The sequence below is a fragment of the Fundulus heteroclitus genome, chromosome 22 (assembly GCF_011125445.2).
Source record: "Fundulus heteroclitus isolate FHET01 chromosome 22, MU-UCD_Fhet_4.1, whole genome shotgun sequence".
In the NCBI taxonomy this organism is placed as follows: Eukaryota; Metazoa; Chordata; class Actinopteri; order Cyprinodontiformes; family Fundulidae; genus Fundulus; species Fundulus heteroclitus.
The window spans coordinates 29,736,511-29,871,548 of record NC_046382.1 but is presented as its reverse complement, the minus strand read 5'-3'; the positions used below and the strand labels follow the sequence as shown (position 1 = coordinate 29,871,548).

At 39.4% G+C, this 135,038-nt stretch overlaps 1 protein-coding gene and 1 long non-coding RNA gene across 2 annotated transcripts; one reads left to right on the top strand and one right to left on the bottom strand.

Annotated features, from left to right (window-relative positions):
* Positions 1 to 19,233: 19,233 nt before the first annotated feature.
* oprm1 (opioid receptor, mu 1) lies at positions 19,234 to 60,587 on the bottom strand. Its single transcript, XM_012864951.3, has 6 exons — positions 59,975 to 60,587; positions 30,740 to 31,089; positions 25,157 to 25,332; positions 24,495 to 24,673; positions 21,541 to 21,724; positions 19,234 to 21,231 (listed from the first exon to the last, which is right to left on the bottom strand). The coding sequence occupies exons 1-6, from the start codon at positions 60,235 to 60,237 to the stop codon at positions 21,226 to 21,228; spliced, it is 1,158 nt and encodes a 385-aa protein (XP_012720405.1). The 5' UTR covers positions 60,238 to 60,587; the 3' UTR covers positions 19,234 to 21,225.
* LOC118557161 lies at positions 60,330 to 67,904 on the top strand. Its single transcript, XR_004927662.1, has 3 exons — positions 60,330 to 60,398; positions 61,587 to 61,698; positions 67,704 to 67,904. It is a non-coding gene; the product is annotated as an uncharacterized LOC118557161 (long non-coding RNA).
* The last annotated feature ends 67,134 nt before the right edge of the window (positions 67,905 to 135,038 follow it).

Genomic DNA, 135,038 nt, shown 5'->3' with positions numbered 1-135,038 from the left:
CCACTTTTTATTCATGGTTATGCAATATTTTTCCTATTGTTGGACTGGATGACAACCAGCAGCTAAAAAAAAAATCCTTATCGTGTCTGACATGCTGACATATCCAACATAAAATTCAGAAAGATTCATGAGCGATTTCCACAGCAATGAATGAATTATGTGCACAAGCATTGTGTGTGTGTGTGTGTGTGTGTGTGTGTGTGTGTGTGTGTGTGTGTGTGTGTGTGTGTGGTGAGGAGGGGGGCAGGAAGACAGTGTTGTCCGAGGCCCCGGCAAAGCCCTCAGCTGGCCTGGTGAGTGTTTAAAAATCACCATGCATGTAATGAATACATCCATATATAGTTTGGATTAAGTTGTTGGCACAGGCAATGAATATCTGCTGAAGTTACATGACAGTGGAGCAGTTTTAATTTTGCTCAGGGTAAATGTGAATATTTAACAGCCGTTTCTGGCAAACATTCCCCTCTGTCCTGGTGTGTGTTTCAAAAACAGCTCTTCTGAGCAAATGACTTAACAAGCTCGAGAAATTCAACACAGATGAGTTTGGTTGTCTATGAATAAAGTCCCTCAGAGTGTTCTAACAGAGCACCGGTGCTTTATTATCGATTATTTAGCCTTGTTTCCACTGCCCTCTGGTTTTCAACAATAACCAGTAACTTTGAAAACCAAAATAATATAACAGGGATTTAATTCAAAACATAAAACTCATACTGTGGAATCATTACACTAGTGATATATTTTAAAACATTTATCTTAATAATTTGGTCCTCAACCTAATGGTTTCTGCGGGGCTTGAGAAGTCACGGAGAAGACTGCTGACCTGACAGCTGTCCAGTAGTCAACGGCATTTTCCATTAAGGGTTATCCAGAAAAGGTCGTTGCTAAAGAAACTGGCTGCTCAGAGCGCTGGACCTAATGAAACTAATTGAAAAGAAACTGAGTGGAAGGAGAAAGGGTAAAAGAAGGTGAATGAGCGATAGGAATGACCAACTCACAAGCTGTGGCCTGCGGCTGGAGTCAGTGCATCAAGAGCCACCGGACAGACGACTCCCCGACACGGGCGACAGCCGTCAGTCACATTCTTCATGTTTAGCCAATCCAAAAGCAGAAGAGTTTTACTTGGGCAAAAGAAAAAAGATGGGAGTGATTTCCAGCTCTCCAAAGTCCTCTCTATAGATGAAATAAATGTTGCATTTCATTTGTATGTCAACTTTCCTTTGTCAAGAGGAAGACAAGAGAACACCAGAAGCAGCTGTGCAGACAAGCTGGAGGCTGAAATATAAGACATTAAAAATCCATTTCAATGGTCTTGTGTGATATTCCCATTTCCTGAGAAATGGAACAGAAGGTTTTCATTAGCTGTAAGCCGCAATCACTAAAACGAACAGAAACAAACACATTAATCAGTGCATGCTGCATTTCTGGATTTCATTCATATGCTTTTCGACTATTCCGATTTACAGAGCTGCAGCTGAGGCGGCCTCCCTCATACTAGAACATAAACACTAACAAGCCCCGTGCATAAAGCCCAGCTGAAGTTCAACGTCTATTTGACCCGGCAGAGTCAATGAAATGCGGCAACGCCAACGCGGCCGCTCGTGCAGGCCTCAGTAGGGCTGAGCTGCCCACGCACACTGCCAGTCCGCCGAGATCATCTGTGAGGGACCTACGGATCGCCACGGAGGGTTTGTCTGCCTGTCACCACGTCACCCAGTACGCAACAAAAAGAGCGTAATGACATGTCAAACTGCAGATTAACATGGTAGGGCACAGCTCGAAAAAAGACATCACTGAAATTGTTTTAATTATGCCGCCTTTGGTCTGCTTTTGAGGCGGCAGCGGGCAGAGGGAGGGTGAGGCATGCAACAAAACAGCAGAAGGTCTGACTTGCTGACTCAAAACATGCCGCCACACACAAATACAGACAGTGTGCCGGAGAGTATGTCATGCAGGATGACTCATTGCCGGATCTGGACACAGGTCAGCAGGCCCAAAGGAAAGTTCTTATGCTTCGCATCTTGACGGCGGCGTGCGGAGTGCGGTCGGTTGGTGTCGGCCTGTGCTGCTTTCTTAGCTGGGCGAGTATCCGCCATCTGTCCTCGCTGTGAGGCCGCGGCAGTCAGGGAGACGCTGGTGCCAAGCCAGACGTGAAACCGGCCGGCGTCCAGGCGCACAAACACGAGCAGACAGACGACGAGTCCCGGAAGCTGTACTCTGAGACCCAGAACCAGAAGTAAAGTCTTCCCAGCTTCTTTCAGGGTGTCTGACACGCATTTGGACAACAAAACTCTTTGGAAGAAGAGCCTGTTTTGCTTCTGCTCCGTAGCTATAAAATGTTTGCAGCCAAAGCCAAATTAATTCATAAAAAAAACCCCCACAATAACATAAATTTAACTTACATATTTATTTTTTGTCAACACAAGTAACATCTAATCAAACAGGGTAACTCAAATGATCAAATTGAATAAATAAACAAACACCTAGGAAAGGTTGACAGAACAGGGCCACATTGTGTTATGCTTTTTAATAACCTGACTGCACATTAAATAACCATAAAAAATATTCTAACTTAAAACTTAGCAAAACTGAATAAATACAATAAAAATAGAGCATAATTATTTCCCAACTAGGTCAGTCGGCATTAACAATCGCCGGCCCATATTATTATCAGGTGGACAATAATAGGGTCGGAACTCGAATAAATGACCGTCAAATATCAAAACATGTTTTGGAGCAATTGATAACAGAGAGGGTAATTTTATTTTGAAATACTAATTAATGAGGCAAATAAAGCTCTTCTTTATTGGCTCATTTTTCTCACCTAGGACAGAAGGGAAGGTGTGGAGGTATGTGAAAGCTTTCACCTGCTTCTCTACCTCTGTAGGCCTTCCTTTGGTTTGTTTCTCAGCTGCAACAACATTCTTACTGGCCAGGAGGGCAACGCATCAATATCAGGTTTAAAGATTTACAGGAACAAATTGTGAAAGTCTTAGGATAACAGGATACAGGAACCTTACTAGAGTCATGCAGGGGGGCTTGTTGGGGCACCGGAGACGGGGAGTGAAGGGTTCTGAATCAGAACATCTGTTTCCTGAGCAGAAAAAAGGATCTTCTAGAATAGATGTTACCTAGAACCAAGAGGAGGAAATAGGTCCAATAGAAGCTAGGGGAGGATCAGGGATGAGGTTTAGCTAAGCAAGATTCAATAGATTCAATTCTATTCAAATTATTTATATAGCGCCAGTTCACAACACGTGTCATCTCAAGGCAATTTACAAATTCATTCAGATCAGACAGACAGATTGGTCAAAAAGTTTCCTCTTTAAGGAAACCCAGCAGATTGCATCAACTCTTGACAAGCAGCATTCACTCCTCCTGAAAGAGCATAGAGCCACAGTGAGAGTCGTCTGCTTTGTGTCATTGACTTTGCAGCAATCCCTCATATTGAGCATGCATGTAGCGAGAGATGAGAGGAAAACTCCCCTTTAACAGGAGGAAACCTCCAGCAGAACCAGAACCAGCCTCAGTGGGAACGGACAGGTGCAGCAGAACATGCTGACTGCGAGGTGCAGCAAGAAAGTGAGAGAGCAGAACAGGCAACCGGGCCAGAACCACAACAGAATTAGGAAACGTTCACCAGAGCCAGGGGAGATAACGGATGAATAAGGCTGAGGAAAGGAATGAAAGGAGCAGGGGAGAGGGATAAAAGAAGTTGAAACAAAGAATGAGGGAGGTTGGGTAAGAACTGATCGACGAAGGGAGGAGCTATGAAAGAGGTAAGGATTATAGATCAGCGAGGTAGAGATGGGGGATGGAGAGTCATCTCCTAACTAAAAAACACTGTATAATATTTTTGTAGATGGATGAAAAAGTGTTGACTATTTAAAAGCCTTGATCGTCTAAAAATATCCAAATGTAGAAAAGACTCAATGGCAACAGGTCTAGCAGGAACTACAAGTGGCCCATTATCACGAGAAGATTCATCTTCCAGCGCTACAAAGCAGCTGAGGTTTGAGAGGACAGAGTTAAGGCCAAACAGACAGAAAAAAAAAGAGTAAAAAAAATAAGATTTTCTTACTGAAAAATAAATATTTGGCCTAGAAATATGCCAAGTTAAACTTTCAAAAGATTTGACAGAATGTGAATGAGTCTTGATTTGGCAAACAGTGGGACACAAGTGGATTGTTCACAGATAAAAGGCGATCATTTTCAGTCGGATCCATGCTACTCCCAAACGTACTGTCTCCCAGAATGTTTTTCCTCAAGCTCTTATATGAGGAAGGAAAAAGAGAGAATAGAGAGAACTAATTTATTTACAAGCATTATGGATAAAACACTACAATGGAGTTTTTTTTCCTATAGTTAAAAAAGGGTTTGGTGCATTTTACTCATTTAATCTGTGTACTGTGCTTATCCGGACCTATAACAAGGAGGAATGTGATGTAAAGGTTGTTTATTTTCTACAATTATTATCAACGCCTTTTTGTTTTGCAAACAGACAATTGTTTTATTTATTTTTTTATTTTTCACATTCTGTCATCTGGCATTAACACTTTAACATGTTTTATCACGATTTTATTTAACAGCTCAACACAAAGTAGGACAAGAATACCTGTTTTTTCTTCTTTTGTGGAGTGCATTTCTATTCAGCACCTCTTAGTCAATATGTCATCTTTTGTCTCAATCTACATCTTTTTGCACCTCTAGAGACTGAAAAAAAAATAAAAAAATTATATATATATATATCCATCCATCCATCCATTTTCCAAACCGCTTAATCCCTCATGGGGTCGCGGGGGGGTGCTGGTGCCTATCTCCAGCGTTCACTGGGCGAGAGGCGGGGTTCACCTGAACAGGTTGCCAGTCTGTCACAGGGCAACACAGAGAGACAAACAGGACAAACAACCATTCATGCACACACACTTACACCTAAGGACAATTTGGAGAAGCCAATTAACCTAACAGTCATGTTTTTGGTCTGTGGGAGGAAGCCGGAGTACCCGGAGATAACCCACGCATGCACAGGGAGAACATGCAAACTCCATGCAGAAAGACCCAGGGGTGTACTCGAACCCAGGACCTATACATATATATGTATGTATATATATATATATTTTATTATTATTTTTTTTTTCATTAGATAGGAGATTCATTAGATAGCAGATTTCAAGTTTTGCCACAAATTGTCTTTCAACTAAAGCACCTTCTCTTTGCCGTGTCCCTGATATAGCTTATGGCCAGTGGTGGACAATATGGCTCACCGCCTAAATAAATAAATAAATAAATAAATAAATAAATAAATCATTACTTGAATTCAACAGATTTTCTGCTGTTAGCTTTGCATGGTAGTTGAACAGGAATTAGAGTGTGCTGTGCACTGTTTGTTATTTTTACTGCAGCTTCAGATTTAGCTTGAATTAAAGGGCACAAAGCATGCAGAACCCACTTTTTCCACCTTTAATTACCATTTGTTGTGTGCTTGGGGCCTCTGGAAGTACTGAAAAGTTGTTTAGATATCTTTCGCTTCTTTTTGGGTGATATTTTTCAAGCCGTTGAGATTTTTCTGTTTTCTGTTGCGTTTTCTTCGCTGTTACGTCACAGCTCTATTTGCGCAACAAAATAATAAATAAAATAATAATCCCACCATTTTTCTGCCATGTTTAGTTGCCACTTCGACTTTCTAATCCAAACTCAAGGATGCCGAAGCCTTTAATGAACAAGTCTAAATGTTCGGTTGTTGGCTTTTTTAACCCACACAAGTCACTCCACTGGCACCCATTAGCAGAACCTTGTTGAAGTACCCGGTTAAACTTTCTTCTTCGTGAGAATGTACCCGCATCAGCGGGGAAAGTCCTCCTTGTTTGTGTGAACCACTTCAAGGATCAATGCTGCAGTAATTTTTGCCAGTATGAAGAGGGATTTCCCCAGAGACTTCATCTGAATAACACTGATAACACTGAAATGTCAATAGATCAAATCGCTCTTGCAGTGTGCTCGCTTATAGTTTCCAGCCGTATTTCCCGTAGCATTAGGATATAAGCAGCATTGTTTTCTCTTGCTCTGGGTCAGGCTCTGGCCCGAACATGTAAGGCTGAATGGAAAGGTCTTCCACTGACATTTTAAAAACAAATTTGTGAATAAAAAGTGTATTTGCGCTAGATAAAAAATGGCGAAGGGGGTGAAGTGGGACGCCATTGGAGACGGTGGGGGGCAGCGGGCGGAGGGCTGCATCAAAATGCCATGAAAAAGACGCGTCCTCAGAGGCTGCAGATAATGGATTACCACAGGAGTCTCTTGAGCTTCAGAGACGAAGAATTCAGACCAAAGCATTGCTGTTCCACCTTATGTAGACCACAACTGAATGATATGAATCTGAAAAAGACACATTTATTGTATAAGATATTCGGCCTTTAAAGGCTATCTTATTGCTTTCAAAAGCAAGCTGGACTGCATTATACATAAAGTTTAAAGTACTTAGTCAACTGGATTATGGCACACTAGCAAAAAAGCCGATTTATCAGGTTTCGTTAAATCATCCAGTTGCATTTGTGTCTGCAGAATAGGCAGAAAAGAACCTATTGCCTACGCATTAGTGACATGGGACACACGGGACCTTTTGCATCTGCTCTGTTGCACATGTCTCCTTGCTATGGGTCCCTTGTGAAAGTTTGCTAGTGTGTGTTTTGCTGCGTGTTGGGGTGGATGGAGCTGTGTGCATGTGTGGAGCTCGCCAAGGGCATCATTCTCGCAAGAGGCGAACGCCACTGCTTGTAGCAAAGTAAAAACAGGACTTCTCAGAACAATGGATTTCTTCTTTCCTCTCTATCATGACGGCCACATTTGTGATGTGCACAACTAATAGCTGTCCTGTCGGCAGATCATCCCACCTGAGCTGGGAATTTCTGCAGCTATCCAGGCTCCTCTGAATAAAGGTACATTACATTTTTCACAGAAATGCCCCTGATGAGGATGACTGGGTGTGAAGGATAAAGTAATTAAAAGGTTCCTCCTCTCTACAGATCAGCACGGATTATATTCTAATTAGAGCATGCTGGCAGAAAACCTCTGGGCAGGAGGACCAAATCTGGCATGTGAAGAAAAGATGTCATTCCTATGATCAGAAAGTACCCACAAGATTACACGGGGCTCTATTAGTTTCTATCCGTTTGCATCTTGGCAGTTAAATGGTGTAAAACTGGAAGCTGGAGGAAGGTGATGAAAGAATTGTCTTCCATGGCATTATACTTTTTTCTCAGTTTTATTTCAACAGTGACTAAAACCGTTTTCTTTGTACCAATTTGTTACCCTCAACTGCAGTAGAGATCTTATGCATTTAAAAAAAAAAAAAATTTTTGGTGCTGAAAAATCTGTTTATGGGCCAAATGGAAATGGTTTCTGTGCAGTTGCCATTAATTCCACATTAATGGGATTTAGGTAAGATATGAACATGCATCATTTTGGAAGATAAAAGAACACTTATGCACCGTTATGCCTTTTTGCACAGAAACTGTTTAATTCACACATCAACTCAAAGTTTTGCATATGGCCTCAAAATAAATACATACATTTTGTATATTTAGTCTGGACAATTATAAGGCATACGTATTTTGTGCTCGTAAATCAAGCTTTGTAAACTTAAAAAAAAAAACAGCTGAGAAATTAAGGTTTTTGCATCTGTAAAAATAATATGTATGCTTTACAGGTGTGTACACTTGAAGAAAAATATTTTCTCTGTCTGTAGAAGAGCTTTGTATTGTTCTTCAGCCCTGTTGAGGGATTGGCATGACGTTGGTGAAGATTCTCAGTCATCCAGGTCATGATCCGTCCAAAAATCAGGTTTAAAAAAACAAAACAACTGGACTAAAACAACTGGACTTCTATTCTGAAGCTGAAGATGTTTTGCTTCCCATCCAAGAAGCTTTCTTTATAGACCAGCAGGTCTATAAAGCTTGGAACTCCTCACTACTCCAAACATTTTCAACTGAGAAAGCTCACTTGATGGGAAGGGAAACGTCTTCATATCAGAATAGAAGTGAAGTTGTTTTATTTTTAACCTTTTTTTTTTTTTTTTTGGATGGATTGGCATGAAGAAATATCCTGCTCAAATTCAGAACATGTCCTTTTTGGCTTTGTATCTGCAATCAGAAGTTTGCAAACAGCACAAAAGTAAATCCCAAACATAAATCTTAAAGGATTTCTACCGACACAATTAAAGTGTGCCCATTGAAGTGAGACAGACAATACGAGGAGAGCATAAATAAAACATCTTGCATTATGTTACCGCTTTATATTTTGATCACGCCTCTTCTAAACAGTGTTGAATTTTAAATATCTCGCATGTGCAGTACTCTTTCAGGCCATATATATCAGTTAACCTTTTTAGTATTTCAATGCTGAAGATGCTGAGAAATTACACATTCTGTAACCCCTTAAATAAACATGATGTGACCCACAACCATTGTCCTCCTGGGTCATGTTTACATGGCCTTTAACGGTAGCTATGTGTCTGGGTTGTGTGTTGTAATCAACACCAGTTGTAAGTTGAAAAATGTTACCTTTGATTATAATGGCTCATTAGAGTGCCGCAGAAAACAAGGTGGAGGTAATTAAAGCAAACCGGTGATGCAAATGTTTAGGTTTCCATCCTATATTGAGAATTTGCCCAATTTGGCTTCCATACTATACATCTGTGTTTTAAATGAAAGAGAAAATAGCAACAAAAATGTTATAAAAGAAAAGAGGGTGGAGAGGGTGGGTTTGAAAGAACATGACAAACTGCGATGGATTGGGGAGCTGGGTATAAGTCTGGATAGACGGAGGTGTGGTTGAGTTGTGGCCCTGCTCCTGAACTCAAGTTAACGTCCATCCATCATCTACACCACAGGTGTCAAACTCAATGCCCGCGGGCCAAATCTGGCCCTTTAAGGTAAATTATCCGGCCCTCGAGAGCCAAAAAAAAGGAATATATATTTTTATAGTGTATAAAGTGGCTAAAACTGTGCCTCCTGTAAGTGTAACTCACCCCAATATCAACTTTTTTTTTGCAGATAAACTGTATAAACTGGGCCTAAGAGTGCTACTTTTATGTTACTGTGCATTTTTTATACTACTGTGTGAACTGGAATGAAATTATGAAATGAAAAGTATCGTCTCTACACATGCAAACGGCCCTTTTAATGACTTCATGATGCCAAAGTGGCCCCATATAGAAATTAGTTTGACACCTCTGATCTACACCGACTTGTCCTTGAAGGGTCGCAGGGGGGCTGGTGCACATCTCCAGCAGTCATTGGGCAAAAGGTGCACACACTCAACAGGTGACCAGACCGACACAGGACAACAAAGAAACACAGGACAGCAAATTATGCATGCAAAAACTCAAACCTGTTGGCGACAGGGAAATTGTCGTCAAGCCACGTCTCTGTGAAGATCACTAAATAGGTGTCCATCTTACGTGAGGCGATCCTCGGCCGGATCTTGTCCCGTTTGTTGCCGATAGATCTGACGTTGGCCGGGAGGAGACTATGCTGAATGACCACGCAGGTCCCTTACCGGAGCTTTGGTGTTGTGTGAGGAAGTCTGGAGAATGTATGTTAGAGTGGTGCAGGACATGCATGAAAGCTGTAAGACGGCGGTGAGGTGTGCTGGAGGCGTGACAGAAAAGTTGAAGGTGGAAATGGGACTGTATAAGGATCGGCTCTGAGCCCCTCCTTGTTTGCTGTGGTGATGGAGAGGTTGACTATGAAGTTTGATCTGACGTGAGACCAGAGAACAGGCGGAGGCAAATCTAGAGAAAGTGATGTTTGCTCTTAAAAGGAGAGGATTGAAGGTTAGCTGTGGCAAAACAGGATGTGTGTGAATAGGAAGGACTCAAGTGGAGCCGTGAGGTAACCTGGAGCAGAGATAAAGAAGGCGGAGGATTTTAAGTACTTATAGCGTCAACAGTTCACAGCAACGGTGAGTGTGGAAAAGAGGTGAAGAAATGTGTCCAAGCAGGTTGGAACAGGTGGAGAAAAAAATGTCAGGTGTGTTGTGTGATGAAAGAGTATCAGCAAGAAAGAAAGGAAAGGCGACACCAGCCATGGTTTAGAGACAGTGGCACCGAGGAAGAGACAGGAGGCAGAGCTGGAGGTAGCAGCGGTTAAGATGTTGAGGTTCTCTTTGAGAGTGATGAGGATAAATAGGATCACCAATAAGAATATCAGAGGGACAGCTCATGTTAAATGTATTGGACATAAAGCCAGAGAAGCCAGACTGAGCTGGTTTGGACATGTACAGAGGAGGGATAGTGAGTACAACGGTAGAAGGATGTTGAGGATGGATGTGCCAGGCAGGAGGCCAAGAGGAAGATATATTTATGGATAGAGTGAAAGAGGACATGAAGGTAGTTGGTATAAGACAGTAAGATGCAGAAGATAGGGCTGGATGTAGAAAGATGACTCACTGAAGGGACGCCTGAAAGGAAAAAGCCAAAAGAAGGAGGAGAAGAGACTAAAATGACGAAAAGCAACCCAAGCTAAACTGATCGTGACAGTGAAACTTATTGATTAAAATCACAAAGGCTATGTGAAAACATGGTTCAATTGTAATTGCATTGAAGAAAATAACAAAATTAACATGACTTTCATCCCCATGTCTGTGAATAAACATTTTCTGGAACTGAGTCTATTTGTATTGAAGCAAAACCTTTATGCAATAAACATGTTTGAACTTTTACTGCAGGTTTGATTAAAATAAAAACAATAAAAGATTTGTTAAACAACACCAGAGGTCAAGAAAATGTGAAAATATTCTTTTTTTTCAAATTAAAAAAATAATTTCAGTTAGAAACATTAGCTGGAATATCAATCTATATGTAGTGGAGCAGTGGTGGCCTAGTAGTTAGAGAAGAACCCAGGTTTGAAATCCACGGAATGAATAAATAAATAATAATAATAAATAAATAATGAACATCTTTACACATTTTTAGCCTCATACATCGTCTCTATAAACGCTACATTCAGATAGTGTAGAACATTTTTAAGTGAACCTGTTTATGAATAAAATCAGCGTCCTGGAAGCCTTACGTTTAAATGTAGACATCAGAAAGTCCAACAGCCGACACCTTTCGGTTTGCTGGGTTTCTTTCTATTTTTGATCCTCTCTAACTGCTTTTTCTGCAGATAGGAAAAGTGAATAACAAGTTTTAGGTTTGCAGGAGAAAAGGTCACACATTCATGAAGCGCATCGAAGGGTCTGCGAGCTTTGAAGGGAGATTACGCATGAGTGTGTGTGCGCACTCTGCCAGCAACCAAGCAGATGCATCTCTCTCTCTCTCTCTCTCTCTCTCTCTCTCTCTCTCTCTCTCTCTCTCTCTCAGAGCTGGACCTGTGGTGAATAGTAGTCACACAGGTACGATAATGAAACTTTGATAGCCTATCTTTTAGTGAGCAGCGGTGGGAACGGCACAGCCAAGCACTGGCAGGAGGGCAGGGTAATGAAATCGGATGGATGGATGGGAATATTACCTGACAGGACGGTGCCTGCGCCTCTCCATCCTGCTGAGTGATAGTCTAGTGGGGAAAAAATGGAGTAAGCGAGATTTCCCGTGATTTAAACACAGCTGTAAGTTGGAGGACATTTGCAACTGCCAGGCCTGGAAAGAGACAGAGGGAAGGCATTAAAACAAACCGCCCCCTGTAGGCCTTTTAGTGCTACGGCTGGTTGCTCGGCTGATAAACTGAGATAGCATTACTGGTCAGCGTTGATACATAGACGCGGATGGTGGGACTCAGGGGGCGTTCCTCTCATTTGCTTAATGACACAATTCGACCAGCTGGCCTCTCTCAGTTAGTTTATTTCCTGCCGGTGTGTGACTTTATCACCGCCGCCACTCCTGCGACTCTGTCAACTCCTCACCTTCCGCCGTGCTTGCACAATTTTATGTTCGTCTCAGTTAGATGGTGGGGGTCAGCGTGGCAATCCATCAAGTGAAACAGCCTGAGGACTTACTGCTCAGTGGCAGTGCTGAGTTGCAGTGGTATAAAGGTGGGGCTAAATCAGATTTAGCAGACCCGTGAAACAAACATCTCAGTTTGCTCCGCCTCAGCGGAGGACGGTACACACAGGATTTACCTGCTCTGAAAGCTCAAATTCCTTCCTTATGTGATATTCCAGTCTTAGATCAAATGTTAACCTGTATGCTCAATATGCTGGTAACATTTCTGGTACCAGCATGTTGACACATTTTTAGAGCCCTCAGATGCAAAGAGCAGGAACAGTATAAAACAGAACCAACAACATTGGTCACATCACTACCAATCTGCCTTGCACTTCAATAGGAAACTACAACTTGTTGCTTCAGCATCCCTTTCTGTTTGCATGTAACACTGTAGCGTTTGTGATGCTCAGCTAAACCAACCTGCCCCCGTTTTATTAGACATATAGAAAAATCTGTTGCATGAGTGTCTCAACTTGAAGGTGCCATGTAGAGGCCCACTTCATGTTTCTATGCTTACCTTTTTGAATTGCATGCAGTGGTTGGCCGAAACCAGGAGATAGCTGTGAAATCGGTGCCCAGAATAAATATTGCAAATTAAAAGTGCGTTAAATTAATAGTTTTATGTTTCCCTATCTACTTTTAAGCCTGAATAAGTTCTCAGCAAGCAGAAAAACTTTTCTATTGGGCAGTTCATTGTTCTATCCATTACTCATGACTTTGAAAGTAGAATTTGGTTTAGAGCCTGCTGCTATTGAAAAGCTTGGGAAGTTGACGTGGAGAGTTCGTTAAATCATGATAATTTCTTTTAATTTAGTTCATGACAAACCTAGCTTTAATAATTTTCCATGATCCAAAAAATACACGAAGCTATACCTACACCTAGCTAATGCTTTGGAAGCTATTTAGCTTTAGTTAATGGAACCAGTAATTACTGTTAATAGGAAAATATTGAAAACTGTTCTATGTAGGGTGAGCGGGGTGTTGATTCACTGTGCAGCAAGAGGCAGGTGGGGAGGAAGGGAGCTCCAGCTCGGCAAGTACAAATTCTACATGCCGTGCTCTATGGATATAGTTTTGTGGTTCCAGTACTCATACTTAAAAAAATTGTTAAAATAGGCAAATGAAAATATGCCTGTAGTAATGAGCAAGCGAACATGCAACTGTGATCCAAAGGCTCACGCAGTTTGAATAGTTATGGATGTCTCTGCACTGAATAGCTTTTTACTAACTTTTTTTTTTTTGCTTGACTTTCTTTTTTTTTTTTAGGAAAAAAAATCTAGCTTTGTCAGCAAACCTTACTGTGTACTCGTGTGCACAAGAATATTTCTGTATTTCAAATTTTTATACCCACTTCTGAGATTTTTCATGGGTTTCGATCTGCTTTAATACACCAATCGGCTCTTTTGCCAACCAGCAGGAAAGTACATAGTGAAGGTAACACTGGTGAGATCAATGTAGGTTATTCCAAACATTTGCAAAATCACAACTAAATTCATAAAAAAAAAACCTGTACGAATGTCTGACCAATGACCAAATAATAATTGTACTTAATGTTATGTTACGTAATGCAGATGCTCTGTCTGCACCGATGAAGAATCACTCACCTCAGCATGCAAAATGCTTGAAGTGTATGTCATCGCAGGGGAGTCCTAACTATGTTGTGAATCATTCAGGATATAATTATTTGACCTCTTGGTGGTGCTCACAGAGTGTTAAAAGAGCAACAATCTTTCAGTCAGGAGAAGGTCAAATATAAACGTTACTGTGGCAAAAAGTAACTCACTGTGTCCTTTTTGAAGCAAAACACAATAGATTTTGCATGCTTCACCTCCATATATGGCCATTAAAGGATGACATGTGATCCCATTACATTGTTTTCAGCAATCATGCCAAAGGCTGTAAGTAATTATTACCAGAGATTCTTTTTTAACCTGTTTTGTTTAAATACAACACTTCTGAGACAACTATTCACAACTAAACTCTAAATTTCAAATCTGTTAGACACCTCCATGCAATCCTTTGGGTTACACAGATTCTAACAAGGTCCTTCTTAATATTTTCAAAAAATACTTTTCCTCGGGACGATGCTTGACCTTTTCAACACAAGATCACTGGGGTCATATTCAGTGGGTCATCGATGGTTTAGCTGATTAGCTCTCCAAAAAGAGAAAATGGTTCTTACAGCAACAAGTCTGAATGTCAGTGCTGTCGAGCAGAAACAGGAAGCAGCCAACCAGCAGTTGATCAGAATCGTCAACGACAGGAGTAATCATGATGTCAGCTCTCATAAGATGATGTACCGAATCCTCCACAGCAGCATGATAGACGAACAGAGATGTCTTTTGATTTTAATGCTATAAATACCCAGTTACACTTCTAAAGATACTCTTGTATTGTTTTTCATTTCAAAAGCCACTTGACAAAATGAACCTGGAAATTACAATAAAACTGTTCTTTAACTCCTCTTTGTCAGAAGAAATAAGGGCAGTCATTAAGTGTTACACCTGCCCTTAAACAGGCTTGATTACATGAGAAAAATGCATTATCTAAAAGAATAACTCTTGACTGGGCTCTACCTTTTATTGTTATTAGTGTAATTAAAAGGTCTGTGATTTAAGTTGTATAAGAAACTAGCTCTATTGAACATGCACAATAGTTCCTTAATTTTGCAGCTTTTAAACCCTTCACCTCAAAGAGTGATCAGAACATATATACTGCAACTAAACGTATGCAGTCTGTTTCATCCTCTAGACATAAAAACTGTACCCAAGCTAATCTGCTTAGCTGGGAAGTTTTGAATAATAAAAATGGACAGATTCATCGTCATTGTAGAAGACATAAATTAGATTTCTTTATTCCAATCTGCGATATAACTTTAATGATGACATCTAACTGTATGGTTTGCAACTATCAATTTTGAACTCACTATTAAAATGGAAGTTTGCTGCATATAAATTTGAAGCCTTTTCTTTGAAATGCTTTATTTTATTATTCTTTTTGGTTGAAAATTTCTTACTATGTGAAAAAACAAGTCACGTAACTGAAAAGTCAGAATAATGCTGTAAGGTGGAGCACAAAGACATAGCTGCTAGTGAATAGAAACGCTGTGACTATGTGAAATAAGGACAGCTTTGGATAAAAGCAAAAAAAATTGCTTTAACATTTCATCTGTAATTTAATATCAGTTTGTTTGTACTACTCACGCAAAGATATGTCTGGTATGATGGCAGTATGAACAAAATGCAGACAGGAATTTTTGAAGAGCATGGTGAAGGTTTAGAAATACAAACAGAAAACTAATTGATCTTACACAAGGACAACAGGACATGGAGCACAGGCAGAGCAAGAGGAGCAAACAGTGACAACCACTGAGCTTATATACTGAGGTGAGAGTGGACAATGACAGTAAACGTAGGTCTCAGAGATTAAAAACAGCTTTGAACGTGAGCAAATAGGCAGACTGTGGGAAGGTGAATGATTAATACAATGGAAGCTACAAGAAACTACAAACCAAAGGAAAAAAAAGACTAAAAACGGATCAAAGAGAAATAGATCCAAATGCAAAAAAGGAACACAACGCATGAATAAACTAAGAAACTAAACACAAAGGAATGACCTAATGTGGGAACACTTTACTAACAATAATGAATACAGAGAAATGAATTGAGTATGGCAACCCCTTTAGAACATAAACAACAACGAAATGATCACTACAAAAATGACAGCCTCAACCCAGGGATGATAACATCCCTGTGTTGATTTTATAGTAGAACATACTTTGCATGTTTTCTTATTGCCTTTCTGTGCAAATACAGTCTAGAGTTGGTTTTTTACACCTGAACTTTTTCAATGATGAGTCAAAATTTCTGCTGAAAAATATAAAACCAAACACGTGCACATGCATTGTTAATCTAACCCTTAAAACTAAAATCATAATTGTTTGCTCGTTTTGGCAAGCAGTACCATTTGGTTGTTTCTTTCCATTTTAGGAGGAACATTGTGTGAAAGTCTTCTAGACATGCAAGTGCACTTCAGCAGCCTATATTAAGAATACTTTTGAGAAGTGAAATCATTTCAGTTATTCATTTCAGAAAACGAGACTGAAACGTTAATAGTTATTGCAACATATATTTATGTTCATTTTAATGATAATGGATTAGCTAACACAAACCCATAATAAGTCGGATAAGAAAAGGATTTTTTTTTAACACACATGTCAGATTACTGGAAAATGTTGTATTTGGTTCTTTTTTTACCAGATTTATTTATTTATTTTTGCCTACAGCTACAGTCCACGCTTTTCAAATACATTATAAGCTCTTGAATTGGATTTGATTCACAATCCTGTCAAGGATGCAGTCATGGCTTTTGCCTTTTGCTGTGACACCGTTCCTCTCCCATTAACTTTCCCTTAACATAGCTGCACACAGCACTCTGAAAAGTCAGCTTCTTTTACAATTATTCTAATTGTAGCTTGCCCCTCTTGTGTACAGCACCAGTCCTCTGCTGGACAACAGTCTGCGGTCTACCCGATGATAGCGTAGGTCATGATATAACCATGACATAACATTTTTTTTTTTATTTAATTAGCTTTTTTTTAATGATACTGTGAAAAAACAACAGATGTTTCCCACAAATCAGCAACGTTTTAGGTATACCAGTAAAATGGGAAAAAAGCAACAAACTGCTTTTTTTTATCTTTAAAAAAACTAAAAGGAATTCAATTCAAATTTGGAAAACAACTGTTTTTATCTATCTATCTATCTATCTATCTATCTATCTATCTATCTATCTATCTATCTATCTATCTATCTATCTATCTATCTATCTATGTATATATATATATTTTTATTATTATTATAGTTTCCTGCTTTAACACGAAGGGTTACTGGTTATATTACGTATTTCTTGGCTCTTTGATATTATTCATTGTTATTCCTTCTCATCCCGAGGGCACAGAGAAGATCTTGCATTTCATGTTTGGTCAACAACAGAGCATTGTTCATGCATTCACACCAAACACAGAAACTTCAGAGAAGCTGATCATTTATTTAGAAGCAAGAAAGAAAGAAAAAAATATTCAGCGACATTTATAGTTGCTCTTTTTTCCACAGAAAGCTTAACAATATTAGTAATGCATTTTAGAATGGCATCCAATAATGAGACATTAGTGTCTGTACAACAGATTACATGCAGTTTGGAGACTGGATCACATGGCGGAGTAAGTCACGGGACAAGTAATTTACGACTATGTTGTTGATACATTGGAAGTCATGATGTGTTGCAGATGAGAAGCACGGCTTTGTCTCGTCTCTCAGAATGGATAATCATAGTCTTCATTGTGCTATAAATACATGCAAATGCAACATCATTATAATAATCCCATTTTATGTGCCAGATATTCAGCGCCGGCTGCCTTTCAAGCTTTGGGTCTGTGCGTCTGTGTGGTTTGCACGGTTAAATACTGCTGATTGTGGAAACAACAGATTTTAACCGATGTTGTTTTGGACTTTTCACTGAAAACAGCAGGCTTATGGTGTTGACCTAAAACTTTATAATAGTGAGCAGCAATCACAGCTTAGAGTGTAAAATTTCAATAGTTTTATCATATTATTTTATTTTGTTTTTTGTAAATGTTCTAAATTTGGTCTTAAAAGTGCAGGAGATGAGGTTGCTTGTTCAAAAAGAATGTGTTTTCCTTATGAAACCAGCCTATTATCCCCAAAGGATCCTTATTAATTTTATGCTCCACCTGGGTCCTCTGGGAAAAAAAACAATTCTTAATGCCACAAAAATATCATGTATAATAACATTTTGTTTCCAGTTCTGTTATGAATACCATTGCTAACTCCAGCCCTCACCATGCATAACAAATATTCATGAATATTCTGAATTTATAACCCCTTAAATGCCAGTTTAATTGAATAATGTTTCTTTGTTTTAGAAAAAAAACTAAAAAAAAATCCAACAAACTACAAAAGTAGATATATTTCCTATCCCATTTGTGCAAATAGAAATTTTAGGGGGTTCATTACCTGATCTGTGAGAGCTAAAAAAAAATTAGGACGAATTACACAAAAAACAAAGGGCCTTCTTCTAGTAGAAATAAAGCATGATGTTTTCAAGGGATATAATCACAAGGGAATGAAATAAAAAAAATAAACTTAAAAGAGAAATAGAACTAAAGTACTGGTGAGTTAGAAAAGTGCCTTTTGAAAGTGAGTCTGGCACAAAAAAAAAGGCTGAAAGGAACAAATCTGGCTTGAAAAGCAAGTGAAAAATGTCATGGAAAGTTTTTTGAAAAATCTAAATTCAGCCCAAAAATACCTCCTGGCCCAATTATATGTCATTGATTTCAAATTAACTTCCTAAGTATTGTAACCGACAAATTGGATCCAAAACAGGACAAAAAAAAAAAAAAAAAAACATGGACCCAGGAGGGATTTTTCTTGGTGTTGCTCTTCAGGCAAATACATTTTTTTTTCTCAATGTGTCTGAGACTGTAAACTATGGAATGCGAAAGAAAAGATAAAAAAAAAAAAAAAATGCAAATTCAGTATTTTTTTCTTGCCATTTTGTCAACCTTGCATACTCTAAATAATTTTATAAGCAAAAAAATTATAATAATCTTTTTTATGAATTACAAAATGTGGGAAAGAGAGGATCCTTTAAGAGCTTGATAACTTCAAACATTGCTGTGATCAAACACCTTTAAAAAAAAAAATAAATTAATAATAATAATAAATTGGATCCAAACAACCTCCTGTTGAGTTTATTAGGTAAACAATAGGTATGTCACATTTTTCTGTGTGTGTCACACTGAACATGTCTTAGAAAGAAAAGGAAAATAACTGCAAGCGGTTATAAATGTTGTCCAAGTCCTCCTCAGCAAGTCCGGTTCTCCACGTTGTCCCTCGTGGTGAGTCTCTGTCCCAGCGGACACTGTTTCTTCCACAGGACAACTTATTAGGACGCTGACCTCCCCCAAACAACAAACAACAACACATGAGCTGATCAAGCATTGCTAATACAGCAACCTGAACTGTACAGTAAGGTTGTTAGATTCAGCTCACTGTGGAGTTTAAGACATGTTTAGAACCAATAGAGGCAGATAAAATTGGATGAGAATTTTTTTTCCCCGGGTTAGAGGTCTCCATCTGCCTAACAGCAAGGTTGCCGTTGCTTTAAAGAGTCATTATTGAGACCTCTTGGCTTCCTAGAGTTCAGCCTACACTGATCTTTCCTGAAAGTGTCCGTTCATTTACCTTCTAAACAAATACTGTGTGTATTAATTCAAGTTGGTAGGGCACATAACTGAGGATGGCACCCGTATCAATCTAGTATAACTGGATCCACAGGAATAATGACAATTCAGGGTAAGATTTTGTTTGCACATATCATCCAATGTAATGAACGTTTGTATCTGAGAACCAGTGCAGTGACTGGACTGAAGTTCTTCGGGAAGCCTCCACTCGTTTTCTTGTTTAAGGCGCTGTATGAGATTTCCTGGGGAAGAGATGAAATGAGGCAATTACAGTCAACTTCAGAGCTCCGCTAGATGCATGGAAACGTCGCCGCCGTGTGCAGCTCCTTTGCCTCGTTGAGCGTTGGACCCCTAAGAGCTCCAAACGTGGCATTCATGGGACATACAGCGTGTGGCAGCTTACAAGCAATTACAAACGCAATTTACAGGTGGTTGAAAGCCGCGCATGTAAGAGTGGACCATTTATCCGCACAATGTGACATCAGCCTTACTCAAAGCAGAACATTTGTCACGATTTAATGGTTAGCATTGATTTTAAACCCTTTTGCAGTCAACGATCAAAAAAAAAAAGGATCTCCATTTAGATACAACAGTTTTTGTGATTTTGCATTTACAACAAATAAACAGGCAGCAGCATACTTACACTGCTTTACACCATAAATAGAAATATGTTCTTTACAGGGCCTTACAAAAATATGGTTCAGAGAATATCAAGCACAACAAAACGAACAGCGCCTTTTTGCCTGAAGTTACACAACACAGTCAGCGCAAGCTTACATAAAGATACAACACATGGTACTGTACACTCCTCCTTGGCCCATCTTTACCTTCCCAGGAGGAGAAACGACTCCCATTTAAAAGCCATACCAGCTGTAACGGCTGTTAAACCGTGGTTAATCATACACCAGCAGAGCCAGGTATTTGCACTAACATGGCACGCTTTGCACGCTGCACAAACAGGCAGCCGCGTCCTCTCTGCTGGTTTGGTGAACGGGTTTTGGCACGACGATTCACTGGGACAAACACACAAATGGTTCCCTTTATGTACATTCAGACCATTCTCCGGTTTTGTGAAAACAGAGAGCGCACAATGCCTCAGGTCCAGGTTTTAATCACCAGCTATAGAGAAATCTTCAGCGGGGAAACGCGGAAGGGGCGAGCGAGCTGAGCTGCACGGCTGCACAGCAACAGACGGCGTGACCCTGAAGTGGCTAAAGCCGGAGCGGCGCTGAGCAGATCAGTGATTCGTGTTAACTGTTCAGGTGAACCCCTGCTGCAGCCGTACAAAGCCAGGTTGAAAAGCAAAGCGGGGGGAGACAACTTGGCATCTCGCCTCCCATTTGGCAAAAGTCTTTATGGAGGCAGAAAAGCCGCAGAGCCTTTCAGCAGCAACAAACACGAACCCGCTCTTTACAACGTACTTTAGCAGAATCCATCCTTAAAAGGGCATCTGGTGGAAAAGTGGCATGAAGGCAAATAATGGATTTGTTAGTTCACCATAAAGCACGAGCGATAAGCTGAGGGCTATGACCGGATGCTAAGATTAATAAGGCAGAAAGAACCATATTAGCGGGTTGTAAAAGTGGTTTTATAGATCAATCAATCCATTTGTCTTGTTACCGGGAAATATTTCTGTCTATATATAGCATATAATCTTTCTGAAATTACAGGGATGAGTTACTTTAATTCAATTCTTGTTTTTTTTCATCTGTCTTGTCCTTTAAAAAAAATAATTTGCTTAAATTCACTAAGCAAGGATGTGCAGGTCTACTCCTAAGCAGAACTACAGGAGAGCGCTCGGAGCAGGAAAAGGTGGTCTGTGCCCTTCACTGTCAGCCACGTTCTGGATGTGAGGCTTGCGTGTTTGGTTTCCGTGCGCTAATCAAAGCCCTGTGGTGACCTGCGTGACTTCAGAGGTGAAGTCGTCGTTGGCAGCTCCTCCACAACAGCGAGAGTCCACCGACGACCCCTCCAGGGCTAGTCATACCTGCAGAGGGGGAATCACAGGTTTTCTGGGTCAAGTCCGGGTGATTATTCCTCGATTCATCTCCAAACCGTAAACTTCTGATTTTGTGCCGAGGAAAGGCAAAGTCACACCAGTGTCAAACAGTCAAACATGACAATAAATAAACTAGTTTATTAGCTAATTATAAAGGGATTAAACTTTAATATTTACCATTTATATTTTTTATCAATGTGGACTGACAGGCTGTGCAGGAATTAACGTGGATGTGGTTATTTATCGGGTTGTTTTAACCATTGCATGTAGTGGTGTGCTCACAGAGCTGGCGAGTACCTGTTGATTGGACCTCTCGCTCGTGTTTCCGCTGTTGTGTTCGCGCTTTGGGATCTTACGGCTGGTGGCTCCGGTTCTGGATGAGTTCTGGATCTCCAGCACTGAAGGACTCGGGGTGCAGAACTCACGGAAGCAGCGCTTAAAGTTCTCATCCAGGTAGCCGTAAAGAACCGGGTTCAGACTGCTGCGGGGCAGGAGGAGAGGCAAAAGGGTCAGATCTTAGTGTTTGAGTGGAAGAGATAAGTCCTCAACACTGTTTTTATCTCGCTTCAAACATAATGAGGTGTGGAAAAATGAAGTACTATACAGCTTTAGAGCTTTGAGCCAGAGTAGTGGTGATTTTTTTTTATTTTTTATAATTTTATCCCTTTCTTGTGTTGCACTTGTAGTTTTAAGAGCCATCCAACACAAGGCACTTCAAAAACATAGAATTGTCTTTGGGACATTTGGTACCTGCTTTATCAGCTGATGATTTAAAGTAATTTTTTACTATCTGCTCATAGTTTACTGCACCCAATGGGGTACCGCGCACGTGACGTCACCGTCTCAAGAGCAACGCCCCTTTTCCCGCTTAGGTAGGGCACACAGGAGAGAACGCACGGATAACCCAGCTATTACAAGCGCAACAGAACCAGCGATATGACCGACTTTACAGCCGTTAAACTTTCCCTAGACGATGTCCCAGGCACACGGTTTACTGGTCGCACTGTCGAAGAACACACCAACCTTCAGCTCAAACGATGGCTTGAGGTTCGAGGGCTTAAAAAGACTGGAAAACTGGCCGAGTTGATGAACGGTAAGCTTTGTTTTTTTTTTCCTGCGCGGCGATCATGGCAGCGTCGGCCGTTTTTTTTTTTGTTGTTTGCAATCACCGTCCAGGGATCGGTATATGTTTAATGTTTGTCTCATTTGAAATGTTTTTGAGTAAGCTATCCTGGTAGCAGGCTATCATGTTAGCGCCTGCTACCATGATAGCCTATATGCTGTCATGGTAGCAGGCGCTACTTTATTAACATGTCGGCCACCAAAATACTCTTACCTGTTCACTACTTGATGTCGCTGGAATTGGGTCAGGATGTTCTTCGGTTGGGCCCTTTCCTCCGACAAAATGCTTGCTACATATGTAGGTGAATTTGGTAACTTTTTCCGGGTTGAACTGTTGTGTAGGCCTACCGCACCGGTGTACCAAGCGCACACATTTCTCCTTGGCAGTCTTGAAGAAAACATCCTTCATATGCGGCCGATCAGCGTACCTCGAGTCGCTGTTGCACGTTCCATAGCAACAATGTTTAAAAACCATGGTCTTAGATTTGGAAAAAGCAGTCGTTTTAACGAGTAAAACCTAGGCTAACGCACGTCTCTTTTAAAGCAAAACAGCGGCGGGTTTCCGGAGTTTGCCCCACTGCGTACCACGTGATGAGACGTCATCGTGACGTTACGTTTCTAAAAATAGCTCGTTCGCGGTACCCCATTGTGGTTTACTTGAATAATTCTAATTCACCAGTGGGAGAACGCTGATAGCTGAATGGGTTGAATCAAAAGGGTCCCAATCGTCAATTTTATAAGAGTCAACCGGTCAGAACAAAAGAAAAAGACCTTGTAGCGATGCTGAACAAAGCTAGAGTCACTAGCCACAGTGAAATAAATCATGTGTCAACATTTGCTAATGGCCACTCACAGAACAGGAAGCCATTAGTTCAAAAACTTCTCAAGTCAGATTGTAGTTGCAAATGCCCTCAGGGACCAAGACCTTAATTATTGGAGATATGTCATCAGGTCTGATGTGACTAAAATTGAAGAGTCTGGAAATAATGAACATTATTAAATTTAGTGGAAAGAGAGGGAAGCTTGCGAGGCTGAGGAAATCATCCAGACTGTGAGATACAAGACAGGCTAACTGCACATCAACAATATACATTTGGGCAAACTTTTGTAGCAAGGCACCAAGTAAAAACAGAAGACAAAAGAGAATGCAGCGGCATTTTATGTGTACGGGGATTGGGCGACAATCGTTCAGTGATGGAAATTGCATTTGTTTTGGCCACTGGTATGATGGTTGCAGTCTTGAAACAGGATGGGCCGACAGCAGGTGCCAACGAGGTGTTAAACTAGCCCATAAGGACGTGAGGCAGCTGCTCAGCACAGTCTCTGACCTCCCGTCCCAGGCAGCAGTCTTTGAGCGCCTTGTCAAAGACTGGGATGTCCTCACAGACTTGAAGGAACGGACTTGTAGTCTGTGATGGTCTGGGTGCCTTGCCACATACGTCTTGTGTTTGTCAGGTTTTGGAAGAATCCAAGGGTGGCAGCATCATGTTGTGTGGGTATTTTACTAGAGAAAGGACTGGTCTACTTTACAAAAGGACTTAACAAAGAACATTTTGCAGGAAGATCCAAAATGATATGCCAGGAGGTGAGAGCTTGGATAAAAATAGACGTTCCAAGTAAACAATGACAAAGAGCATTATGAATTATAATGTTCCTTAAAGACAACAAAATTAATGTCTCAGGGTTTCTGTTGCAAAGCCTTGATTTCAGTCCAATGGGAAATTTGTAGGCAGAGCTGAAAGACTGTGTGAGCAAGACGACCTACAAAGCTGACAGGAGGAATGGGCCAAAATCCCAGCCAACTGTTGTGAGAAGCTTGAGGAAGGATACCTAAAATGTTTAACCCAAGTTATACAGTTTAAATGCAATTTCATCAAACACATAAACTAGATTTAAATGTCTGGATTTGGAGAAAGTAAAAAAAGATAAATAAATCTCTCCTAAATGCTCTTGCTTACCATCCTGGCACATATGTGCTATGTTTCCTTTCAGACTGTGCATGAAAACATCTGGTCTCAACTGTAGTGTGCGTTGTGTCCCGTTATCACCTTACTGACAGCCACATGTCCCGCAACACCGCTTAGAAACTATTACAGCAAACATTTCTGACATCTCAGTCCGGGTTGTACCTGTTGGTGTAGCCCAGGGCGATGCAGAAGTGCCAGGTGATGGTCTGCAGGGTGGAGCTGGGAATGTTGATCAGAGCTGTGATGATCACAAAGACGTGGATGGGGGTCCAGCAGATGATGAAGACGGCGACCACCACCAGCACCATGCGGGTGATCCTCCGAAGATTCCTGTCCTTTTCCTGTGAGAGTTGGTGTGGCATGTTTGTTGGGGAACGGGGGAACAGAATGGAACAAAAAGAACAAAGACATTACGTAAAGTAAGGAGGAATCGTTTATTCATTCAAACCAAAAAAATTAAAACATAACACCTGAACAGCAAATATGGAATCTGAGCTCTTATATAAGGATGAGGCCAAAGTCTCACTCAGTTCAAGTGGTGAGTGCTCAGCGTGTCATTAAAATTAAATCACAGCTTTCTGCTTCGGTTGATTCCTCCTAATTGTTTTATCTGGAGCTTAACGAGTGGAATGTGTTACAAGACATGCCTTAGGCAGTCGCCCATTGTGCTTGATTACTCTTAAAAGCATAATCAATACATTAACGAGATAATAAGACGTCCACGGATCATATTTAACCAAGAGCCTATGAGATCTGAATTTTGGAGAATATTCATATATGCTGTCCTAAACATATAAATGGAAAAAACTAGCTTGTGTGTCAACCTGGGAGCCCGACAGCATTCGCACACTCTTGAGTCGCAGGATCATGAGTCCATAGCAGACGGTGATGATGAGGACGGGCATGATGAAGGCAAAGATGAAGACGCAGATCTTCATCAGGGTGTCCCAGTACCAGGAGGGGTGAGGGAAAATCAGCTTGCAGTCAATAATGTCGCCGTCTGTGCAGAAAGACAAATGTGCTCAAATACTTTTTTAAATTTATTTGTTGTTTTCAAAGCCCAGCGTGTCCACCAGTGACGTCGCGAGGATCTAAAGACAGAACTGTGGAAGGTTTTATTTCTATTTCCTGCTTTCTCTGGGGGACCACATCAGGAAGGTGTAGAGTTCATTACTTGGTACTGAAAATATCGGGGTTGTGTTAATTAAAAAAGCTGCTAGCAACTCCAGGTGTATAAGGCCTGTATTTTCATTAATGTGATCTTTAACTCTTTTTTTTAACAGTATTACATATCCATCCAATGGCCCTGGAAAGCAATTGGCAGAGTCAAAGCAAGCTTTTTCTCCCTGCTGCAGGTAGCGGGAGCCAGTCAGATCCAGGGGGAGCTTTTTCCTCGAGTTTGAATGCCTGTCAAAATATGAAACATTTTAATTTGCTAACTGAGAGATGAAACAAGCTTTAAAGTAATTGATTAGTCATAATTTTAAATGCTGGTTACTGATTGAGACCAAATCTGGTGCTACTGAACAAACAATTGATGAACCTTTGGTCTAAAACGGTTCAAGAACAATACATGGAATAATTACCATGGTTAAAGGGATCAATTGCGTGACGTCTGCTAATGTGTGGTGGTTGGAAAGATTTTCTGATGCCCTAATGAGGAAATGTTATATAAAAAATAATAGGTAATGGGGAATAAAATCACTTGGAGGTCAAAATTGTGAGCTCAACTCCCATGTACACTAACAAGGGCACTATGTTTTTTTTTTTGTTTTTTTTCTACATTCTATCCCTACTTGCTTTTATTCCTATATTTTAATCATGTAAAGCACTTAGCATTGTCTCTGTACTGAATTGTGCTATATAAACACATTTGCCTTGCCTTGCCTTGCCTATGTTTAACTACAATGTCCCTGCTAACTCAACTTTATGTAACTTTAATAATAAAAAAAATCTGATTTGTCTCATCCACCTGGGGTTTACCCAGCAGAGAAAGAGAGAGAAATAATCATATTCAATCACTGATGGTTACCTAAAAGACTTTCTCACTCAAAACTATAAACTGTGCAGTCTGATCTTAGACCAGCCTAACCACCCGGTCCTGGTTCGACTGCTTAGAAAATGCACCTTTTTTTAAATAAACACGATACGTTTGACTGTTTCTGTGAAGTTCCTGCAAGAGTGCATTTGTTTTTCACCCCTTTCACCGCAGAGACAACTTCATCTTACCCTGCAGGTTTTCCTTTTTGTTTAGTTTTTTTTATTAAAGTCTGGTTTTGGTGGGAGCCATAGACTCATTCATCCAAAAGCCTAATGCTTGTGCCAGAGAGAGCAGTTTGTTCCCTCCTTCATTCTTCTTCAGTGCCACAATTCCCCCACTCCCACTGTGAGTGCTGGTACTTCTTGACTCCGACGTTAACCTCTGAGAACAGCGTAAGACACAATACTCTTTAGATTAATCAGTATTGAGAAATATCACAATTCTTCATCCATAATAATGAAATAAAGATTCCTCTGTTAGGTGAATCCTTATTAAAACAAAATTGCTAATACATCCACAGATAAATTAATCTAGAAGGATTTAAAGGAATCAATCATTTATGAAATGCATGATTAAATACTGAAATCCATCACAGAAATTGTTATTCAGCACATGTTGTCTGCACATTCAGTATTTATGTAATTATTTGATAGCCCTGTGTTATAGAACATCATAAATGTATCTGTTATCTGTCAGCTGCCAGTGTCGGCTCAAACTACAAGATGATTGGCTTTCAGCTGAAGTGCGGGTTACCCAATCAAACGTCAGCATGTATTTGACAAGTCATAGTGATGGTTTAAATAACTTCATGCTAGACTAAGCACAGGAAATACAATATACTGAAATAAATATATAAGATTTAATTTTGGACTACATCGGTTTGCGCTGTTGTCTGTCAGCAAGAAAGTCCCGAGTTCGAGTTTGTGTTCTTCCTCTCTGTGTGAGGGTTCTGTCTGGGTTCTGTTAAGTTGACCATGAGCCAGTAAGGATAGGCTGATACAACCAATGGAGGCCCAGATGGACAATAAAACTATATGATGAAACAAGGTTTATTTAAGTATTTTCACATTATGATTTTACATAATTGAATTGTGTAATTAATACATTAATACAATTTCAATAATTTTAGATGTATGTTCATTGATTTAATATATTCAGTAAATCTCTACTAAAACTGTAAAATATATAAACAGTTATTGATGTAGTCCGTAATAGGTGTCTGGATTGGAACGTTAATTAATCCAGCTCCTTCTGTCCGGGTGCTGATATCTGCTGCCAAGATGTCGGACTAATAGACCGGAAAACTAATTTGTTTCTGCAGCCCTTAGATTCTTAAATGAGTTGTTGTTATTTTTAGCAAATTGTCGTCACATGTGTAGTTCTTTTTCTCCTTTTCTTTGTTTTTTAAACAGTTGCTGTGAAATCAGCTGCTCTGGGCATAACAAAGATTCTTGAACCTGAAGTCTAAAACGTACATCTGAGTTCCCATAATTTATTAAACTACAGGAAAGAAAAAATAGAAAAGGTGTGTGAGAAAACAAACATTTAAGTCTTTATTTACTGTAAACAAGAATAATGTTTTTAAGTTATGTATTCCAACTTGTATAATTATGTATTTTGACTCATTGTCTTGCTTCTTTTAGTGATAATCATTAATCATTTCCTTGATGTTTTTTTATGTTCAATATATTTTTCCATTTAGGTCTATTCATTTAGGTTTGGTTTCTTACCTATGTTCTGTGTGTAACTTAGTTTATCTTCTAGATCAGTGTTGGCACATTTTCACCTTGGTGTGCAGTTTTCCTTTGTGTCTGGTTTAGTTCCCTGGGCTCATAAATAACATGCTTCAGCTCTCCTGGTCAGCATTCTCCTCCCCCAGCAGTTCCACATTACCCCAAAATATCTCACTTGGATCCAGGGTCCTTCTCCACTTCTCCCTCAGCATAAAAGCTCATTGGTTTCCATTGGTCTTCGCAGATTCATCCTGTTACTCTGCTCATTAGCTATCTCGTACTCTTCCTGTGATTCCCCTGTAAGTTATTGCTTTATTATTAAATAACTCGAACTTGGGTCCTTTACTAACCCCAAAACATGACAATGTCAACACAGACTTTTATGCATATAAGAAAGAAAGTATCTATCATTGACATTTGTACATATTTAGTTAGGCTTTGTAACAGTTATTGTGTTCTGGCTCCCCCAAAACAAACTGTAATTTTTACATTTTCATTTTGTTGGTGTCTCACCTGTGATCATACCTATATGATGAAATATTGTGTAGAGCTTTCATTATAGTCAAGATGACAATTTTCCAATTGCTTTTTTTTGTTCAAAGTAGCTTGATTGAAGCACTTCTCAGAACCATGAACCTCAGCTTGAACTGTTAAACATAGAAACATCAAAGGCTTATTTTATGGCCATGAGTTTGCAGAGAGACTTTTAACGTGCTCAATGCTCTCATTTGAAATCCATGTGACACATCCAACAGATACAGTAACATTAGAGCTCACAATGGTGTTTGTGCTTAATTTTTTTTTATTAAGGCCTTGTTTACTCTGTTTAGGATAGTGTATGTTTAGAGCTATTACTCAATATGAATCTGTCATTTATGAGCCCTTGTGTGTACTTGTGCAATTAAAGTATTTGTTTTTGATCATTAATGTTTCCAGCAAAGTCTTAATGAGATATACCCCTTTAGGTTGTTATATCATTGCATAAGCATAAACTGAAACAAGGTTCTTTACGCAGCTTATTAAAACTTTTTTTTTTTTTTTTTATACAGATTTAGTACTTTGTTTTTAATCAGAGGCATCTCTAAGCACATAGCTCATACCTTATCCACCTATATTGTTTTCTGTTTCAGATAAAAAGACATACAATAACTTTGCCTAATTTCATTATAGAACTATTATTAGAAACAATTATTTATAAAAAGGTGCAAGAAAAAAAAAAACAAAGAAGAAAAACCGATGAACCATGTCCCTTGTTTGGTACAATTATTCCTGCGTGTCAGAGTACCTTCAGCATTGGTCAGAGTTTTTACAGGCCTGCTGTCATGATTTGGGTTTTTGTTTGTTTATTTTGGATATTTTCTGGACTTTTCTTGGATCAGCCACTATCCAATCAGCTCACTCACCATTCAATTAGCGCAGATCCGCTCCACCTGCTGCCAGTAATTACTTCCAACTTTGCTCACCTGTTTCCCTGTCCATATATACCTGCCTCAGCCAACTCATCCCTGCCAGAACGTCTCATCTCGTCTCGTTTGATGTGATCTGCCTCTACCAGTTCCTGTGTGCTCAGCCAGCTGGACCCTTCTGATAAAAGTTTCCTGTGTCTGCATGCTGAACAAGTCTGCCTGTTTCCCTATGAATTCCAGCTGCTCGCTCTGGTAGTTCCTCGGTCAGCATCTGCCTTCAATTCCGGTTTAAGTCCGTCTCTGCCTGCTACACCTGTTGAAGTCTCGTTCTGCCGGTCACCCCACCTGCATCCTCTGGTCTTCTGCCCATTACTGCCTGCCTCATCTGCCGTTATTTAATTTCTGCAATAAACTTTTTAACAACGAAGCTCTGTGTCCAGCTGAATATCGGGTTCTCCAGCAGCATTCATAACAGCCCGCAGCTCTGACAGAGATCAATTTTTTATCCTCCAATACATAAATACATAATGAGTTCACTACTATCAGGATGGAAGGACCATTTTACCCAGTATAACAAAAAGTGCTTCTGAACAGGATTAACCAACCAACTACAGCTTTAATGCTAAAAATGTAGTTGGTGGCATTCCAGATAGTAATGGTCTGCAGACATTATATATAATAAAGTCATTTGTAAGACATGTAAAGTCATGTTTGTAAGACATCAAGTTGATGTTTTCATTTCTTTCAGTGCACGCTTTCTAAGCAGTGCAGATCACCAGCCATGAACTAGCTTTTCCTTTCAAGGCTGGATCCCCTGCTGAAGAGGTCTTCCCTGAGTTGTTGACCTTCTGCTTTCAATGATTTTCTGCCAGCGGCCACAGTATTGATGCTGCTGATTCTTAACAATGTCAACAGGGTTGTCATGGGTGAGCTCACAGAACCGCTGAAATGCCAAGATGTGGGAAGAGGCAGATTAGTTCATTCATTCATCGGTTTTTACTACATAAAGCCTCTGAAAAGCTGCATAGTCACATTAACACATGAGAGCTCTTCACAGTCTTATGTAACAGTGAACACAGTCTGAGCTAAAGAAAGCCCTAAGATTTTAGAGATATTTTCTCTTCTAATTTCCCTTCCAGAAGGGATGTGCCGCATATTAAATGTCCAGCTGTATGAGATATTCTTCTAAGTGCCTTTCTGATAACACACACACGTGGCCAAGCTTACGGGTGACGGCGGAGGAGGCCATGAACATCACAGGCAGCCCGATGGCCGAGGACAGAATCCAGTTGCAGACGTTGACTATCTTAGCGTTTCGTGGCGTCCTGAAGTCCAGCGCTTTGACAGGGTGGCACACAGCGATGTAGCGGTCAATGCTCATGGTGGTGAGCGTGAAGATGGAGGTGAACATGTTGTAGTAGTCGATGGACATCACCATTTTACACACGATGTCCCCGAAAGGCCAGGTGCCCATTAAGTAGTTGACGCTCTGGAAGGGAAGCGTGCTGGTGACCAAGGTGTCCGCCAGAGCCAGGTTGAAGATGTAGATGTTGGTGGCCGTCTTCATTTTAGTGTACCTAAAGAGAAAATACAGCTGTTATGGTTAAAGGGTCTCAAAAGTGCTCGCACGTAAAGTACCTTCACATCATGAAGACGTATTTGGAGTCCGTCTGTATTGTCTTTTTATCTTCACATTTGATTATTCATGCTAAATAAGTTCTTAGCACAGTGAACTGTTGATCTACTCTGGCCTTCCTCTGAGTTCAGTGACAGACATTCCAGTAAACTCTAACATAATGTCAAGGAGAGCTAATTAGTTTGTAGAGACTCTTACACATAACAATCAGAAGAAGTCTAAATAAAAAGTCTTCAATTACCTTTGTTTAGAAAGTACTACTATGATACTATAGTATGTACATTGTAAAAGTACAATGTACTTTTACTTAAGTACATTGTATGAGTTCTTTCTCCACCACTGATCAGAAGTCTAAATAAAAAGTCTTCAATTACCTTTGTTTAGAAAGTACTACTATGATACTATAGTATGACGGTTATGGTTACAGAAAATGCTGCTGCATTATGGGTAATTCCGGCTTTAAGAGGGACGCATCATAAACTCCTGTCTTAAAAATAAAATAAAATTTCCTTTTAGATCACTACTATACTATTTATACTACACTATATAAATTCTCCACATTACTTGCAGTTTTTTTGAGCCTCAGTTTCTTCCGTAGGATGTTTTTCAAAAGAAACCTTATCGGCTCTGTTTGCACCTCTCATCCGTCGACAAAAGGCATTTTATTTTAGAAGAACTAAGATTCTACAAACATTCTTGTCAGTCTTGCTACATTTGTGTACATTCTGAACCACATTGATTTAGCTGACTAACCAGAGGATAAAATGTTGCTTGATTCAATTACCTAATAGAAGTTCCTCAAAAATCTGGCCAAGTAAAAAAAACAAAATGAAATATAAATAAATAAATAAAATGGTCTGTTACATTCATTTTAACCTCTTTAGACCCAATAATTATAGTCTAAACAGGCCTTTTTGCTTCCTGAAAATGATCACTTTCTCTTCAAACATATTTTTCTTTCTCCTGACAGATTTGGAAATGAGGCTGACAGTTGATCAAACATATGTTTGAAGAGAAATTAATCTTTTTCAGCCTTTTTTAAATGTCAAAAAGCCTAAAGCTCTCAGGTCTTAAGAGGTTAAAGGGATTTTAGGAGTAAAGCCGCATTGGTGATTTAGCAAAAAACAAAACAATAATGCAACACAGATGTAACTTTTCATAAATGTAACGTTTTGAGACGACAGTGGTGCAGGAGTTAGGGTTGGTTGCCAGTTCGATTACTTGCTCCAACTATCTTGGTCATTGTGTCCTTGGGCAAGAACATTGGGGGCGCCGATGTATGGCAGCCTTGCTCTTAGGGCTGTGCATAAAAATCGATATAAAGATTAATATCGATATTTTTAAAAACGATTTAATATCGATATTCTGGCTTTCAATATCGATATACCTCCCAACCTCTAGGGGGCGTTATTACAGCGCAACCATTACAGTTCACAGCGAAGGAGAGCAAGTGAGACGAATTTGTGGAACGGCCGACAGGATTTTAGAAGCTCCTTTGTCCCTAAAATCAGATGTTTGGGCACATTTTTGGTTTCTGTGACACGTTAAATGCATTGAAGCAAATGCACTTTATTTTCCTGTTAATATGTCTGTGATCAATAAATAGAACATAAACATAATATTTGGCTGATTTTGGTGATTGAATCACTGAGCATTAATTCAAAGTAATAAATATCGATATTGGAATCAAAGCAAGCTGAGCTATGTATCGAGAATCGTATCGTATCGTGAGCTGTGTATCGAGAATCGTATCGAATCGGCTCATCCTAGATGATACCCAGCCCTACTTGCTCTGTCAGTATAGTGTGCAACGCTATACGTATAGGATGTTCTACATAGTTAAATCTATGATCTGAGATTGTGCTAATGCAATTTATTTTAAGTCTTTTTATATACAGTATGTTGACAGGGGAAGTCAACAAATGTCTCATGGTTGTTATTCTAGATAAGCTCCAGTAATATTATCACAAAGTATCACATGATTAAAGAGGAACACACATGTGAATAATTCAGATGTTTTAGATCAAATAAAAGTGGTTAATGGCTCGAAAGTGCTGTTCAGACACTTTGGCCCTTGACATTTTTAAAGCATGACAAAGGAAAGCCTTCTCACAATCTATTTAGAAGAGAATATGTACGAATTTAAACACATCTCTTATTTGCACAAATGTTAACGTAACCCAAGACGAATTTTTGGACAAGGCTTTTTTTTTTACATTCCCCTTTCAGACACATCTTCTGAATCAAATGAGTGCAGGCAAAGCAGTAGGAATGGATAAATACAGATTATTTAAAGAACCAGAAGGAATCGATAAGAGTGGCATTAAAAGGTCCAGTCCCCTTTCTCCTGTGTTGACAGAAAGGACAAAAATAAGAGTGCACTCAGTTTAGACTGCACTCTTTGACCAACGCAAACAGAAAAAAAAACACTCTATTTGACTAGATTTGACTAACATTTTCCTCCAGTCAGTAATGTGGAAACTTGGAGCAAGAAAAAAGACAATGAAAAGAACCTGGTTTAAGAAAAAAATAAAAAAAAGCTAAAGAAACTACGTGCATCCATTCGCTCAGAGAGAAGAAGACAAAAGACAGACAGTCCACCACGGCCCAACTGTTTAAACCTCTTGTCAGAAAAGACGTATATGCTGTTTATTGTTTAATAGCTTCAGGCGATATTCCAAGCACGAAAAAAGAACAACGATTAGCTGTGCAGCCATTACCCGTATCCAACTTATTCCACTAAAATATTAAAAACCAGTTGGGACTGACAGATTATGAGGTGGCTTTTAAGGTTAGTTGAAAAAATTCAACCTGAATAAAATATGCCTGTTTGGTATGGGAAAAAGGGCCTAGAAAGTTCAAGTTTACTCAGCTTGGGACTTTTGAATGTTTGATGAAGGGTGTCTGACATTTAATCAAGCTTTATTTTCTTCACAGTTTAACAGTGTCACAAGTTAATCACCCCAGACAGTGAAGCTTTTACAAAATTATATATTTGCCAACTCAGTCTTTGTAATGCGCCTGAATTCTAGAGAGTCTACCTACTTTTGCTTTTACCACACCTCCTCTTCCAATACACTTCCTTAGAGCCAGACATTTTATCACTGCTTGTACACCCTAAAAAAATAAAGAAAGATTTAGAGAGCGTTGCCAAGTGCAGTAATATCTCTTGAGCATTTACGCTCTATGCCAAGTTTCAAGCTCCAATTCCAACGTGTTTATTTAAGTAATAGACCAACACAAAGTTGTCCATGATCATGAAGTAGAAGAAAAGTTATATATAGCTGTCAAAAATGTTATTTTCACAAACAGAAATGTAAAAAGTGTGACACGTGTTTTATATTCAGCTCTCCTGAATGAATCCTTTGCTGAACCACCTTTCATTGCAGTTACAGCTCTTAGTGTTTTGGGGTATGTCTCTACCAGGTTAGCACATCCATACTGCAAAAACAGAACTAAAAGTCAGTGAAATTTTCTTGAAATCATTGTATTTTTCCTTGATTGGAGCAGGTAAATAAGACTATTTGCCAATGGAATAAGATTTTTGCACTTAATAGGAACAATTCATGTCTATTGTCTTATTTCAAGTGCAGGGTGTCTAATTATGTTATTTTAGAGATGAATTGTTCCTGTTTTAAGTGCAAAAATCTCATTCTATTGGCAAATAGTCTTATCTACCTGCTCAAATCAAGGAAAAATACACTAATTTCAAGACATTTTAATTTATTTTTAGTTCCCTTTTTGCAGTGCAGAAGCTGCGATTTTGCCCAATTCTTCTTTGATAAACACCTCCGATGGAGAGCATCTGAGAGGATCCACTTTTCAAATGCAATTGGGTCTGTAGTTTGATGTGAACACAGGAGCTTTGGTTCTACGTTTAGCTGTATCATCTTACTGAAAGGTGAGCCAAGTCTTTAGCAAGCCCTAACAAGTTAGCCCTGTCTCTCTCTCTCTATATTCAGTCAACTCTGATCAGCTTCCATGTAGCCGCTGAAGTATCCCTGCAGCATAACAGAGCCCCCGCCATGTTTCACAGTGGGAACTTTTTTTTCTAGTGTTAGTTTTCCACCAAACTATGTTTTTCATGTAGGCCAAAAAAGTTACATCAGTAATTAGTTGCACAGGATTTTATTTAGGAGGTATCTTTGAAAACAAAGACGTACCCTTTTCCTCTCGTTTTCATAAATATGCTGCCATCGCATCTACTTTAATAAAACCCACCAATGTTTGTGGGTGGGACGTGACAAAATGTGAACATTTTCAAGGTGAATATTTCTGCAAGGCAGTGTAAACACCTCTTGATTTAGATAATTAGTTTTGGGTAACGTTTGGTGATCAAATTTCACTTCTCATTTGTAGAAAAGGAGCATTGCAGCGTCGGCGCATGGACTAGAGTTGCCAGAGATGTAGTCAACTCAAGGACGAATAACAAAAAACAAAAAAAAAGTAAATGTAATTTTAAATCTTTGTTTAGTTACAGTACGCGCCGTTAGTAGAGGCCTACCTAAGTCATGATTCTTTTTCCATTTCAATGCTGTGGCGCCTGTTACTGTTCACCGGTCGATAACAAGTGAGGCTGAAGCAGAAATGTACAATACCGAAGGAGGCAGAGAGGATAGATTTTTGTTTTTCTTTGGGAAACATGGTTTTACTGCATTTCTTTGACAATATATAGTTTGATTTTGCTTTCATTTTTAAAGCCAAAGAACACGGACCAAGGTTTTCTTTTGTATTATTGATTCCAGGTTCCATTCAGAGTGATAAGGAAGAGGTGATGGAGGATCCTATAGCAGGTTTAAAGGCTGATGAATGGTGAAAGGCTTTTATTCATCATACCAAATTCAAAGTTGCTCCCACAGCAGAATAAAGAAGTAAAATACAAAAGACATAGACATTTGTTTTCACTCTGTTCATACAGTGTTTTTTTTTTTTTTGACCTTTTCGTCTACTTCATGTTGTGAGACAGGCTCTATCTAAGTGAATTCCTGATTCTACAAGTTTGGCAGTAAGCACACCTGAGTGTGACAAGTGAAATTGAAAGTTTGTCAATAAATGTGGTTAATAACAGTTCACTCATGGTTGCACAATTACTTTTCTGCATTGGGAAAAGTTGCTTTAAATAGATTTATTTCCTTAGTGATATGAACACAAATAATTTGCATGTATTCAGATTATCTTTATCTGATGTGAAAATATTATCTGCCAGATTTCAATCCTGTTTCTATTAACAAGCTTTTCCTTGAAAAGGCCACATAGTTTCTCCCAATGAACATAACAGGCTTCATTTTTTTTCTCTCCTCTCCTCCCTGCCATGATGTTAACAATCTTGTTGTATTTCTCAAACTATCCAATTATTAATTTTTACTCACTGTCAGAGCTTCAGCGGATTCTTCCTTTTTCTGTGTTAATTCCAGTAGAGTACTCAGAAACACTCATGCTGCGAAAACATCGAATTAACATGAATATGCAGCGAGATTCTAATACGTTAGATCATCTAATGCCCTGATATTACAGTCACCCCACCGCCGGGATAATTTACGTATGTTTTCTCTTCTCGGTGACTTCAGATCCATCCAGCAGCTGCAGGTGGCAGTTAGTCTGTTAAAATCTGATTAAGTCTTACAGCCACATCTTAGTGTGTTTGTTATGTCAGACTTTATTTGCACTGGGACCGACGAGACACCTCGCGCTGCAGTAAAAGCTGTCTCACTTGAGTGAATGTGATGAAGCTGGATCTAATTTTCCAACATCTCCTCACTGACTTGAAGATCCTCATAAAGAAGGCTTCGGATGAGTCTCTCGTGTGTTATCGCTGCATCACGCGAAGGTGAATTGGCTCATTCCATGTAAATGAGCAGAATTAGGTGTTTGTTAATGAGCTCTCCGCTTTCATTTGTAAATTCCCCCGGGCAGGTTACAAAATGTGCTCATAAACACACATTTTCTGCTTCTTCTTAGCATGTGTACTAGCGTTAGTATTTATCACTTCAGTGTTTCGTTTTCCCTTTCTAACACAGGTCATATGTTCTTATCTAGTAAGCTGGTATGTTAAAGAGAACTGGATGAAATTCATCCTCATCATCAACATCACTTTATTAAAGACACAAATAGGTTCACAATATTAACAAGCAAATAAATAAACAAACAAGAAAAGCTGTAAAAAAAACAAAACAAATAAAATCAATGAAAATAGTTGTGAATTCACAAAAAGTCTAACATGCCAGTTGTGTCACATCCTAGATGTGAACCTGACTGAGCTTCATGCAGGGTCGGTCAGTTCTAGGACGATGTAATTTGTGGAGTCAGCTAATCTTCACACACTGCAAAAACCAAACTAAAAATAAGTAATATTTTCTTAAAATTACTGTATCTGTGCTTGATTTGAGCAGTTAAATAAGATGATCTGCCAATGGAATAAGACTTTTGCACTTAAAATGGGAACAACTCATCTCCATCACCTATTTTCAAGTGCAGGATGTCTAATTATCTTATTTTAGGGGTCAAAATACTCATTCCATTGGCAGATAATATTATTTACCTGCTCAAATCTAGGACAAAAACACACACTTTAAGAACATATTACTTATTTTTAGACCTGTTTTTGCAGTGCATGCGGCTGCACATAAGGTTACGTAATACAGCATAAGTATCCTAAAGGTTTGTGGCATGATCTTTGTGACTTTGCTTTTATGATCAGCTTTATTTTGGGGATTTATATTGTCCTTTCAGCCATTTCTCTCCGTATCTCAGTTCTACTTCCTTGGCTTCTTTTCTCTCAAAGCTGCACCCTGTTTCTGGTCCTCCTTGTGCAGCAATCACCTCTCCAGCTTGAATGTCTCTCAGCCAGTCCGCTCTTGGTCAGATCATCCTTTCACTCACACCAGTAAGTTCCCTTGAGTTCCTCTTGTGATGTATTATTTTTGGGTTCCCCCTGGACTTTAGGCTTTGAATTGCCTGTTCTAACTAAAAAGTTTTTTACCCCCCCTTGTCTACCTCCTGCCTGCATTAGGGTCCTGCTCCCCATCATTACTTTTAGTTTTGCTCTCCCTGCTGATGTCTCTTCTCTTCAAAGCAACGTGACAACCAGCTCCATCCAGACTCTGGAAAGAATGAGCCAAGAACTGGTGTGCTTCCCACAGACAAGAAGTCAGTAGCGTGTGATTTCATAACAGCGGTATAAGCATCTCTTTCAAATATGTTATAAGTTTTCCTCCAACATGTTCAGAAAGGACAGCGTTTGATGGTGGGGGAGAGTTTTCCTGCCGAGATCACAGTGTTTGTCTGTTTTTTCCCTGCAAATTCAGCCAATGAGTCAAGATTGTTTCGTCACATTGAAGAGCAAGCAGCCGGAGCAAAAATGATGGTTGTAGATTTAAAACGTATGAAGCAGCCATTGGGTTAAAATCGTGTTTATTTTTATGTCAGCTTTTACCAGATTCTGTTTTGGTTTTTACATTTTGAGTCATTACTGTGTTAGCTGTCAGGCAGCTTAAAGCATAGTGAAGTAATGGAAGCTGAGAAAAATCCAAATTGACAAAAAGCACAAGGAGGCAAAGAGGCGTGACTGGGAGCTAAGAGGAGAGATAAAATCTGAGTATGTAAAGTGGGACAATGATTAGTGAAATCACTGTCTCTTCCCTGCTCCCCCTCCTCCCGTTTCATTATTTTGAGTCATTTTTGTGTTGTTTTATTGGTTTTGTTTGTTTCCCCTGATCCTTTTCGATCTGTTTTCTCTCAGTGTCATTTCCTGTCGCTTTCAGCTGTTTAGCATTCAGTTATTCAGCCTCATCAGTTTCCACTACAGCAATCACCCCCACAGAATACATACCTCCTGGTTCCCTCTGAATTTTGTCAGAAACCTCCTTTCACTACTGAATGTCTGCACAGGTTGCACGGACATTTCTAAATTGAATACACGTCAACAGGTCCCTTATCTACAATGAGTTTGGCTTTGCAGTAATGACGTCTGTGTGATATTAATTAGCAACACAAGGTTACAAAATGACATCCAACTTATGAAATTACACACTATTGCTTCATAAGGGTTAGAATGATGTTCCTACCCAGCAGTAATTATTTGAACACACACACACACACACACACACACACACACACACACACACACACACACACACACACACACACACACTCCTAGCTCTAATCCCTAGCCCAGAAAAAAAAGTGAGGACCAAAAAGAGGTTCACTGTATATCAGTCCTCACTTTACTACTAAAATGAGCGGAATATTTTCTCACTCTAGTTGAATTCGCAATTTAGGAAGATTTTATTGTTGGAAAATATTATAATTTTTTTGACCAATGCACCCATTCAGCTTCCATAAAGGATTGCACTCTATCACTCCTGAAAGGGTAAACTGTCTTTGGTAATTGCAAGCAATGTTGAATATATGTTTAGGACAATACATTGATAAAACACTTTAAAGAGGAAACTGTTTTACTTTAATTCATCCATTGACTTATTTTTTAAAGTTAGTTTGAAGTTGCACAAGTAATTAGAAGGATACTCAAAACTTGCTCATTGTGTATAAACCACTAGCAGCAAACATTTTGTGTTATTTTCATTGCTTACAATGGCAAGGCCTGCCATCTTGTTTTACAGGCATGTTCCACAGCTTCTATTTAATTGCACTTTTAATTCAGGTCAACTCCTAGAAGATATGTTTGAAAGAAAAGCAAGTTTTTCAGGTAAGTCTTGTAGATTGTTTTAATGAAACAAAGGGAGGAAGAACAATTGATTAATCAGATTTGGTATAACAAAATGTTCTATCTATCTATCTATCTATCTATCTATCTATATATATATATATATATATATATATATATATATATATATATATATATATATATATATAGAATATAGCATTTTTTTCCCAAAGAAGAATATCTCAGAAAGTTGTGGTATAGAACATCACGTCTATCTTTCTGTAAGCAGAGAGATAGACGTGCTACTCTTATTTACATTAGAATAAGAATAGAGGAGTTTTACAAATCTGTCACGAAAACATTAACAATGTCCTCATCCAAATGTTTGTCAATGAAACGGTTTAGAAAATAATGGTGGTTGATGACTGGTCATTGGTTTATTGCGGCCAAACTATGTGTAACAAATATGACATCAAAGTGAACTGGAAAAAAAAGTTGCATATTTCCCAGTTAGGTTCAGGCCTTGGGGAAGAAACACTATCACAGTCACGGCAGCGAGTCCTCGAGGTCTGACCAGGCAGCAAAGATAATACGTTTTGTCACCATGTCAAGTCTTCACTTGGTAGAATGGTAGACAGCATGGATCCATTTAAATGCCTCCTGTATTTTAATGACTTGATATCTGTGCATTGAATCATATGAATCTTGCACTTCACCATAGCAACTACTGGGATTCAACAGATGAAAGTCCCCTGGCTCTGGCACCCTCTTCTTGTATTTATTTATTTATTTTTTTTTTTTGAGCAGATAAAAACAAATCCTTGGAAAATCAGTTATATTACTTTAAAGAGATGCCAAAGCAGAAAACCTATATGGCCTAATTGGAGATTTGGTTATTATTTACCGGGCATTTAATTTCATTCCCTTTAGCTGGTGCTGTCTAGGCATCATCAGACAGCAAGCACTGCTTCTGCTCCTGCAGAATTAGCACAGCATTATGTCTTGATATGTTTTTTTCTGTTCTGAATGGCACACTAATAAAAAAAGACATACAGTAGTTGATTCTAATGCTTAAAACAACATTGAATAAACTAAATCTTAACAGAAAATACAGCAAGTATTGCTGCTATCCAAGCAGCCTACTGAAAACCTATTAAGAGGCCATTTAGTTGGCAACAGTAAAGCAGGAATACAAGAACCAGAGCAATCTGTGGTTTGGAAGAAGTCTGCACTGAGTCATCAGTCTTCAACTACAAACTTTAGCAAACGTCAAAACCGAAACCCACACGTTTGTGTTCACCGGTTCAGAACAGAAACAACTTCCTTTTTATGGAACACAGCAACCTAAACAAAATTCATTATTACCCCGGTGCCTGTGTAGTGATGGCCGCCCCGTTTGTTTGCAGCCTAGAGTATGATTCATGGGCTGCTTCTGCCGGGTGCAGATAAACCATTAAGTCCCAGCTGCAGAAATGGGCTGTTCATACGAGCAGACATCTGTATGCCTCTGTGAAGCGCACAGTAACACTGTCCATGCATCCTGTGACAAACAACATGATGGATGGCGGGTGGCAGGGTGTGACTGTGCAAATGTGTTTCTGAGGTGAAAGTGGGTGGGATGTTGTTTATGCTGTCTGGAGGTTGTAAACGAAGAGATTTTCGCTCACTATGAACGACATGTATATAATGATACGGATAAAGCTTTATACTCTTGTGGTATATTGTCTACAGATTTACTAGCTCCATTCAAACACAACAACTACAAGGCCTTTCTTTTTCTACAATGAAGATGCCCCTCAAAAACATGAATGAGACATCAAAAAGTTAATGTGGTGCAGCATATGCAACATATAGATTCATTACTCGCATATAGGTTCACAATAATGTTCACATACACTGGTATGAAAATACTTATTTTTTCTCAGGACAGTTATTCTAACTGGCTGAATACAAGAACAATTTAACGGTTTGTGGATGTTTTTCTGCAAATTCAGAACATTATGTATCTTTTTGATCCACACTTTTGCTTCCATTCAGCTTCCCATTATTATGCTTAGATGCAGCAGTATGTGAACAGCAATCATCTTTAAAGGGGAACTATTCAAAATTCAAATGCATGTTTTTGTACTTCCGTTCTTTGTCTCTACCACTTCTAGAAACAGCCCAAGTGGAGCTCCGCCCACTTCATTAGAAGAGGAGGAGCCTGTTTGTTCAGGTGGATTTAAAGGCATACTATGCAACATTTTTCAGTTAATTAATGTGTTCCATACCGTTTTGGATGATTAAATGAGTCATTTCAGGTCGAACAAAGGTTTTCTCGGCCGCCCTGGGGGTCTGTGGGGGAAATACCGCACTTGCAATTGCAAGAGCTCACGGCCCGCACACACAGAAGTCTCGCTTTATGGCGAGAACTCCATGTGTTTTTGCCCTGCTATTCACTATATGCACGCGCGAAAGCAACAACAAAGAACCGCGTGTTAACGTCAAATAAACATGCAAGCATATCGAGTTTTATTATTATTATTATTATTATTATTATTATTATTATCTTTTTTTTTTTTTTTTTATGTTGGCGAGACGCTACCGCGGCGGCGGCGGCAAGGCGGCGAGGCGGCGGCGGCTGCGGCTTGGCGAGGCGGTGGCGGTAGCGTCTCGCCAACATAAAAAAAAAAAAGAAATAATAATAATAATAATAATAATAATAATAATAATAAAACTGGCGAGGCCGCGGCTTCATTTTATTTGTGTTGGCAATATTGTAGCCACACCGCCAAAGAAAGTGTGAGTGTAAACATTCAGTTGGGCGGTGTGATCAGCTACATCTTATTTGCCTAAAAGTGACAGAGCCCTAAAAACAGCTTATTCTGAATGGACCTCACAATAGGCGGAACTGAGGAGGTGAAATGTCATTATCTGAGAATTATTTTGAGCAAAAAATGTAACAAACATGTTTTTTATAGCCCACAGACCTATCCTAAATGATAAAACGAAGCATAATAGGACCCCTCTAACAATGACACGATTGACCTCCTCACGGAGAGTGTTGGCATCTGCTGGACGTTGGTCAGCAGTCCTGAGTGTGACGCGACCACAACATCAAATTTCTTTATGAAAAACCCTTATTTCATTAATCTTAAGATTAAATAGATTAGATTAGATAGTTTTCATGAGGTAAAAGCCATCATTTTCAAAATGAACACAAATAAAAGTGTGAACTATATCAGTCTGTGTGTAATGAATGTATTGGTTTTACCTTTTGAGTTTGATTTGGAAAAAACTAAATTCACTTCTCAGATGAAACACACAAATACATACATTTTTACATGTAGACATAGAAAATAAAAAAAGCTAATTTTCAAACCTGCACATGGAAGTACAAACATATATTATAATCTTTGTTCAGGACTGCTAATAACACAAATAAAACAGCTTTACAACAACCTGTCATAGATCAATATATTTTTCTTCATGAGACTCTTAGATTCTTAATAAAACAAACAAATGTGTTACGCATTAGTCTGTACGTTTGCATTTTTGATGTCTTACACCTTAAAAATCAGGTTGGAAACAAAATATTTGTTTCTAGCCAAAAACATCCTTTCAATGTCCTGAAGTGATGAAGAAGCTAGACATTAAGGGACATCTTAGTCTGACTAAAATAACTTGAGATAGCTCAAGTGTCTGGGCTTTCTTTATGAGAACTAATAAAAAAACATGTAAAATTCATGAAGATCTGAAAGTAGAGCCAGTGATCCACTGTACCTTATGTAGATGGACTGAGCGCACAGCCTGTTGGGTGGAATCCCTCGGCTGACTCATGACTCCCTGTACAGATTATTACATCTCCCAGATGGCCTGGGAGCAGCTGGGGATTCCCTCGGACAGACTGGGTGAAGTTTCTGTAGATTCCAGTACTGGCATCCCCAGGTATCTACGGCAGGGCCAGAAAATGGCTCTTGATTTGTTCGTGCAATCTAAACTCCAAACGCCAACAAAAGGCACCCCAGTACAAAAGGATCATTCTGGCAGAAGCATATGATTCTGGTACTTGTTGAAAAGTTAGTGCACAAAAATCAAAACGGTTTTCCATAATCAAGAAAGTGAGGAAAAGCCCTTGAGTTACAATAATATAGAACATCATTATCATTTGTCCAGAGATTCCACTAGTAGCGGTGTGGAAGGTTTTAACACAATTATTCGGACAAGGGAGAAGACAGCCTTACATTAATGAGCCAAGATAGAGGCCAATATTGCCAATAGTGCAATAGTCCCAGATTGCTATAGTGCATGTTAATTATTGCAGTTTTAGTAAACTATAGCCCAACCTTAACCAAAACAGTCTCACAGCCCCAAAAGGAAAAACTATACAAACCATAAGGCCCGGTGACTAAAGAATGTCATGTTACTTCATATCTTTTTATCATAAATAGGTAATTCTGTTTCATATCAGGTATCCTTCATTAACTTCTATCCATTTGTTTTAGATTATATGCTTAACATTTTTAAATTCAAACAATGTTTGTATTAATCCTTACTGCCCTAAATCTGATATGAGGTCAACATTTTTTTTTTTTTTTTTTTTTGCAAAGGCTGTCTCCTGAAAAAGTTTCATCCTTCTACCGCTTTCCTTTCAGGAGTTATCGTAGTCCCAGAGAAACAGCGCCTTCTAGATTTACACAATCGGCTAAGTCTGAGAAAATGGAAAACGCTTTTTTGCCATAGAGTTACTCCAAACGTATGTCTGTTCCTTTATAATAGTGGCAGTGTTTCCTTTCTTGAATATTGTAAAAGGATATTGTATATCCCTATGAATATTGTGCTTCAATTCCTCATAAGCCTCGATCAAAAGCTGTTACTCATATGGCACATTTAGCTTATCCATTGTAGCATCAGTGAATCTGTGATTGACCTCATAGTGTCCTGAAAAAAAGGTGAGGGTGCACATTTACCTGAATTATTTAAACCTGGCTTGATATAGCCACACCTCCTGAACCTGGTTTGGACTTTGTGAAACGAATAAAGCCAGGATTCATTGATCATGCTAGGTCAAGCCTGGCTTTCTCTGTTATCCTGTATTTCTTAATTCTGCTTTTGTGAAACAGCCCTCGGGCAAAATCATTTATTATTGGCAAAATAAACAGTATTTACCCGTGAGGAGTGAACGAAAAAGATATAGATATACATTCTGCATGATGTTTGAAGTATATTTCCCTCGGTCAAATGTTGTGTTTGTGAGAAAGCCAAACTGGTCAACAATCTTATAACACTGAGCTTTATTTTAGCAGACAAAGCTCAAAGCAAGAGCTCTATGAAAGAGTAACCCAACAGCAACAATATGCACAAAAGGGTTTAACAGAGTGGATCAATAATAAGAAGCCACAGTGGTTAATTATAAATTAGGTCACAAATATTAAGGCAAAAATGTGTACTATTTAGAGATCAAGAACAACTGCAGAAATTAATCTTTGTGGAGCTTTCCCTCTTGTTTTATTCTTTTTAAATCCTGCATCTGGGATTTGTTTAGATAAACTGCTTGACAGACTTGTTTTGGGGGTTGTCAGGCAGAAATGGATGGACAGCACTGTGACAGATGTGCAGCTGGAACAAAGTGATAAACACAAAAAGGGGCTTCAATCACCTCTCTGAAGGATTTTTGAACAACATAAAGCATCTCCCTCAGGTGCATGGTGACACAGTTGTTAGCACGTTTGCCTTGCAGAAAGAAATCTGGTAGAGGATGCACGCTGCCTCTTGCCCGGTGACCAGTGGTGATATGACACTAGTAACCTGCAACAGCCGAAGACAAACGCTTTCCTCAATTGTTCTGTTGAACTCCATCAAAACCAAGACATGTGGGATTAGTTTTTTTTGTTTGTTTGTTTTTAACAAAAATGCATGCCTAAAATCATTAGCCTATCTAAACTCTTCTTTTGGAATTAGAAATTGGCAACTAAAAAAAATGTAACAATGCTACTCATCCCAGACATAATTTAAACGTATTTGACAAAAATGTGAAATTTAGCTGAGGTGGCTCTGGCTCAACAACAATGAACATGAGCCACCAGAATCGACAAAGACTCCTGGATCGGTGTTGAAACGTTTTCAGAAAGAACTGAACGAAAGTCTGATTGCCTCTGATTTAAGCCTTTTAGCTGTTGCAATGACCCGGATAACTGAGAATCTGCACAGACAACATGAACATTCATTCCTGCCAGTAGGCTGTAAAAAAAAAAAAAACCAAGGAGATGATGTAATGTAAAAAGGTAAACAGCCTAAGGATATAACACAAGAAATTAGCTACTGTATCTCTGATATTTTCTCCTTCTGCAGACCTGCCATATGATCAATGACAGAAACATGTAATGAACATATGCCTCAGCACTGAGCGGTGACACACTGGGACACTACAGAGCCTTCACGCTGCAAGCGATGCATGGAGAACAATATCTATTAAAAAAACTAAGATTAACCATGGAGGGTATAGAAACTTAGAACTTGTACAGCGGCAGAAGCAGCAGCACTTTTCGATCGAGAGAGTTGATGTTCGGGTTTTGTGAGGAAATGTACAAAAAGCAACAGGTTGAATTTTTAGTAAAATATGAAGATTATGAGATCTAGAACTTCATGGCAAATATTTGTTTACAGTTTTTGGAAACCAAATACTCTGAAAATGAAGAATATTTTAGAGCGCAATCGTCCAATTCAAACCTTAACATAAACTGAGAGTTGTGCTCTTCTGACAATCTCTGTCCTTTTAATTGTGAATCACCCATGTAAAAAAATTACCTTCTGTCAAAATGAGAAATCTGTTTGAGGTCAGATCTAGATGCTCTGTTTGTTGCCTAGGAACACTGCTTTTAATGGACAAAAGACCTCAGGTTAGGGGTCCCTTTGGACCCATCACCCCTCTCAGGCTGCAGTAGCAATAAAAGGCACTATAAGATATTTTTGATAAGCTAATAGATTGGCCTCATACAGTAAATATAGAAGTATTCATACTCCTTGAACCCTTTCACCTTTTGTTACAAACTTTATTTATGTAGCACCTTTCAGAGGATAAAAAACGCAAAGTGCTTCACAATAAAAACAACCATAAAAAAACACAATATAAAATGATAAAATTGCATAAATGCAACATCATAGCATAAAACTAGTTAAAAGCCAATCGGAACAAATGGGTCTTCAGCTGCTTCTTGAAAGAGTGAACATAAACAATAAAGGTCTTTCTTATTTTATGTGATAAAACAACACAAAGTAGCACATGAATGTAATATAGGAGGAAATTATTGTTTAAAAAATGTTTTATAAATGGAAATCTGAAAAGTGAGGTGTGCAACCAGTTGCCTTCAGTCCACTTGTGCTTAATTATACCAATGGTATAAATCCATACTCAGAGAGCCTCAGAGGTTTGTTGGTGAGCCTTAGCGAACAAAAAGTATGATGTAAACAAAACGAAAAGGACAGGGATAAAGATGTAGAGAGGTTTAAATCAGAGTTAGATTTCAACAGCATCCCCAGTCTTGGAGGATCTCACAGAGCACTGCTCAATCCATCATCTGAAACCATAAAAAAATAACAATTAATGTTAGCCACAAGCTATGTGGGGGACACAGAAACCCGACGGAAAGCTGGATGGAGCTAAATACAGGTCAATCCTGGATGAAAACCTGTTAGAGGCTGTGAAGGACTTGGGACTGGGAGTGAGGTTCACCTCCCAGCCGGACGATTACATTGCAGCCAGTCCAGACCTAAACCCATGTGATCTGTGCCAAGACTTAAATATTTCTGTTAATGGACACTCTCCTTCCAACCTGATTCTAAATATGAAAAGCTGGCGCAGACATGTTCAAACAGATTTTTTGCAGCTGTAATTGCATTGAAATGGGGTTCTACGACTAACGGGAGCCGAATACAAATGCATGCCACAGTTTTTATTTGCCAAGAATTTAAAACCACATGTCCCTTTCCTTTCATGTTACAACTATGAGCTGCTTGGTGCTGGTGGTGCCTCACATAAAATTATAATTAAAAGCATGTGGACGTTTGTTGCTGAAAAAGGGAAAATTATACAAAGATCAAGGGGTATGATAATTTTTGTATTGTATTTTGATTGCTCATGTTTGACCTTTTAAAAAAGATTCAAAGACTAAATAAATCTCCCATTGTTTTTTTTAAACGGCAGCTTTGATGAGAAACGGCAAGTTTTACAGTAGCTGTAACAGAATATAGAGCAGAAGCATGATGAATCAGTGAGTACTGACAGATTGACAAAAGAGCCAAGAACTTCCATCAATCATCGATTACAAAAAAGACCATAAAATGGGTCCATTCATTCTCTGTTTAATTATTCATCCTTCCTTTGCTCTCTCAGCACACAGCCAGTGACGTTTGCTTCATTTCCCAGGCACATTACCCTATTCATTTTCCCTGACAGCTCTTTGTTCTCTCTAATTCCCGTTCTTGTTTCTTTTATCAAGTCCTTTTTTTGGTAATTCAACAGAAACCTGCTAAAACAAACATAAAGAACTCTAATTCTCCAAGAAGGCCCAGTGGCATTACACACCTATAAGGAGGGTAGTAGGATTAGCTCCTGTCATTGTCACCCAGGTGTAAACTCGGTTTTGATCTTTTGTGAGCAGATCCAAGAATACAATAAAGTCGATTTTTCAAGGTTTTTCGCCGTGCTTCTCTTTTCTGGCAGCTTTTATGATTGCGAAATGTTAGTGTTAGTCCCTCGTATGTTCGTCTTGACGCATCTGTGCCAAATGAGTTTGTCAGCACTTGAAAGCAAACAAGATAATTGCGATATAAAATCTGCATGTGGGCGGCAATTACGGAGTTGTCAGCTCGTCTTTGGTTAACAGCTACCTTTCGTGTTGCACGTGCAGATGTTACAAAGCCGGGGCCAGATAGCTTGTCGGCTCAGATCATAACCGGAATAAGGAATTTCACTGTGAGTCGCTGCAGGTTCAGCGCTCCTTTCCGTATAGAAATCCATCACCCACAGAAACATTCAGCCTCATCCAAAGCAAACAGAATCATTTCACGTTCGTCAAGGAGAGGAGCTGAAATGAATTCAGCGATCCTGAGGATTTGTTTCAACATTATGTACACACACTGAGCTCTAATCTGCATTAATTAGCTCAAATGCATTTTCCTTCATCCCACCTCCTGTTAACTGCAGCATTGTGTATGAGACAATTTGAAAAAATTGCAGGTGCATTCTCTCGCAAGTCCCATATCCTTGAGGAGAAATTATGTTCTAAATCCTCGTCTAAAACGCTTTACCAGTAGAAGAGTTCAATCCTTCCTTTATTGTTTTCTGCAGAGAGCTTCGTCCTTCAACGAAACAACACCACGGGCTGCTTGTGCAAGCTGTTAGTCTGACCTTTGATTCTGTTTAAAAAATTAAGTGTCCACTCACAGTAAGAGGGCAAACTGCATGTTAAACCTCTGGTGTATCGGTAACCTTGGTAGCCTTAAAGCTCCAGCTAGAATAAGGTTAAAATGTGAAATGGTGAAACATGAGTGTTTTATAGATACAAAAGCATTTGTTTACACCCCTCATGAAGACATATGAAATAAATTAATCTTCTATTCATTTAGAGTAATCTTACATTGACAGTTATTTGTAAATCCCTTAAGTCCATACCTTGAGTACATTCATTAGCCATGTTTCCATCAACAGCTTTTTATAGGCATTTTCGAAATATTGCACTAGAAAAGGTTGATGGAAATGGCAAAAGTTCAAAATAACTTCCTCAATTTCACAAAAAAGTTTTTTTATGCTCGCTTGAGGTGGTTTTTGTTTTTCCCGAAAAATAGTTAATGTGCTAAACGGGAGATGTAAACACATTTTCCGAATAAGTTCTGACATAGCGAACATTTACCTCGCATGTTTCTGCTGTTGGCGTCTTCCCATATATTCCCACAACACTGAATTGCATTTCTTTCTCTATGTCTCTGGAGTGCGAGCAACATTGCCAATACTGGTTGACATGGCTGAACCATCACAATTTGCCTGACAGCAACACATTCCCGAAAACATCTCTCCATTTATCACAGATGTGTGGTCCATGCTAGTTTGCAACCTCTACTTCCTGTTTTTAATACAGCGTGGCTGTATTAATTTGCTCCAAACCAGTGGATGGAAACATGCCTAATTAACATTTTCTTTTTTGCAACATTTTAAAAGTTTCCACCAAGTTACAAAACCCCTGTGTCAGGATGCAGTTCTCCCTGCTGCACCATGGACAGTTCCAGATTCTTCCATCATCCCCTCTGCCCTGCTTCACTCCTTGCTGGATCAGTTTCATCTGCTGCAATAATCAAGTCTGGACTCATTCCACCTGTCCAACCTCCTATATAAGCTCCTCTCAGTTCTGCTCTCGCTGCTGGTTCGTCAACGCCCTTCCCTTGTCAAGAGATGGCTGGAGCCGGCAAGCAGGATGGAGCCGGAGCACGGAGGTAGAAAGACCAGCAGCACGGCAGAGTGGAGACTTGTAAACCAGAACCGCAGCAGGATAGCAGCACGACTAGGTGAATACTTGCAGGACCGGAGTGAGAGCAGGACCAGAACCACAGCAGGCAGGCGGAGATGAAGGGAACTCGGGCTGGACAAGAACAGGTGAGTAGCAACGAGCAGAATTAACAGATGTTAACATTATAAACTGACAAGGAAGGACTGAATGAAGGGAGCTTAAATAGGGAGGCCGACAGGTGTGCTGAGTGCTGGCTGATTAGTGGCTGACAGGTGTAGATGATTACTGGACTGTGGGACCGGAGCTGTATGGAAGGTGAAAAATGTCCTGAATTTGTCCATGGTGCAGCAGGTGGCGCTGCACCATGACATGACACAAGGAGGAATTTAAGTTTTGCTTTTGTATGGAAAACAACAAAATAAATACAGTTATGACCAAAAGTTTTGAGAATGACACAAATATTACATTTTCACAGTGTCTGCTGCTTCAGGGTTTTTAGGTGTTTGTCAGATTTTCTATGGCATACTGAAAGATAATAACAATCATTTCATAAGTATCAAAAGCTTTTATTGACAATTACACTGAGTTCATGCAGCACGTCAGTATTTGCAGTGTTGACCCTTCTTTGTCAAGAGCTCTGCATTTCTCCCTGGCATGCTGTCAATCAACTTCTGGACCTAATCCTGACTGATGGCAGTCCATTCTTGCATAATCAATGCTAGGAGTTTACCAAAATTTTGGGGTTTTTGTTTGTCCACCCACCTCTTGAGGATTGACCATAAATTCTCAATAAGATTAAGATCTGCACAGTTTCCTGGCCATGGACCCACAATCTTTGTTTTGTTCCCCAAGCCATTTAGTTATTACTTTTGCTTTATGGCAAGGTGCTCCATCATACTGGAAAATACATTGTTCATCCCCAAACTGCTCTTGGATGGTTGGGAGAAGTTGCTCTCGGAGGACGTTCTGGTACCATTTCTTATCCATGGCTGTGTTTTTAGGCAAGATTGTGAGAGAGTCCACTCCCATGACTGAGAAGCAACCCCACACATGAATGGTTTCATGATGCTTTACTGTTGACATGAGACAGGACTGATGGTAGCGCTCACCTCGTCTTCTCCGAACAACCTTTTATCCAGATGTCCGAAACAATCGGAAAGGGGATTCATCAGAGAAACGGACTTTACCCCAGTCCTCAGCAGTCCACTCCCTGTACCTTTTGCAGAATATCAGTCTGTCCCTGACGTTTTTCCTGGAGAGAAATGGCTTCTTTGCTGCCCTTCTTGACACCAGGTCTTCCTCCAAAAGTCTTCTCCTCTCTGTGTGTGCAGATGCAGTCACACCCACCTGTTCCCATTCCTGAGTAAGCTCTGCACTTGTGGTGACCCAGTCCCACTACTGGAACAACTTTCCTGGGTGTCCTGGAGCCTCTTTGGCAACAACTAAACCTCTCTCCTTAAAGTTCTTGATAATTCGATAGATGGTTACCAGCTGCTATAAACTTCCCTGTTAGGACCTTTTTGTGCAATGCAATGATGACTTCATGTGTTTCCTTGCAGGTAACCATGGTTAACAGAAGACGAACAATGATGCCAAGCACCATCCTCCGTTTGAAGTGCCCAGTCTGTGGTTCTAACTCAATTGTGACAGATTGATCTCTAGCCTTGTCCTCATCAACACACACCTATGTTAATGGTGGAAACATTGAAAGGATGGTAGCTGGTCCTTTTGTGGCTGGGCTGAAATGCAGTGGAAATGTTTTGCGGGGGAAAAGGTTCCTTTTCAAAGCCAAGAGGGATTTTTGCAATTAATTGCAGTTGAGCTGATCATTTCTCATAACATTCTGGAGTATATGCCAATTGACATTATAAACACTGAGGCAGTAGACCCTGTGAAAATTTAATATTTGTGACATTTTCAAAACATTTGGCCATGACTGTAAAGGTTCTGACTAGACTGCCTCGGAGCTTTTGTGTCTACGATATGGGGAGATAGGAATGGCCCAGTCCTGCAGTTGTGCTGCCTTATACAGACAGAACCCCCAACAGCTGCAAGCGTTCTTTTATACATGAAATGTTCATGGAGCAGAACAACAGCCCTGAAGCATAAACTATTCAGGAAGACAAGCGTTGACAGAATCCCAGCGTGTCTGCAGGTAGAAATACAAGGGCAAGAATCCAACAATCAATTGCAGAACAGTCCAAAAGAACAATAACACCTACATGTAATGTGTCCTAGTATGTCTCGTTAAATTGTTTCTTTTTGGCATAAGAAACCTGTAGGGTTCTAAAAATAATCTTTCGCTCTAACGGCTTAGGAATATAACTTGTAGGTGACGTCGGAGGCAAAAATTAAAAAAAGACAAAACCTTTAACATTTGTACGCATGAACAAACTGCATGCTCAAAAAGTCAACATTTCTGACTGATTATTTCCTGCATCCGAGTGGAAATGGGGGGGAAAATGGAATTACATGAAAACAAAGAGCCCACTTCAAAGTAAATGAAGCATTTAGTTGTAGCTGTAATATTTAAAAATGTACCAATATAAAAAATTCAGCATTGTGGTATTGATGTCATGCTGTTGTGGAAATTTCAGGAACATGTTGCATAACAGGAAAATTGTGAAAACTACAGCCTTTCTTATTGCTGTATCAAACATGAATATTTCGCTACTATTGGTTCTTTTGAAAAAGCCACAAACAGCTCTAGAGTCACAGCTTGTAGAACCTGGTTTTTATTACATGTTTACTCCTTAATCACAAGATTAGGATGTAAACATATGAATGATGAGTGACCAGAGGGGTTTCTTCTATCACTTATATATATTCTATCACTAAGCACCAAACTATTGAACCATTTAAACACAATAGTTTTAAACTTGTTTAAAGTATTGAGCTGACTGCAGGTTTGCTGTCTCAAACTGACGTCCCAGTAGGGCTGGGCCTTTATCGTATTGTTTCATATCATTATCGTGAAACGTTTCTTATCATGATAAGAAATTGGATTCATCCTGACAACAATAACTGGTGGTGTCTGAAAACTCCAAAACTGCCAATAATGTCAGGATTGTTTATTTTAGCTTTTTCTCCATTATTGATTTATTGAGCGCATTAACAAGTATCAATAAATTCAATAATATAATTAAATGCAGTTAGTGTGTGCAGTTTGGTAAATAAAAAAAAACTCCTCCTGATGAAACATAATTTTGAATTTTGCTTCAATATGTTACATTTTTAAATGTTTTTTAAGGACAGTATTTTGCTTAATTAGCTACAATTGGCATGCAGTCACAGCCACACAGTTACCTGAAAGAGACTGCAAGAAGCTGTAAATAGTGTTTTATCATCACTTTTATCATTATCACACATTACTATAATAGATCATGATAACATTTTAAGTCTATATTGCCCACCCCTACGTCCCACTGCTCTGTGCTTCAGGATGATGCAAATACAGCCCTGTGCAAATGTTGCACTGCCAAGCTGCTGTGTCTGCACTAAATATTTTAACTCTCTGGACTGCATATGCGTTTTTCCTCCACTGACTTACTTCAAGTTGTCCAATTTTATATATTGTGTTTATTAAATTTCTGACATTCTGCTAATGGAATAGGATGCATTTATTTTCTGAAAGACTCGAAACTAGATGGTGCTGCATAATAAGCAATAAAGAGAATCTTACTTTATGTTTTGAATCATCCCCTTTGTGTCACGGTCTGCACAGTTTTTGGTTTTTGTCCTAGCATTTCAGCATCTTTAGATTATATTTTATATTTTCTTAGTTGTCCTAGTTATTTTCCTAACATCGAGGTTTTCCCCTGGTCATTCCTGTGTTTCTTATTAGATGAGCGTTGTTTCAGGTCTCTTCTGTACAGTCTTTAGTTTCTCCCCTGTGTGTAGTTATCCTTAGTGACATTTATTCTCTTCCTTGTTCCCCTGTTGCTCTCTCTCGCCCCCTGTTGCCACTTGCTGTCTCTCCTCAGATTTTCCTCCAGCTCCTTCTCCACACCTGCCATCAGTCAGTCAATCAACCCCTGCCATTGTTCCAGCTCTCATCTTCCCAGTATTTAAGCTCCTCTCATTCTTTCCACTCACTCCTGTCAGTTTGCCCAATTGCTTCCTTGTTTGCCTCTATGTTTTCTTCTTGCTCTGGCTCCTGCATCCTCCAGTGTTTTTTGTGAGTTTTGATTTCCATTAAATCCACCCATAACTACTCGCTGCCTCTGCCTCTCTGCATTTGGGTTCTACAACAACCGCTACAAATTATGAAACTGCGATGAACTGGCCCAATGAAGTTGGGCACAAGCTCCCCAGTATGGATGGAAGGATGTTTTGAATGACTCTTATTTCTTTATTTTAAGCATCCACGGACATGTATTACTCTGGAAAACAACTTTAAAGAATAATTATTCAGTTTTGAGAGAGCACGTTAAAGTTCTTCTTTAGACTGAAAGCTTTTTCACTTTTTGTCTCAACAGGACATAATCATAAATTATGTTGGTTGCATTTAGAATCTTGCCACTCCTCAGAAAACTTTTCAGAGACACCTGTGCTACAGCATGTGAGAAGAAATCTAAGGCTTAGGGGGAAAAAATCCAGCAAACATGGATTACAGGACCTAAGAGAGGCAATACTCCTCAGTTAATCATCAACTAAATGGCAAGTTTGTCAAACTGTGCTTTCTTTTCATAGATTTAATGCAGCAAAGGTAGCTGGACACAAACTGCCTCCAAGCCAAGTTAATATTTGGTCTTTACTACGCTGCTTGTTGTGCATATGTTGTGGATCTCCATTTCTAGGACCTTTGCACTGACTCCCCATCTAGTCAATCTAAGGTTCTGTAGACTCTGTTTAAGGCCCTAAATGGGCAATCCATTCATATGTACTGTAACTCACCTCATCAATTTCCATCTACCGTATAGTCTCTCAGATATACAGAACAACTTCTCCTAGATGTTCTTGGATCACATCTTGAGCAAGAAAGGCACAGAGCCTTCTCAGCTGCTGCAACACGTCTCTGGATAGTAAAAGGGCTTCTTTCATCATACTGTTTGTTGACGTAAGACTTTAGCTTCAGCTCTATGTTTTCTAATTGGAAATGTTTTCAGCTGTACACCACTTTGTACAAACTACTTTAACACCTCACAAGAGCAATCAACAAACCCGTGCGTGACAGCATTTGTTGTTCAGCTGGATGTGACGCGAGATATTCATCCATATGAATCCAGGCCAGCAGGTGATTATTAGATTTTGTTCTTACAAAAATGTATTTCAGAGAATCTCCTGCCGCCGAAAGAGACCAACCACAGCCACATCTGCTCATGCTGCCGGATGGGCTGTGGAGGAAGGGGATTTGGAGAAGTGGCGGATTCATTTGCTCATCGTCTGGCTTCAAAACACACCTCCCAGTGTTTCTATGGCAACAGGAAGCAATCTGCTCTGTCGGCGGCAGAAGCGTATTCCTTATGGAGCTCTGACTCCTTCTGTTCAACCAGAATCGATTTTTTTCCAATTGGGCGTGCAGCCTCCTGGTCATCTGTGTTTGCGCCGTAAAAGTTTGACTGTGTTTGACGAGTTTCGCAGAGGGCCAGAGAAAAGCCGAAAAGAGACACAGAGAGAAAAAGAGAGAAGGAGAGAGGTTTTGGAGTTTAAAGACAGCAAATAATCACATATGAGCTGTCTTACTTCAATCTGGTCAAACTTCGTTCAAGGACACATCCATAAAACGGGGATGGAAAGCGCAGGACGAGAAGAAAACATCCATCTGCTGCTTGTCATTATCTAAATGGCAGCTCACTTTCACCCCGCCAAGAGGGAAAGAAAAGACAAATGGAAAGCCAAAGTAGAAAACAAGACACTGACATTGTTGCAGCACTAATGGATTGTGGTTTGATCCTTTGCTGACCTTGTAATTCCCTCAAAGCCTTATTAGCTCAGTAAGTTGCAAAACAGAAAGAAATAATCCAGATCCCGATCTGTCGTGGACTGTTCTTGATTTGCGTTTCAAGGATGAATTCATATTTAAACAGCGTCCCTCTGTGTATCTCAAGCTGTTCACATGTCGGTGGCTGCAGAAATACGATGGTTAAAACAACGCAGGTTCCTAACTCACTCTTGAGAGCAGGATTTCAGTTCCATCTCAGTTGTTCTCCCTAATGCTACTTTACATGAGTTACTTTGAAATCACCGACAGGAGAGATGGGCTGTAAACAGCTAATTTATGGTAGAAAACATCTGGCACATATGTACCATACCATTTATTTCTTATGATGTCAACATCATTTGTGAAACCTTGTTGCAGTTGCTTCTAAAATTATTCAACCCTTGCAAATTAGGGCCCTGTTTACATGACCTATCCTGGCAAAAACAAAACTTTTGGTGGTATTTGTACTGTTAATTTACATGCCAAAGGCAAATGTTTTCTCTGACAACGGTGTGGTTTTAAAACGGGCTCCAGAATGAAATGGTTTCAAAACTTTCCTGTTTCTGTTGTGGTGTAAACAGGAAAAACTGAACTTTTCTTCCTGGGAATCCCTGACTCGTGTGCATTATGACAAAAATCAGTAAAAATTAATGCACACAGGCACAACATTTTAAAAACCACAGAGGAAGAAAAAAGTGTCGGGTAGCAGAGTACTGTTTTGAGTGCCGACTCTTCAGAATGTAATCACGGCTAAATTTAAAAGTCACTCGCCTTAAACAACAGTGTAACTTCATCGTCAGGATATCCTTATTCTCTGCTATCTAAAACGTTTATTAGTTGCGTTGGTGGCCTTTAGGCAGTAGCATTGCGAGTGTTGAGTTTCAAATAGCATAGCACCACAAATGGTGCAGCGTGGGAATTACACCGTTTCCAAGGTTATGCTGTTGCTTTGTCACATTTTCATGTAAAAGTTAGAAGAAATGGAACAAAAGTCCCATTTTCAATGGATCATGTAAACAGGATCTTGGTTTTCTGGCAAAATTCTAAATTGTTCAGATTCTTGATAAAAGCAAATTACACATTAAAAATTCAATTAAGCAAATAAAATTAATAATACACAAATGTGATAAAAATTCAACACTAAATCTGACTTTCCATCTCTACAACACACTCAAAATTATTCAAACCCTGAAATATAATTCTTCATATGAGCAAACATTTGCAAACCAGTTGTGATCTCAGGGACCAGCCAAGGGCTTCATTAGGTGCACCAGGTGTGCTTGACATAAAACACTTGAAATACTGCAAATGTTGACCGAATTTTATTGCATGTTGGAAGAATGACTAAATCAGGAATATTGTCCAAAAGGTTCAGAGAAGTGCCTTGCACAAACGAACAAAAGGGTACAAAAAAATTGTAAAGGCAGTGTTACCTGAGATCCAGCTAAAATTAAAGTTCTCAAGTTTAAACTTAAATCAACAGTGTTTACAATATATCACCTGGTGGCTGAAAGAAGGAGCGTTCACCAGACCCCATAGGAGGCAGGTGTTCAAAAACCTTTGTCCATCTGCAGCAACACTTGACATAATCAGCCCAAATTAAGGCACAGACCAAATGTTGAATGGCTCCGTGCCTAAATCCCAACATATACATCACTACCGAACCATAAGAACAAAAAACTCAAAACTATATAATTAGACCAAAGACCTTTTGGGATTCGGTTTTATGGAGCAATGAATCCAAACTGGAACTCGTTGGACCTATGGCCCTGTGAATATCTGGTGGAGGAAGAAAGAAGCACATAATGAAAAGTGCACTATAGCCATATAGCAAAGATTAACAGTGGCTTAGCACTGGACTAACTAAAAGTATCACTGAGGATCAAGAAAAATGTCATGCTAATAGTGAGGAGGCTAAAAGTTGGCCGTCAGTGGACCTTCAAATAGGACAATGCTTTCTAAACATGTTCCAGAGTCTACCAAGACTTGGTTAAAGAGGATGTCCTGCAAGATGCTAGAGTGTCCACCATAATAGCCTGACTCTATTGAAAATATCTGATGAGATTTGAAACAGCTGCAGGCAAACCCAAAGACATCAACGTCAAACCATGTGAACGGCTCTGACAAATGAGGAGTGGTATGGGATTCTTGAAGAACGCTGCATGAAGCTGGTGTCTGTATCACATGTGCAGCGGGTCTTAACAACAAAAGGCTGTTCTGTTTATGACCAAAGACGCTTGTCATAAAGGGGTTGAATAATTTTGAGACGGCAGTAGACATTAAGAGAAACATTCTGCATTTAATCTGGATACATGCCTTGTAATATTGATGTGGGGTTAATCAAATTGTTCTGTTTGATTTGTTTACAAACAGCTGCTAATTTGTAAAAATGTTGGCAGTAAACCTAATTTGCAGTGAACGATAAAGAACTAAGCACTGTTGTGTTTCAGGAAACAATGAGAGCAGACTCCCAATTTAGGATGGAGATAAATTACGCAATATGTCGATACAATGAAACAGTTATGTAACATCAGTAGCTGAAAGATAAGTAAATAAGCACATAATTCTCTTCCACGTTTGCACTTTACAGCCAGATGGAATTAAGCCTTTATTTGACAATCTCCAAACCTTCTGCCTGACCACTCCTCACTGACTCCACGAGATCAACAGTGTGAGCATGGAGTAAGCATGAGACCAGAAAACTACGTTCTTTCCTTCTCACATAATCCTCTGCATACTCCCGGATCACCATCTAGCTTTAAAGCGTCCCTCCATGGACAGTTCTCCAAATCCATTTTCCTGCCATCCCTCCATTTCCCCTACCAGTCTAATTTCCTTACATTTCTACCAATAGGGAGCTTCACCAACATTATCAAACACAAATGTCAGCTTTCCATATAAATTTCCACCCTTTGCATCAAGCTGAAATTGATTCTGCAGAGGAAAGATACCATCAGAACATTAAGTGATTTTTTTTGTGTGTGTGTGTTTTTTTTAAAGCAACAACTTTCTTGGATGCAGGAGAAAAGCCAAGAAGCTGAGATGGAATCTTGACTTTTCTTTTTTCAAATGTTCAAATTGTAAATTAATTCCACCAAAAACAAGGCTGTTTGTGTGTTAAATCACTGTCGATTCAAATGAAGGAGTAAACAATGTGAACATAATGCAGCCCCTTTTATTAAATACTGGAATTTTCCCCATCCTGTGCGTAAAATCGTGAATTGTGAAGCTGAGCAGAGAGAAGCATGTGGCTATGCGCTGCTTATTTAAACGCATTTGCCAACTATCTGTGGGCTTTCCTCAGACTTTCGTGCGTTAAAAACACAGAATCCAACAGCCTCTGGTGCATCTTGTTTTTATTCAGCTCTAACACGAGAGTAATAAGATTTCCTAATTTAGTTATTGCGCCCTGGATCAAAGCGGCGCATCAAGAAATAATATATATTTTTTTTTAATTTGCAAAACAATAAAAGAAACTCGTACGGTGTTTTATTCTGTCTTGCTTTTGCTTGTCTCCTTTTGCGCGCCGAAGCACTAATTTGAGGAGAGGTTGGACGCATTTTACGCACTAACTGCAGCCCAGCTGGAAGCTGCCCATTTATTAAACACACGCACACACACATGCCCACACCTTGTTGTCCAGCAGCAACAGGTTTGTAGAGTTTCAAAGCGTCCGCAAATCTAATAAATCTGCACACAAAAAAAAAGCCAGGACGGCGCGTCTTAGATCTGTTTGTTTCTCTTTTAAAAATGCTCTTACCTTACAATGATGTACATAACCAGCACGTTCCCCACCAGTCCCACCATGCAAACTATGGAGTAAAGCGCGGTGATGATGATCGCGATGATGACCGGGTTGGCGTCCTCGTCCAGGTTGCTGGTGGCCAGTCCGCCGTCGCTGCCGCATCGCGTCTCCGAGGAGCTGCTGCTGTTGTCGGTGAAGTTCCGACAGAAGCTGCTGTTCTGGCCGACGAAAGGGAGCTGGCCCCGGAGGTCTGAGCTGTTGGCGGCGGCGTACTCCATGGTCCTCGCCTGTTTTAACGCAACAAGAGGTCTTCAAGAGGTGCCCGTCAGCCGACTCGGTGCCTGGGTGTTTGTGCCGAGTGGTGCGCTTCACAGGCAGGACGAGTCTGAGCCGCGCGGCGCCGTGCAGGAGAATGTGCTGCGGAGGTGTTGGAGTGAGGGTGAGTTTACTAACGACCCTCTCGCAGGACTGTAATCCCGCGTGGGGGCAGATAAAAAAAAGCGTGAAAATGAATTAATTTCCGCTCCTTCCTATTCCTTTCAAGTGCTGCGTGTCTCCTTACCACCCTCTGCCTCTAACCACCAGTTCCCTCTTTTAGCTCACATATCAGTACTTTATTAGTTCCCCCTCTCTTTTCCTGTGCATATTTTTTTCCTTCCTTCTCTCCTTTCCTTCACGGATGGTCTAATTCCCCCTCTTTCCTTGTATAGATTTGACCTTTTTTCTCCAATCCTTCCCTTTCTGCATTTGCATCCATCCGCCAGTCATCCTATTTTGAGGTAGTTTTCCTTTGCATCAATAAATTAGAATATATTCAAAAACTTATTTTACTTGCCTAATTCAGTTCAAAATGTGAAACTCCTTATGTAGATTCAGGACACACAAACCAGTGTATGGCATACTTAGATTTCAGTTTTGATATTTATGGCTTACAGCTAATAATTACCCCAAATTCAGCTTCTCTATGAATAGATTTTATTGCAAGAAGCCAATAAAAAAAAAAAAAAAAAAAAAAAAAAAAATACAATATGCAATAAATACAGAAATTGCTCCCTTTGGGTCTCCTTTAATGCATTACTGCAGTAATTCTGTTATCAATTACTGCATTAATGCAGTGTGCCATGGAAGTGATTTGCCTGTAACACTTTTGACATGTTAGGAAACCCAGGTTGCTTCAATATTGGTTTGATGCTCATCATTTTGTCCAGCAGCAACATAAGTGTCACAATCCAGGTATGTGTCTGGGTTTTGTATGAGTGAGTCTCCTTGAGCAGAGGGTTGCTGCTGGAGGGTGTGGCTGGCCTGCTGCAGATTTGTGTACCTCTCTGTGATCTCCATCATTAATGGCTGAGAATTTAAGATTCTGCAGGATGACTCCACTTCGCCTAATAATCAAACCAGTGGGTATAGTCAAGCCACCATTTATTCTATTTCCTAGAGTCTCTTGTTCATTCTGAGGAAGTCTTTATTCTTGCTTGAATAATCATCTTAAATAATCTTTCAGATCTCTGCCTCCAGGTTCGAGTTGCCGTATCTTCATTTAAAACAATTGAAGATCCCTCTCAAAACTGTTCACCTCCTGAATCGAACCCACCATAGCTAATCCCTCTCACTTTGCCCTCCTCAGATGTCATCTGCCTACCTCAAACTCACATATTGACTACTGGACTCATTCCATTTCCTACTAAACTATTGGGCTCTTCACTACCTCCCTGACGCCATCCTCCAATTCGACACCTGTAAGCCACCTCATTCCTGTTCTTCCTATAAATGGATATTCATCCCTGTTACCTATTACCAGACCTAACTCCTCTTCCAGACATTATTGATCTCCGGATCCAGAAAACCCTGTTCAGTTGCACTTCTGTCTCCTTAATTGCTATAATAAATTTCCTTTGCATTTATTCTCCAGTTCTCGCATTTGATTCTGCATGTGGGTCAACAGTATACCTCCGGCCATGACAATAAGAGCTCCAAGGTGTCTTACAAACCTTAAAAGCATGATGTGTTTTAAAATGTATTTCTTTATGGCTCTTCTAGACTATGGAAACTTCTAACTGGACCACAAGCAGCTTGAATTCTGAACCTCTTCCTTCCCCCAGACTCTGGGAACTTGATTTACAAATCAAATGTAAAATGTATTTTAATCTGAAAAGAGGACTTACCATAATTATTTTTAGTCCATGGGAGGCCAACACACTGTTTGGGAGTTGGTCATAATTGTGTTTGGTATATGCCACAAAAATAAACCACTGGGAATGAGTTTACTTACACGCTCATCCACTGTCATAATAATAACAACCCAGTATTATATTTTAAACAATATTAAACCTGATCTCATGCTATGCTATGCAGACACCTTGTCTGCGCTGGTGAAAATTTGCTTACGGCTTCCACATACTCGAGCGTACTGTGCACATACTGTGAGCCGCACGGACTCGGCGTGATGGTTTTACCCTTCATAGCCGAGCATACCTATTGCCTGCATTTCTTGTGACAAATTCCTAAATTTCCCACACTTTCTGCCAGTGGGACAAAGTGGGGGAATGGATAGTAGCATGTTTGATTATCTAGTTCAGCACCTATAGCTGTTTGCTCTTCAGCAGGCACCGCACACCTGTCAGTGCTGCACAGAGTGAGGCTGCGACACTGCGGGCCCATGTGACTGCCTGCTTGGAGCAGCTCAGTGTATCAAGCTCGGTGTCACATATACATATATACACACATATATATATGTCACATATATAACAGTTAGATGCGAAGACATCTTCCCGTCGAGAGTGTGACTCCACGTACACAGTCGTAAAATTGAACTTTCGAACATCCGCCTAGAATATTGACTATCTGCCATCACAATGCAGTCCCACCTATTCGCTGAGAAATTAAGATAATGATTTGACCTCTTGAGGGCACTGATTGACTGTTTAAAGTAAATAAAACCTTCCACCCAGGGCGAATGGGTGAACAGGTTTGGTGTTGTTGGTAATGAGGATTCTCCGAAATGCACGTCAACTCAGCATTGGGAAAGAAAGTGTTTTATTCACACCACCATATATGACAAGAAGCAGTATGAAAGCAGCTTGAATGAGAACAAAAACTTTGAACGCTGAATACATCTGGCCAGAGCAACTTTGAATTACAAACCTCAACAAAAGACTGTCCGTTTTATGAGCTGTCTTAAACAGCTTTATTTTGCAAAAGCCTCTTTTGCAGAATAGAACAGATATACTGTATGTTTTAACGTTATCTTTGGTAGAAGACCTTCACATTTGACATGAGAAAGTCACTTTTATGCGCTGTAATCTAGCGGTGTTTGGTGCACCATCTAATGCAGAAGGTTTAAATGTTCATAAAATCTCATTGACTTAAACCGCCCTGACATTTTTGAGTTTGGAATCGATTTTAGATGATATCCATGTTTTTTTTTTTTCTGGTTCGCTCTATCAATAATTTCTGTTTCCTCAGACTGAAGAAATCTTTAGAGCTATCTGCTAGAGGAGAAATTGCTTTTGCTCTTAAGCTTTGTAACTAAATATCACGTTTAAAACTCAGAGCTGTCCTTTAAACAAAAGATTAGTCCATCCTGCCCAGCAGATTACCATCAACAAGAGTCTGTCCATCCATCAAGCTGTGGACACAATAAATGAGGGACTTCAGAGAGATGACACTTGTTTGTTACAAGGCATTTAAATAGCTCAGTCAGAATGACTAGTTTTTGTATCAAGTTGTCCTTTACATCGACATAGTTTGGCATGTAATACTGTTTTTGCAGTTTTATCCAGACCTTGAGATACATTTTTCTTGATGTAATGCCTCCTTTCTAATCAAATAGGTTTTACCCACAAACTTCTTTTCCTTCACCTTTTTATTGCTTATTTCTTTATTTTGTATATATTTGAACTATTCATTTTATTAAATTTAATATTTGACACAGTGTGAGAAATGTGACAGCGCATATTGCTACATAGCAGAATAATTAAAATACCTGTAGCCTACATGTGAAACCTATTTGGAAAGTTGGGGAAACAAGAAACATGACAACGGCATGTTATTTGAATGACAATGAGGACAGTAATGGATGAGTCCAGGGATTATTTGACACATACAGCCTCTGTATAAATCCTGCTACTTCCAATTTCATTTCTCTATACAACTGCTCAAAAATATAGGGAACACTAAAATAACACATCTTTGATCTGAAATCTAAATTATTAAAATATTTTGTTCTTTACATAGTTGAGTGTGCTGAAAACAAAATCACACAAAAATTATCAATTTAAATCAAATGTATTAACCCATGGAGGTCTGGATTTGGAGCCTCACTCAAATGTAAAGTAGACAAACACTACAGGAGGATCCAGCTTTGATGTAATGTCCTTAAAACTAGTCAGAATGAGGCTCAGTAGCGTGTGTGGCCTCCACCTGCCTGTATGACCTCCCTATAACACCTGGACAGCTCCTGATGAGGTGGAGGATGGTCTCCTGAGGATCTCCTCCCAGACCTGGACTAAGCCATCCTCCACCTCCTGGACGCTCTGATGCAACGTGGCGTTGGTGGATGGAGCGAGACATGATGTCCCAGATGTGCTCAATAGGACTCAGGTCTGGGGAACAGGTGGACCGGTCCACAACATCAATGTCTTCGTCTAAAGGAACTGCTGACACACTCCAGCCACATGAGGTCTAGCGTTGTCTGACATTAGGAGGAACCCAGGGCCGACCACACCAGCATGTGGTCTCACTGTGGGTCTGAGGATCTCATCTCTGTACCTCATGGCAGTCAGACTACCTCTGGTAGCTCATGGAGGGATGTGTGGTCCCCAAAGAAATGCCCCCCCCCCCACACACACACACACACACCATTACTGACCCACTCCATGCTGGAGGATGTTGCAGGCAGCAGAAGGTTCTCCATGGCGCCTCCAGACTCTGTCACATCTGTCTCATGTGCTCAACCTGCTTTCATCTGTGAAGAGCACAGGGCGCCAGTGGCCAATCTGCCAATCTCGGTGTTCTCTGACAAATGCCAAACGTCCTGCATGGTGTTCGGCTGTAAGCATAACCCCACCTGTGGAGGTCAGGCCCTCATACCTCCCTCATGGAGTCTGTTTCTGATCGTCTGAGCAGACACAGGCACATCTGTGGCCTGCTGGAGGTCATTCTGCAGAGCTCTGGCAGTGCTCCTCCTCTTCCTCCTTGCACAAAGGTGGAGGTAGCGGTCTTGCTGCAGGGTGGTTGTCCTCCTACAGCCTCCTCCATGTCTCCTGATGTACTGGCCTGTCTCCTGGTAGAGCCTCCATGCTCTGGACACTACGCTGACAGACAGCAAACCTTCTTCTCACAGCTGGCATTGATGTACCATCCTGGATGAGCTGCACTACCTGAGCCACTTGTGTGGGTTGTAGACTCCGTCTCATGCTACCACTAGAGTGAAAACCCCGCCAGGCAGCATTTAGTAGGGACCAAAGCATCAGGCAGAAAGCAGAGGAACTGAAAGAAGTGGTCTGTGGTCACCACCTGCAGAACCTCTCCTTTATTGGGGGGGGGGGTCCTGCTAACTGCCTCTAGTTTCCACCTGGTGTCTATTCCATCTGAACAACAGCAGTGAAACTGATTGTCAGTCAGTGTAGCTGACTTTGGTTTCACACAAGTGTCACTGACTTGGAGTGACGACTTGGAGAGTGTTGTTTAAGTGTTCCCCTTATTTATTTTAGTAGTATATTATGATAACAGAGCTAGGCAAAGGAATGACAGTAATCAAGTAGGAATTGTATTTAATGTCTCTGCTTACAGTATCAAAGCAGCTTTAAAAAGACAAACAGAATTAACTAAACTAGCTTGATGGAAACATTTTAGCATAAATAATCACTATAGTCTTTCACAAATATGGTCTGTAAATTGCTTTTAACAGTTGCTTTCACTGAAATAAATACCTTTAATATCAGCCTAAAACAGAGGCAGGAATGTATCCATCCATCCATCCATCCATCCATCCATCCATCCATCCATCCATCCATCCATCCATCCATCCATCCATCCATCCATCCATCCATCCATCCATCCATCCATCCATCCGACAGTAAATCATTTTCAACAAATTAGAAAATGTGTTCCAATGAGGCTCATTTGTCAGATTAAAAGTACCTTTCAAAATTAAACTTTAAGCCGGTATTAAACATACATTTTATGAAGGCCACATTTCTATTTAATTTTTTTATTGGTTTGATTTAATATTCTAATTTAAATGGTGTGTTTTCATTAGCTATAAGCAGAGAAATCCTCATAATTCACATAAAGGCTTTGAAGCGTGTGTGTGTGTGTGTGTGTGTGTGTGTGTGTGTGTGAAGTCTCAAATCATGACTCGTGATCCCTACAACCCTCTTCAGCATCCTTTTTTATCATACAATGGATTTCGTCTTTAGTTTTTCACATCTAAGAGGTGCAATGAAAAAGTCTTTACTCATCTAACAATTTTTTTTTAGATTTGTCTCATTTAATCAGTTGGCACAAGCAACACTTTCTGTCTTTTTTCTTAAGATTGTTGCCTGCTTCTCCAAGTTGCAGTTGTGGTGACCAATCTGAGGTAATTTTTATTATTAAAGGAGCAAAAAGTAATAATGACACCTGGGCCCCGTTTCAGAAAGCTGGGCTAGTGAATATCCATTGTAAGTTCTGGGGTAAATTCCTGCATGCCCTGGCTTTTCTGTTTCAGAAAGCTCAGAAGCCGTTACTCTGAGTCAAGTTATGACAACAAATTACTCCATGAAACAACCCTGCTACTGAGCAGAGTTGTTTGAGCTAACCTTGAGTTTTTCCTACTTCTAAACTGGGATCTGAACAAGGAAGTGTTGTAAAAGGCCTGTCTTTTTCTGCATGAGCATGTATGCTGGAGCATAAATACACCACAGAAATCTCTGTCAAGAGGCTGATCAGACCACGATTAAATGTCTTATAATTTCTGGACTAATTTATTTCCAAGCATTCGACCGTTTTCCCCCGCTGTCAATGATTTATCTCAATATTCTCAGCAGCACATCCGTTTTCTAACGAGGGGACGCTCTCAGTTCTGAAGAATTTCTCTGTGCTGCTCTTTGTTTTTATGCTAACAGCAGCTTTTTCATAACGTAGGTGATGCAGAAAATCTTTCAGAGGCAGCTGTATGTCGCGCTGTCAGGAATGTCGCTGTTGCACTCAGTTATAGTAGAGTTTAATGTTGTTCCATAATCAAAGACCACAAGATTAAAAAAAATAACTACACAGAATGAAAGCAATAATTTATTCTGTATCAAATTTTGGGACTTCCAGCTCTAATTTTCCATTCATATATTTTAGTCTCTATTGATATATTTCTCCAAATTCTTGGCAAAAAGATGAATGAACATATCAGTTATTTCAATAACTCACTATCCCATCATTAATGGAAAAATATTGAATACAGCCAATTAATGCTTTAGTTGATTAAGATTAAACATAAGAATAACTGATAACTGGACCTTACCTGATTAAACTTTTCATGTCTGTCGAGTTGCACCTAGACGTGCACATTTGACGTCCTTAGCTGAGAGATTTCAGAAAGTCTATAGAAATGTTAAAAATAAATTCCAGTGCATTACTTAAACAGGAGAAACGTTTTTTTCCCCCCATAAGCAAATGTAATTCTGCATCTTACTATTTTCCATGTTGAATCATAAATTAAAAACTGCTGCAGAGTTATAAACTATTCTTCTTTTTTGTTTTTTCAAAGACATATCCTGGTGTCTGGCAGACAGATCAAGACAGCCTCCCCTGAAGGTGTATCCACAGACTGTGCAGGGGGATGGAAAAGGAGCATCCAGCTGCTTGTGACTCAGGTGGTGGTTGGAGTACTCACAAAGCCGTGACTCTGCATACCGTTTCGCATGTATACAGTTTAGCTTGCCCAACACATCCGACACTGCCTTTACTGCACAAGGAAGCTACTCCAATAAAAATGTATGTCAAATCAGAATAGGGAAATGTCAAAACTGAAGGTTCACAAAGCAAGGGGGAATTTTTAGAAAATATTGAACTGATTGCAAGATAAAGTCCAGAAACTAAAAAAGAAAAATATATAAATTTCATGCTATACCAAATACATCAGTAAAAATTCAAAATAAAATTTCTAAATGCTTGTCAGATATGGTCCAGGAAAGCAAGGCTTTTACGGTCATCGCAGATTAAACAACAGATCTAAAGGAAACTAAGCAAAGCTCATTACTACAAATGCTATTTTTATGGCGCATTTAATACAAACTGTTTAGAGTCCCGAACAAACAGTTAATGCGCTGCAGCCAGACTCGGTAAAAAGAAAAATATCACGGTGCCTTTAAAATATGGTCTGTATAGTTATTAGTCAAAGCTATTCTTAGTCACATTTAGTAGGTCAACATTATGACGGGGCGGCAGTGATGTCAGGGCAATGCGCAGAAGTTGCCTGAAGACTCAAAGCACAGGCTAAAGATGTATGGCTAAACTGCAATGCCTACTGCCTAAACCTCTGTATTGTAGCTTCATGTCTGAAGATGAGTTTTTAGCATTGCTCTTCAAACAGCGTGTGCATATCTCTGGCTCTTGTGATCATGAAAAGCTTTCAGTTCAGAGCAACACGTGTAAAGAGGCACCCAGAGACCTACAGAGACTAAGTGGTGTGAGGTGGGTATGTGAGTTCAAGCTTGCAAAACTCTCATGGACAGCCTGCCAGCTTTCTTGTGTCTTATGCAAGAGATAAATGCAGATAAATAGTGGTGAGAAACCAAATAGACTTTTAACTTAATCCATCCTCTGGTAGAGGATTTTGTAGGACTGTCTATTTGGATCTGGTTTTATTTTTTTGGCAGCACACTTCGAAGACCAGTAGTGCACAGTTTAATTGGGGCTGTGGAGAAAATGAGATAGACAGGGAGCTCCAAACTTAGTGGGTATCTGGTAGAATCCACTGCTGGTCAGCACTGAAAGGTGGCAAAGAAAAGTCCAAGATTAATGTATGTTACTTGTCCTGAATTGTTTTACTGTATAACGTAGAGCTGTTTTAGCAAACACCACTGTTATACAATCATGGGTATCCCAAGACCTAATCCCAAGGCTGAACATTTTTAGTAAGAGGAAATTGTTTTGAATTTTAACATTGTGATAACGACCTAAAATACAAGCTATCCAAGGCAACAAAGGACAATGAGAGAAAAGCACATTGTAGAACTGCATTGTCCATTAAACTGGAAAAACTGTATTGTAAAAAGGGTTTTTTCATCAACTTTTTTCACTTTTGTGAGATAGCTATTGTGTTGCCTTTGCACAGCGTGAGTCATGAGCACAGCTTCTGTGGCCTTAAACTAATAAGAAAAATCCCACTCACGTCATTGAACAATTACATACCTATCAACACTGGGGTGCTTTGAAGGACGAAGGGCTAAGGCTCTATGAACTTGTCTCACTTTATTGAACAGTTCACCCAACACTTTTTACCCAACCAAAATATGTACATATAGCTGTCATAATCCTTGATGCATATAGGTAATATGCAGACACTTCTTCTTCTTCATCTTGTATCTCTAATTTCATGTATTTGATTTATTCAAATGTCTATTCATATGGAGGAAGCATTGGATTTTGTGCCCTTATCTGAAATGCTGCACTGGTCATGTGCTTTCTGCCAGTCATTTGTTGTTTTTTGGTACATTTGTTTCGGCTCTGCTCCACTCGTATCAGTTAATTAGTGGATTAGCTGGTTAAATGCCCCTCAACGATTGCCATAGTATAGATAAAAAGCGCCTGATGGTGTTTTGTATGGAAGTGTTGGAAAAGAGGGGGAAAAATTTACCCTACCGGTCTGCAAACAGTTTTTAAATTTAATGTGAAGGTTAATGCTATGAACAAAAAGTTAGCTTCGTAATTATCTGTTTGTAGTTCAGGGTTATGTGTGATGAGACCAACCATAGACTATGCCTGGTTCACATGGAAAGATTTTAAAATTCTCGCCCAATGTTCAATACCAGAGAGATTTGCTCGTACAGCGTGTGGTGTTCGGTCAAACGGCAAGCACAACACCCCACACGCAAACAGATTTCCCTCAGGAACATCGGGGTGTCAGACGGGAAATTTTGCAAAACCTCTGGAGTTCAGAGTAAATAAACATGGACGGTTCAGAAGAGCAATAGCGATAGTTTGAGGAATAATTATACCAGAGAAAAAAAAAACACTACAAAAAGAAAAAGGCCATCTCCAGTCCTTGGTTAAAGGAGTGGAGACAGCGCAAACAGGGCTTACGTTTACTGTGCTATGATATAGAGATGAGTTGTTTTTCTCTGTATTTCTCTTACCTCGCTTTCTGATTGGCTACACATCACATTCAACAGGCTGCCTGCTCGTTTGTCTTTAGGGGAAACGGACCACACACGCTAGGATATCGAGGCATGACAATCCAACATGTTGAATATTCCCTATTTGACGTCAGGGTGGTCCCAATGTCCTTCTGGGTAGACTAGATCACTCTTAACACACCAAACATGGCAGGAATAAATCTTAAGATTATGTTGAGAGCCATCCTATAACCGGGGCATGTCAGAAGGGGAAGATTGGGGCAAAATCGGGCAAATTATCCTGAACCCAGCATTATCTGATGATCAAATAGTGAAGGCTGCACTGGTAACTATGTTAAATCATACTGTATGTTCTTCAATGATGGTATGAAGGTGTTGGTTGTTTGTACCTGTAATACTTTATCGTCTGGTTTTGCTGTTCTTTTTATATCTCTCTTTGCAGGTGTAGAAGCAGACTCATAGGACGTTACATTGCTCGCTCTTTCTCTTTCCTCTTCTCTTTCACATTTTCTCTCTTTTAGCATTTTGTCTCTTATCATTTTGTCTCCTTTTTTCCTCTTTTACCTTCCCATTTCAGTGTCCATTCAACATGAAATAGTCCCAGTATAAAATTTAATAAAGCTTCTTGCATATATAAATCAAGCAGAGCACTATGGCGAAAGCAGTAAGGCTCCACTTGTGAAAATAAAATCTGTTGGGCTCTTTTTGGCACTAAGACAACAATTCTGATTGCCACATTGCCAGACAAGACACAAAAAAATAAAAATAAAATAAATGGCAATGTGGGTGCATTGATTTCCAAGGGGATTGTGACTTCCAATGCCATTGAAATAAAAAGAATCACCAACGAGGATCACATGTATGTTTCACAGAACCCAGCTGAAAGTCTACACAGCTACAACACTAGGACTGGACTTAAATATGAGTCACTGAAAATTACTGAATGTGAACTCATTGAATGACTTCTTCATTAAAACATGCCGCTGTCAAAATCCAAGCAGTTGTTTGATGCTTAATTCATGTGAAACGCAATGCTTTATAACCGTGTTAACACTGCAGCAACAGAAATTAACCTCAACAGAGTGTTTGCAAAAACCTGTCAGCAGAATGGTTAAAGCCAAGTGATAAATCAAAGAAGCCATTTTAAATTTTAGATTTAGATTTTTATAGCACTTTATTACCATATGTTCATACTTCCTTTCCTAAATCTATGAAAAATATTAACTATAACACAGCATGACATACAAAGCACAAATAAGGTTATTCCAATGATGTAATACCTGAAAATACTGTGTACCAGAGTATGTCAAGAAAAGGAGAAGTGATGTCTCAGGTCCTGTCAGGCTTTCCCAGGATTTCTATTTCCTAGTCCTTAAAGAAATAAGTGTCAGATATATTTCATCTACTTTAGACAGTTAGATTTTTTTGTAAACCCCTCACGTCTGGCCATACTCCTCATTTTGTAAGAAACTACTGGCTCCAGCCACGGCCATGTAGAGACACAGAAGAGAACATCACTGAGACCTTCAGAGAGAATTATTGATCGAAATTACTTTAAAAGAGCGATGGAAAGTCTGGCCTATTTGGAAGCAAAATATAAAGACATGGGGTTTAGTTTAAAATGGTTGTACAATATGTGAAAAGTCTGGGGGAATCAAAAGTTTTCACGTTTATTGCTGATGTAGTCTAGTCCTCTTAATGAATACTGATATCCCTTTAACCTTTTCACATTTTCGTCACTTTACAACCACAAACTTTAATATGTTTGATCAGGAAGTAGTGGATAGTCCTTAAAGGTAAACCTTTGCCTCTGTCTTATTTCTATTTCATTGTCTAACAGGATTTCTTCCTAGACTGCTACATATTTAGCTCCAAATCAACTCTCACCAGGTTCCTTTTTCCTGCCAAAGAAAAGTATCCCCAGAGAAGGACACTGACACCATGTTCCACAGCGAGTGAGTTGGTATACAGTGTTAGTTTTGCTGTCACATGTCGCAAAAAGTTCAGTTTTGGTCTGATCTGACCAGAGACCCCTTTTTCCATGTTTGTTGTCCCTTACATGCTTGGGGCAAACCGCAAATGTTTTTCCGCTAAGGATTTCTTCCTGTCACTTTTAAATTAAAGCTAGGAATTAGAAAATTCATGACAAACATCTTAGTTTTCACAAGGTTTGCCCTTCTGAGATGTAAATCTCTTCACCGAAACGTAATGCGGCAATTCTAATTATCTTTATTTCTCATTGCCACATATACCAGTGAAATAAATATTTTCCTTTATAGTCCCACAGAGGGGAAATTTGTCCTCTGCATTTAATCCATCTCTTAGAGTGCTGCGGGCTTCGCCCAGGGAGCATTCTGGGACTAAGGGTCTTGCTCAAGGACCCAGGGTGGCAGTCTGTCGGATTCAAATCCAGAACCTTGCAGCGCCCTGCTCTCTAATCACTAGGCCATCACTCCCCTATGACATTTTTTGTGTGTGCTGAGCATCAGCAGTGTGCACGCTGGAAATAAAATGGAAATTTTGATGACAGTAATTACTAAATAGTAGTACTTCTATAATTAGTGGAAAACTCTCCTTTTGGACCTTGTTGCCTTATGGAATCAGAAGAAAACCACCCCCAGCAGATGTGGATGATATTAAGAAGTCGCTGGATTTCCTGGCCACAGAAATTACAGTAATGCAGTTCCGGTAAAGGACCCCGGAGACAAAGTAAAAATATATTGGCTTCAAAATGAAGAAAAGGATATGAGAATTATTTACCAAAAAAACTGTGACGTGATTATTGCTGAGACTGAAATGTTTTGCATGTTGTGACTCGCAAGGATGGCAGAAATGCCTAAATGGACACCAAAAAGCGGTACCTTCTTCAATACTGAAGGAATCGCACTAGAAAGTAACCAAGTAGAAGGTTGCCATCCTCTGAACAGAAACCTGAAGATAAACTGAAAATCATTCTGATGTATGTGAACCCAAACACAAAAATGAGAAATGAAATCAAACAAGGGAAAAAGCTGAAAGGCTCAAATGTTTTTCTCCTTTAGCGTTTCACCAATGACAATGCAGAATTTGCTCTAAGAGCAAAGAAATGGAGGAAACAAAAGAACATTTAGTACTTGTACTTGGAGCATAAACACAGGGACGCATGAACACGGTCACTTAAAATGATTACCGTTTGAATGCACACAATACAGTTCCATGGATAGAGGCAGTGTTATAGTTCTGGGCATTCATCTTTTTCTCCACCACGGATACCAGCTGCTGTTACTAGGCCAATTAACTATTTAATCATAGATTCACATCAAAGGACAAGTTCGCAATCATTCTCTTTCAAAAGAAGAGTCCTCAATGCTCATTTCAATCCTATTTCAGAGTATTTGCAGACATTTATAGAGGCATTCAATATAATGGCAGTATCAAAACCATGCCTGAATACTGACGAATGAATGGATATTCATCTCGATGGCTATGAACCTAGCTACATTAACAAACAAATTAGAAGTGGAGGAGGAGTAGGACTGTATGTAAAAAAATATGAATTTTTAGACCAGTGGATACGTTTTGAACAGCAGTTAATGTTTTTAAAGAGCTTAAATGTGAACAAAATATTTTTTTTATTGTAAAGTGAGTTTTCACATGGTTCTGATATTGATATTGTTAGGGAATGGATGAAAAGTGTGTTTACTGAGGTGATAAATAAGGTATTATTCACATGTGGAGACTTCATTCTAAATTTGCTTAATGTAAACAATCTTAGATCCACAGATGACTTTGTTTGACAATAACTAGATCCACCAGAATCGTACCTCAGTCACCTCATTGATATTGAAAGACATCCCAGATTCACCCAACGCTGCTTAAAAACTAGACACAGAAGCATAGATAGGAATCCTAGCTTCATGTTTCTCATTGCTGTGGCAGAAAAATAAATAAATTGATGTTGTGAATAAAAAGTAATAACAAAAGAAGTAATTAGCGCTCGTGAGCCACAGCTGAGGGACCAAAGGTGCAAATCACACACGGCAGAGAGAAGGTCAGAGAGAGACAGACACCAACCTGCACACAGCTCTGGGGATATGACAGAATCTTGACTTACTAATAAAAAAAATTAGAAAGGCATGGGATCAGGGGGGTTGTGTTATAAAGTGTGTCAAGAGCTATTATAGAGACAGAAAACAACATGAACAGTTGGGTGATACTCGCTCTAAAGCGTTTGAACGTTGCTTGCGGTGGTCCTCAAGGGTCAGTGCTGGGCCCTATATTTTTCATTATGTACATAAACAATATGTGCAGTGTTTGTTAAAATATGAAACTTATTATTTTCTGATGAAACTAATATTTTTTTTATTTGTTGGAGATAATATGGCGCAACTGCTAAACCATGTAAAAAAAAAAACATGCCGAAAACAACAAACTAAAAGTGTAGTGTTGTAGAAACAAGCTGTCCCTAAATTTGACTCAACTAATACATGGAAAATACAGGCCAAATACAGAAATGCAAATAAAGATTAAGGGACTAGACATTCCAAGGGCTTATGAAAGAAATTCCTGGTTGTTTTCATTGATGATAGAGTAAGCTGGAAATCACATATGAGATATAAACAGAAAAAAAAAACTTTTAAAAGGCATTTTTGTATAAATGAAACCAATTAATTACTTGAACAAAAAGCACTGCACGTTTGTTACTGTTCCCTACTTTTACCTCAGTTATTGTGCAGTTAAATGCGACAATAATTATACAACTACATTACAGCCATGAATTAACCTAGAAAAGAGAGCAACAATAACTACCAGCAAGTTTAGCTACCTGGAGCACTCAAAACCCACTATTGATAAATTCTAAATAAATATTCTTTATTGACTTAGTGAAAGCACTGTTGTCCTGCAGCGAGAAGGTCCAGCGTTCAACCCCTGAGTTCGACTATTTCTGCATGGAGTTTGCATGTTCTCCCTGTGCATGTTTGGCATGTTTGGGTTCTCCACCTTCCTTCAACAATCCAGAAAAAACATGACTGTTAGGTTAACTGGTTACTCTAAATTCCTCTTACGTGCGTGTGTGTGCGTGAATGGTTGTTTGTCCTGTTTGTCTCTGTGTTGCCTTTTGATAAACTGGCGACTTGTGCAGGGCGTACCCCGCCTCTCGCCCATTGACCGCTGCAGATAGGCACCAGCTCCCCTGCGAACCTGCATGGAAATCCTGGTATAGAAGATGTATGGTTGGGTGACATAGTAGCTTTACAGTTAGTATCTTATGTTTGAAGCAAAAAAAAAAGACTTATGATGTCCTAAATGGATGAGTAGAAATTTGACTTCAGTTTGATGTTTTCTCATGTTTGAAATAATAAAAACAAACTCAGAGACAAACAGAAACAAGAATTTTCCTTATTCTTTATATTCTTTATATTCCCATTGAGACGCCTAATTCTACAGCTATCTCTGGTTGAAGGTTTTACTGAAGGTTCTTAAGACATGAAACATATATTAACAATACGGCACTACTCAGAAATATTATAGGAGCACTTTGAAAACACGTCAGTTGTTAATTTCATTAAGACGAGAGCAGCTGACACTGACTAACACCCCCCTCTACTGCTGACCTCACCAATAATCCACAAGTTTACTGACTTAATATTACACTCTGATTAAAAGGTGCACCTTTAATTCTTTGAGTACTATATTAAAAACCCTATAAACTAAATTTGAGAAACATGAACAATTAGTTTAATTGAAAACACCAGCTCCCCTGCGAACCTGCATGGAAATCCTGGCATAGAAGATGGATGGTTGGATGGTTTACAGTTAGTATATTGTCTTTAAAGCAAAAAAAACAACAAAAATCTTTTTTTAATAGAAGGATCTTATTATCTAAGGGGTACATGTAGAAGTAAAACTTGCAAGATTTGTACCACTAGAAAGAGTTTTTGTATTTCAGTCTGTGGTGGTAAACTGTGGAGCAGTCTGGATGTGGAATTAAAACAACGGCCAAACATTAAACTACTACACAGTAAATGGCTTATACTTTTTGACCCCGAAGCGCTTTACACTACTTTCACCCATTCGTGCACACATTCACCTGACGGTGGCCGGCTATGTTTGTTGCCACAGCTGCCCTGGGACACACCGACAGAAGCAAGGCTGCCAAAGGTCGGTGCCAATGGACCCTCTGACCAACAGCAGCAGGTGGTGCTCAAGGACACAACGACTACGACAGTCAGAGCGGGGGATTGAACCAGGAACCCGCCGGTTACAGGACGACCTCCCTAACTCTTGCACCAACATCCCTACAATAAAATGGTTGTTACTGGATATTAAAAATAATTAGCTTGCTATGTTAGCAAAAAATATTCTTATTATCAAAGTGCTACTATTAGTAAATGCAATCCCAAGCCAGGCTTTTGAGATTTTAGTCAGTAAAACTTGTAAACCGTATCTCCTTGTGATTTTGCTTCTCAGTCATCTACTGCTGGTCTGAGCCAAAATGTCACCAAACAAAACCAATGCAAAGAAAACGGTATGGAGTGAAAGCATGGCACTCTGGATGCAGGTGTGATGAGAGGAATTTCATTGAGCCCTGACAGTAAAACAGGAAACAAGACTAACTGAGGTTTCCCAGAACCTTTTGTTCATACATAGACAAAGGGTTTCTAGAGAGTCTTATGTTTATCTTTACTGCTTTATAATGGTTTGCCTTTGATGTCTGAAATAAACATAAATCTGTGACTGGAAGGCTTTTCTCAAGCCTCTGACTAAATGACCTTTTCAATCAGCTTTCACTCTGGCTGTGTTTTTGCAGCGATATGTGTGGTGAAGGACTTAGAGGTGTTTCACACACCGGTGTTACAAGTCCTAATGAAATATGAAAGCAACAGAAACAGCTGGTGGCAACTTTTCAGATATATCAGCACCGCTTCAGCGGCTCTGGTTGAGAGGTCGAAATCACGTACAGTTGTTCTGCAGCAATCTCAGACTGGATTTCATTATTGGCCCTTTGTTAACAGGTAACAGTCTATTGTTGTTGATACAAGCCCCTAAATCATCCATATAGCTTGGATGAAAGGAAGATGGAGATTTCTTCTGTAGAACTCGTAAGAAAGACTTTTACTTCAGAGATGATTTCCATCTGCTTTATCCCGACTGGTTTGTAACTTTATCTTTGCCACTGATCAATTAGACCTTCTCTTCTTTGGCTTTTTTCTCTTCTTTAGCATGCACCAATTATACAAACCAAAATACACTCAAACACAGAACCTTTGATGAGAAGAAAATTAAAAGTATTTCAGAGATTTCTTTTCCCCTTCAGGTTTTGACAGAATCAACAGTTTGCAAAACAAAAACAAAAAATTACGCCTTATATTACATAATAGCCAAAAATTTAAGTTTGCCAGTGAGTCTCAGGCCCCTTAAGATAAAAGAAAAACATGACAGCAATCTGTAATTTGAATAAGCACTGGGAACAGTAATGGAAGCAGTCCATGGATTATTTGACACGTTGTTCACAAAGCCTCCTAATTAGCCATTTTACTTTCCATTTAGTGTATTTGTATAAACATAAGAGAGCCAGGCAAATGAATGTAACTCAGTGTAATCCGGCAGGGATTGATTTTAATCAAGGTAATGTTCCTGCTTGCCTCATACAGTGTGGCAGTAAATGGGCAAAGAGCAATAACTAAATGTGCGAGACGCAAACCGTGATAAATAATCACGCTCACTTAAAGTTGTTATACTTTTGCTTTTGACAACTGATTTATTTGCAAATTCCAAATAATAAACAAAACCCCTGACATTTAACAGCACACTCTCCACCATGAAAAAAGTAGTTTCTGTACTGTTGTTATTTACATGTCAGTAGAATAGAAAGAATATCTCTTATTTTCCCTCAGTGGGGAAATTTAAGCGTTCCAGCAGCAAAGTGAAAGGGAAATGAAAATGTGTAGATAGACATAAAGGTGAAATATATAAAAAGAGACTATTTATAAGAAAGAAAAAAGTAGTTGTAGTGGTTTTGTTTTAATGAGTACGGTTCTAAATACATATGTCCTTTGGTATTTTTTTTAAGGTTGTACTTGTACAAAGCCAAATTTCTTGTAAACCTTTACAGCAATCTATATCAATAGGCGTAACCTGCTTTTTCACAAATTTTACACTCCGGGATTTACCCACTTCACTGTATATTCTTTCCATTTACAATATTTTAAGATACCTAATTTTGAACTATGACACTTTGAACCATTAAAAGGCTTTTAAACCCATTTCAACATTCCAGCAGGCGACAAACCCAACAAAGCTTTTGTAAGTCTAGTAGTTAGGGGTAAGCTCTTCCTGAGGTTCCTTGTTCATCAATGAACTCTAACAAGCCATTGAGGCCAGAAAATATGGATTTATACTGAGATTAAATGGTACAGTTGGACTTCAATTAGTTGACTTGTGAAGGCAAAACGTAGCACTGGATTTTTATCAGTGGGCTAAATAAATAAGTGCATGCCAGACTTTCAGCTATTATAAAGTATTTTTTAAAACCACATACCTTCCACTTCATAATTACTGTAGAATACACCAACATATATGTGTTCTACTTTGATTTGGTCTACCTTATGAAATTCCAATTAAACCGACTAAATGTGAAAAGGCTTACAGGCTCTGGATAATTTTGCAAGGCGTTGTACATGCTAGTAGTAACATTTCTTGTTAATGACCCGTGATATCAGATATCTGACATAAAGCCAAAGCAAATCAAGAATACAGACAGAAGTGTGGAGGCTGGCGGGCATTAAGTGCTACACCACAACGGTCCGCCTTTGATGTCTGAAATAAATGCATCTCAGTGTCTGGAGGGCTTTCTTCGAGCTTATGACTGAATGACCTTTTCAGTCAGTTTTCACACTGGCTGTGTGTTTGCGCTGATAAGTATAATCCACTGGTGCATTACGAAGAGGCGTCTACACCGAAGTTGTTACAAGTCCTCATAAAATATGAAAGATTTTTATTTGTCAAAGATTTATAAAACTTTATTACTTTTCTCCCACCTTCCAACTAAGCACTACTGTGAAATGCATTACAGTTTATGGCTCCAGTAATACAAAATATAAAAATGGTTGAGACGTATAAATACCTTTGCATGGAAAAAAAAAATTCTTCTTTGTAACGTGTTTATACTCTGTAGTTGAGCAGAAGCAAGAAAGCCTTTTTTTCACACCGCTGTTTGAATTGTTATTTGTTTTTTAAGTGCTTGGAGATGGGTGCTGTTTTTCTGTTGCCATGCTAACAATGGATGCTGCTTCTCATAGCAAAATAAAAACGTCTTTGCATTCTTGACAGGTGGTTGTTAACCCAGCAGACATACCATTCGCTTTCTGTCAAGTACAAAAAAAAAATGCACAATTCATCTGCATGAACAAACAAGGCCTACAATACTTACAGTTTAAATATTTAATAATCAGGTATTTTTGTCTGAAATGAAAGCCTTGGCTATAATTGTATTTCACTGTTTCATTCTAGAAGGTGTATGTGGCGATTTGAAGGTGGGATTTTTTTATTCTCATTCTGATGGACAGGTGCACTTTGTTAGGCAAACTGGAGAGATTTTGTGTTCTGACAAGATGCATATTTTTCAGCATAAGGTAAAAACTGCAGCAAAAATAAAAAATAAATAAATAAAAAAGCACAGTCAATGCTTTATGCAACTTGTCAACCATGAGTGACAGTTCCACCATCTGGTCACTTTTCTCCTCCTTTTCTGTCTGTGCTGTACAGTTCATGTCATGTTTTTTTTTTTTTTTTTTTTTTTTTTTTTTACAGAAAGCTCAGAAAAACAGCTAGAACTGTAATTTTGTTTTGGTTCTGACATGGGAATGGATTAACTCTAAACACACCCTTACATTGCCTGGCGAAACATATTTGTTGCAGCTTTATTACACACACACAATGTTTGCTGTGTTTGAATTGTGAGGCTTTTTGCTTTCAGCTGATGAAAGCAAAGGCTGCGGAACTATATTGCAGGAAATGTCTTTCATTTTCAAATGAGCCTTACTGCCCATATGGAAAAGAAATAAAAAAGAAATTAAGCATTCAATCATCTTCCGTTTATGTTTCTTATGTTTCGTTTATAGGTGCTGGTCATATAATTATATGACCTGGATGCTTTGGATACAGAGCAGAATATCATATCAAGTTGTAAAAAAAAAAAAAAAAAAATCCTTTCAAAAAGTGAAACTTGTATATTATATTCATCCATTACAAACAGAAGGTTATATTTTATTTCTTTTGACTTTGATGATTAGAACTGACAACTAATAAAAAACCCAAATTCAGTATCTCAGAAAATTAGAATATTACTGAAGACCGATACAAAACAAAGATTTCCAGAAATGTTGGACAACTGGAAATCTAAGTACAATAAAACCAACGTAAGTAGTGTTCCTCTGTTTGTATTTGTCTTTATCATAATTCTAGAAGTAGAAATAGTCAAATAAATAGCACTATTATTTTGTGGAACCCTAATTATGCTATTATAAATAAGCAAAAGTCTAAACAAAAAAATAGCAGTTGTTTAGGTGGCATCTAGGGCATCTAATGTATATAATGTAAAATAAATATCACCTGTTATTTATACCTGAACTGCCTCAAAGGGTCGAGAAAAAATTAAAGCAATAATAGTAACGAAATATTGGTAAAAGGGACACCATCACCTTTTCATTTTTAGACGGCTGTGGCTAAGAATCTGAATTTTTAACAGCCTACAGTCTTTGCTTTTCCATCTTTAAAGCGGCCTTCAGAACTCCTGCCTCACACAGATTGAGATTTAAAAGGAGATTAGGTTTTTGTTGATAAATGTATTATACTTCAGAATTAAATGCTATTTTGAGATGCTAACGTTGGTTACTTACATTTATCAAGTTCCACAAATCAAAACTCTCTCCTGCTTCTGTTCAGAACTGCACTCAGTAGCTCTCACCTATTTTAGTGCAGATAATATTTGGCTTTTTAATGTAGCAAATTAAATTACACATCAGTGAAGAAATGTTTTAATTTATTGTTATGCGTAGTGTTTTTCCAATGCCTGTTATTGTTTGCTATTGCTTCTGTCAGTCTGCCCCAGGGCAGCTGTCGCTACAATTGTAGCTAACCACCATCAGGGTGTGAAAGTGTGTGTGAATAAATGACTGAATGTAGTGTAAAGCACTTTGGGGTCCTCTGGACTTGATGAAGCACTATAAACATACAGGCCATTTACCATTTATCCACTTTTATATATTTTGGTGAAAATTACAAAACACCAGTTGTTTAGTGGTACAAGCATCACCGTTATGAACTTGGGTCAAGTGAAAAGACAACCGAGTATTTTCTATGCTTCTTGCAGTGCTTTAGTTTTACTGATAATCGGACAGTCATATAGATTTGATATTAAATTTTTCTACTAGGGATATTGTGTGTGAAACTACTGTCATATATTGTTATCACAGGTACACAAATCATATACGTTTTATTTTGTACCAATTTACTAAGATTCTTGTATCTGGTTTCACTGTCTGATGCATTACACACACACACATATACATATTATATATATATATATATATATATATATATATATATATATATATATATATATATATATATATATATATATATATATATATGGCGTTTTCTGGGCTCATTTTGATAAAAGCAAGTATTACACACAGAATTAAACATGGCAGCCAGCATGGTCTGTGCCAGTTTTTGTTTACATTGCTTATTTCTGCAGTCCCTGGCACTTTCTGTACAATGACATCATGCACAAGCTATGATCTGTCAGTGCCAGGTCTCATACTGTTATCTAATATGACACGTTGGCCATAATTTCAAACACAAATACCCTGTTAGCTGGCACAATGCAAGTAGACTATTGTTTGAAGATGCTCTGTGGACTTCTGATTTCTTTTTGGTCCCAATGCCTGCACAGGCGAGATAAAAATGAGAGAACTCTGTTAACTCCTAATCTAGTATTCCACAAACAGTTTGCACCAGAATCTTAAGGTCTTGCATGTTTACTTTTGTGTTATAACCTTTGAGTTTAAATGTCCATCATTCGTCTTGTTTGTAGGCACAAACTGAAATCACCTTAAATGAGATTACCGTGTGTATAGAGGAAATAAATACGGTAGAAATGGGAACCCTTAGAAAACAGACTTGTTGTACACATTTCAGACTTTGACCAAGACCTTTGCACAAAGTAAGCTAATTCACTAGCTGTTACTAATTTCTAATGGGGACTATTATACACGTTGAATGCATTCTTGTTTTTTTTTTTCCATTAAAATATTCCATTTTATTAACTTTGAGTAAGCAGCTGCAGCCAGAAAGACTTTATTATTGACTAGTTTTGAAAAGTTTTTTCCCCTGAAGACTTATTCAGTAGGCTTTGAAAAATAAAACACCAAACTCTGTTTTGGCCTTGACTGTGTCACAAACACCAGTTGTCTAAACTCTCGCTGGTGGGGTAATTAGTGCCTGATGACATCAAATGGGGCAATGCGTGTGAGCTCACACAGAACCAGCGTGAAGGAGCTTCAGCCCAATCAGGAATCAAAAGGGATCATAAAATTTATTTGTGTAATTTTTTTGTTTGAAAAATAATCTGAAGTACAGTTTTTTCAGTCAGATTTGTAAGGTTGACAATTTGACTCCAATTTCCACATAAAGGAACGAAGGAGAGGAACTGGTGGTCCGTCTGAGAGTGAGACTGCGGTCCAAACCAGAGCTTTGTGTCAGAATATTTCCTGTCGGCAACATCTGCGGTCTGATGAGGGAACTGCTGAGTAAATTTAATTTTACAGAACTTAAGCAGGGTTTTTGAATTACACTGCTGAAGAACGTAATCCACTTAAAAATAAGAAGCAAAGCTGAAACAAACTGAGTCCCATTATTCAGAAATAACATTCAAAAGGAGTACAGAGAAAGATGAATGAAGAAGACTGGTTTGCGTAAACTGCCTGCAAGCACAGCAAGGAGAGAAAGAAAAGTAACATCTAACATGCAGCACCTCTTTTTCAAAGACAATAAATCTTGCTTTGTTTGAGAATATATCACCACAAATAAACAAGGCTGCAGACTGTGAAATAGGCAGCACTCCTCTTGGGGAAAAAGCACCTGTGTGTCATTTATTTGAAACATTGCATGCTGGTATTTCAGTGACTACTGGAAAGGGGTTTTAAGGACTCTAAACACCATATATTGCTTGTTTTAAATGATTGGTCTACTTATGTATTGTTAAGCTGTAGTAGCAGGCAAAACAAAACAGATATTCATTGGTACTATTTTGTAGTGAGTGAAGTTAGTACTTTACCATTAACCACTGCCAGGTTGGAGGAAATCATCATCTCATTGGTTGCTTTGAAAAGCCACTAGAGTGGGGTTGTGTGTGGAACCCCTGAATTACTAGATGCCGTGTGGCCTACATAGCTGCTGATGGCACATGAGGGTTGTGATCTTTGTGTAGGATCGTGCATCTTGGCTCTCGGTGGATTTCAGGGTGACAGTCGGCCACATACAGACATATGCTCACCGGCCAGGATCGCCTTGAAAGTACGGGTTTGGACACCCCTTTGCCTTTAGAACTGTCTTACTTGTTTGTGGCATAGATTCAATAAGATATTGGAAATATTCCTTAGAAGCTTTGGTCTATAAAAAATGATTGCATCATGCAGTTGCTGCACATTTACTGGCTGATCATCCATGATGGGAATCTATCATTCCACCACTTGTTAAAGATGATCAATTGGTTTGGAGGTTTTACAAACAGTGTATTTACTGTACCTTTAAAAAAATTGAGAAAGCCCAGATATATACATATTATATATATATATATATATATATATATATATATATATATATATATATATATATATATATATATATATATATATATATATATATATATATATATATATATATATATATATATATATATATATGAACTAGAGTTATGTTCAACTCTAGTTCATCCTTGGGGAGATTTTCTAGATGCCTGAAGCTGCCATGTTTACATGTCTAGCCATCATTTCTAGTTGTGGAGTTCTGTGTCCCAGAGTTTGTGTTTCAGTGTGAAATTAAAATATCAACCGGAGACAAAAAGCATAAGGATTGAAATGCCAGTCAGTCAGGAAGAAGCTTTGGACCCTAAAAGCAAAATAGCAAGCCAATTTGCATTTTGCAAATTCACTCAGAGACAAAGATCTTAATTTTCACATGCCAAGCAACCTCCAGCTGAACCAGGCTCTTTGTAAATGGCCATCTCCCACAACCACCTGGGGGATGGAAAAGACACACAAAATGAACCCAGAAGTGCTAATCCAGGAGTAATTTTCATGCTTCCAGCAATTTTCACCAATTTGGTTTTGTCATGATGCAGCCTGAAGGCTGCATTCTGAACATTTCTGACTCTGTCTTGAGTGCAGCCCTGATTGGGAACACCTAACAAGCTGCAATCAACCACGGACTCGCTGCACCTGCTCACCCTGCTATAACAGCCTACCTTAGTTTGTTCTTTCTCACCGGTTCGTCTCCAGTCCTCTGAACATCATGCCTGTCCTGTTCCTGTTCGTGTCCTGTTTCTGTTTCTGTTCCTGTCTGTTCCCGTCTGCCAGTTCCTGTACCCCTGCAACCTCTGTCTGGTAAATGACTCTGGCTTTCATCATCCACTTCTTGCTGCTTCAAAAAACTCTGGAAAGCAGCTCTGTGTGTGTGTGCTGTGTTCTGGGTGCATCCAAGACAAATCATGACAGGTTTCATCTAGGAGAGAAACACAGCAAAGCAAATAACCTCAGAGCCTGTTTTCAAGTCTAGGGGATGAAAGAGAGCATATACAGTTAGTTGCAGTAAAAGCTCAACTACTAGCAATGTCTACGGGAGAGACAGGGTTAACCATTGAAAGACAGGGTTAAGTCTATCAACGATAGAAGAAGAACATGAGGTTGTTGGCAGCAGTAGCTCAGCCGATGCCTCCCTCCAGGACAGTTTCATAGCAAAGCAGAATCCCAGGCCAGCTATAGATACTAAGAGAAAACACGAGAACATAAAGTTAAAAGTCAAAATAACAGCAAATAGAGCACATCAAAAGAGTAAATGGCTTGTACTTGTATAGCGCTTTTAACTAGTCTTGACGACCTCTAAAGCGCTTCACACTACAGTTCAGTCATTCACCCATTCACACCCTGACGGTGGTGAGCTATGTTAGTAGCTACTAACAAGACGAACTCCCTAACCTCTGTGCCACGTCGTAGTAAGAGAAAGTAGCAAAGTGAGGGAGAGTGGTTGTTCTGTCCTCCAGCAGCCTAAGCCTTTAGCAGCATAACTACAGAAATAGCTCAGGGCAAACTAAGATGCTCTATTTGTCATAAAGAAAAGTTTTAAGCCTAGTCTAAAAAGTAGACAGGGTGTCTACCTCACGGACAAAAACTGGGAGAGGAGCCTGATAACTAAAGGATCTGCCTCCCATTCTACTTTTAGAGACTCTAAGAACCAGCAGCAGACCTGCAGTCTGAGAGCGAAGTGCTCTGTTAGAAACATACGAGGTAATCAGAGCTCTGATATATGGAGCTTGATTATTAAGGGCTTTATACGTTAGAAGGAGAATTTTAAATTCTATTCTTGATTTAACAGGAAGCCAATAAAGGGAAGCTAAAATTGAAGAAATATGATCTCTCTTGGTAAGGCGCTTTCAGACAACGTATTTCCGTTCATGCATTTGTTCTGTAGCGCCACCTATTGGTACATGAAACTATAGCAAACTGTATTCTGTGTGAAATATGGTAATACAGACAAATTAATTAAAATAACATTTTTATTTTATCAGATTCTAAATGATCTGCTGATTTTGAATGTTAATGTTTTGAGATTATTCTTATCAAAAACATAGAAGAGTGTTATTTATAATCTAAGGTTGCTATAAAAAAAAATAATATTCTACAATAGCCACTTGTGTCTCAAATCTATGTGTATCTTTCTTGCCACACAATAATTTAATGAAACTGCAAAACACAATGCAATGACTCTCAGAGCAGTTAATCTTAAGACATGTGAATATACCAACTGGAAAATTATTAAATACTTATTTTTCTAAAAACAGGCATCATGAATATGACATCAAAAACTTTGACACGGAAGAATATGTCTATCATTTTTTAGCAGGGACTGAAACAAAACAAAGGTAAAAACTGCAAGGTGTTGGTTTCTCTTAGTTTCCTTTAGGAATCAAGAGGAATAATTCCTGTAGGTCTTGAAAAAGCTATAAATAAATAACTATAAATGTTGTTTTAGATTATTGATGCTTTGTCGTATTGCTATTTGTTCTGTTTTAAATTTGTTCACTGTCCTCGAACATTATTAAAAGGCACTTTTGAAATAAAATTCATGATTAGTATTATTTTAAAAAAAAATGCATTTTGTGGGCTTCCTGGTAGTAAAGAGTTACAATTGTCCAGCCTTGAAGTAACAAATGCATGGAGTAATTTTCTAATTTATATTATATTTGTAATTTTGGAGATATTCGAGAGGTGAAACAAGGAAACCATGGAAACCTGTTTAATATAGGATTTAAATGTCATGTCCTGGTCAAAAAATATCCCAGCGTTCTTTGCGTTTGTTACCAGAGGTCATTTCAATGCCATCCCGATTAAGGTATTTTTGTGATCCTGGGATTTTTGTTGTGTATTTGAGTATTTCATGGACAGAGGATTCATGCTGGTAGGCATGGCAGACTGGTAGCAGACAAGCAAACCTGTCAGCAATCCCCTGATCTAATGCTGGGAATATAGGGAGTTGCACTATCACTCTTTGCCTCATAATCAACCTACTGTACGTGGTAGAGTCAAGCCCTCTGAGTTCCTATTATTCCTAGAGTTTCTTTCTTGTTCCTACGGGAGCGAAACTGTTACATTTACCTCCTGCCCGTCACCCTTGTACTCTCTGTGCTTCCAGGTTCAGTCATTACTTTGTCCTTGACCTCCTGAGGCACAATCGCTGTGACAACTCTCTCCTGAAACATAATTTCTCCACCGTAGAGCTGGACCTTAATAGTTTCTATGTAACACTATTCATCCACTTTCACACAGTATAATATAATGAATTTCACAGAAATTATGTGAACAACTATGTTTATTGTATATAAGTGAATCATATATTAACATATGTTTTCCATACATGTTTTATATATATATATATATATATATATATATATATATATATATATATATATATATATATATATATATATTCATACATTAATATAGTAATTGCACTGTGCAGAAGTTGGCCAGTTGGCAACTCAAAAAAGATATGTACATACAATGTCCACTGTCCAGCTTGACTGCATGTCAGCTACTGAACATGCATTGTTGTAAATGATTGATAAAGGGAGCTAATTTGGGGTTGCTGAGCTGATAAAGAAACTTTCTACACACTTATTAATGTAACAAATGAAATTACATGTCAGTGAAGAAAATGTGCATTTGTTATAATGTGAAGTATTGCCCAATACCTGTTATCCACTTTTATGTATTTTGGTGAAGATTACAAAAGAACAGTTGTTTAGTGGTACAAGCATCAATGAACTCGGGTTATGTAAAAAGACAACCGAGCATTAACATGTATTCTGAAAGATAATAATGTGAAATTCATGTAATGTGTTGATGATCAATGGGAGTAATCCCATGATGTGCAGAGCATGGAGTGCTAAACATTTTCAATCTGGCTGGCCAAGGCTAGGAGTCAATAGTTTTTTTTTTAAATACTTAAAATACTTGTAAAATATTTGGCAAAAATGCTTAAGTTGGCAATAATTTAACAGTCAAATGTTGCCTGCTTTATAGATACTCATGCATGTACGTCTATCATCAGATTTGGTTGTAATTTATGTATGTAAAACACTTCACCCGATGTATGCCAGCCTTGCTTCTGTCAGTCTGCCCCCGGGCAGCTGTAGCTACTAACATAGCTCACCACTGTCAGGGAGTAAATAGGTAAATGACTAACTGTAGTGTAAAACACTTTGGGGTGGTCAGCCTAGCTAAAGCACTAAACAAGTACAAAGCCATTTATATATTTCTTTTTCCAAATTTCTCGTTTGGACCACATATGTCACAATTGTAGCTTAGAACCTCACTGGATACTTTAGGTGTTTAAATGCACTCCCAACAATAGCTAGATGACAATAGATAAATCACAAAAAAAAAAAAAGCTCTGTGGACCACAACAGAACTTTTGATATGGGACCACTCCAATATCATTGAAAATTACTAGCTATACTGATTATTATACATACTCTGCACAACACCACTGCTTACTTACTGTTTTAACTAGTCAGGGTCAGTTTAAGTTTAAGGTGGGAGACATGCTGGATAAAACATAACTGCACATCACTCCGAAGCTTATACAGAAAGCAAAGCTTATTCCTTTATGTAAACTACCAGGCGTATGAATGCAGCAACATCCCTTCATGTTCTGATTCCAGTTCACCGCAAAGAAAGAAAGAAAGAAAGAAAGAAAGAAAGAAAGAAAGAAAGAAAGAAAAGAAAGAAAGAAAAATTTCTGATACAATGTCTGATGATTTTTTTCCCAATAATGCAATAGCTTGTGTATATTTATTTTGTATGTGGCTTAGTGAAATTACTGAGGGTTAACAATGGTGGGTCATCGCTGATGAACTCAAATGAGGAAACATTAAACTGAACAAACTTGGGTCTAGGTAAAGGGTAGAGCTTGGGAACAGAGAGATTTTACTAGTGGACTGCAGCCACTACTTTAATAGCCACATGTGTCCTTCATGTTGACCTCTGGCTGAGCAGATATCCTCAAGCCTTAAAACCGTCACCAGGTATTGCAGGGTGGTGATCTTAGACAAGGAAATAAAGACATGCTTTCATGGCAAAATCCTGACTTCCTGATATTGTTTATATTCTAGTTTATATGTTCCATATCTGAGCAAAATATAATCTTCAAGGCTACAGTGACTATTTTAAATACTCTGTGAGCAAGAAGGGCCCAGCAGTAGGCTGAAAGCCCACATCTCCCTGACTGTCCAATTAGCAGCCCTCCTCTGCACGACAGCGAACAATCCAGCAATCAGCTCTAAATCCATCTCCTCTTTTTAATCAGCACCCCAGCAGAAAAACAAAAGTTCTCCCACACAGAACACAACACTGAAAAATAACATTTTCTATATTTAACTAAATTAATATGTGTGAAACAATGACAATAAACTATGTATGTATGTATATATATATATATATATATATATATATATATATATATATATATATATATATATATATATATATATATATATATATAGAGCATTAAAATTGTATTGCAGCTCTTGTTTGGGAGCAACATAATGTGCAGAAAATAATACAATAAGGTGTCTTCAAGTGATAGTGGTGATTGATTTGATAAAAAAAAAAGGTTTTGATCCTGTTGGATTTAGTTTCTAGAAAAGATTGGAGAAAAAAAGTCTGTGTGTGGTGTGAGTGGAGTCTGTTGCCAATGCGCGGACTTTCTCTGGTAGCCTGCCGGTGTAAATGAGAAGGCAGCTGAGCTCCAATAAGGCTTCCCCCTGACCTCACACCCGCTGCAGGTTGTTCTAGTTCTCCTGAAAGCAGCAGGAGATCCACACAGCACAGCAATACACCAGGAAGTGCAAAGGCATTACAGTAATGATGATTAATGTTATATATATATATATATATATATATATATATATATATATATATATATATATATATATATATATATATTATATTGTTGCTGTAATGCTTTTGCAAGTAATCCACAGTCTCAAAGAATACTTGAAAGTTGCTAAATTGCAGTTCATTTCAGTGTGAAAGCAAATCCCCCTACTGTGCACTTAGAACTCACCCTGAAATATTCTCTCTTTTTTCTTATCCTACTGACACAGTTAACTCATCTGCACAAGGATACTTTCTGGCATCTTAGGAATTTCCCTATGAATAAGAGAAGCTTCAGATTCTTTACTGTTAGTTTCAGCCTCACTGTAGAGCAGTAGCTGGCAACCATTTCAACGCAAAGAGACATTTTTCAGCCTCGCTTCTAGTAAACAAAAATCTCTAAAGCTGTAAAACCATTTGAAAAATTGTCAAGCATAAAAATAACTGGTAAATAAAAATATAGATGTTTTGCAGTTTAACTAAAGTATCATTCGTCTCATTTTGTTGTGACGGTTCTGTTTGGTCACATGCTTGGGGCTGTGTGCAGGCATGTGTGTGGTTGTGTGCATTACCTCCTCTGATTGCAGGGTGTGACACACAGGTGTGTCCAAGCAGCTGGAGATTGTTTGGACCAATTAGGAGGAGCATGAGGAGGAGTGGATTCCCAAAGGCAGACGACAGATCATTGTCTCCCAGTCCATAGTTGTCCCTCTGGTTCACAGTCTTCTGCCTCCTTGCTTTCTTCGGTTCTTGCAAGAACTTACCTGTGGATCTCCCCTTTAAAATACTTCTTTTAGTCTATAGATCCCTGAATGGCTTAGCACCTAAATACATCACAGACTTGTTATCAGTGTATCAACCTTCCAGACCACTCAGGTCTTCTGGCTGCAGCCTGCAATGCATACCTAGAACCAGAACTAAACACGGAGAAGCAGCATCTAGTTCCTATGCTCCACTTATCTGGAACAGACCTCCAGAAAACTGTAAAAGTGCTGAAAGCCTGAGATCTTTTAAATCAAGAAAAAAAACACATTTGTTTAGGATTTCCTTTGACTGTTCTAGTTAAACTGTTCTACTGAAACATCATTAGTTCAACTTTTTTTAGTCCAACTGTTTTTAATGTTGTATTTTGTTTCTACATTTTATTCCTGCTTGCTTTTATTCTGTTTTATTTTCCTGTATTTTAATCATGTAAAGCACTTTGCATTGTCTCTGTACTGAATTGGGCTATATAAATAAATTTGCCTTGTCTTGCCTTGCCTCTGAAGAATCTTCCTATCCAGCCACTTGCCACTCCTCCCTGGACTCTTCCTCATACCATCCTTCACTTACCTGACAGATAATGAACCAAGCGATAGCATAGTTATACTATGTCTGCTGTTGCTGTATGTCTACAGCATCAGGGATAATCACACCTTAAGGGAGATTTTCAAGCAAAATCCATTCAAGAATGTGGGGGAGCTTCACAAGGAGTGGACAACCACATCAAGAGCCACTACACATGGAGGAATCCTAAACATGGGCTACAAATGTCGCATTCATCGTGTCAAACCAGTCCTGAATCTGAGACAAAATGCAAGAAGCATCAAACAGTTTAAGTTGTTTAGGGCATTGGTTGATTGCTTCCATGGCCCCCTTTTGGCCAAGCTTTAGTTATTGGACAGAAGATCTTGTGTTTGTTTCTACAACTCTGTAGGGATCACAGGTCCTGTAGCTGCATACAACAAGCCCAATCATGATCCCTCCACCACCATGCATGTTTGTATGGGGTATTTGTGTTGATATGCTGTGATTGGTTTTCTCTGAATATTCAGCATGCATTATGACCAAAGATTGCATCAATCCAAAAGGACCTTGTTCTAGAAGTCTTGCGCTTCACTCAGATGCAACTCTCACAAGCTAAGTCATGTCGCCATATTCTTTTTTGTATACAAAAGGCCAATTCTTAGAATTTGAAGGCAACTATACCCCTTGAAGGCAGACACTTTTCTTTGTCCTCTAGTTTCTCCTCTCCCTCCCTCATATCTGCCCTGGTTCTGCTTTCTGTCAGTCTTTTTGGAGCCTCTCTTTGCATAACTTCCAAATTGTAAAATTCAGTTTTGTGTTTTCAAATTTTATCAATATTTAAATCAGTTTTAATCAATAAAATGTCATATAGTTTGTGTCCTCCCACCAAACAGACTGTCTGTGGAGCAGGAAGGATCCTGTTATTAATTATCATCCTATTATGAGTTCATCCCTTAATTAATTTGGTTTAACTTTGTCATCAGGCAGTGGCAGATAATGGCTGCATGTCAGATAGACCCATGAGGGATTAAAACGTGTTTATTCTCAGCTAAACAACTTTATTCTTGAGAGATGTTTCTCTAAATAGTTTTAGACATCTGGAATTCTGAAGCCTTTCAACCCTAATCTGGTCTGTCATGTTTATTTATATTCCGAGATGGAAAATTTTTCCAAAGGTCATTAGATTAGCAAATGAAACCAGTAAATGGAGTCAAAGTTAAAACATGAAAATCCTGCAGTGAATAGAGAAAACATGTAAAAGAAGAATAACCTCAATTACAGCATTTTTTATGATCATTACTTGATTGATAAAACTGGATTCTTGATGGAACAAAACACAAAGGTGTTGGATTTCTACTTTCAACACAAAAGTATCCTGCTGATTGTTGAATATGTGTTTTGAAAGAATAAAGCAGTCAATCTTCACTCTTATTATCTGCACAAATTTCACTCTGCAAACAATTACATGCCAGGTGTTTTGATTAACATCCCGTTCCAACTCTCCACTGTTTGTCCTTGATGTTGTGCAGGTAATAGTTTGGTAGAAACTTTAAATTTTGAATAATAAGCCCCAAGTTTATTGAGATTTTACCCATTTTTAGTAGTTTTGGTTAGTAACACTTCCAATCTGTTGGGAGGTTTCAAGCAGAAATGCATGCATACACACAGAAAAAAAGGCATTTTCCCACTCAAAACAGATGTAGCAACGATAAATGGACAACGCAAATGTGTGAAGCCCCACATCCACTTCAAGGTCGGCATACTCATACTTCACACTTATTGTACATTTGTCGACATTTAGATAATTCTGGGAAACTGTATTGAAGACCTATTGTGCACAGAGACACATACTGAACAGTCAACACATCTTCATGAGCATCCAACTATATGAATGTGAAAGTATACACAAAGAGTTGCAGAAAATACTGCTAACAACAACTGCTTTAGCTTTAAAAGATACAATTTAAAATGTTACAGTGTGGCAACAGCAAATTCTTAGAGACTGAGAGGACTGAAGAGCAACTCATCTAACAGCTCAGGTTCAGGGGGGGTTTGGTGGATGTTGGGTTCATCTTTGTGATGAAGTGTTTGAAGAAGTGAAGAAGTGTCCGGTTTTGGAGCACAACACAGCAAGGAGCTGCACGCTGCCCGTACCCGTGCAGACTACGCTGGGGTTCCTAGCAACAGGAGCATTTCAGTGGCACTTGGTGCACTAATAAGGACTGTGTGATGCTGACCCAGGCCAGCTGGTCATTATTTATAAAATCAAATTACCAATCCATCAAATCCCCGCACAATGCAGTTGAACAAGCAGTTGTTAAAGCTCAATTGGATGGCAAATACATTACTATGAAAACACAATTACAGGAGGAGTTTGTGTACAATAACAGGAACACCATTTCATTCAAATGATACACAATTACACACTCGGGCCACTTTATCAGTAGCACCTGCTCAGTTACTTATTAACATAAATAGAGAATAATCCTATCAGAATGCAGCAATGCGCTTTTAGGCATCTAAATGTAGTGAAGGCGAACAGTTCAGACCAAGCCTTAGAATGATAAAGAAATGTTGTTGTTTTTTAAGCAAAAAGGCATGGTTGTAGATACCAGAGGTGCTGGTTCAAAAATGGTTGATCTACTGTAATGTTTTGTGTTAAAATGCTTATAAATATTAATTATTTTTATTAATACAAGTGCGTTCATTGGGAATAACCGGAAGAGTTAAGGGTGAAAAAAGCCCACCTTGAAAGACTAGAAGAATAAATGGATCTAGGTCCTTACCCGAACAGCACAAATGGCCCCAGTACCTACAACAGTAAGTCTGTGGTTACATCTCTGACTCAGCATCTGGGTAAATTTCAATATAATTGATCAGGCTAAGAAGAAGTTTAAAGTCCTCTAGCCCAGGGTTAAGCTAACCCAATCCTCTCTCTTGCTTTTATAGTCAGAAAGGTGGGATTCCTCTACTTGAGGGCAGCTTTGTACAGAGGATTCAAAGAACAGTAGATAACTAGAGCAACAGCACAAAATCCCATTCAATTTAATACCCAAATTAGAAACCAGAAGTGAACAAGTTAAATCAATGGTCAAAATGGAGCTTAAGCGAAAATTCAAACTGAAGAAACTCTATTGCCTACCTCCATCAATCAGAGACTCATCCGCCTCCGACGCAAGCCAATCAGCGTCCTGGGTTCATCTTAAAAAGAACTCCACATCCTCGTCTCGGCCTTCTGCTCAGCGAGCAAGCGGTGGCTGGGCGTGTCCGGTTTGGACTCTGTTGACCGGTTTCAACCCACATCCATCCCCTTCTCCACCATCGTACCAAGCTCCGCCTGGCTTTCTTATGGTCTTCCTTCAACCTCGTCCCTATCAGAGTGTAATTCCTCCTGGACTCTTATGGAATTCCCAGTCACTCCTTAAAACGGTCCGGCAGAAGACCGCCATGTTGAGCCTGGTTCTGCCAGAGGTTTCTTCCCAAAGGGGAGTTTTTCCTCTCCACAGTCGCTTCATGCTTGCTCATCATGGACAGTTCATGCAAACCTGTGTTTATCAAGTTGGACATCTAGCTCAAGCAGATCATCATATGGACTGAACAAAACTTTGTTCTATCTCCACTCCACCACCAGTTTCAGACCTGGGGGGAAATATCCCTATTCTCATACGCCTGCTTATGCATATTGAAGTATAATTCAGCGTGAATTTTTCCTGCCGAGGTCTGAGCGCCAAACTCTTAAAATATTGTATCAATAAAATTCTTCTAATTGCCTTTTCTTTCTGTGTGAGTTTTTCAGATTGAAATAAATTAGTTGAAAGAATTTCTGTATAATCACCAAATAAAGTGAGAATAACTTGGTTTACATGCAAAGTCCTTCTTGGGATGCAGCATTAAATCCAAGAACAGTCTCTTGAGGGTCTTATCTTATATTTGGCTGCAGTGAAGACTTTAGCTGGAGAGTCCATTTTTTACAGTGTATCTGTTTTACTGCACCTCTCCTGGATAACAGGTCAAATAAAGTGTTCCTCATTCCTGGGCACATAACATTAAACAAGCACCTGTGCGCAGATGGCAGAAGACCTCACTCACATACAGCAGAAAGCAGGGGTTGTTCACTCAGATAACAGCTGAACGGCAGGGCATCACTCACTTAGAGTTATTCTCCAACACCCTGCATACCGCCATGGAAAACTTCCAGAAACCGGTTGTCCTCGATCTCCAGCTCTGCCGCGTGCACATGATAAACTGCCTCTCGTTTCAGTGGCGTGGGGAATGAGCTCGGCATGAAATCCTCTGATCCTCAGCTTCAGCACCTCAGTAACTCTACATAAGATCAGTCTTAAGGCTGAGTTATACTCGCCTGTTGGGTTACCACTCACGTCTATGCGGACTCTGCGCAACCCCACAGAAGCGCTGTAGATGGTTATACTTGAGATCTATTATACTGTATTTGAGGTGCAGTATTCTCCCAAAACACAGGGGGCAGTACTCAACATCACCAGTAGAAATAAGAGAAAGAACAGTTGACGTCACACACCCAAAATGGCCGCCCACGGTATCTTAAACAATCATGACAAATAGTTGGTGTGTTTCTAGCTAAACAGAAATAAACCGAGGGCTTGAGAAGTAGGAGACGTTCATCCGTTGCATACAAGAAGACATGAAGACGTGTATTACAGCCTGTCTGTAATGCACATAGGGATATTTTTTTAATGAAAGGTCTAAAGCAGGGGTCGGCAACCTTTACCACTCAAAGAGCCATTTGGACCCGTTTCACACAGTAAAGAAAACACTGGGAGCCATAAAACCTTTTTGAAATTTGAAATTAAGTCACACTGCATACAACACATTTTTTGCAACATAATGGACCGGGAGCAGAACCAACGCATCTTTGCCTCTTTTTTTTTTTTCCTTACTAAAAACAAAACTTCTACTGTTGTTTTATGGAAATCATCAACTCTGCTAATGACAGAGTTTTTATTTTGAATAAAGTAAATGCACGTCATGGTTGGATTATTTGATTTTCATCCTTTCATCCCATATAAACGGTACTTTCAGAATACTTTTCTTTTAATCCGAACACATTTTAATCACATCTGGGAAAGTTACGCACGTAAACGAGCTCCTGTCATTAACCAGCTAACAAGCTAACAGCTGCATTAGACGAGCTATCAGACGTTCATCAACTTCAGCTGCGCAGGACTCCGCTCACAGCCTCAAACCAAGCGCAGTTCGCTTTTCCTCACTTTGAAAATGAACAAACTTCAGATATAGAAACGACTCTTACCCTGCTGTTTAGCTCTCTTCACCCTCATAAATGACTCCATGTTATTTTAGGTCCCGTGTCACTGTGGTCCCCTTGTCATTTGTAGAATTTACTACAAAAAAAAAACAGCATTTGAAAATACCGCCTTCTCTGCGCTCAGTGTGTTTATTTTGCTCTGCAGCCACTCAGCAAGTATTATTTCTTCTTCTTGAGTTTATTGGCAGTTGGCAAACATCTTTTCAGTGCGCATTACTGCCACCAACTGGTGAGGAGTGTTCATCAGCCAGCACTGACAACTGCCTGTATGAGGTACAGCTCTGTGACATAATTGTTCTCAACAGCTGAGCCGCATCAGAGGCATCAAAGAGCTGCATGCGGCTCCGGAGCCGCGGGTTGCCGACCCCTGGTCTAAAGAAAGACTTTGCCCCAAACACATTGTTGCATGTGGTGCACGGGCATGAGGGCGAGTACGGCGTGATTGCATCAGTTTTAGCGTGTGCCCCCTGGTGCCCTGTTCAATGCTTCAAGCATCCACCTTATTTTCCAACGTGGAAGTAAATATGGGTCCAACTTCCGTTTTTTGTGCAGCACTTCCATTTCAGCTCTTCCCAAGGCCAATTACCATTACCTTTACTGAACAGACAAACTGTGGCGGCAACATTTCCATAAACAGCAGAGCAATCGAAGTGGCAGGTCAGTGCCACAGGTCAGTGTGGCTGAAGCAGAGGAGGAGAGGCTCCACAAGTTGGGTTTTATATTTGTATACTGGATATATTTGGAGTTTGTCCTGTTTGTCTCTGTGTTGCCCTGTGATAGACTGGCGACCTGTCTAGGGTGTACCCCGCCTCTCGCCCAGTGAACGCTGGAGATAGGCACCAGCAACCCCCGCGACCCCATGAGGGATAAAGCGAGTAAGAAAATGGATGGATGGATTGACCCAGCCACGATAGTTGGAAGAAGGACACAAACCTGTCTGATCAGACCAAACAAAACGCCACACCGAGCATCAGCCAGGATTGCGAACAGCATCATAACCAGTGTGCACGTCAGCGGCCTGGAGAAGGAAAGCCGCAGAAAATAGAGACATAAACTGGTGAAAGCATTGCTTTTTGGTTTCTATTATGGTATACTTAGATTTATAAATTATCTGGGCCCCAACGTGGTTTTTCCTTGTTGGATTATATTTTCAAGCAATTAGAGCGCACTGAGTTGCACTCAACTGTGGACCATTGCCTAAGTTCTTTTTTCTATTTATGAAATTATATTTACGTTGAGCTGATTGGATTAATCTAAAGGAAGCTTTTTAAGTTATTATTGGACTTGTTTGATTGTGTTCATTCCCGTTGGGGGGTGGGGGTAAGAGAGCGAGAGTGTGCAGCTGAGCAGCTCATTCTCTTTGTTTTGATTTGAGTTAAATAAAGCACTTAGTGTGTGATTCAGTTGGCTGAAGTGTCACACTTTTTTTGCTTTCATGAGTGTACCTTTCTTTCAGAAAACCTAAGAAAGATCCTCCTTGTGTGTTTTTGTAATGTTCCCCATTAAAATGCCAGATGCTACCCTACCAAGATTTTCATGCACAACCATATCCTGTGTTTAGTAAAAAAAATTCTAAAAAAGAACATTTGTGTGGACAAGAATGTGTTGTTGGTAAATGGCAATGGTAAATGTTGGTAAAAATGGCAAACTGGTTCAAAATTTTAAAAAGGCACTTGGAGCTTACCTAACGACTTGTTTCAACCAAGGTATACGGCCTCTGGCATTATAAGTAGATGGGCTACACCTGCAGAATGCAGCACAGAGTCCCATTAGGTAAGAAGAGGAGAATGAAACAACAGTTTGCAAACTAAAATTTGCAAACGGACTACATTTTAAAGTTTGTTTATTTGTTTTTAAGTCTTTTAATGGTCTGGCCCCTTCTTATTAGTCTGAGCTGTTTCACCTTTATATGTTTTTTGTGTGCTCTTAGGCCAGCTGACCAGATGATTATGATCGTTTCATAAGGAGGAGAAAGAGCTTTTGTTGTTTTGGCTCCTAAAATGTGGAATGAGCTGCTACTGGAGGTCAGGCAGGCTCCATTGCTTGATGTTTTAAAACTCTTTAAAAGCACTCTTTATCTCCTTGGCTTTCAACCCAGAGTGAGTTGGTTTCTCTGTCTTAATCTTTTTTTAGTTTTCGTATGTATCTGTATTGTTGTGCCATTATGCACTAATTTAAGTTATTTAATGTTTAATAAATAACTCTCGGTCTGTCAGGTATTGTCCGGTGAATATAAGCCCAAACAGCTAATACTGGGACAATAGTTGAATGGATGATTCAAGCACTGGCATTCTTGTAACAGCAAACCCTACACGCCTCTTCTCTGTTATTTTTAGGTTTTGTGTTTAGTTTACTTCTGCCCTCCACAATTTTCCCAGCCATTCTCCTCCCCTGCCCTGCATGATGCCATTGATTATTTCCCAGCATATTTAAGTTCCTTTTTTTATGTTCAGTCGTTGTTGGATTCTCTATTTGTCACCCTGTCGCTTACATAGCATCCTAAAGTTTTAAATGTATTAAAGATACTTCTTTTCATGATAGTTCCGCTGCTCCTGCTGCACTTTAGGTCCAACTCGTTTCAAGTGCTTTAAAACAAAATGTATGCTCGGAACAGGAAGACCCAGTATTCAAGGCAGTCAGACAGTTTTCTGTGAATGTTTATTGAATACAGAAACGGAGCGGGCGATCACTGGGAGTGATCAAACACAAACGTACGGGTCACTAACCTGGTCTTAATATCCAGTTCTGATCTGGTGATGGAAGGAGGGTTCAGCTGGCGGGCTGCCAATACGGCACAGCAGTGTGTCAAGCTCAGGGAGTCTGAGGCATTGAGGTATCGGTGGTCGGTGGGCAGCAGAAGGTCAGAACCGTACAGACGAGTGAGGGCAGGAAGATCCAGAGAGTAAAGCCAAAGCCAATTTCGGAGACGTAGTAGGTGGTCAGAGCCAGGAACCCAGAGAGCCGGTGAGGTGCCAAGGGACAATCCAGAACGAAGTCGGGTCACAGATCAAGTTTTGGTACACAGTGTAGCTGACAGGCTGGACGAGGTAAGGCAAGCTCGGTAAAAGGGAAACGGGTCCGGTCAGTACACGGTCAGGCAGAAATCAGGGAGGTAGTCAAGTCGGGCAGGGCGTCAGAAGACAGGACAGGCAAACAGATCAGGTGGGAACAGGTAGGCTCAGAGGTCGGGAGGCAGAACGAGTCAGGATTGGGAAGTCAGAATAAAGAACAACACAAGGGTCGAAATAATCTAGCACTGATGTCTGGTCTGAAAGCTGGTTATATACTAGCAGGTGCAGGTGGATCAGGTGAGTGGTGATGAGAACTGGGCAGAACTGAGCAGGTGTGTGAAATTAATGATCAGAACAGGCATCAGTGCCAGGATCATGACAATGTATAGTATGATTTACAATGTTGTGGGCTGGTAACAGTAATGTGTGGGAGACAGGTCCCTCATTTATACATCTGGATTTGCTTATGCATACACAATATTCTTTATCTAGTTGTATTCCATCCTGTAGTAGGAAATTCACTCAACTCTGTACTCTGTAAACCACAGATTTGTGGTTTGCAAAGCAATAGACATAAATATGTACTTATAAATGCACCTGCAACTTAAAGTGCAATACACTCAATATACAATCTTTCTATAAAACTTCTATGAATGAGTTAATTGCATAATTTGACCTTTGTAGACCACCAAAACTGGAGCATCTTTTTGAAATGGCAATGCTAATTTCAGCAGTGAATAGATACCTTCAATAATGCCACTCTACCACAATAATTTTAGAAAGAGATAGTTATGTAAGTTGTTTTCTTACAAACTGCTCTAAATCAACCTCTGAATTACATGAACACTCGTAATTTTTGTTCAGTGAAGGTTAAACAGAAAGCAAATTAGGGGTTTTAAAAGGACTTTGTTGAGCTGTAGCACAGAAATCATGACTTTAAATAAGAATAGATTAAATTAAATTTGAGGTGAATTTAAAATATCTTTGGTTCAACACATCTAAGAGACAAAATGATGGCATAATTATTATTAGAAAATAAATATGAAAGTATAACAGTGGTGTAAAACTAGAGGCACAGTTTCAACCAAAACTGTTTAGCCATTTAAATTTTATTTTTTTATGAGAAAATGAGAATTGGTCCATCTCAAAACTAATAACTGTGACTCCAATCAGCAAACACTTTAACAAGTTTCCCTCTGTTAGACATCACTTCACGGTGATTGGAATTACAGCCCAAGCCAGCAGGCTGTCTAATTTTGAAGCGAATGGAGAGGAGGTGAGTACTCAGTCAGGGGAGTAAATTGATTCATGACACAGGACATAAAAAAAACACAGCACCGCAGACGAAAACCAGGACAACACAATGCTTTGAATGTAGGCTCTACATTTTTACTGCTTAAAGGCGCAACAAGCTAAATGTCATTATTTTAGATAGAAAGAACTAGAGCTTGCAGCTGGAGATGAAGTAGTGAGAAATGTTTCTTGTCACACATCTATTTTTGGTTTACAGTGCTTAACAGCCCACCTAGTGGTGAAATTTCACTTATTGCTCCTTTAATTTAACATTTGAAAGTAGAAATTAGAGTGTATCCCAACGCACAGTGTAATAATTCTGTCTGATCCAACTCTTTTCATGCTGTAACTCCTGTCTGCAGTGGCGCTGATGTCGCCCTCTGCCTGCTCAGCTCAGCTCCTGCAGACCCGTCTGAGCAGCTACACCTGCAGCGGCTCCAATTAATGAAGTCGCTGCACCTGTGGAACCCATGCCTTCTGCTCTCCGCCTACATGGATGCTTTTTTCCCTCTGCTCCTCCTTTCCCTGCTCCTATTTTTCCTTTTTTTACTTTTTATCTCCAGGCCAAAATTCCAGAAAGGTTGGGCAAAACAATTGTTTATTAGTAACTCAAATAGGGTTTACCTATTTTAAAGACCAGCCGATGTCAGCTAATCAACAAAAAAATTGCTGTCACGGAAACGACAATTCACCAATTTAAAGTAAAGTTGGAGATAGGTGGATTTGGGAATGACACAACTTTCCCCATGATCCCAAACAGCGACAACCAGCTCAGCTACGCCAACAAACAGATCGCAGATGGAAATGAGATTACACCCACCTGCTGCCCACCCTGGAACACTCAGAAGATCAAGGAAGAACCCCACAACTAGACAAAGAGAACTGGCCGATGTTACAGAGAAATGTCCCTGCTGTCCCATGGAAAAGGAAACAATTAAGACGTGCTGCTATCAAGAATGAACCTGCTGGAAACGTTGGAACTGCACTCCAACACAGATTTGCTCCACTTCAACCTTGCATCCAGGTAAATAATTCTTCCCGGGACTAAACAGTCTTATCCTAAACTGTCAGAGAAAAAGCAAGCCACAGGTCTGTAAACGTTAATATTATGCAATGCAGCTGTAAAGGGAATTAAACACTTCTGTAACAACAAGAACACAGAAGTGATGAGTTATGAGTGTAACTTGATGTCTGACATCTCAGAGGACCTTCTAGAGATCATCAAAGCACAGCCGACTGTGGAAAAACTCACAATACACACTGAAGCCTTGGGTGTTGTTGCTAAAAGACAATCAGAAACATTGAGGGAGGATTACATACGTCTGCTAAACATGGTTGAAGATCTTAATGTCAATGTCAAATGCGCACCTCTCGTGCATATTTGTTTTGGAGATGACATTTTTTTCAAGACTTCTGATGCTGAACAAATTTCTGGAAAAAGCATGCACTACAAGATCTGTGGAATTTATTAACAATTTTATTATTTTCTGGGAGAAAAGACATCTCTAAAGGAAATGTGCCATCAATGAAGACCTGGTGCAAAACTCCTCCATTCCAGCATGTTTTTCTCTGAGAGCCATGCGTCATCAGCTGTGTCCCCAAACAAGGTACAAGTGTAACAAGTGGAGGAGTGGCAATTTTGTTTAGTGGTTCGCTGAAGTGCAAAAAGGTGTTTTTGGGAAAATTTGACTCTTTTAAATATGTGGCTCTCCAGGTACAAATTATATTCTTGAATGTTTACATGCCTCCATCCATCCATCCATCCATCCATTTTCCAAACCTCTTAATCCCTCATGGGGTCGCGGGGGTTGCTGGTGCCTATCTCCAGCGTTTACTGGGCAAGAGGCGGGGTTCACCCTGGACAGGTTGCCAGTCTGTCACAGGGCAACACAGAGAGACATGTTTACATGCCTCCTAAGTCCAAATCTTACTTTTTAAATTATTTTAATTACCTCCTATATGTGATATGTGTCAATTACGACTGTTTAATTACTGTGAGAGATTTCAACATTCCTCTTGTTGGCTGAATTAAATGGGACTCTATCTTCTGAACTATTACACACAGTCCAATTTAATTGGTGGCAAATCTATTTTCTCTTTTTTCTGCTGTAATGGTCAAACTCATTTAATAGGATTTTTATTTTCCCCTGTTAACACTGATAAATTAGTCCTTCAACTTTTGCTGCATGCAGGCTTATGCTGTTGTTGTTGTTGTTGTTGTTGTTTTACCTATATAGTGATTTTCCTCACCAGCTGCCCCTCTGATGTACTCCTCCTTCATCCTATTGATTCTCCTCATTCCATAAGAGAATCTCAAAGTCTTCATTTCTACCTCCAGCTCTTTCCTCGGCACCACTGTCTTTAAGCCATGCAACATCTGGTTCCCTATTATTTTTTTAAGTCTTATCTCATGGATCTCTGTATAGACTAATTCTAAGAGTTTTAAAGATTGCAGCATTTGCATTTAGGATATATAGCACCTTTTTACTAATCCACCCCAGAATTTCCGTAATAAACGTGGAAAAAAGTTAGCCGCTGTTCCTTATTTTAATTTACAAAAGATGGGGACCCTAGTGTGAAGACATCTGCCGTTTTCCCATTAGGATAATTACTTTTCCTTCAATCCCAAGGACACAAAAACTGCAATGATATCCTGGGTGAGGAAGGTCTTTATTGTATGTTTTCAGTTCCTCTTAGTCTCTCTTGAGTAGAGAGTGTTTTGCCCACTAATAGTAGGTCCACAGAGGGAGAGATACTATTGTCACAATTTAGCCCCTCGATATGTTTCAGTCCTACATGTGCTGTTGATTTACAATTGCTTACAACCCAGTCACCTGACTAATTTTTCCCAGCAAAAAAAGAACATGGCCGTCATTTCCCATTCTTCATTTTAGATTTTCTAGCAATATGCATGATATATTTATAATTGTTTTTCAGGGAATGAAGACAATCTTTCATCTATTAGTTTTGCTGAAGATTTCACTGTCACTTGTTCTACTGTTGTGTGGGCTAGAGCTATGGAAGCTGCTGTGGCCATAGCAGGGCTGTGTTTGGTCTATGATCATTTGCTGGTATTTACAGAGGGAAATGCAACATTTTGAGATATAATTCTATACATTTTAGTGATGTGTCTGTGCAAATTCTTAGTTATCCAGGTCATCGCAACAGCTAACAGGCTTAAATCAGAGTCAACCAGACTTTCATTCAGTTCTTTCTGAAAACGTTTCAACACCTTTTCAGGAGTCTTTTGTCAGTTCTGGTGTCTCGCACTTGAGCAACCCGTAGCAGGAGCGCTGCTGTTTTTAAGGACATGGAGGCCCATCTTCCGAGGCACATTCTCAGTCAGAAGCAAATCAATGACCCAATTGCCACTGTCCTGGGTGGTTAGAAGTTATTGCTTGGTGCGAATGGAGTATTTGGTCACCGGGATCATGACGAAACTGCTGATGTAGTCAGAGAAGTGTTGGAGGACTGAGTTGTAAACACTGGGGAGTTGGAAGCACAATCCTACCCCTCTGTTTAATGATGGCTTTTCTCTTTTGACCAAGATGGCTTCTTTCAAGGCAAGGCAAATTTATTTATATAGCACATTTCAGTAGAGAGACAATGCAAAGTGCTTTACATGATTAAAATACAGGAAAAAAAACTGAATAAAAGCAAGTTGGAATAAAATGTAGAAACAAAATAGAACATGGGAAAATAGAAACTAAAATCAAAGATTAAAAACAGCTGTTAACAGCCCATCCTCTTATCCAGGGGGTTAACATTTTCAGGGGGTAAAAAGTATATATTTTTTCATGGTCTAAACTTTGTCAGTCTTGGTCAGTGAAGCCGCCTCTTCAGCAGTTGTTCACGTGACTTTTTCCCCCAAAGCAAGCGATTTATTGTCCTCCAAACATCCATCCATTCACCTAACTTCTTATTTTTGAGGGTCTCCATTGGTCATCTGTTACAGAAGGATGTCCACCCTGGACAGGTCTCCAGTCTATCACAGTGTCATTAAGACAAACAACCATGCACATACACACTAATATCTAATGGCAACAGAGTTCAATTAATCCAACATGTGTAATTTGGACTGTGGGAAGCCTGAATATCCTGGCAGAACTTGTAATACGGCTCAAGACCTTCTCTGCAGCCCATTTCCAGCATCATTGAAGGTTGTCCTTCACCTCTATTGGAAAGCAAAGCACTCTGGATCTTTGCTCATGGGGAAAATTCAGAAACATTACCAAAGAGGGAAGATTTTTTCCTGCTGACAGAAATTACTTCGCTGTTGTTGAAAAGTCAACATCTGTTGTTTAGACCTTCAGAAAACAGCTTGTATTCTCAGTTTATATGTGAAATTAACTTGAAGCTTAATGAGATAAACAAATAAATGCCAAGATTTTTATTCAATGTATGCCTTGTATCTTCTTCTGATGTGGTGCTGCTTTTGGTTAATGACTGGAGTGAAATATTAGATGAATTTATTACTACTTTGACATTTAACTATAACTGCCCTCAATTTTATTTGAAATAGATTTTGAGCTTTTTGATTAACAGTTTCCACCTGTCGTGAAAAACGCCTAAATCTGACTATAGGCATGATATTGTTGTACACAGACTGCGTACTGCATGTTTACACACTTCAATAATCATTTACCTTGGCCTAGATTTCAATTGTTTTGAGGACCTGTCAAAGTAGGGCTAATCTAATCATGTGCTCTACGTCCATTCACCTTCTGTGTGATAAAACAGACACGCAGTATAACCTAATCTTTGCTCTGCAGAGTTTGCTATAAGTCTGTGTGCTCCGAAATTCGCAGCTGGCAATATAACTTTATAATGGTAGCTGATAAAACTGCTCGCTGCTCTGTGAAATGAAAGCCCTTCAAGTGATAAGACATGTAACATGGGCTATTGCGTCCGCAGTTTCCTGTTCAATTTGATGTTTGTGTATCTGTGGAAACACACCTGACACATTCTTCAAAACCCATTTCATCTTTCTCAGGTTTTGGCCAACCCTGCTGGACTGGATGTGACAGGGTGGGATGTTTCATCAGAATCGCAGAAAGAAGTCACGCCAGTCTGTATTTTCTTTTCTTCTCCTCACACAAAACACTTTAGAAGACCGGTGTGTGTTTCCACTAGAGGAGAGAAATCTTTTTCAGCTCGTACAGGTCATGTAACTTTGTCCATTTCCTCGCTTTCCGAGGCGCTACATTTATCTTTGTCGCAGATGTCACTCTGCAGGACAGGTCAGGGTGAAACTAAGAAGTGCAAAAATTATATGCTGCTCGTGGAGTGGAGACTTAACCAGGCAGTAGGTCAAAGCAGATTCTTGTAATAACTAGAAATACTACTCAGAAAACCTACTAAACTGATCAGAGAGAAGGAAATAACACAAATGAGGATCTGATATAAAGCAATACAAACTTTGAAGAATATGTATACGTGTGTGTGTCATTTTCTTAGGAACACCAATTCTACACCGAACACAAAACGTCAATTTAAACATCTAGATTTAGAAATTGAGCAGGGGTACCGTTGAATGAATTATGTCTATATATGGATTATTTGTAAATTTCACTATTGTAACTTTCATATTTATTATGACAACATCCTGTCTTCGCTCTGGTTAAGCTTTCATCTGTGAGGCAGATGCATTTTGGCCTGGTCATACAAATAAATGGAACCATTTTTAAATTAGTTTCTGAGCCTGGTCTTCAGAGAATGATTATAACTAATCAGTGTGTTCTCGTATCTGCAGCTCTGTAATGTCATTTTGACCTTATTCAAAAATCAAGATTTGCTTTTTTATATCATATATTATACTTGTGAATCAAAACATGGCAAATTATGTTAGAGTCCATGACAACAAATTAAAATCTTCTGTGGTTTTGGCAGGTATAATACGATCTGTTGAGCACTGATGAGGCTGTGTGAATGTTTAGAGTGGATACCAAAGGACCTATTAAGGGGCAGTTAGCTTTGTTTCCTTTGTTCAAAAACAGTCAGATTAGAAAACAGTTTGTCTTTCTACGTATTTCATATTCTCCAATTAGAGCACACCATCAAGCAAACAGCCTTCTCCCCACAGCTGATACATCAGCCAGACAATTTAAAGGATGCATGGCTGAGTGCTTCACTCAGGCAGAGTATGGCTACTGAAAAGTGGACCCTTTATGTCCGAGGCCCCTCAAAATCAGATGGAAGTTTCCACTTAATTCCGGAGGATGAGAGAATCAGAGTGGCTGAAGTTCATTTATGAGGAGGCATCACACAATTATTATAAACACAAATTGAACCGCAGTGAAGTTAAAGGTTGGCTATTGGATATTCGCTCTCGGTGGTGGCGGCCTCCTGTTTGAGCCGATGCAGGGAGGATGATCTGCCGCTCTCTGTCTGCTCACTCACCTCTGAAGCTGTGGAGCCAGGTGGAGAGGTAGATCTACGAGCAGATCAAAATAATCTCCCTGAACAAAGTCCAGTGAACATCACAGTGGCAGACATCCAACCAAGACTCTCAGGTATGAAGGAACCGGACAGCACCACGCCTACTAGCTGAAGAAGCTGACTTCACTCCATGGCTGACAAAGAGCAGAACAGTCCTGATTGTGAAAGACCCCCAGAAGGGGACGGCCCATACCAACTATCGGCCAATGACCTGTCTTTCCACAACATTTAAGCTCCTGTCAGGCATCAGAGCAGCTAAGATAAGTGACCAGCTGCTGGTTGATAAAACAGTCGCCCTAGACTGCAAAAGCAGAAAAAAAAAACGTTTGTGTTTCGATGAAGAACAATGTCAGAGCTAAGATCATGTTGGACTTCCAGGTACAAACAGGCAAACTGGTAATGGCCAACCAACTGGACATTGTGATCATTGATAAGCAGCAGAGAACAGCCGTTGTGATTGATGTGGCCGTCCCAAGCGATGGAAACATCAGGAAAAAAGAGCACAATAAGCTGGAGACGTACCAAGGGCTCAGGAAAGAACTAAAAAGAGCCTGGAAGGTGAAGACAACAGTAGTGCCCGTGGTTATCGGAGTATATGCCCCATCTAAGACACTTGCGATCCAGCTGCTTTAGTATTTACTGACATGAGTAAACACAGAGCCCAATAGGATTTAAATCCAAAAACATGCCTATGCAACCAATTGCTGTGAGCTTAAGATCATGTTCCTAAACTGGGGAACTTTTTTTTCATACAGACACTCACTGAAAGAACTCTGGCTTTTTAGAGTGAGAGTAATATGGGAGATCATAAATAGCTTTGTGGGGGAAATCCTGTTTGCTTTTCTGTATTTATCTTTTTACCAAAGGCTGGATATTGATTATTCGATCTCTGAGATGGAGAGGGGGTTTAAAAACACATTTTATTGTTTGTTTTTTCTCTCCTATTTGGAGCTGAACATTTATGCTTTCTTCCTTTTCAAATTATTCTAAACTATCGATTTGGCCACTTCTAGTTTTCTTCCCCATGAGGAATCTCTTGATTTTGAAACTTAGAAACATCTTATATATTTATTATACGTATGCTTGCTAGAATTGGTAATCGCATAATTTAGTGTTTTATAAAAAAGTTGCATTGTGTTGCATTTTTGTGAGCTAGTAAATTGATAGTTAGAAAATAAATTACTCTATTTCAATAAAACAATGTCCAAATATATATGAAATATATTAGAAACTGGCCATCAAATTCACAGTCTGCACTGTAAACCAATGGCAATACCTTAGTATATTATTGCAATAAGATTTAGTATACAGCTCAACAAAAAAAAAAAACACACTATTGGTTCAGATATTTTTGTTTACATATGTAGAAAGAATTGTTCAACTCACTGTAAAAGCTGTATACTATAGTTTAATGCAGCTTTTCTCCTCATTGAAAACCTGTTGTATGTGTATAAGTTAACCTGATGGGAGAGCATTTTCTTCACTTTAGCTCAGGTTACATGCCAGAGCCATCAGCAACAAGTAATAGGCGAGCAGTCATTCAGTGAAAAACAACTATTATTTGTGTCGAGGCCAGGAGAGTGGAGAGAGAGGGATGGAAAAAAAAAATACAGAAAAATATGATAGAGTGAAAGGAGATGTTTCAGTGGGCTTCAATGGTCCTTTTTGGGGCCTGGAGAACAATGTCTTTATATCTACTCAGACAAACAGCATCTCTTCACTACGGATACATCCATTAGCAGATTCAAACGCACGCGCGTGCACACACACACACGTAGAGTTACTGTTCCAGGAAAAGTAGCTTCAAGGATTCTCTGCTAATAACCTGCAGAGCTAAGTGAGGAAGGAAGCAAACCCCCAAAGGACGCTGCCTCATTTTATTGATACACACACACACACACACACACACACACACACACACACACACACACAATGAGAATCAGTCCCTGCTGTTGAGATTTAATCAAAATCTTTTTTCTGCTGAAGCAGTCCAGTCAAAGGTGTGCAAAGGGATTTTCATCAATGCCCCTGCACAATCATTTGTTGATACACATTTAAACTCCCACCAATAAACCAAATCCCTTCTCTAAATAAACAGCAGCGATAACATCCTGGCAATAACCTGTTCACATTGATGGAAATTCAAGTCATACCTCTTTGTATTGAAACTGATAACAAAATATTTTAGTTTTTAACATGAACTGTATGTTTTTTTTAATATATATATTTTTACATAGGATACCACAGAAACTTTAGGCAAAATGTAAAGTGGTGATGAGTGTATGCTCCAGCTCTCCTGTGTATTAAGGCTGCTTCGGTCCTTTTCAGCTCTTCTGACAGTATTTTATTTTTCCTGCTCTCTACTTCAGTCAGTTTAACCCCAGCCTGATTTTTTTGTTGAGAGGGGCCAGACCATATGGCGCCAGGCACTAAATTATATTTCACCTCTGAAAACAGCTCTGCAAAAGTTGCTGTAAAGCTACATGATGGATTTATGAAGATCTGATTCAATCTGGAGGGCTCTAATTATTGAACAAAAGCCATTTTATGTGGTATATATGTAGACTTTAATTTGTTTTACTCTTATGTAGTATAACATATGTCATGCTTCCCTGCAGTGGCTTTTTTTAAGTATGGGTGGTTGCCCAGGGCGGCATCAGAAAGCAGCTGAAGGGAGTTGAGGCCACAGAAAAGAACGAAAAAAAATATTTATCTTGTCAGTTGCACTGTGGGCAAGTTTTCTATCACTTTCATGTCTGTGCAGTCAGTGTGAGTTGGAACTACCTGCTTATGGCTGAGAATAGCGAGACTCTGTTACATGCTTCAGTCAGGTCTTCACTGCTTTGTATCCTTGCCCAGAATCTTTGTGACTTTCTTAATTTAGATTGGTTGAGGGGTGGCAGGAGTTGGCGTTTTCTCAGTGCTCTATTTATGCAGGAACTGCCACTGGTCCACTGTCACACTTTGTGAAACATGTTAAAGGTGCATAGCCATGTTATTTAAGATAAGATAAGATAAGATAGGCTTTATTGATCTCACATTGGAGAAATTCACTTGCCACATCAGCTCATAGAGAAGGTGCAGAAGAAGGAAAGGTGCATCAGTTATATACAGTGAATCTTCATATATACATATATATTTGACTTTCTTTTTTTATATATACGTCAGTAGCTCACTCTGGTACTTTTTTGTGGTATTTTTACGCTTTGTTTTTGCTCAGTATGTTTGTAAATAAAGCATGTCATGTTTATTTTAATAACAATGGAAGTATGTCACTGTGCATGTGCACCAACGGTAAAACAAGGAAGCGGCTAATGGCTATTAGCATCTCCCAGTGAAACATTCAAGAATGGTCCAAGATCCAGTGAAGAAAAACGCAAAAAAGATATATGATTCAAAGAGGGGAAAGACTGGAATGTCACTGAAAATACAATATGAGCATTGGTGTTCACTGTAGCAGACGCTAAACCTGAAATGAGGCTCTTAAAGTTGTTGTACATCTGTGTATTTAAACAGTTGGACTTCGATCATGCCAAGCTGCCGCTTTAATGTGAGGCATTGTAGAGAGTCATTCTCACATTCTCAGCAAACCGGTGTTATGATAATTCTATTATAATTCTATTAGTAGATGGTTCCATGTCTATTTATATCTGAGGCTTGGTGTATATAGCATTATTTTATCATGATCAAACGGTTTTTGGTATCTTTTCTAATAAGCATTAATTGTGGCTATATACCTTTAACACGTAAAAATCAACTTACACCACCCTCCTAAAGTATTATTACTTTATCTTAAGTCAATCAAGAGTTTGCCTCACAACCTTTGCATTGAAAAAGCTCTTCTGATGAAGAGCCAATGTTTTCAACTGTTTTGTTTTTCTAAACTTTTTTTTTTTTAATTTGTCTTCAGATTCTCTGCAAGAATGTCCCGTTACGTTTCTCCATTCACCATTCCTTCATTGATATGAAATCTATCAGTACCATGTTCTGTAAAGCACCATGATATTCCTGCCTGCAACCTTCGTGTTTGGGACCATTCCTCCTCCAAATATGGTGTGTACAATGTCATTCAGAGAGTTCAGCTTTGCCCCTACCTGACCTGATTATAATATTAAAGTATTTCACTGGCTTGTCCAAATATTCTGCAGCAAACTTTTAGATGGAAAGCCTGTAGCTACATTCTTTGAATTTATCTCAAAAGGTTTTGCCTACAAGTTGCATACCAGGCTACTTCAAAGTTATGTACACAATAAGTGGAATTTTCTGTCAGGCTAGTTGAGCTCGTGCTAAAGTTAGTTTGACTTGTTATTGTGGCTGAGACCAAGAACTTTTAGATAAAAAATGTTGTGAAGCTATACTGTTGAGCATTAAAATGGTGAAGGTTCACCTCCATGGAAACTAATTTAAACTTGTGACAGTATTTTATTTTTCCTGCTCTCTACTTCAGTCAGTTTGTATTACTCGTTAGTAAAATAGGTTCTACTTTTGCTGTAACTGTGGTCCTGGTGGAACTCCTTATCAAAAATCCTTGGTTCATTATATTTTATACTTTTAATTATTTTATATTTCACACTTACATTTATAATGGTTCTCTTTTGTCTTCTGTTTTTACCCAGAGCCTTGCAATTAAATTTTCTTCAGATGTACATTGTGCACTTGAAAGACATTAAAGTCTGTCTAAGTTTCTAAGTTTTAACCTTCAGCTAAAAAAATCTGTTCCTTTTTTATTATTGAATTTTATAGAAAACCCCTTAGTGTTTATATTGATAATTTGTTTCACCTTACAAAGAATGGCTTTTTAGTAGCAGAAAATGGTTTGGATTTAATCTTATATTAAAGCACTAATACATCCATAACGAAACTGAGACAGGCTCTTGGCTTATTTCAGATCTAGCAGCAGTTAGCAGCTTCTGCAGTTGTTCTGATCAGCATTGCTACTCTGATATCCACAGACATGTATCAGCACTTTCCTCCAAACAGTTTTTTCACCAGAATAGCCGATTTCATATTTGTGAACCATACAGTGATTATGCAAGACTGACTTTTCTACACATATAAGACCATGGTTTATCTTTGAGGCTTTAACTACATTATAATAATGTGCCTGTCAAAATTTTATTCCAAGGACCACCACTCACTCTAATAGTCCTACAACCATATTTTATAACTATATTGTGTCATCCTAAATAGAATAAGTAAGTTGTTTTTGACTCAGGTACGGTAGAAAAATAATTAGTCATTGCTAGTGAGAATGGTTAATGATTTATCACAATATGTGGATATTTCGTACTAACAGAGGACAGATAAAAAGAAAAAGAAATGCTGTAAAATAAATAATTGTCTTACCCGATGAACTTTATGCTCACAAATAAGAGTTTGGCACGTTGGCACAGCTGTTTACACCCTGCTCAAGCTATCTGAATCCATCGATTCAAGCTTATTTCCATTTGGATGAAGCGAGATCTGTTCTCCTTACCTGTTTACTTACGTAAAGCTTACCTGTATTTCCTACATAGATGATCTTTGTAGCAAAAGTGCTCACTTAATCCTCTTTCTGTCTTGCAAATTATTTTTTTGATATGTCCAATAGTTACAGATTTATGAGTTCAGAAATGTGAAATTTGCTCTCACTCACCTTTAAAGTTGGGTGACGATGCTCATTAAGCTGCTTCAACACTGTGTTTATTGAAAGTTTTCTTGGTGTTATGGAGTAACTGTGGGATAACATGTTTTTTTGTTAACTGGCAATGACTTCCAGTACCAATTGTTGTCAATGCCAGCTAGTTACATTTGCTGCTGAATGGGAGGAGACCGCTTAGCTACCCATGTCAATGTGATGTTGTTCTTGTAGCAATAAAATCTATGTTGACTGATTGCATGTACACTCACACGCAAGCATAGGTGTAACTTTCTGAAGGATTGGTGTGGACATGTCCCCACCAACTTTGGCCTGACAGGGACGGTCCCCACCAATATTTTGGATACCTTTTTTGCCTTTCCACATATCTATATTTGGTGACAGCAGTTGTGCACTGTGTTCAAAGCGTTTTTTAGCAAGTGGACAAATATTTTTCCCCCCCTTTTTAAATCATAGATTGCAAGTACCAGCTGCTCCTGACTACTTGGTGTAATCTGATCAGATTTGTCATTTTGGGATCTCATATGATAGGCGGTGGCTGTCCACTGCGTACGTAGCTACGTAACCAGATGAGTCTCAACGCAGTAGTTTTCAAATTTCACCAGTGTTGGTAGCTTTCTTAAAAGGTTTTGAAGCTATTTTTATTTTCATTTTCAAAGTTAGGAGACACAGGGTTGGTAAAAGGATGCTAAAGAAAAAGTCTCTAGACATCCAGAACTTTTTCACCAAGCAGTAACATCATGTAAGTCTATTAGGAAAGTTAGAATGACAATGTCTGCTCTAGGTTTGACAAAACATGACATAGCAGCATTTAATATAGGCTAATATTCTCCTTACAATGCAAAAAACATTCAACTTGGCTTTCTTGTATCCAAGCTGTGGGTCTGAGCAGCTTACTGAACGGCGAGGAGAAGAAATGAGCCAGAGACAGTTAGCAGCTTGAGGGTTATCCAGGAAACAGTGCAGGGTCATACACAGAAGAGCAGAGGCAGCTGGAGGTACCAGAGGGGGAATCCAAGGGTCTTTGTCCAGAAACGGATTTTGTGGCTCAAAGATTTTGATGCACAAACATGCAGACACAGGTAACAAGGGTCTAGGCAGAGAGGCTTGGTCAGAATACTTGCAACATTTGATGTCCAGAATCAGATAGCCAAACGAGAGAGTCGAACAGGGGCGAGGCAAACCAGCAGGAATCCACAGAGCAATCTGAGTCACACACAGGAAGGCAGTCAAGGAACATTGAGAATCTGACGTTTACACACTGGGAGGGCCAGGAGCTCCTCTCAGGTGCAGTAGCTGTCAATATTTAAAGCTGCCACAGGTATAAAGGCTCAAAACTAATTGTTAGCTCAGCGCAGGGAGCAGGGAGTGACGGCATGCACAGAGCAGCAGAGCAACCAAAACAAACAGCCTACGGCTGTAACATTACGATAAGGTGACCCTCAGATAATTGAGTAAAAAATCAGTAAATTAATGATTTTAAAATGTGACTTTCAATTCTTAGACCTAGGCCGTCAACGATATGTGGGACAAAATCTAAATCTCAGGTGATGGGAGAAGTGAATTATGTTGTCCAGAGATGTTGATTTTGCTGCTGGTAGAGGTGGGTGAAGGGTTGTCACTGATACAGCTGCGTACTAAGGAGAAAGTGTGTGCATTCAAATTATGTAAAAAGTTTATCGTTTGAATTGGGTCAAATTGGCTGACAGCAAAAGGAAGATATACTGTATGTAAAGGAGGGGCAGTCTTCCTGGTTGAAATTGTGTATATACTAATTATGACACAAAAAAGTAAAAATATGTAAGCCATATTTAAGACATGTCATAACTTTGTCTGGCATGTGTATTTCAGCAGGGCACAGGATTGCTGCTGCAGTCCTTGTGCCTTGGCTCACTCCTGTTTATGTTCCCTCCCAAGTTATCCACTCCCATCTGACTCCTGATCTGGACCATCCTTGGTACTACCCTCCAGTGTTGTAGTACTCGAGTCCGAGACTCGAACTCGAGTCCGAGTCATTAGCTAAATTTAGAGACTCGTGACTTGACTTGGACTTGAGAACTGATGACTCGAACTTGGACTCGGACTCCTACATTCAGATCATTCTGACTCGGAAATTGAGAAAAAAACTAAAAAAAATTTTTTATATATATCATTAGGCTATAATTTTAATATGTCATTAGAATATTATTTGGTGTATGATTTTAATATCTAAATGTCGTACCGCGCACGTGACGTCACCATCTCATGAGCAACGCCCCTTGCCGCTAAGGAAGGGCAAACGGTGTGAGAGCGCACGTAGCAACCAGCCATTACACATGCAACAGATACAACGATGTGACCGACTTTACAGCTGTTAAACTATCACAAGAGGATGTCCAGGCGCCCATTTTACTGGTAGATTTATGGAACAACATACCAACGTTCAGCTCAAATGATGGCTTAAGTGACGAGGTCTTAGAAAGACTGGAAAACGGGCCGAGTTGATAGAAAGGTAAGTCGTTGTTTTTCTCCTGCTCGGCGTTCATGGCGTCATCTGCCGTTTTTTTCTGTTTGTAGTCACCGTCCAGGAATCGGTATAAATTGTCCGGCCCGCCGAACAATTTAGTCCGGTCTGGTGGCCAAATGCATTATCATTATCCAACGTCTGTATCTCCTCGCTGCATCGACCGGTCTGCACCAGATTTTTTTGTGAGTCATGGGCCGGAGCCACGGCGGTGCGCGAACCCCGCCAGCCGGCCGGCACTGGCCAATAGGCCGGAGCGCGCTTGGTTGCGAGGGTCGATCGACGCCGCTTGCGGCTTTAACATCCTTCATATGTGGCCTATCAGCGTACCTCGAGTCGCTGTTGCACGTTCCATAACAACAATGTTTAAAAACCATAGTTAGGAGACGTCTTAGACTTGGAAAAAGCAGTCGTTTTACCGAGTAAAACCAAGGGTAACTACAGCGAAAGAGTGGAGGAAAACGCATATTTGCCCTGTACGTGATATGACGTCACGTTCTAAAAATAGCTCGCTCGCGGAACGCCATTATTAGTGCAATGGAATGTTACTGCTTCATGTCATACATCACACGTCACGGCATGTTCCTACAACGAACTTGGATCAATAAGTGACTCGACTTGGACTTGACTCGGATGAGTAGTAGACTTGACTCGAACTCGACTCAGATTTTTTTTTAGTGACTTGGACTTGACTCGGACTTGAACACTGGAGACTCGAACCTGGACTCGGACTCGAGGCATAGTGACTTGACTACAACACTGCTACCCTCCAATGAAGAACTCAAGCCTTGGTTCTTGTCCTGAGTCCCAAGAGCCTTCCTGTTGGCCTCTGTTCAAGAAATACTGAAGTTGCGCTTGGCATACCACCAGACCTCCTTCTACTTGTCCACCCTCCAATATGCTCCACCATCGGCAAGCCACCAGAGGCCATCTGTCAGTGTGTCAACCACAACTCTCTGTGTGCCATTTTTACCAGCCCCTTGGATTCCATTACTCATCCTGTCTGTAAGTCAGCCTCTTCCTGAACCTCTTCTTGTGTTTTACAGAGCTGTTGCTGCCAAAATAACCTTTAATCCTTTATATTTTTATAATAATTAATGTTGTCTCAAAGAAACAGTTAAATAGCAGAAGTTCTCAATTAATTAAAAACAAATTTGTGCATCCTGAGTGTCTGAAGAGATTATGTGAAGGATTTGATCTTCCTCTTTCTTTGACAGGAGCTCTATGAAATCTTTGAAGATCAGGTACAACCCGCCCACTTATTGCTCACACAGTTTTTTTTTTTTCTGTCCACACAATTTAGCGCTCCCTATTTAAAATCTTTGAAGATCAGGCCCTAGGAAGGCTGTCAAAGCAACTGGATAGAAAAGTGGAATTAGAAATGAAAGTGAATGTTGTGGACTGACGTTTCAAAAACTGAATGAAGGAAATTAAATTTACAAGCAGAAAAGTAAAATAAGAACAATCGATAACATATAAACAGCAGAAGATAAGTTCCACTGCACTTCAGAGAAGCACTGAATGGTTGATTTGATAAACAGGAATATTTAGAGATGATTAATGAAGAGCTTATGCAGAACCTTTGTTTAGTGCAGTTCTAATCAAACATATACAGACGAAGTCAGAAAATGTTCAATCATAGTTAGATATCAGGGGGCCATTATGAGCCATTATCGCTGCAGTAAATCCACTTTCTGCTGAAAGCGTTGGACAGCGCATACATTCCATCAGTCAAAAATAAGCATGGTGATGAGGATATAATTTTCAGGGTGGTAATTCCCCTGGCCATAAAACAAAAAGTTGTAAAACCTTTCTTCAGGAAAGGCATAAAATCAGCCACCAAGCCATTAAACAGTCCAGATCTGAATCTTACTGAAAATTTATGGAGGAATTAAAGCCAGCCAGTGACAAGATTCATCCAGAGGGACCTACCTCTCAGCCTATTTAGGAGTTGGAGGCACATAAATAAATGGCAAAACAATTTGTGTGTAAAGTCCAGGCATGAAAGATTTTAAGATTTTAGATGCTGGTAAATCTATTCATTTTGATATTTCTAAAAAAAAAAAATTTGCTCTAGCTATATAATATGAATACATGTATTATTTTAGATACAGTTAACAATGCTAAATGAGCATAAATGGAAAGCAGTGATTTCATAGTATGTCCTGGAGTTTAAAGTGCTGGATTTTTGTTTTCCTCCTCATACTGTGAGGGTAATTACACAAACCCTGTTTTCTCCAAGCCCATGACATTCGCCCCTCGCACTGATGACTTCCTCTGGAAAGACTTCCTTGTCTGTGTGTAACAGAGAAAAGAAAACAACAATAAATCTACTGGCTGTTTCAACCTCAGTCTCACATAGTCCATCTACTCTGTTATTAGTGTAATTGCGCACATTTATACTTCCATTTATCTTTGTAGTACCATAATGTCACATTAACTACTTTGGAAAAATCAGATCCTTAGATTGATTACATTGATTCAACTGGGGGAAAAAAATACCTAAACTCTGAATTAATTGTTTTCAACAAAATAACTGTTGTTACGATTATTGGTACTCTTGCTGCCAATACATTGTCTCAACTTTGTTGCATAGATGTCTGAAGATGATGATTTTATTTACACACCACCCGAAAATAAAGTGCAGATTAGTAGGAAAAAATGTCGGGGAAAAATACTTTTTACAGCTCTTTGTAAATGTTTGTCTTAGTGCTGCACAGCAATGTTACCATCTCTGTTACCAGGCCAGACTGCCTAAGCAGGGCCAGAAGTTCTTCTTATAAACCCTAAGCTCCGCCCCACAATCAGGTTAGCCAACAATTAATAGTTTATTTTACTACATAGAAAAACCCAAACACTGATATCACAAGAAAACAATCAATTGTTTCCTGCTTTCATTCTAAAGTTAAAAACAAATTTACAGTTAAACTTGCTGGCAGAAGAACACTAACTTCCTTTATTGGAAAAACAGAAGCATTACCCCCTCTTCTACTCAAGCTGCCACAGGCGGACAGGACCACTCTATACGGGTGAGTGCAAACTTGTGTGTATGCTTATAGGTGAACGCATGAGTACCGATTTCTTTGGGCATCGCCAAGTGTGCACCTTTGGTCTCGCCATGTCTTACAAGAGGGACAGGTGAGTGTGTAAAACAATCTGGCTGTAACTGTCATATACGGAGAGGGACACATAGTTAGATCAACACACACACACACACACACACACACACACACAGAAACGCACGTGCATTGCTCTGTGTGTTTTTGTGTGTGTAAGTATGTGTGTGCGTTCTTTTCAGCAGGAGGGACAGCATTGCTCCGTAACAATAGAGAAAATATTTGACCATTTATCATTTCCCAATCTCCCCAGACTGTCCAGAAACCTGTTCTCTCATGCTCTCTTTTCTACAGTTCACCACCCAGATCTACAGGATTTAGGGCCTGAAGACCTAAAATGGCCATGGAAAAAAAGTTGATTTTGTGTCCAGTGAAGCATATCCGTTGATTTGTCCATATGTTTATAATAATTATCCAATCGATACACCATATGACAACCCATTTTTAGTTAACCGGATTTTTATATGTGATGTGCTGGTGTTTGAGAGAGTTCATGAAACCATGCACTGGGCTAGGGTTCCCAGGGTCTTTCTACTGTACGAAAAGCAGGTCCGCTGCATCACAGATCCTAAATTCTCGGGGTATTTGTGCGTTCATAAACACACGAGAATCCATCTCATTTGTGTCTGAACCTAAAGCGGTTCGGGCCAATCACCTTGCAGTATTAGGTGGTGGAACATACCAGTGTGACGAAAGCAAGAGCGCATGAGCACCCAGCCAAACCTAAATAAACATGGCGGCGCAGGAGGACGCACATGTAGCTGCTGCTATCACATCTGTTTTGTCAGAATCCACGATTTCATAGTTGAAAGAAGAGCAGCGAGAATTGCCTTGACAAGCTTTCTTTTTTGTGGACGCATGCTGCTTATGTTTTCATTTTATACTGTGATTGGCTAAAACCAACCTTTGGTAGGCGGGCACTAGGTGTCGCTTCACCCAATCAGCTCAGAGAGTTCTGCCTCCTTTCCCCAAATGGTTCAATAGGAGCAGTCCCAGACTGATAATGTGCAGAATGGAGAGTGCCACACAGTAGCAATATGGCTGACCAGGTTAATGTTTCAGTGAGTTTGTTTCACATAAGTTCCACCTGAAGTCTTTTTTCATTTGTTTACGTATTTATTTATTGCTAAAAATCCAACTGAGGCTCATCTGAGCAAAGCATACCGTTTTTGTTAAATGCTTGTAGCTGGCTAAACTCCACACATTCGCATATGTGACGGTAAGACAGAAAATACTTTTTTTCCTTACACCTTACCCGTGCAAAAAAAAGCATACTCTTTATTGAAGTGTACCTCCAAAACTTATTTCCACATCTATTTTACATTGTGAATTTAATTCTTAAAATGTCTTTGCAGTAGAAGACATAGAATTGAACAGCATTTTAGGTGTGTAGCATTCTTAGTACAAATAGTTTTCCAATGATATTGTGTCTTTGTAGTCTCTTGTGCTGACCTTCAGCCGTAGCTTTGTAGTCGTAGCTTCTGCTGACCTTCACCAACCAATTTGCTGGAAGAAATACATCTGTAATACATCTGTACACCTTATTTCTGACAGTCCAAATATTTATCACATACAAGCAGACTCTCTCTTCTTCTTCTTCTGTCTTCATACCAGCATGTCCTTTTCTGGCCACAAGCACAGGCATTTTTGAGTGTCAGTTTGCGCCTGACTTTCAAAAGTACTAAACATACAGTAGATGCAGAAAACTGCAGCCACTATCAGTTTCAGCTTTGATAAATCGGTTCGTGGGTGGTAATTATTTACATTTACATATCCCCCTCCCATAATTTTTTGCAATTTGGTCATTAGCAAGTGATTTGCATAGTCTTGAAGGCACACACAAAAATGTTTGTACCCGCTGTTACACCCAAATTGCTTTGCTCCTGGTATGAAGATCCGATTTGTACAAGCTGATTAGTTTGCTCATGTTTTAATACATGCAAACCTTATGAAGATCAGACCCTTATAGGTAGAGTCAGCGACTTTTTATAAGTAAGTAATGCACAGGACAAAAGTAATGCACAAGTCTACCTGCTCTTCTGCTCCTCAGGGATATAGCATGAAAAAATCTCCCAAATCCACTATTGTCTTATTTCTTTCTATTGAGGCCTTCCTCTTCTTCTCCTAAACTGTATGCGGTTTGCTTCTTGCGACTCTCAGCCATGTTCAAAGTATACGGTGATAGCACCAGAACTAAAATGAACGGCTAACCGCTAAGCTAGCCACTAAGCTAACGGATACATAAACGCTGGAAGTGTGCATGCACAGCGGGCAAAGCAGAAATTTACAATGAATGAGCAAGTACATTGGCTTTATGTGAGCCCATCAGAATGATTGGATGGTGGGACAACCAATAGATAAGGCGATTCCCCCAGAACCCAGGCGACAGGTGTGGGTGAGGGCAGAACCAGTCTTCTGGCCAATCCCTGCCCTTTGGACTGAACGGCAGGGATTGGTCAGAGTTTTTACAGTCCTGCAGTTCTCACAGGGATCTATGTTTTAAACCTCCTTTTTCTGAATACATCATGTATTGACAACTGTCAGGATGAAAGGACCATTTCACCCAGTATAACAGAAAGTGTTTCTGAACAAGATTGCCAACTACAGCTTTAATGCCTAATCCTTCCCCCTCTATCCTTCTGTTACTTTTATTACCTGTCTGCTGGCTGAGTGAGGAATTGAAAAGGTTTAAAAAACCTTCAGGGGTAAAAAAGTTTTTTAATCCTGATCTTTAGGGAAAAAAACAACCAGTTCTTTCTGAGGTGTCATTTGTTGCTGATCAAATTGCAAAGGATGAAAGGCCACAGTAGCCAGCCCTCCTGGTCAGTTTGTCCAGCCTGGTTGACTCCTCGTGTGCTGCCACCCCAGTACACCACAGCATAAAACAGAACACCGGCAGCTAGACTGGTAAAACATCCATAGTCACTTCTTGCGGATGTTGATCACAGCCACCTCAGAAAGTACAGCCTGCTTTGTCCCTTCCTGTAAAGCTGCTTTGTGGTGCGCAGGGTAATTGTAGATGTCTACAACCTCCACCTCATCTCCCTTAATCTGAACTGGTTGGGCTTGGTTTGGACATCCTGACACAATGACGAGGTATTTAGTCTTTAAATAGTAAAACTGTAGATTGTTTGTGTCACACCAGACAACAAAGTTTCTCCCCAGACTCCTGTGTTTGATTAACAGCAAAGCAATTAACTCGACTAGCTTTGCTTTACTGATATTTTGACCATTTAAATTCAGAGATGAGCTCCAAGATTGTGTGGTTGGAAGGTCTTATTCCCATTAGGCTCTCTCCACAAATGCTGCATCCAAATTCAGAAATGTTAATATTACTTCCATTCAGAATAAAATATGCTGAATTCTAAAAGAATCATTCACTAGGATTCTCCAATTACATTAAAAATTGTATTACAAAACATCTGAAGAGGAAGCCTGGTAACGGTTCAGGATAGAGTTTTGTCGATCATTTTTGAAATCGATCATTTTTTGTTAGGTAAATTTTCCACCTAATTGCATGTTTGTTTATCTTTAAACATTAAGGACACATTGACATCAATAAACCACAGAGACAAAATTAAAAGTTAATCAAAAATGCACTAAAAGAGTTGAATAGTACCTCATAAATATTCATCCCTTCCACCGAAAGCTGGGGCCTCAAGTGAAAGAAGATTCTGGCTTGTCTCTCACACAATGTTATATAGAGTTTCTGTCTAACTATCTGAGCCCTGAATGTGGGATGTGGGCAGCTCTGAAGCCTGGCCACATCCTGCAGTTTTGGTCTCCCCCTCATCTGATCTCTGGTCAAGGCCATCTTATCTGGCCTCGTCTGCTTCTTTCTTATTGCTTTATGTCTTAAATCTCTCCCTCTGCAGCTGGAGCTCACTTTAACCTTCATTAAAATAGAATGTCTCTCTAGTAAGCAAAATTCCTCAAAACACTCCCACTTTATTGGTTTCACATCCACTGTGTAATGAATAAACAGTCTGTGTTTCTGCAAAACTTAACTTTCAGAATAGGTTGTTGTTTTACAGCCATTTTCTGAAAATCTGTATTTTGGATTATTGACTGCTGTCAGGGTTCTAGGTGTCATTGTGTGACGTGTTTCTCCAACTGAGCCACAGGTTTCTCTGGAAGGCAGGGCTGAGCATTGCGCTCCTGAAAACCTACTTTTCATCAATCTAATCAGAAGAGCTGGTTGATATTTGTTTGATGTCTGAGTGTCAATCTGCATGGTACTTCTAGCCCCCCATAATAGCTCTTGTTTAGATCTCTTAGTGGTTAGCTGGCTTAATGATGACCTCCCCCTCTCTGAAATTTCCCATGGTTACCTCCCCGAGTTTTCCGCTGGATCCTCTTCTCAGTGAAGCTTCTCAGATTCGCTGTTCAAACCTGCTTGAGCCATGATCTCAAAGACAAATTCCTCTAGTGAGCGGCAACATTAGGCTCCTCTCTATTGGAACCTCAAAGTCCAATCTGCCTGCCCTCCAACACTTAACACCCAAACCCAGCTCACCACATGGACCAACACCCCCAGACTCTGCTAACTCCTGCTTGGCTCCAATTAACCAAACACCAGTAAGATCAAACCCCAGATTTACGTGGCTCAATTTTTGCCTGCTTATTCACTCAGCTCATTTCTCATACTTTTGCTCATATTGATCAACCTTTCCATGATCAAGACCCCCCCTCCCCCCAGTACGACACATTTCTTTGTCCTTGTATTGGATTAAAGACTTTAACTTTTGATCCTTGTCTACTGATATTTCTCGTGTGCTTGCCTCAAAACATGCTAGCATACTAGAACAGAAGTATCTCGAATCCCCTTTGACATGAGGAGAGGATCTTTGTTCATAACACAAAGCACAAGTCCAGCAGTTTGGCTATAAATGTGCTTTTGAGAATGTACTCTGTATCTTTGCAAGTTTGTGTGACATTTTCTATAATTTCTCCAGACTTTGTAATGTCTACAGGAAAAGTTACTGTAGTTATTTAATGGAATAACCTAAACTTGAGCAGCGTCCAGGGAGTCCTGTGTGCCTGCATCACAAAAGGATGTATATGATCTATAATTGTACAGTATATTGTTCAACTCCACTAAATATGTTACAATGGATAGATACTGTTGCACACATAGGACAATTTACCTTGCATTAAAAACCATACTAAAATTAGTGTTTACTAAATAAGGCAAAAATAAATACTGCAGTTAAGAGTCTCACCTGAAACTGTTGGAAAAGGCTGACAGCACAGAGCAGCCTGGACCTGAAGGCAACTACATGCGTAGACCACAAACACTTGTTTGCTTAGTTCAAAGAGAGCAGTTATTGATCGAGAGCAGGAAATAAACTGAGTACTCCAGGGTTTAATATTATAAAATTTAATTTAAGGAGATTAAGTGTTGGATAATAAATTGTGTGGATGTTTTGGTAATTTTGTAGCTGTGTGTTGGTGCATATATGTTCCTGTTTTCATGATAGGTCTGTTAATTTAAAGGTGTGGTAGATTATAAAAGGCTGCCTGTTCAGATCCTAGTCAGCTGCTGCTGCTGGGGGCTCCTTTGATCTGCTGAACAGGGTTTTATTTCTTTTACCTGTGTGTGTGTGTACCTCTTCCATTTTAGTGAATAAACACCTGATTTGTCTGCACCTTATCTCTGCCTCAAGCCTCCTGTTAAATCCAGCTGCTAGAGCCGTTCTAACAAGCGGAGTCAGAAGCTGGAGCCAGCGTTACAAAGAGGATTGAGTTAAGGATGATTTAAAAAAAAAAAAAAAAAGCATGACATACAGTCGGAGCGTGATGATGGCGCACGTTCATCAACTGACCAGAAGGCCCATGGCAGCCAACACTCAAGAGAAGAAGACTGAGGAACCTTCATGTTTGCTTAAATCACTCATCAGGTCTTAAGTAGCAAGGGATCAGCAGACGGAGAAAGAGGCCTCCTGTCACGATCAAAGATGGAAGAGTATGCAACACAAGCATACTAAACAAGACTCTACCTGATACCCCTATGGACTGATAAACCATAATGCCGATGCAGACCCAGATGCTAAAATATGTCCTTTCTGTTCTGCTTAGCAAGATGTGATATATATATATATATATATATATATATATATATATATATATATATATATATATATATATATATATAATAAAGCTTATTAAATAATTTATCAATTTCAATACATTGCCAGAAACCACAGCACATAACACTATTTTTCACCAAAACAGTAGTTATTAGAGACACACCGTGACTGAGGTGAATCAGAGCTGTGTGTGAATAACATTGAGGGAATTATTTTAGTGCAAGTTTCAGAGAAAAAACTTTATTAAAAACATATTTTTCTTTGTAAATGAGGGCAGGGTACATTTGCAATGAGAGAACAGAGAAGCTTTTTCTCTCTGCTCTCTTTGCTCTGTATGCAGGAGAGTTACAGGACAAAGTTGTTTGTCTGTCTGTCTGCCTTTGTGTCTGTGTGTCTGTCTGTGAGATGGGGCTTGCAGAAGTTGGGAAGAGGTTCACAGCAGCAGTCGCCGCACTCCCAAGACAAAAACTGCAGAACCATTAGTGCTTTCACAGGAAGTCACTGATAACAGAAGAAAGGCAAGGCAAATTTATTTGTATAGCCCATTTCAGTACACAGACAATGCAAAGTGCTTTACATGATTGCAATATAGGAAAATAAAACAGAATAAAAGCAAGTAGGAATAAAATGTATAAATAAAATAGACATGGGAGAATAGAAACTAAAATCAAACATTAAAAACAGTTGGACTACAAAGTTGAACTAATGATGTTTTAGTAAAACAGTTTAACTAGAACAGTCAAAGGCAATCCTAAACAAATGTTTTTAATCTTGATTTAAAGGAACTCAGGCATTTAGCACTTTTACAGTTTTCTGGAAGTTTGTTCCAGATATGTGGAGCATAGGAACAAAGACAAAGAAAGACGCTAGATTTTTCGTTGGTTGCCTTTTTGAAATAAAGGTCGTTGGATGGGTCTAAACAGTTGCTAAATATAGCGCGATAAATTGGCAGCAGTGACCAGCTTTCTCAGATTAGAAGTATTCACGCTGCTGGCCTTGCACTTCACCACACAAAAATTGCAACAGTGTAATCTGCAGCGCATATTGAAAAGTGGAGACATACATTCCAGCGCTTTCTTTCAGCCATGCTTGCTACTGGACCAAGTACTGTTTTCTTCTTTTTATGTGCTCTGTCTTGCAATGTAGCATTAAGAATTGCTGTCTTCATGTCCAAGAGAGCCCAACAGGTTTACTTTTAACAAGTGGAGCATTGCTGCTTTTTATATATGCAAAAAGCTGTTTAAGATTTTATTCTGGGAGTATTTCACATTTAAAGGACACAAAAACGGGAAGGTAGAAGAGAAAGAAAGGAAGTGAAACAATGAGACAAAATGTTAAAGGGAGAAAGGGTGACAAAAAATGGAGGCGAGGAAAAGGAGAGAGCAAGATAACACCCTCAAAGTCTGCTTCTACACCTGCAAAGAGAGATATAAAAAGAACAGCAAAACCAACCTATAAAGTATTACAGTGATGGTACCAATACCTTGATACCATCACTGAAGAATATACTGTATTATTAAATACGAAATGTATAAAGTGACAGCTAAAAATAATAATAGCAGTTTTATGTATATAAGTGAATCTGTAAGCACCTGGATCCAATTTTGAAAAATGGAGTCTCCCTGATGTATTTTGGAAGCTTTCAAGACAGGTGATTACTTAAAGAATAGAGTTAGAGTGCATGTTTTAAATCAAATAAAAAGCAAAAAAAAGTGAATTACCAATTCTTCAAAAACAACCTTTGTTTTTTTTATTATTATTAAAACATTTTTTTCATGTTATCATCATGTTTTAACAAGGTTTTCAACAAATTTGCATAAAATTAGTTGAATTTGAATTACTAGCACCATATAAAACAGCTTAGGTGAATATATGACAATTTACTAACTTCCGAGCGCGCAGTGAGACAACACGCGCGCTTAAAACCGGTCTCACGCACGCTCAGTTCCTTCTCAGCTCGCGCGCTAGACCTGCTCATTCCATGCTCAACACCAGCTGTGCTGTGCGCTCGCTTGGCTGTTTCTCCGTAAGCGTCACGCGAGAAGAGCTTTTCAGAGTTGAGCTCGGATTGGTTCCTGCGCGCTCAACCAGAAGGCACAAATATCGCTCCATTATATAATCGGGGAAATGTAGACGGCGGCAAGAGCTGCTATAGACGGCGATTTGCCGCCGTTGACCGGCTACTTTTGACCGCCCTGCCCAGAGCACCGAGGCAGACATTGGGGAAACCAGTGTCCATACTCCGGCCCCAAGCCTCCACCCTGATCCCAGCCCAGACGAGTCGACCCATAAGCACATCCGCTGAGCGATGGGGCCAACATGAATCGAACAGGCCGGCCAACCCCAGAGACCACCACACAAACCCAAAGGGGCTGCCTCCCCCACAACCTGCCTTCCATATTTAAGCCCTACCCCCATAAGAGAGCAGAGCCCCAGCCGACCCCCACGACCCAACGCCCATCCTGAGCCCAGACCCCGACTAGGTGGCCCGCTCCTTCTCAAGGCCTCAAACACACCAATACTGTTTTCAATCAAACCTTCACATTATCATTCCTTTTATGATTTTGTCGCTATGTTTTTTTTTTCGTATTTCAACAATGTGTAAATAATAAACTAATAAATGTGTAAACAAAATCATGTTAAATGAGGGAAGTGGTAATGACCCCAGCTCCTGTTGATAGAACTAATGATGCTGTTTCCTCCTACATAGCAAGGCTGGAGGTGGTTTAAGTCTAGAAACCTCACCAATGTAGGGACACTCTGCAGATTGTGAGGAAGCATTTCATGTGATAGTCTTGGCAGGTTCATTGTTATAGAATAGTAATCTTTCCAGCCTTCACACATCTGGTGTCTGGAGCTTCTCCTCTCCTTTCCCCCTCACCTTTGCTACTCAGAGAAATCCTATTTCAAATAGGTGGTTGTAAGACAGCTTATTAAAATCACTGGGGCAATTTTGACTCTTTTGATGGAAAGATCTTAACAATAGGATCTGTTTTAAATGGGTGTGGGCGACAATTCAAAATCCGTGCCCTGGGTGTTGAGTGGAGCTGTCTGGTGGCGAGAGCAGCAGCATATCTATGATGTACGGTCTGCATGCCACCACATGACTTAGTTAGTAGAGAATTTTGAAGGAGCACTTGAAAAGCTTGGCTCACAAGTATACAAATGAATTTCTGTAAAGATTCCCTGCTATGGCCTCCATGGCTTTAGATGCAATAAAAAGGATCTCACCAAGTAGGTAAAATTTAGCTATCCAAATGACAACAAATACACTTTCATGGTCATTGATGACAGAGCTGCAGTCTGAGGAGAGACACACATACCTCCTATGTGTGCATACAGACTGGTTGCTGGGAAAATATAAATAGTTGTAAGCTCTTCAGACAGCATTGAATAGCACAATAAATAAGTCACTGTAGCAAAAGGTCATGACATGCTGCAGCTTATAGGGGTTATACTATAATTTTAAGTTAATTGCCGCTTGACCTATATAAATAAAAATAAGACTTCTAAGGCTTGATGTTGAAAGTCACAGTGATCATTATAAAACACTGATTTTGTGTATCGTTCCTGTTTGCATGGTGCAGTACAGCCCAGGGTACAATTATTGCACCAAATAGTGCAGTCTGCAGCATGCTGTACTCTTATGGAAGAAATATAGTCTACTGTGCACAGAAACCAATCTCTCTCGCAAGCTGGTAAAACTGCTGATGGTGTTTCTATCTGTAGAAATCCCCCATTTAGAAATAGGAAATGTCTGCAAATTGTGAGGAAACAGTGCCCATAGAATAATCTTGTCTCTATCATTGTCTTACTGTGCAACTCACCTGATTTCAACTCTGAAGCTAAATGCAGACCTTGTTTATTAGACATCACACAATACTAAGTGTATACATGTCTTTTATTTTGACCAAAATATTTAGTGATTTATTTAAATTTTGTTCATAAGTTTGGAATTTCAAACTAATTAAAAGGACCCCAAAAGTCTGGCAAAATTGAAAGGCAGCGTAACCAAAACTGCTAAATTTGACTGCTAAATTTGACTGCTAAATTTGATTCAGCTTGCATGAAATTCATCTCTTTTTCAGTTGTGATATTACAGTTAAAATACCAATGTGTGGAAAAATGCTTTTGAAGTTCTGTTTATTTTAAGGGAAATATTTTTATATACTTAGATATCAGGAGCGATGAAGTTCAGTTTGTGTTTATAAGATAATGATGGCAGTGGTTAAGCCACCTGTAGACCGCTATATTCAGTCTAAGTCTACATAGATGAAATATGTAACAGGAACTCATGGATAAATTAGGTCTATTGTTGAGTGCAAAATTTACAAATACATTATAAAAAGTTTGAAAAGAACGTTTGCAAACTGTGTAAATACATATGCAGCTTACATGTCAACAGTACAAGTGAGACTGCACAGATGGGCGTTTTGAACAGTGATGTTAGGACGGACCACTCATCCAGATTTCTGAAGCTGTTCCTCAGTCCTGAAGTTTATAACTGTCCTGGATTTCTGAGGGGGTGAGAGAGAAAAGGCTTGCCTGAGCATGTGTGTAGTCACAGATGGTGAGGCTCACTCCGCAGTGTGTTCTCAGTATAAAGTGCTTTGACCAGCTGCTCTGTGGTCTTTGGTGGTGCAGCATCCCTGCCACGCTATGATCATTGGGCTCCAAAGGTTAATATGGATATTTGTCTTTATATCAAACATCCTAGGTCTCTTTAGAAAATGACTAGACACTGCTGAGGAATTAATGATAAATGGTTGGGTTCACTGCTTGTGTGTGTTCATAAGTTTTTAAACCTTGGTTCCCACATATCCTACACTTTGGAATGATTTAGAAAACCTTTGATGTATGTGTGCAACACAAGGGGATAATTTCTGTTAAATTCAATGTGGATTTGATCTTGCTGTAACATCCACCTAACAAGCTCCTTTGTTGCATCTGTTTTCAACATGTATTCTTTTATCTGCTCCACTTCTTGATCTGTGAATCATTTGTTTCATCTAATCTGCTGTTGACTTTCTCTTCAGATTTCTTGGACCTGTTCTACTGGTTCCACTGTTGCTTTAAAACATTAAAGTAGATTTCACAGCCTCCTTTCTTTTAAAGGGTTAGGGTTAAATTGCTAATTTAGAACTGATGTTCTCAGGCTCATGGTGTTTTTTAATTACTTTGGCATAATTAAATTACTTTACATTTTATTTATATAGTGCCATTTCACAACACATGCCATCACAGTAGCTCAAGGCACTTTACAAAGTCAAATTCAATCAAATCATACACAGTTTCCTGTCTAAAGAAACCCAGCAGATTGCATCAGGTTTTGACAAGCAGCATTCATTCCTCCTGAAAGAGCGTAGAGGCACAGTGGAAGGGTTTGCATTGTCCATAGCTTTGCAGCAATCCCTCATACTGAGCATACATGAAGTGACAGTGGAGAGGAAAACTCCCCTTTAACATGGAGGAAAACCTCCAGCAGAACTAGGCTAAGTGTGAATGGTCATCTGCCTCGACTGACTGGAGGTTAGAGAAGACAGAGCAGAGACACAAAAGCACAGAAACACACTATGATCCAGGAATCCTTTCTATGTTAGAGGGTAACGGCAGATGATCTGTCTCCCCTGGATGATGTCACAGCTAACAACGCCAGACCAGGTATACCTACTACAAAGTGAAAAAAGACAGAGAACATAAAGTTAAAAGTTGAAATAAAAACAAACAGCGAGAAAAATAGAATCTGATGTCCTCCAGCAGCCTAAGCCTACAACAGCATAACTACGGAGATAGCTTAGGAATACATAAGCCACTCTAACGAAAAAGTTTATCATAAAGGAAAGTTTTCAGCCTGGTCTTAAACGTAGCCACAGTGTCTGCCTCACAGACTGGGAGTAGGTTTCACAGGAGAGGAGCCTGATAACTAAAATGTCTGCCTCCCATTCTACTTTTAGAGACTCTAGGAACCACCAGTAGGCCTGCAGTCTGAGAGTGAAGTTCTGCTGCCCGCATCCATTCCTCACTAAGACTAAGAAAGTAGAGCACATCACCCCAGTTTTAAAGTCCTTACACTGGCTCCCTGTATCTCAGAGAATAGACTTTAAAATACTTCTGTTAGTCTATAAATCCCTGAATGGCTTAGCACCTAAATACATCATAGACTTGTTATCAGTGTATCAACCCTCCAGACCAGTCAGGTCTCCTGGCTCCAGCCTACTACGCATACCTAGAACCAGAACTAAACACGAGAAGCAGCATTTAGTTTTTATGCTCCACTTATTTGGAACAATTTTCCAGAAAACAGTAAAAGTACTGAAAGCCCGAGTTCTTTTAAATCAAGATTAAAACCACCATTTTTTTTAGGATTGCCTTCGACTGTTCTAGTTAAACTGTTTTACTGAAACATCTTTAAGTTCAAAGTCCAACTGTTTAATATTTGCTTTTAGTTTTCATTTTCCCATGTTTTATTGTGTTTCAAGTTTTTCTACATTTTATTCCAACTTGATTTTATTTTATTTTTATTTTTCCTATATTTTAATCATGTAAACACTTTGCATTGTCTTTGTACTGAAATGTGCTATATAAATAAATATGCCTTGCCTTGCCTCTGGTAGGAAAATATGGGGTAATCAGATCTCTGATATATGATGAAGCTTGATTATTAATGGCTTTGAACGTGACAAGGAGAATTTTAAATTATATTCTTGATTTAACAGGAAGCCCTAACAGCTCAATTTTAAGAATAGAAAGCCAGATATCTGATCCCTTAACATTTACCATTTACCATCATGTTGTAAAATATTAAAAGAAGGATTTTTCTTTTAGTTGTTAAACAACATGCTCCCATCCATTTTCATTTTCTTACTCAAGGTGTTTTCACACATGAAGACTGGAGAAATGTAGCTGTGTGCAGAAAATTAGGTCTACAGTTTCCCTGCAGTCCTGCTGTTCACACATGCAGGATTGCAGACCAAGGTGTGTTTCACAGCCAGATTAAATCCAGCAGGCTTCCACAGTCAATCACAAGGGAGGCTGGTGTAAAAAGTAAGCTGAGGAAATCTTGGAGTTTTTTTTATGTTCTTGCTGATTAAGAATCATTTATTCAACCTCTGTATGTTTGATTTCTCACAAACATTAGAGCAACGTGCAACTCCACTTAGTAGCCACCACTAAGTTGCACAGCCAGCATGAGAGCTTATCGACATCCTTAGACTTCATTTTTTTTCTTTTTAAATTTACAGCAGAAGCTCACTTTCCACACTGTCAGTTGTGATTGTTCAGGTAAGCCCCTGCATGGAAGGGGAGGGGCTGAGCGTCTAAGTGTCTGCAGAGGTGTTGTGCAAAATATAAGACATAAACAACATTAGTAAATGAAATCGAAAGAAAAATGAAACAAAAATGAAACATGTTTTTTTGCCATCAGTTATATAAAATATAGATTTTTTTTTGTAAAACCTGCACCAACCCAGCTATATAGGGATTCTGCACATACTGCAGGAAAAAATTATTATTGAACTTGTGAATGTTTTTCCCACCTGATACACTTCTAATATTTCATCTGGGGATGGGGGGCTTCTTGTAATGTGGGAGGTAGCCGGGGTTAAATCACACACGCACAGGGAGAACATGCACACTCTGTACAGAAAAACTTCAGGTCAGAATTCAAACCCAAAACCTTCTTGGTGCAAGGCAACCTTTCATGTATATTACATAGTTTCACCCACATCATTCATGGGCTGATGTCTTTCCTCTATATAACTTGTACATTGAATTATCTGTTTTCTTTTACCTTTCTGATGAGTTTCTTTTTTGTTTGAGAACTTAACTTTAAATCAGCTTTTTATTCATATTAGTCCATCTAGAGTGGAACCCTCTCTATGTGTCTTTTCCACTGTAATGCCTGAATTTCCCTATTGTGGGACCATAAAGGTATTTCTATTCTGTTCTATTCTATTATATTCTGCTAACTGTGCCCCAGTGCAACCCTTCTACTTGTCATGATTTAGGTTTTTGTTTGTTTTACTTTTCCCTTTTCTGGACTTTTCTTAATCAGCCTTCACCTCTAAGCCATCATCTAATCAGCTCAGTCTCCCTGCAGCCACCACTCTGTTCTAGGTCAGCTCCACCTGTTGCTACTATTTACAGTCAGCTGGGCTCACCTGTTCACCTGTCTACATACACCTGCCTCAGTCATCCACTCACTGCCAGAACGCCTTGTCTCATCTTATCCTTGGTGATGTGCGCTGCCTCTACCAGTTCCTGTGTGCTCAGGAAGCTGGACTCTTCTGTTAAAAGCTGCCTGCGTGCTGCACAAGTCTGCCTGTTTTCTCGTGAGTTCCAGGCGCTCCCTCTGCCCGTTCTGGTGGTTTCTCGATCCACATCGCCTGTTCTGATCATTTCCTGCCTTCTTCACTGGCCTGTCACCACCTACATCTGGTGAAGTCTGGTCCTGCTTGCCAGCCTCACCATCCACTACTCATCATTTCAATAAACCTTTTAAAAAACGTTACTCTGTGTTGGTAGAATATCGGGTTTGTACTTGTAAACATTACACTAGTATTTCTATTGGCATGCAATTCACAGCACATGTCAGTACCAACACAGTAAAAATCTGCTGTAAAGTAAAAAATTGTCAATTAATAACAAGATAGAAAGCTAATTTTTGTTTATGTTTTCTGTTACTGCATGATGGGAGATTTGCTGACTGTTTCAAAGCCTTTAGTTAGTTGGCGGAATTTCAGTCGCCCCATCTCACGGTCCGTGACACAGTCACCACCCGCTCCTCTCAAGTGTAACATTAGAGCCAGTCTCTATGCAAAGCCTTACTGCCTTGTAATTAAAAAACTTAATTAAATGCAGATGGAGGATGCTTGTCTGAGTCCCTTTCACTGTATACCGATTCAGAGGCATTAGGAGTACTATCCTATGGTGAGGCTGTCAACAGGATCATATGGTTTAAATAGTTTAAACAAAAAAATAAATTAACCAGAAGTAAATGTCTTTTAAAGAATAATGACCAGTAACCAAATTTAGCTCCTTGTCACAGAACACTACAGGCCTATTCAGTCAGAATCAAATTAAGCTTTTCTCACCCTTTTAAACAGAGCTGTTATTTGATTTCTCACCTCAACACTCTGCTGCTTCAATCCATTCTGTGTGGTGTCAGAGACTAGCCTCGTGAGACCATCCTGATCTCGCGAGCTTTCAAGGTTTCACTCGCAGATCAGTCTGGCTACTCTCCGTTGAAGAAAATTTGGAGCCGTTCACCAAACGAACGTCCAATCAGCGTTGGCTTTGAGGCGGGTTGAGGTGTGACGCAACGGGAAGCGCGTCAGTTCAGTCTTAACAGCATGGCGGCTTCAGCCGATGAAACTAGCGTTAGCGTGGCTATCGAGCAAGTTTTATCGGAATTACAGAGTATTTCTTTGCTGAGCTAACGAGCCTTTACCTGCAGCAGCAAGAGCAGCTTGGCTTGTGGTTGTGTTTTCGTCGTCGCTCTGTTACGAGCGACGACGAATCTTATTGGTTCATTTGGCCCGTCTATCACCAACATAGGCCAATCAGCTAACCAGTATTTTCGCCCCTTCCCAAAATTACTTCAACGGAAGGTTTCCAGATGGATATGCGGAGCAAATCTATCTGGCGGAGTCAGGTAAGTCAGAGACATAAAGGGGAGTGCATCTTCATCATTAGACTGTAAAAAATGTTTAATCCAAAGGTTTCATGCAGATGTAGTGAGAGAAAACTGGGACTCCCTAATCTAAGAGTATACTGAAGCAGCTTTAACCAGCTACATTAAAACAGCTGTTATTTGTGTAGTCTCTATAGGCAGTACCCTTTCTTATTCTGTGCTCAGTTTTGTCTCTTTCCTGACAAAGTGGTTAAAGGAGCCACCGCTGTAACTGTCTTTTTCACTCCTTAGACAGACCTTAGGCGATCCTCTTACCCCCAGCCAGGTTGGGAGTTTGTTATATTAACTGTATTGAACAAATTGTTTTGTGTGAAAGTGAAGATATTGCTGCAGGCCTAGTCACTCTGAAAACCTAAGACTAACAGCTGACTGAGAAAAAGAAACTAATTGGCATGAGGATAAATGAAACAAATGGATCTTTCTTTGACAACCTGGAGATTTCAGCTTGTCAAAATGAGCTGCCAGATCCTTGAATCGGATCCCTGTAAATTAACTATGAAATAACAAGGCAGCTGTTCCAGAGCTGAGTTCACAAAGGGGAAAGGAGTAATTTGCAAAGTTTCTTTTTTGGTGTTTGCATGAATGTGTGCATCTGAAATAAATAAGCAAACAGGAAGCTACGAGCCTATGCTTGTGTGCATGTGCACAGACACACATATACCCTTGTTTTAAGTACAAAG

Bases quoted from the DNA above. Each gene is read 5' to 3' on its own strand.
- oprm1 (XM_012864951.3), bottom strand. From the start codon at position 60,237: ATGGAGTACGCCGCCGCCAACAGCTCAGACCTCCGGGGCCAGCTCCCT. The intron at 31,090-59,974 runs GTAAGAGCATTT...TTTTCTCTTTAG, and splicing joins GTTATGTACATCATTGTAAG to GTACACTAAAATGAAGACGG. The intron at 25,333-30,739 runs GTAAGCTTGGCC...CTTTCTGCACAG, and splicing joins GGCCTCCTCCGCCGTCACCC to ACGGCGACATTATTGACTGC.